The sequence below is a fragment of the Lathyrus oleraceus genome, chromosome 6 (assembly GCF_024323335.1).
Source record: "Lathyrus oleraceus cultivar Zhongwan6 chromosome 6, CAAS_Psat_ZW6_1.0, whole genome shotgun sequence".
NCBI lineage: Eukaryota > Viridiplantae > Streptophyta > Magnoliopsida > Fabales > Fabaceae > Lathyrus > Lathyrus oleraceus.
The window spans coordinates 382,246,873-382,391,051 of NC_066584.1; positions in this window are offsets into that span (position 1 = coordinate 382,246,873).

The window sequence follows — 144,179 nt, forward strand, 5'->3', positions numbered from 1 at the left end:
AGGACCACTAGGACAAGCCTAGGGTCAAAATGAGATGAGAAAGTCAAAACAGCAAGGGATAGTCAACCAAAATCAAGTTCAAACATTCAAGAAGCAAACTCAATTGGTCCCACATTCATATCATTCATCATCATGATTTCATAAGCAAAAGAAGTCAAAGCATGGCAAATGAAAGCTCATAGAAGTCAACAGCAAGACTTAGATCAAAACCAAACATAATCAATTCCAAAAATCAGCAAATAAATCATGGTCAATCATAATCCATAACATGACATGCATATCAAATTTAAGCTCATTTGGATCATGGTAAGATAGTCAATGAAAATCAGAAAGTCAAAACAATTTCAAGCATGCTCAAAGAAGTCAACCAAACATGTATCAACTTCAAAAATTCATAAGTCAGTGATAACAAATGAGAAATGAATGGGATCAACACCAATGCAAAGCTTAAGATGTCTAGTATGCACATGTAAAATTTCATGATCATCCAATAAAGTATGAGAATTTCCCAAATGGAATGGCAAGATGTGTCACATAAAGTCAACATTTGACTAGACAGGGGAGAAAATCTCAAACAATTTGGAAATGGAACAATTAATTCCAAGAAAATTCACACATAAACTAGACATATAAGAGAAGGATCATGCAAAATTTCACATTAATTGGAGGTCAGGAAGCATGTCATCAAAAATCATGAAATTACATAGCATTGGTGTGACACAAATTGTCTCACCCTAATTCAAAAATTCATAATTCAATGACCAGATAAGATAAATTCAAGAACTCTATATCAAAATCACCATGGATGAGTGTAGATTAAGCACAAACAATTTCAGGGTCATTGGATATATCCTCATCATTTCACAAGTGAATTGGCAAGATGTACAAAATATGCATACATGAGCAAAACCCTAATGCCATTAAAAATCCAGCCATCCAAAAAATCAGCAAAAATCATGATAAAATAATAGAGATCAAACAGGACATGATGCAAAAAATTTCATGAAATTTGGATTTGAAATGCACGAGTTATGAATTTTGTAAGATGAGCATCCATTTGGAATAAACATCAAGAAACAAGCATGGTTTAATAGGTCAAAGTGTTGACCGGTGGCAATTTTGTGAATATGCACATCATTAAACAAAACGCAGCGTATTACACAAGACCAGGAAATATTATGATTGGCTGCTGGCAATGAAAACAGTGCCAAGTCCATGCATACACGTTCAACACAGAAATCTGGAAATGCAATTAGGGTTTGTAAATGGAACAGTGTAGCTTCATCCTTCCAATCAATCGAAAATTTCGAAATGCCCAGAAACAACAATTAAGCATATCAATCGAAACATTAAACAAACCCTATCAACATTCTAACATCAAAATCATGAAATCGAGCTGGCAATGGAAGAACTAAGCAAAACATTATTCACATGTGAATCTTTAAAACAACATAACTTGCTAAATACTTGGCCATTTTCGACCCTTCAAAGCTCATAATGATCAGGGTAAATAGACCAACACATTGCATACCATGATTTAGGAAAAGAAGGAACTCGAAATCTTACCAAAACTGATGCACAATGATGATTTGGATGTTGTATGCTTGCAAATCCTCAAAACAGATGTACATGAAGCTTCTAAAAGATGGATAGAGGATGGACTTTGGCTCAGCAGCGTGGATTCTAGCTCGAATCATGGTCTGCCATTGTTGGAGCTTGGAAATGGCAGCGGAGAATCCTTGCTTACAGTCACCAAAAGAGGATTGAGAATGCTTCAAAAATGTTGGCAACTGAGGAACAAACCAAAACAGACCCGTATGCTTTGAAGGTTTTGGTCAGAAATTGCAAAATGTGAAAATGGAAAATGAGAGAGAATGAGAGAATTCTGTTTGATTCCTGGCTGCTGCTAGGGTTGAATTTTCAGAAAATGTCTTTAAATACTTATGTTTTAAGTTTGTTAATGAAGTGCTAAGCAAGATTAACTTAAATGAAGCCAAATGCCAAATTGCTAAGTTTGAACCAATTGCACATGGAGGGTGTGGTCTGCCCGAGTTTGGGCCTTGGACAAGCTTCAAATATCATCCCAAAACATTTCCAATTGGCCACAAGTGTTAAAAATGGCTAAATCAAAAAGTCAACTTTTCAACATACTTGAAATTAATTAAGACAAGTCCAAAAATGCCATTTTGCATGGTGAGGTTTTGATGAATGATGAATGCATTTTTGGAAAGAGGGGGACAAATAGAGCTTGTAGGAAAAAACCCGACCAAAATTGGTCAAATGGTTCATGAGATATGGCCTTTTGAAGTTCACAAATTTTTGAAATTGAATTGATCATATCTTGCCAACCATACATGGGATTTGTGAGTTCTTGGACTTTTTGGAAATGGGAGAACAAGATCTTCAACTTTCATGTTGGGCAAAAATTCATTTGAAGCTTGTATCATGATGCAAGTTTAAGATCAAGAAGTTTCCATTTTTGGCAAATTTGAATTACAGGTCAACTTTCTATTTCTGGAAATATTCTGTCTGACTTTATTTTCTTCTCTGTGGATGCTTGACATGATATATGAAGCTTGTATAGGCATGAATGAGACCTCTCAGACCAAATCCCATCATCAAATCACTGATTAAATGGACAGTTGACCAATTTTGACTTTCTAGGGTTTTGCCTGACTGAAGCACCTTCTGATGAATTCCAAACCCTAATTCCTTGAGATCTTGATTCCACATGATGTCCCAAGTCATATGAACTCTTGATTATTGATCATGGTGCCCAAATTCTGCAAGAATGGCCACCATCCACTGCAATGACTGGCTTTGACTGATTTTGACCTAATTGCTTCATCTGCAAGCAACAAGGTTAGAATGACAATATTTTTGTACTTTTTGGTTAGTAAACATATGAAAAGCAAAGATATACAAATGCAAGGCATGCTTGGTGATCAAGAACCAACTCACAAGGCAACCTACCCACTAGGAGAGAAGCAAAGGCATGCAATGATCCCTGAGGCCATGGTATGATGTGTTATGGGCTATTAGGGATCTTAGGGCCCAAAATTGGGGTCTTACACAATCTACTTACAGGTAGATGGCGATGCCTGAGGCAATCGACTTACAAGAGGATGGATGAATGCGTGCTGGTTCTATTAAGTTTTGAAAATGATTACTCGACGTTGGATCGAGCTTTTGATCTTATTTTGAAATGGTTATCGAATGTTCGTTTTAATTCTTGTATTAACAGGTGACTAAAGAAATAAAGAAATAAATATTATACACTTTATGGGAGAGGGGTACATTTGTTATGAATGGGGATTGTTCATGGCAAACAAACAATAAGAATATATGCCTCATACATCATACAAGTAGGCAACAGTTATCAATCAGATCGGATAAATAAACAATATATAATCAAACCAAAGAATCAAATAATGGAGCATTTAAACAATGCATGGGGGTATGAACATGTTAAATAATCAAGCAATAGAAAGCATGAATAAGAGAAATAAGTATAAAAGATACAAGATGAATCAAACAGATGAAAATATGCACACGAAGGGTCCATTGAATAATTTAATCACGAAATGAGGTAAGGACCAAATAAAATCAAGGTAAAAGGCTTCTAATACATGGCATATGAGATGAACAAGGGAGGATCAAAAGATCTCTTCAATTGCCATAAGCAATCCCTAAGTCAAACATCGATCATAAAGAAGTCAACTGAAAATTCCAGTCAACTTAAAAAATAACAAATAACTAGTAAATTAATCAAGAAAATCATGAAAAATTAAACTAAATAATGTGGGGTCAGGACATCATCATCCCCCAAAAAGATTTTAAAAATAATGAAAATTGGCAAGTGAATTAATTAAAACAAAACATAGGTCAAACCAAAAGTCAATTAATAAGACTAGGTTAGAAATAAATCAAGAATAAATAGTAAATTAATCAAGAAAATTATGAAAAATTAAACTAAATAAGGTGGGGTCAGGACATCATCATCCCCCAAAAATATTTTAAAAATAATAAAAATTGGCACGTGAATTAATTAAAACAAAACATAGGTCAAACCAAAAGTCAATTAATAAGACTAGGTTAGGAATAAATCAAGAATAAATAGTAAATTAATCAAGAAAATTATGAAAAATTAAAATAAATAAGGTGGGGTCAGGAAATCATCATCCCCCAAAAAGCTTTTAAAAATAATGAAAATTGGTACGTGAATTAATTAAAATAAAACAGAAGTCAAATTAAAAGTCAACCAACCAAACTAGGTCAAAAATAAATCCAAAATAAATTGAAAATGTGAAGTAAAATTCCAAGAAAAGGTCAGGTGGACCATGAGACAGTGGTCAACCTTCACCCCAAAAATCAAATGCTAACAATAATTTTAAGTCATAAAAATAAAATCAATAAAAAAAAGTGTGTTAAAATGGACCATTTAGAATAAATAATTAAAATAAAATATTAATATTAAAAGAAATACGAAAATAAAAATTATATTAAATTAAATAAAATGTTAAGAAAAGTGAAAAATATTTTTGGGTAATTTTAAGGACGAAGAAAATATTTTAAATAAGAAAAAGAAATATGAAAATGGAAGGATTAATGGTGATGAACATGGTAAACAAGCGTAGATATATCAAAACATGGCCATGGAAGAGATGATTATCTATTGGAAAATAGAAGTGGAATGGAATCTGATATGTGATGAAGCTTTGCCTCCTTGTCACGAAATTCCAATGCTCCTTTAGGGTTAGAGTTTCAGCTTCTTAAATAGGGTGGATTAGGTGTTCTCATGAGCTTTTTAATAAGTGATTTATCCATAAGAATAAAAGTGTGAAGTGAGGTGTAAAATGTTGTTATTTTGGGTCAAACTTAAGTGAATGGATGTCCAATGCATGGCCAAAAGAGGTAAAAAAAACGTGACTGATTTGTGCAGTATGCTTAGAAAATCTGATTGGGCCAGCCAGACCCAAAATCTGCCTAGAAAATCAAGTCTTGTTGCCCACTTTAAATGAATGTATCTCTCAAACCATGGATCCAAATGAGATGATTCCAAAAGGATGTGAAAGAGGACATGGCAAGGTGCAATTGCTGTGAAGAAAGTATTTTCAAATAATGCCTTGAAGTGCAAGAAAACTGGCCAAGAAGTCTTGACAAATTTTGAAGATTTTGGACTTAGAAATTTTTCTAAGTGTCCTAAAAAAATGTCTCACTTTGACTAAGCATAATTTTCTCAATTCTAATCCAAATGGAGCAAACTTTATATCTATAGAAAGCTTGGAACAAAAGGAACAACTTTCATGTTTGAGAAATTTTCAAATGGAGCTTTTATCTTGATGCAAAATGGGCTTAAAGTGAGCGCAACGATCATGAAAACTTGCCCTAAATGGAAAGTTAACCATTTCCAAATTAAGTAACTTTTCCAATTCCTGATTAAATGATGAATCCATGATTCAACCTTGATCAAATTTCACATGTAGGATCCCCTAGGCATGGATTTTGAGATTCCACTCTCAAAATGTCAGGAGTTGACTTTTCTGGCCCCACAATTGAATTTTCCCAAACTGTCTGATTCCCGATTCCATTGATCAATTGAAGCACTTCTAACTCAAATAAAGAGCTGATTTTTTGTATGTAGACCCTTGTGGACATATGGAGGGCCATGGAAAAGAGTTTCACCCAAAGAATCAGAAATAAACTGATTTTATACCAAACCCTAGTTTTAGGGCATCAGGAACTGATTGCACTGATTGCCAAAGGATCTTTTATGAGATAATTGTGAATCTTCCTAGGCCAAGATGCCTCTCTAATCATGACATGGATGAGCTCCTCTACTTCCAACCAAACATTGCCTATTGTAGGTAGCCATGAAACCTTAATTTCTGATTAAATCCAGATGGACACTCTGATAGCTCTGAATCCTTGACTGATGGACTGAGGACCATAATAAGATACTTGGACCCCCCTGAGACCCTTGAGACTTGTATACTTAGAAAATGAAGTCCAATTCTCAATCTTGCTTTGTGTGGGCTCCTTCTGTTAAGGAGTGATCGATCAAAACCTGATCTCCATGTCACTAACGCAGTATGCAATAAGTATGACCTAATATGATGCTAATGAAGTGTAAAACATAATCCCATGCTTCCAGGAAAAATGAAGGGTAAATTTTGGGGTATTACAGCTGCCCCTATTCAATCAACTGGAAACCCGAAAGGAAGATAGCAACGGCTTTCCCACTTTCGAGGTATCAAGTTATTGAATACAATAAAAGCCCGAAAATTTACACTGCAGTGAAAAAATGAAGTAGCAATGCCTGTCAGAATCGACCAAGAGGTGGTCTTGAAAAAGAATCCGTCTGGTACGGTGAGAGTCGGTGTGAACACCGAAACAAGGAATTTTAGCCTGAATTCCAAAATAAATGGTAACACAGAAATAACCATGGCCTGAATGCCGCTCATTAATCTGAATACTGGAGATGACTTCGATATGAGCATCGGACGATACTTGATTATCAAACATCGGTCTGAACACCGGGAAACTGGCCTGAATGCCACTTCGGTCTGAATACCGGAAAACTGGCCTGAATGCCACAAGTTGCATCGACCTGAATGTCAGAAACTTCTTCGATCTGAACATCGGAAGATATTAGATTATCAAACATCGGTCTGAACACCAGGAAACTGGCCTGAGTGCCACTTCGGTCTGAATACCGGAGACTCGGCCTGAATGCCACAAGTTGCGTCGACCTGAACGTCAGAAACTTCTTCGATCTGAACATCAGAAAACTGGCCTGAATGCCACTTCGGTCTGAATACCGGAAACTTGGCCTGAATGCCACAAGTTGTGTCGACCTGAACGTCGGAAACTTCTTCGATCTGAACATCGGAAAACTGGCCTGAATGCCACTTCGGTCCGAATACCGGAAACTTTCATGCCTATCAGCATCGGCAGAAATAGGGAAAATGATAATTGAGGCGGCGCGTGGGCCAACGACCCCTGCTGGGAATAATAAAGATAAGTCATGAGCAATCTTCAGTCTGAGTACTGGAAACAACTTCTGGCTTATCACTTGGGATACCGAGAATGCCTTATGCTTTACATGCGTATGTTTGAATTTTTCAATGGCGTAATGCTCCATGAAAATGGAAATGCTACGCAATTTGGGAGGATGCAATGAAATATGATTCTACCCGCAGGGATGCGAAATGCTTGATTAGAGAGAACGCCAAGCTGAGGCAAGGAATTTTGCTGGGGAAATGATCACCATCTTCTGGACCCTGGAAAGGCTGTTGGAGATGCACAACACAAAGAACTGTGGGGAAATGACCTGCCACACGTTGTTCTGGAAAATAATAAAATACCAAGGCTCTGACTGGGGAGAGAATGGCATTGAAAACTTGCTGCCGAGGAAAGCGACAGTGGTTCTGGCAACCGTAATCTGCGAGAGAGACGACTTAGCAGGGGAAGCAAACACTGATACGGTACCGAGATTCTGCTCCAAGGAAAGAGACCATGGGTCTAGCGTCGAGATCATCAATCTGGCGTCGAACTCTGAGGAGCAGCCGCTTCTGCTGGGAAGATACAGTCTGGCACTATCAACTCTGTTGGGGATATACAGTCTGAGACTATCAACTCCGCTGGGGATATACATTCTGACACTGTCGAATCTACTAGTGAATGTATAATCTGAAACAAATGCTTGGGGAAGTACAGCAGTAAGAGCCTGCTGGGGATTGAAGAATCCAACGCTCGGACCAGCTCTGCAGGGATAAGATACCAAATTCCAACTATTGAGGAAAAACATCCGTGATCATTTGATGGGGACCTTAAGGAAATGCCCCGAGTGTATCTGTTCTGAATAGGCGATCCAAAGCACTTAAAATTCACAGCAATTTTCAATGTTTATTAAGCACGTACCTGTAAAGCTCTTATGTTTAATGATGCAATGTTTATCAAAAATTCGGACGTCATTTTTGCAAACAAAACAGTAAAATGAAAATGAACACAGAGATGTACTGAATAACATGATTTTATTGATTGAGTGGCCTCTGAATAGGCATTTACATCAGGAAGCAATCCCTGGAAAGAGGTAATTGCACAACAGATAAAATCAGAAATTAATCTAATGGCAATGTGAAATGGATTTCTATCGGGTTCCAATTCTGCTATGATTCGCTCGTCTTCAAGATCCTCCAGATGATCAGCTTTCTGAAAAAGGTGATTGGACTGTTTCCTATCCTTCGGAAGTTTCCGGTTATCGACACAAGATGATATTCATAACTACTCAGAACGCAGTCATTCGCTTAATCCCTAACTTTTTCCTGGATCGCCCTTTCGGGTTTTCAATCCACCGGGATACCCATTTTTGCCTAAGTTGCCCTTTCAGGTTTTCAACTTACCGGGTGTACAATCTTTTCATTTTTTAATCCCTAACTTTTGCCCGAACCTTTTTCATTTTCTTGGTTCGCTGGGATGCCCATTTTTTTCCTGGAATATTCTTTTTATCGTCCAGCGGGTCTATTTTATGCGAAGTATTTTTTAACTGCGTCTGAGTTCACAGGGGAAGTGAAGTTTTCACCATCCATAGTTGCAAGCATTAAGGCTCCACCATCAAAAACCTTGGTGACAATATATGGTCCATCATAGTTAGGAGTCCACTTGCCCCTGTGATTTGTCTGAGGAGGAAGGATCCTTTTCAACACCAAATCTCCGACTTGGAAGCATCGAGGACGCACTTTTTGATCAAAGGCTCTCTTCATCCGACTTTGATACAACTGCCTATGACAAATGGCTGCCATTCGCTTCTCTTCGATAAGACTCAACTCATTGAACCTTGTCCGAACCCATTCAGCTTCGTCTAACTTGACATCCAGCAGGACTCTTAGAGAAGGAATCTCCACTTCAACAGGTAGGACTACTTCCATACCATACACAAGGGAGTAAGGGGTTGCCCCGGTCGATGTACGTACTGAAGTATGGTAGCCATGCAAGGCGAAGGGTAGCATCTCATGGCAATCTCTGTACGTAACGACCATCTTTTGCACAATCTTCTTTATGTTCTTATTTGCTGCCTTAACAACACCGTTCATCTTAGGACGATAAGGGGAAGAGTTGTGATGTTGAATGTTGAAGTTCTTGCACAACTCCTTCATCATTTTGTTATTGAGATTAGAACCATTATCAGTAATGATTCTTTCGGGAATCCCATAACGACAAATGATTTCTTTCTTAATGAATCGGGCAACCACATGTCTGGTGACCTTCGCAAATGACGCTGCTTCGACCCACTTGGTGAAATAGTCGATGGCAACAAGGATGAAGCGATGCCCATTGGAAGCAGTCGGCTCAATCTTTCTAATCATATCAATGCCCCACATAGCAAACGGCCACGGTGAAGACATCACATTCAGAGGATTTGGCGGCACATGCACCTTATCAGCATAAATCTGGCATTTATGACACTTCCGAGCATATTTGAAACAATCAGATTCCATGGTCATCCAGTAATAACCCGCTCTCAACAACTTCTTAGCCATTGCATGTCCGCCGGCATGGGTACCGAAGGAGCCTTCATGAACTTCCTGCATTAACATGTTTGCTTCGTGTCTATCCACGCATCTGAGCAAAACCATGTCGAAGTTCCTCTTATACAGCACATCATCTTTGTTCAAGAAGAAACTGCCTGCCAATCTTCTCAAAGTCTTTCTATCATTGTTGGATGCCCCTGCAGAGTACTCTTGATTCTTCAGAAAGCACTTGATGTCGTGATACCAGGGCTTGTCATCAACTACCACTTCAGCAACAAACATATACGCGGCCCTATCAAGGCGCATAACATCAATCCTGGGAACATGGTTCCACCGAATCACCTTGATCATGGAGGATAGAGTAGCAAGAGCATCTGCCATCTGGTTCTCATCACGAGGTATATGATACAGCCTTACTGTTGTGAATAAAGTCAACAGTTTTCTCGTGTAGTCTCTGTAGGGGACCAGATTAGGCTGGAGAGTATTCCAATCACCATTCACTTGATTGATCACTAGAGCTGAATCTCCGACGATGTCCAGAGTCTTGATTCTTAAATCAATGGCTTGCTCGATACCCAAGATACAGGCTTCATACTCAGCTTGATTATTGGTGCACTCGAAAGTCAGACGAGTGGTGAAAGGCATGTGGGCACCTTTCGGAGTGGTAATGACAGCACCAATTCCACTTCCTTTAGCATTGACGGCCCCATTAAACATTAAAGTCCACTTTTCATCTGGATCAGGTCCCTCCTCAACAACTGGCTCTTCACAGTCTTTCATCTTGAGGAACATGATGTCTTCATCCGGAAAATCAAACTTCATCGGCTCATAATCATCAATCGGCTGCTGAGCAAGATAGTCTGACAGAATACTCCCTTTGATGGCTTTCTGGGATGTATACTGGATGTCGTACTCTGTCAGTACCATTTGCCAACGAGCTACCCTTCCGGTGAGAGTTGGCTTCTCAAATATATACTTGACTGGATCCATTTTGGAGATCAGTAAGGTTGTGTGAGTCATCGTGTATTGTCTCAATCGCTTAGCAGCCCATGCAAGTGCACAACATGTCTTTTCAAGCATTGAGTATCTCGACTCACAATCTGTGAATTTTTTTACTCAGGTAGTAGATGGCATGCTCTTTCCTACCTGTCTCGTCGTGTTGACCGAGAACACAACCCATGGAATTATCAAGTACTGTCAAATACATAATCAGCGGTCTCCCTGGGACTGGAGGCATAAGGATTGGAGGATTCTGCAAATACTCTTTTATCTTCTCGAAAGCCCTTTGGCAATCATCATTCCACCTGATGGCCTGATCTTTTCTCAATAATTTGAATATTGGCTCACACGTGGCTGTTAGGTGAGAGATGAACCTTGCAATGTAGTTCAACCTTCCTAAGAAACCACAGACTTGTTTTTCTGTTCTTGGCTCAGGCATTTCTTGTATCGCTTTCACTTTGGCTGGATCCACCTCAATCCCTTTTTCACTAACAATAAAACCCAGCAGTTTTCCAGATCTCACCCCGAAAGTACACTTGTTCGGATTAAGCCTCAGCTTGAATTTCCTCAAACGCTCAAACAGTTTCTGCAAATTCACCAGATGTTCTTCTTCCATCTGAGATTTGGCAATCATATCATCAACATAAACCTCGATTTCATGATGAATCATATCATGGAAAGAGTTACCATAGCTCGTTGATATGTTGCCCCAATATTTTTCAGACCAAACGGCATCACCTTGTAGCAGAAGGTGCCCCATGGGGTTATGAAAGTTGTCTTCTCCATGTCTTCTGGTGCCATCTTAATTTGATTATAGCCAGAAAAGCCATCCATGAAGGAGAATACCGAGAACTGAGCCGTGTTATCCACCAAAACGTCGATGTGAGGTAATGGGAAATCATCTTTAGGACTAGCTCTGTTCAGATCCCGGTAGTCAACACACATCCGTACCTTTCCATCCTTTTTAGGTACTGGAACGATATTTGCAACCCATGGCGGATAATTTGTAACCGCTAGAAACCCTGCATCCAACTGTTTTTGCACTTCTTCCTTTATCTTGACAACCATCTCTGGTCTTGTTCTTCTGAGCTTCTGCTTGACCGGAGGACAATCCTCTTTGAGAGGAAAACAGTGTACCACAATGTCTGTGTCAAGCCCTGGCATGTCCTGATAAGACCAAGCGAAGATGTCAACATACTCTTGCAGCAATTCAATCAGCCCCTTCTTCACATTATCTTCCAAAGCAGCCCTTATCTTGATTTCTCTCTTGGCGTCCTCGGTGCCAAGATTAATCACTTCAACAGACTCTTGATGCGGTTGAATGACCCTTTCCTCATGTTTTAATAACCTGGCAAGTTCTTCAGGGAGTTCACAGTCTTCATCACCCTCTTCTTCAGCTTGAAAGATTGGATTTTCAAAGTCGAAGCGAGCCATAACAGAACTGTTATCAATAGGATCTGGTGACGTGCATCTGCATGAGTGATGGTATGTGCTTATGAGTGTGAACAAGGAGTGAAAACTAAACAAACATTTCCAAATGTATTTTTTTGATTTTTGAAAACTACAAAAATAGAAAGACAGTGAACAAAATATTTGAATGCAAAAGACGTCCTTTATTTATGATAAAAAATGCAGGTATCCACATAGATGAGCCCTACAATGAGTCATCACGCCCTAGGCGGAACGTAAGACTTGGATATGCATGAGTAAACAAAGAAAACTACTCTTTAAGAAGAGTGACTTGGATAATCTCTTCAGAAGACCAGTTGCGGAGAACTTCACCCGGGACCTTTGGACGCACCCAGTTGTCAATGTCGCAATCACTATCCCCATCTTCTTTGTTGATTGCAGAGACCTGGCCGTACTGAATGATGCCAGCACTAGAGAAAGTAATTGGCTCCTGACGAGTCTGAGGCGTTGAAGTTGTAGAAGTCAATGCCGGCTGATACCCAATCGCAAACTTTTCTTCCTTTTTAGGTAAATCCACCAGACGTCCCCAACCGGGAGCAATATCTGAATTTACCAAGGCCTGTGCCTGCTTGAAGGACGACAAAGATGCACCTGCTTCAACCTCTTCCACTGGAGTTGTATCCTTGACTTGAACTGCCTCAAAGGCCTGGCACAAGGTCTCATGAATCTCACCTTCTACCTCTACATACTTGAATGTAGACAGGTTACTGACCAGAATATCCTCCTTACCACAGACAGTGATAATTCTTGCATTGACCGGGAACTTGATCTTCTGATGCAAGGTCGAGGAGACTACCCCAGCATTGTGGATCCTAGGACGACCTAGCAAGCAGCTATACGAAGGACTAATATCCATCACATAGAATACGGTGTTAAAGGTTTGTGATCCAATCTGAATTGGCAATTCTACCTCTCCGAACATCGACCTCTTAGAACCATCGAAGGCTCTTACCACAAGATCGGAAGGCTTCAAGATCAAACCTTCTACATCTAACCTTGACAGGGCTCTCTTGGGTAGCACATTGAGAGAGGAACCTGTATCCACCAGAACATGGGATTGCACAGTGTCTTTACACTCCATCGAGATGTGCAAAGCCTTGTTATGATCGCGTCCAGCTGGCGTCAAGTCAGAATCAGTAAAACCCAGCTCGTTGCTTGTATGAACATTTGCAACGATCCCTTCTAGTTGGTTCACTGAGATCTCCTGAGGCACATATGCAGCATTAAGGACCTTCAGGAGTGCCTCCCTGTGTGCCTCCGAACACAGCAGGAGTGAGAGAATAAATATCTTGGATGGTGTCTGAATCAACTGATCGACTACCTTGTAATCACTTTTCTTTATAATTCTCAAAAGTTTGTCCACATCCTTCGCAAAAGTAGGCTCAGAGCCAGCCTGTGGTGCAGAGGTACCCTCATTCACAACTTGCTTGCCTTTGGCCTTCGTCGCGGCGTCAGCACTATCAGGTTGGGTAACCGGGGGTGAGAATAGTCTACCACTTCTGGTGAATCGCCCGATTCCACCAACATTGTCCACTGCGGGATCTTTTATCTCAATTCCAAGTTCAGACTTCTGATCCTGCACCTCCTCTACTTTCAGTGGCTGCTCCACTCCATGATCATGTGTGTACACACTCCCCCCGTAATGCCAAGGAATGGCCCTTTCGCTGGTGAAAGGTAAAGGACCAAGGGTCGTGATGGTCATAGTGGATTGATGCGGTCGCACTGGTGGTAACGATTGTGCTATTGGCGCACTGATCTGAGCGGTCGGCTAGAAAATTGTGATAGTGGCAACCTCACAGTCATACTCAGAAATCTTATTTATTGAAGTACAAACATCCAAAACATCGGAATCAAGTTCAGCAAGTACACCAGAATCAAACACCATGTTTGGAATATCAGCAACAACATCAGAAAAATTAATTACATCATTGGGAATTACAAAATCAGCAGGAACAACATTTGTAAATTCTGCAGCATCTTCAGGAAAGAGAGGATCAACATCTACATTCTCAACAACCCCTTCAACAACCCCTTCAACAAACCTTTGGGCAGATAAGTCTTCAGCTTGGAGGATACCATCGTCAAGCAAGGCCTGGATACCCTACTGCAGCTTCACATAACCCCCACTCTGTGCAACACAACCCAAACAACCGCTCCCACAGCCTGGGAAAACATCTGCCTTTAGCAAGTATTCTTTGATTTCTAACAGCGGAGTCTTCAGCTTCAACACCTCCTTGACTAATTTGACTTCTCCTTCGACCATGTTAACATTCGCTCTACCATGTTGCGGCATAGGGTTGTTGACAACATTAGGAGCCAACGCAAAGTTAATGGCCTTTGAATCAATAAGGTCCTGAACTATATGCTTAAAAGCTTTGCAGTTCTCAATAGTGTGGCCAGGTGCCCCAGAGTGGAAATTACACCTAGCATTGGCGTCATAACCCACTGGAAGCCTGCCGACGGGAGGAGCCAAAGTGCGTAACTGCACAAGTTGCAAATGGGCATACAACATCGGAAGAGTGTCGAAACGCCTATCCATCATCCTCTGTCTCTGTTGATAAGCAGGTCTGTTACCCTGTTGTTGTTGGTATTGATTCTGTTGACGTTGAGGTTGTTGTTGTTGCACTGGTTCTGCAGCCGGAATGGTCACTGCTGCAACATAAGGTTGTTGATGGTAATTCTGAAAGTTATTCCTGCGGTTACCCTTGTTCTGATAAGAAGATATGGCATTTGCATCCCCTTCTCTCCTCTTCTATCCTTCTAAGAACGACTTCTTTGACCCCGAAGATGATCCAACCCCATTTTGGATCTTACATGTCTTCAAGTAGTTCTCCACCCTCTCACCGGTAGAGACCACATCAGCAAAATTCGAGGCGTTGCAACCCACCAGACGCTCCAAAGACGATCCAGGCAGTGTGTTCATAACCATGTTGGCCATCTCTTTTTCCAACATCGGAGGCTAAACACGGGAAGCCAACTCTCTCAAGCATTGAGCATACTCTTTGAAGCACTCGTTGCTCTTGAGAGACAGATTCTGGAGCTGAGTCCTGTCAGGTGCCATATCCGTATTGTACTGATATTGCTTCACAAAGGCCTCAGCCAAGTCTCTCCAGCAGCGAATATGGGCTCTGTCCAGCCTCATATACCACTCCAAGGATGCCCTAGCTAGGCTGTCCTAGAAGAAGTACATGAGCAGCTTCTCATCATCAGAATACGCGATCATCTTGCGGAAGTAAGCTTGTACATGAGTCTTCGGGAAAGAGTTGCCATTGTACTTATCAAACATGGGGACTTTGAATTTTGGCGGAACTCTCACGCCTGGGACCAGCCCCAAGTCAGCAACATCCACACCAAGAGCATTCTTCCCTTCCACAACTTTCAACCTCTCTTCCAGTCTCTGAAACATAGGGTCCATACCATGGCCCATGCCAAAGTCCTCCTGAAGTAGGGGGAATTGATCCTCCTGATCATCATGGATGAGTTGTTGACCAAGGTTGCCATGTGGGATTGGGATAGGCCCCGGTCCATTGGGTCCATTAGCCTCTCCAACGGGAGGATCAGCCACAACCTCCGGTTGAGTAGTAAGGGGATTCCCCTGTACCAACAATCTAATCTCCTGCTGTCCCTGAGCCACTCCTTGGACCACTTCCATGAACTGATTCATGCGAATCCTCATCTCAGCGAGCTCTACTTGTAAACCTTCCATTGCTCTCTGTTGATTCCTTCGGGTACCGTATCGGTGAATGCCTGAGTTAGTTATCCTAATAATGGAATACCAGACAAGATGAGAACACTGTGGCGGTACCTGTTATGCAAGACATGCTAATGAATATGCAAATGCAATGACATGTTTATCAATTTCAAAGGGTATTCTACCCCTTGATTCCAGTCTCACATTAGATAAACAGTGTAAGAAAACCCCGACTAGAATCAAGAAGAAGATATAAACCCCTAGGAATAGAAAAACATGATGCATGCAATGCTTATGATTTAGTTTTTATATCAGAGGAACTTTAGAATCATATTTGCAAATTTTGGAAATATTAAACGTTTATCACATACGGAAATATCACGTCAATTAATATTTGGAAATGTTTTTACGCCAAAGAAGTACAGTCTTGGTAACCAAATACAATACAAGAGAGAAGGAAAATGAACATCCTATGGATCCCTAGAAGCAATCGTCCAAAGCCCTCGAGACCAGAAGATAAGCTGCACGAAGCCTCTTCACCTCCCTCTCATAGGCTGCCTCCATATCCGCCTTCTCTTTTGGCGAGTCGATCATACTTCCTCTTCCAAAACATGGAAGACTGAGGAAGTAGAGAAGTCGATGCATCATCAGGATCATCAATAACCTGGTGCTCAAGGAACTCTATTAAAGCATCCTTCTCTCTTATCTGCTGAAGCAACTCCTCTCATTCACGGGTCCAAGCACGCGAACGGTCTTCGTCTCTCAACTCCTCTACTCCTTGGCTAGGGAGGGTTGAAGGCGCAGCCACAACCAAAGGTGTAGGTCTTAGATACTCATAAGGCATGAGGTACTCGGAAGCTCTCCTCCTAACCCAAGAGGTATAGGGTTCCAAAGCGATACAGTTCTTCGGACCTAGCTCCTTCCTTCCTTTCTTATGGATCTTGCGCCAAGCGCGGACCATCCTACCCTTCAAGCCTTGGGGATCTTTACCCTCCTGAAAGAACACACCCTCTAACAGAATGTTATTGGGTTTATCCTTTAGGGGGAACCCAAGTTGATGACGTGCCAAAATAGGGTTGTAGTTAATTCCACCGCATGTACCAAGAAGAGGTACATTGGAGAATTCGCCACAAGAGTCGATAATCTGCACACCATCATATACACGGTTGTACCAAAAGATATCATCATTAGTGAGATACATAAGTCTCGTGGACCACCGTAGACATCCTTTGTTCTCCTTGGAGGCGAGCGTCTGAGGCAAGTGCGAAATAAACCACTTGTACAACAGAGGCAAACAGCACACAATGGTACCACCGCCCTTTGCATTCCTCATATGCAAAGAGAAATAAGTGTCACCCAACAGAGTAGGAACGAGATTAAGAGTAGAGAAAATCCTAATGGCGTTCACATCCATAAACTTGTCAATGTTGGGAAATAACACTAGCCCATAGATGAGAAGTACAAATATGGCCTCAAAGGCGTCCTCACTCATGGCCTTCCCAAACATAGTAGCTTGATCAATGAGGAAATCAGACGGGAGACCTTGAATTCCACCTTTGGTAGTCATATGAGCACCAATAATAGATTCATCTATACGCAACAAATCAGTAATCTCTTGGGAAGAAAGAACTCTCTCCAAGCCACTGAACGACAACTGGTCTAGGATAGGTATGCCCACAAGATAGGCATACTCCTCAAGCGTGGGCAAAAGCTGGAAATCCGGAAAAGTGAAGCAACGGTACAAGGGATCATAGAACTGCACCAACACACTCATTAGACCTTCATCCACTTGAGTAGCCAGAATAGACAGAAGCTTCCCGTGATGAGCCTTGAATTCCAAGGGATCTAATACATAGGATGTCAAACTCCTTAACTCTTTCAAGTCGGGTTGTCTGAAACTGTACTTCTTCGTATTCCTTCTTTGCTTATCCATGTCTGGAAATTTGCAAATAGACCTCTTAAGTTCCTTGAAAATTTTCTCATTGTTGATGATATGGATGTGTATGAATGCATGAATGCATGGATGCAATAATCACACTCAAGGATCAAGCAAATCACACCACACAAAGGTCATGGGATGGATCAAGTCATCCTTAATATCAATAATCCATTTTGGTGGATTATAGTTTACACCTTAACAACACCCAAGTTCCATTGATATTAAGGATACACAAGAACGGATCAACCACGAATCAAGGGTTTGTTGCGAGTCGCGAGCATGGAGTCTTGGTTAAGAACCACCCAAAGGGAGTGTACTATGGTTAAACCTGACAATCATGTTCTACAAGAGGTTCCCATAGTCATCATCCCATATTTCGGATATTATCGGATAAACGACTACTCGTATTCCAAAAATATTCTCCAGAGAGACTCTTGTGAGTGTAGTATCGCGTAACAATCGTATCAAATCTTACACTTGAACGATCTTCGCACAACGTCCTAAAAATAGGCCAAGATGGGCGTGGTAAACTAAGGTCCTTGGCTTCTAAGGCATATATTGGGAAGAGTAATGCCTAACCACGATTACTCGTGTGACATTATTGATCCCAACATAACCTCCACCAAGTGAATGGGCTTGCAAGTCAACTTGCTAAGGAATAACTCCACACAATTCAACAAGACTATGCCATTCTCCTATCCTAAGTGCACTCGAGTTCGGGTATAGAACTCATCTCACGAAGATCACCAAGCATACAAGGAATTAATATTCAAACAATTCAATCATTACGTACAATACAGTAATCCCAAATTGCACAAAAATATGTCACAAAGCAATATACCACACAATACAACAAATATGAAAAGTAGGCAAAACCCATTAGGCAAATGATATTCCCCAGCAGAGTCGCCACTTTTTTGTAGCGGGGTATTCGTTACCATTAGATATATTGACTAAATCCAAGGTAAACCGTACAAGTCGAGTCACCACCGCACTTCTATTTATCCAAAGGAATGGTTAGAAAGCGAACAAAAACCTAAAAGTTTTATCGAATAAAAAATAGTAAAAATGTCAGAGATCTGGGTAAGGGGGTTGGTTATGCAATGGGGAGGTTTTAAGCAACCAAAACATCCTAGGTACTCCTAGGGAGCCCTTTTCATAAGTGTTGTTCTAGTCTAAAGGGTGTAGGTATATCTAAAGTACTATTTACTAAAAGGAAGGTTAAAAGAAAATGACTCGCAAGGATGTCGCATCCACTACCTACGTATCTCATATGAGTATGAGAATCAGAGTCTTCGTAGCTCGGCTACCTATGGGTTAAAGAGAAGTGTGCTCGATAAGACATCCCGTCTTATGCCTACGTATCTCATCTGGAATGAGAATCAGAGCAAAACGTAGTTCAGTTAACTAGGGGTTAAGCATTGCCATCTGAACATGGACTTATAAAAGAGGACACCAGCTGTGTCAAAGGAGGGTGGGCAGTGTGTTCAACATCCTAGCAGTAGGTGTCGCAGCTCGCTGAATCGAGTCTTAGGCAGTTACCTCTTTCCAATAGAAGGGACTGACATGCCACAAGATCGGAGACGCACGGAAGGTCTAAAAGTGAGGAAGCTCTGCTTTAGAGTTGTCATGCAATATGGACCTATGTGTTAGGATTTACAAAGGGGAACATCTACCTAATGTTAGCATGCAAAGAATAGGGGAATTCTACCTATGTTATCATACAAAGGGTTCTACCTAATGGGTGCTACCTAAACGGAATAAGAGTCGACAGATGGAGCGTGGAGAGGAGTTACGGATAAGGGTAGATGGCGATGCCAGAGGCAATCGACTTACAGGTAGATGGCGATGCCTGAGGCAATCGACTTACAAGAGGATGGATGAATGCGTGCTGGTTCTGTTAAGTTTTGAAAATGATTACTCGACGTTGGATCGAGCTTTTGATCTTATTTTGAAATGGTTATCGAATGTTCGTTTTAATTCTTGTATTAACAGGTGACTAAAGAAATAAAGAAATAAATATTATACACTTTATGGGAGAGGGGTACATTTGTTATGAATGGGGATTGTTCATGGCAAACAAACAATAAGAATATATGCCTCATACTTCTTACAAGTAGGCAACAATTATCAATCAGATCGGATAAATAAACAATATATAATCAAACCAAAGAATCAAATAATGGAGCATTTAAACAATGCATGGGGTATGAACATGTTAAATAATCAAGCAATAGAAAGCATGAATAAGAGAAATAAGTATAAAAGATACAAGATGAATCAAACAGATGAAAATATGCACACGAAGGGTCCACTGAATAATTTAATCACGAAATGAGGTAAGGACCAAATAAAATCAAGGTAAAAGGCTTCTAATACATGGCATATGAGATGAACAAGGGAGGATCAAAAGATCTCTTCAATTGCCATAAGCAATCCCTAAGTCAAACATCGATCATAAAGAAGTCAACTGAAAATTCAAGTCAACTTAAAAATAACAAATAAATAGCAAATTAATCAAGAAAATTATGAAAAATTAAACTAAAAAAGGTGGAGTCAGGACATCATCATCCCCCAAAAAGATTTTAAAAATAATGAAAATTGGCAAGTGAATTAATTAAAACAAAACATAGGTCAAACCAAAAGTCAATTAATAAGACTAGGTTAGAAATAAATCAAGAATAAATAGTAAATTAATCAAGAAAATTATGAAAATTAAACTAAATAAGGTGGGGTCAGGACATCATCATCCCCCAAAAATATTTTAATAATAATGAAAATTGGCACGTGAATTAATTAAAACAAAACATAGGTCAAACCAAAAGTCAATTAATAAGACTAGGTTAGAAATAAATCAAGAATAAATAGTAAATTAATCAAGAAAATTATGAAAAATTAAAATAAATAAGGTGGGGTCAGGACATCGTTATCCCTCAAAACGATTTTAAAAATAATGAAAATTGGTACGTGAATTAATTAAAATAAAACAGAAGTCAAATTAAAAGTCAACCAACCAAACTAGGTCAAAAATAAATCCAAAATAAATTGAAAATTTAAAATAAAATTCCAAGAAAAGGTCAGGTGGACCATGAGACAGTGGTCAACCTTCATCCCAAAAATCAAAAACTAACAATAATTTTAATTCATAAAAATAAAATCAATAAAAAAAGTGTGTTAAAATGCACCATTTAGAATAAATAATTAAAATAAATATTAATATTAAAAAAATACGAAAGTAAAAATTATATAAAATTAAATAAAATGTTAAGAAAAGTAAAAAATATTTTTGGGTAATTTTATGGACGAAGAAAATATTTTAAATAAGAAAAAGAAATATGAAAATGGAAGGATTAATGGTGATGAACATGGTAAGCAAGCGTAGATATATCAAAACATGGTCATGGAAGAGATGATTACCTAATGGAAAATAGAAGTGGAATAGAATCTGATATGTGATGAAGTTTTGCCTCCTTGCCACGAAATTCCAATGCTCCTTTAGGGTTAGGGTTTCAACTTCTTAAATAGGGTGGATTAGGTGTTCTCATGGGCTTTTTAATAAGTGATTTATCCATAAGAATAAAAGTGTGAAGTGAGGTGTAAAATGTTGTTATTTTGGGCCAAACTTAAGTGAATGGATGTCCAATGCATGGCCAAAAGAGGTAAAAAAACGTGATTGGTTTGTGCAGTATGCTTAGAAAATCTGATTGGGCCAGCCAGACCCAAAATCAGCCTAGAAAATCAAGTCATGGTGCCCACTTTAAATGAATGTATCTCTCAAACCATGGATCCAAATGATATGATTCCAAAAGGATGTGAAAGAGGACATGGCAAGGTACAATTGCTGTGAAGAAAGTATTTTCAAATAATGCCTTGAAGTGCAAGAAAATTGGCCAAGAAGTCTTGACAAATTTTGAAGATTTTGGACTTAGAAATTTTTCTAAGTGTCCTAAAAAAATGTCTCACTTTGACTAAGCATAACTTTCTTAATTCTAATCCAAATGGAGAAAACTTTGTTAGATGGTGTGGCTAGTGATCGAAAGGGGGTGTGAATAGATCACCTCTTTTAAATAAACGGATTAAAAAAAATCTTATCAGAGTTATTGAAACTTAGCGGAAAATTACAGTCCCGAATCGACTTCCGTCTAATCTGAACCGCTACTAGAAAACCGGACACGCGAATTTATTGCTGGATTTGAATAGGAACGATAGAGATTATTAACACCAGAATATTATCAAATCAAATGCACTTATCACTAAATTCTAATTCCAATGAATAAAACTCAGCTGACAGTTTTGTCAAACATTTGGTGTGTATGTGATCAATGATGAATAATGGTGGAGTTTAGATAAAGAAGTTTTCTTGCCACTATTGTATCACGAAATGTGCAGCCACAATACACCAACTGAAATCACAAAACTGTTGAAAACGTAAAGATAGATAAGGAAAGAATACGATACGTAGAGATTTGGTAAGGAAGTTCCCCACAGTCGTCCTCGCGTGTGGGTACGTCTCCCTCTCAATTTCAAATGAAATTGAGAACTGTTGTTATCAATAATGCCGAATTCGTTGATACAAGGTTACAATACAAAGACAAAAATCTAAATCCCAAGATCTTCTTCTTGTATAAAACCTCCACTTGATCTGAGCTCGATCAAGAATTTCCTGCAAGAAATTGCAAATAATTCACCGGTTCCACGACCTGTTTGCGAAATTACCCAATTTCCAAACCCTACGCTACGACTGAATCTGTTCTGCAAACGTGACTAACAAACCCGCAAGAACACTCCAGTTCTTGAAGGACAAACCATTTGGTTTTTCCTCGAAACCCCCTTCAACCTTCAACTCAGCTAGATCCTCGATTGTTCCACTGAACACCTCAGCTATATCCTTGATCGTTCCACTGAACGTTATCTCGTTGATCATTTAATCTAAAGACCAAGAATGATTGTGTGTTGATGTTGTTGAAGAAAAAAGATTAAGAAGATGAAGAAGATGAAGTCTCTTTCAGGTTTCTAACTGCTCAAAACAATTGTTGCTACACACTCCTTTGATTTGTGTTACAACTGTTTTTCACTTCTGAATTCGTACCCTTTAACTGAGCTGTCAAAATACTTCTTATATGTGAAAGACAGAAGCTGTTAGTAGAAAAAAACAGAATTATGTATTGATACAAAAGATTATGCATCGATACATACTGTAGCTTTGATTAATTTTAGAGAATTAATACAAGCATGTATCGATACAAAGCTCGTATGTATCGATACATAGAACATTTTAACTAAGCATGTATCGATACAAAGCTCGTATGTATCGATACATAGAACATTTTAATTAAGCATGTATCGATACAAAGCTCGTATGTATCGATACATACTGAAGCAAAAACGTTTTGTGATTTAAAACAAATTTATGTATCGATGCAGATGAACATGTATCGATACATACTGACACAAAACAGTTTTTATGAGTTCTTTTAAGAAATGTATCAATGTGGATCTTTATGTATAGACACGAAACAATAGTATAGGCTAAAAACACAAATGAAACATGTAAAATAAGGCACAACCAACAATTAGACAATGATCACACATTTTGCTATCATTCAAAACTTATTCAAAGTAAAGAATTTGCTCACAAACTCCCCCTTTTTGATGATGGCAAATTTTTAGCAAGATGTGTGATACTCCCCATGAGTTTGTGCATATCTGTCAACATCTGCATTTCTCCCCCTTTGTCAACATCAAAAAAGAAGAAAAAACAGTTTTATCAAGGCAACATGTTGTAGCAGGACACAGCAAAAATGATAAAGAAGTTAACAATCACAAAGAAGGAAGCTTAAAAAGTAAAGAATCACTCACAAAGAATGACAAATAAGGGCAATAACACCAGAAGTAAGCAGAAGGAAATAAGAATTTAACTAGTAGAAAGTATTTAAAAATTACCTAAGCCAAGACATATAAGGTGCAACTAATCTGAAAAGAAAAAAACTCAAGCAACATGCAATGAAATGCAGTGAAATGAAATGATGATGGTTTAATGTGGATTATAGCCACCACAGGACTCCTCGTCATCTCTATCAGGATCTTTGAAGCTTGGTGGAGGCGGAGGAGGAGGCATTGCATCTGGATTGTGGCCCATGAAGGTGTAGTGCCTGAACCGGTCCTGAACTTCAACACTTCTGAATTTGTCCATAATACCAGGATTGGCACGACAGTCGTCCATAAAACCAGACATTTCATTGAAGAAGACTTGGTGCCACTTAACCAAGTCTGTGTGCCAAGAGTGTTGGTTATGGTACATCCGTGTATGATCGTCATGCCACTCACGATGCTCCTTATGCCACTCACTTTGTTGTACATGCCAAGACCGTGCCTCTTCATGACGTTCTTAGTTGGCAAGCTCCATTTGTTGAAGCATTTGAGTTAGGTGCGCAGTAGGTGTTGAAGATGAAGCACCGCCGGAGAACGGAGGAACCGTTGGTTCAGGTACATAGTTGGTTGGAGACCACCTTTGTGGCACCCAATCACCCCAACCAGCATTGTTATCAGCTGCAGGCACATCTGCTTCGTTCACATCATGCATTTCTTCATCAGGTTGGTCTTCAACTACATGAATTCGTTCAGAAGGCACATCAAAATTATAGATCCTTGTTTTGGATTTCCTTTCAAAGAAATAGAAACATTAACGTTCCTTGTCCCACCGATATCCCATATGAGATAAAGTGGAAGAGTCAAACTCTTGAGCAGCAGATGCTGATATGAGAGGAACTAAAGGGATTGCAACATTCCAGAACGTAAGAATTTTCATGATTTGAGACGCATAACCAAGAGCAACATTCTTGGCACTATTACGCACGAAAAAGAGACGCTTCACCAAGTAATTTGCCCAATTCAAGGGAACCTTATTATGAAGAGTATACAAGAGATGAATGCCTGCCCTGTCTAACCTAGAATGTCCACTGTTTGCTGGACGCAGAATGTGCGAGATAATCCACTGAAGTATAAGAGGAATTTTCTTAATCATACCAGACGTAACCTGTTCATCCTCACCCAGCGGTCTGTCCAATTTTAAGATAGATAGAGTAAACTCCTTCAGGTTAAAGTCAGTATCAAACTTCAAGTCATGCCAAGTCTTGAAATTAAGCGACGGAAGCGGAATTTGAAACACTGTTTCCCAATCAGCAGCCTCAAAAGTATAGGTTCTGACACCAATAGAACACTTAAACATATATCCTTTACCAGATTGTAAGCCAGCATAAAATGCACGGATAAAATCCTCATGGTAATCATCCTTTGTAGTAAAAAATGAACCAAGTTTTTGTGCATTAAGGAGTTCAACCACATCATTGATATGCAGATGAATAGCATCATGTTTATCGAAGACATGGGGTTTCATAACTAACCTTGTCTTGAAAGAATCCTCAAACTCAGTAGCAATTACAGGATGAAGCAAATCTAAGGCATTAGGAGGAATTTCTGGTAACTGCTGAGAAGTGCCAACTGGTTCCTTTCCTTTTCCTTTTCCCCCTGCTCTAGCCGGAATGATTCTTGGAGGCATGGTGATGAAAAATTGAAGAAAAGTGAGATGAATTTAGGGTTTTGGAGAGAATGATGATGAAGGAGATTAGGGTTAGCCGCAGGTTTTGAGAGGTAGGGGAACTGCTGATACCAAGTTTGTGAAAAGATGTGATAAGAATTGTTGATGTGTCGATCCATGAGTGAAATAAAATGCATTTAATCCAAATAACAATCAGTATGTGTCGATGCATATGGGAATGGATCGATCCATGTCACGCATTTTTGTTTTTAAAGGGTCTATGTATCGATACAAACGACGAATGAATCGATACATACTAAACCAATTTTGACAGATGTGAACTGAAGAAGACATGATACATCTTTGAATCGATACATACTGATGCCAAACCAAATTTTAATTAATTTTTATGCAGTATGGTTATGCATTATGAAGTATGTCATGATAATGATGCCCAAGTATAATTCACAAATCAGATATTAATGTTCAAACAATATATGCAAAGAAATTCACATAAATGAAAATAAGGAATTTTGTTCTAACATACACAATCACATAGTTCTAAAAGAGATATAGAAAGGAGTGATATTACCTCTGTTGATGTAACCTTGTGAGGTATAAATGAAATCTAAAACAAATCTCATCAACCAAGGTGAGGCATAATATAAATAAGAACAAACATGCTTAAGACAACAATGGAGAGAGATCTAAGATCCCTAATTCATGACGAATGTTGAAGAACGATTCCGTTGCCAAAGGTTTAGTGAAAATGTCAGCAAGCTGGTTTTTAGTATCAACATGCTCAAATACAACGTCTTCTTTTTCAACATGATCGCGAAGAAAGTGATGTCTAATCTCTATGTGTTTAGTGCGTGAGTGTAAAACAGGATTTTTAGTAAGGTTTATGGCACTAGTGTTGTCACATTTTATTGGAATACGTTTGAGTTGAATGTTAAAGTCTTGTAGTTGTTGCTTTAGCCACAAAATCTTAGCGCAACAACTACCGGCTGCAACGTACTCAGCCTCTGCAGTTGACAAAGCCACAGATACCTGCTTTTTGCTATGCCAACTTACCAAGGAGTTTGAAAACAAGTGACATGTACCACTCGTGCTTTTCCTATCCGATTTGCAGCCAGCAAAATCAGAATCGGAGTTACCTATTAAGCTACAATCACTTCCTTTGGAATACCAAAGCCCATATTTAGATGTTCCATGAAGATATCTAAATATACGCTTAACAACTTTCAGGTGTGATTCCTTAGGATTTGATTGATATCGTGCACACATACAAACACTAAACATGATGTCAGGTCTAGAAGCAGAAAGATACAGAAGAGACCCAATCATACCTCTAAACGTTTTGACATCTACACTCTTACCATGCTCATCTTTATCTAGATTTCCGTTGGTAGGCATAGGGGTGTCAATTGATTTTGAGTCGTTCATTCCAAAGCGCTTGAGTAGTTCTCTACAGTACTTTGTTTGACATACCGTTGTACCCTCATCAAGTTGCTTTATCTGAAGACCTAGGAAGTAATTCAGCTCCCCCATAAGACTCATCTCAAATTCACCCTGCATAACCTTAGAAAATTCTTCGACCAAGTGTGTGTTAGTTGAACCAAAAATTATATCGTCTACATAAACTTGAACTAAAAGAATGTGCTTTCCCTTGTGTTTAATAAAGAGAGTATTATCCACTTTACCTCTTGAATATCCATGATCAATTATAAATTTTCTAAGCCTTTCATACCAAACTCGAGGGGCTTGTTTAATACCATACAAAGCTCGTTTTAATTTGTAAACATAATCTAGATTTTCAGCATTCTCAAAACCAGGAGGTTGTGAGACATTTACCTCTTCATTTATGACACCATTTAGAAACGCACTCTTTACGTCCATTTGGTAAAGCTTAAAATTATTAGAACACGCATAGGCAAGTAAGAGACGTATAGCTTCAAGGCGAGCAACTGGAGCATAAGTTTCCTCATAGTTTATGCCCTCCTCTTGGTTATACCCTTGTGCTACTAAACGTGCCTTGTTCCTAGTTATCATTCCGTTTTCATCAAGCTTATTTCTAAAAACCCATTTAGTACCTATGATATGATGATCTCGCGGACGAGGGACAAGTTCCCAAACGTCATTTCTTTTAAATTGATTAAGCTCTTCTTGCACGGCCATTAGCCAACATTCATCAATCAAGGCCTCTTTGGCATTTTTAGGTTCTACTTGTGAAACAAAAGCGAAGTGAGAACAAAAATTACTTATCTTAGAACGAGTCATTACTCCCTTTGAAATATCTCCCAAGATGTTGTCAATAGGATGCTCTTTTGAAGATTTCCAAGCTGGTGGAAGGTCATTCACTTCAGCTGTCCTTTCTTCCTCATCTTCTTCATGACTAGTATCTTCCTCCTTCTCATGGGCAACTGTTCTGGACTGATCAGTTTCTGTAACAGCTTCCTTGAGTATGTCTTCTGTAGATACACCTGCGTCATCAAAAGAAATACCTTTTCCGACACTTTTCGGATAAGACTCATCAAAAGAAACATGGACAAATTCTTCAACAGTAAGTAAACGCTTATTATATACTCTATATGCTTTACTTGATTGTGAGTATCCAAGAAAGATACCTTCATCCGCTTTTGCATCAAACTTCCCAATATTTTCCTTACCATTATTCAAAACAAAACACTTACAACCGAATACGTGAAGATGTGACAAGTTTGGCTTTCTTCCTTTTAAAAGCTCATAAGGAGTTTTATTTAAAATAGGACGAATTAAGATCCTGTTTAAAACATAACAAGCTGTGCTAACTGCATCAGCCCAAAAATATTTTGGTAATCCACCCTCATTTAGCATTGTTCTTGCCAACTCCTCTAAAACACGATTTTTACGCTCCACAACGCCATTTTGTTGTGGAGTTCGAGGAGCTGAAAAGTTATGCTCAATACCATACTTGTCACAGTACTTATCAAAGTGATAGTTTTGAAATTCACCACCATGATCGCTACAAATTGTAACTATTTTGGAATTCATTTTGTTTTGGGACAGATTTGCAAAATTCTTAAAAGCAGAAAAAGTTCATCTTTGCTATGAAGGAATATAGTCCAAGTAAATCTAGAATAGTCATCAACGATTACAAAACCATAATAATTTCCACCTAAGCTCTTTGTCCTAGAAGGTCCAAAGAGATCCATATGGAGAAGCTCAAGGGTTCGTGAAGTTGAAATTACATTTTTAGATTTAAAAGAGACCCTCGTTTGTTTTCCCATTTGGCACGCGTCACATAGGTGGTCTTTTGAAAATTTTATTTTTGGAAGACCGACTACTAGATCCTTAGATACAACCTTATTAAGCAAATCGAAATTAACATGCGCTAAACGTCTATGCCAAAGCCAAGAATCATCATTCAAGGTAACTAGACATTTAGTACTTGTTAAAGATACATCAAAAAGGTCAAGCATATAGATATTGTTTACTCTTACACCCTTAAACACAACGTTCTGTTCAGCATGTTCAATTATGCAGCAAGTTTTTGTGAAAGAAACTTTATAACCCTTGTCACACAATTGACTTATGCTTAACAAATTGTGTTTAAGCCCCTATACTAAATGGACATCAGAAATAGTAGTGGTAGAGGGATTACCTACACTACCTTTGCCAAGTATAGCTCCTTTGTTATTGTCTCCATAAGTAACATATCCCTTCTTCTTTGCTTTGAAGTCTATAAAAAGCGATATGTCACCGGTCATGTGCCTTGAGCAACCGCTGTCATGAAACCATCTCCTATCTACGGAAGCAAGGCACCCATCCTACAATATCAAAAGAGAGAAGTTGGTACCCAATTTTCATTGGGTCCAAGTGGGTAAGTGCTAACATGGTTGCCTTTTGGCTTCCATTGATAAATACCTTTAGGAACAAGAAATCTCCTAAACTTGCATTTCTCAATGGTATGGCCAGCACGACAACAATAATGACATAAACCATGATGATGTGTTTGTTTATTCTTGTTCATTAAATCCTTTGGAATAAAAGAGTATTTTTCATATGGTGGATTTAATGACTTATTAAATAACCTAGAGTCAACGGCATAAGTAACCTTAGGTTGTAATGCTTTTTCCAATTTGACCTTGAGAGTGTTTACCTCTTGTTGCCAAATATGACAAGCTTCACAATACCCAACTTTACTACATCCATAAATGTCAATATTTTTTGAATTTTCTGCAATACTAGCTTTTAACCATTCTAAATCTTTTTCAGCTTTGTATACTTTACCTTCCAGAAATGAAAAAATTTGTTTATCGGAAGATAATCTTTTAAAAGCATCTACAGCTTCGTTATGCAGTTTTTCAAAAGCTATTTTCAGTTCAGAAAAAGACATAGAAGAGAATTTATTATAATAGGCTTGTTTTACCTTTTTATCATTGATTTTCTTCTTGTGGTAGGACAGATTTTTGGTGTGAGCCATAAGGCACAAATTTGCGGTTTCATCACTATCACTTGAACTTTGTGCGCTTGATGAATCACTATCACTTTCCCATGCAATGAAAGCTCTTCTTTGTTTGTTGTACCCTTTTGGTGGAGCTTTTCCTTGATCCTTATACTTCATAGGACAATCTGTTTTATAATGTCCAGATTTACCACAATTAAAACAAGATCCTTTTCCTCTACTCTTCTTATTCTCTTCCTGTTTTGAATCTGTAGATTGTCTTCGAAACTTCATGAGGTTTTTGTCGGAATGCTTGACTCCATTCTTTCGAATGAATCTATTATATCTCCTTACAAAATGTCCCATTTCCTCATCATCCGAATCTTTGTCACTACTAGAATCATTGTCACTTTGCTCTTTTCGTGAGGACTTAGAGCTAGAGGCCACAAGAGCTATTGGCTTCTTCTCTCCCTCTTTGTCTCTCTTCTTCTCCTTTTCCTTCTTACTTTTGTTCTCAAACTTTTCAAGACTTTCTAATGCTTGCTGATGTTCTTCCAGCTTTCCAAACAGAGTTGTAATCGTAAGTGTCGTTAGATCGTTGGCTTCCTTAATAGCTGTTACTTTAGGTTGCCATTCCCTGCTAAGACATCTCAGAATTTTATTAGTAGCTATTTCATTGGAAACAGGTTTTCCAAGTGCATTCAAACGATTAGTGAGATGAGTAAACCTCTTTTGCATGTCGAAGATAGATTCTCCTTGTTTCATGCGAAAGAGCTCAAACTCTTGATTGAGTGTGTTAATGCGGGACTATTTTACTTCAGTAGTACCCTCATGGGCAACTTCTAAAGCATCCCATATTTCTTTAGCTGTCGTGCAATGGGATACCCGATAATACTCATCAACACCAAGTGCTGAAATTAGCATATTTCGAGCTCTCCAATCACTCGACCACTTTTTCTCATCTTTCTCATTCCAATCACCTTCTGGTTTAGGAACTATGGCGCCAGCCGCATTTGTCATAGTAATTTGAAAAGGACCATTTTCAATGGCAGCCCATACTAGCCTATCAACGGAATTTATATGAACTCGCATGCAGTCTTTCCAGTAGCCGTAGTTTTCACCGTTGAAAATCGGCGCTCTATTATACGCCACCTTTGGTTCAGAATTCATATCGTTACAGGCAGCCACAGAACACCAGCGAACCGGCGCTCTGATACCACTTGTTAGACGGTGTGGCTAGTGATCGAGAGGGGGGGTGAATAGATCACCTCTTTTAAATAAACGAATTAAAAAAATCTTATCAGAGTTATTAAAACTTAGCGGAAAATTATAGTCCCGAATCGACTTCCGTCTAATCTGAACCGCTACTAAAAAACCGGACACGCAAATTTATTGCTGGATTTGAATAGGAACGATAGAGATTATTAACACCAGAATATTATCAAATCAAATGCACTTATCACTAAATTCTAATTCCAATGAATAAAACTCAGCTGACAGTTTTGTCAAACATTTGGTGTGTATGTGATCAATGATGAACAATGGTGGAGTTTAGATAAAGAAGTTTTCTTGCCACTATTGTATCACGAAATGTGCAGCCACAATACACCAACTGAAATCACAAAACTGTCGAAAACGTAAAGATAGATAAGGAAAGAATACGATACGTAGAGATTTGGTAAGGAAGTTCCCCACAGTCGTCCTCGCGTGTGGGTACGTCTCCCTCTCAATTTCAAATGAAATTGAGAACTGTTGTTATCAATAATGCTGAATTCGTTGATACAAGGTTACAATACAAAGACAGAAATCTAAATCCCAAGATCTTCTTCTTGTATAAAACCTCCACTCTATCTGAGCTCGATCAAGAATTTCCTGCAAGAAATTGCAAACAATTCACCGGTTCCACGACCTGTTTGCGAAATTACCCAATTTCCAAACCCTACGCTACGACTGAATCTGTTCTGCAAACGTGACTAACAAACCTGCAACAACACTCCAGTTCTTGAAGGACAAACCATTTGGTTTTTCCTCGAAACCCCCTTCAACCTTCAACTCAGCTAGATCCTCGATTGTTCCACTGAACACCTCAGCTAGATCCTTGATCGTTCCACTGAACGTTATCTCGTTGATCCTTTAATCCAAAGAACAAGAATGATTATGTGTTGATGTTCTTGAAGAAAAGAGATTAAGAAGATGAAGAAGATGAAGTCTCTTTCAGGTTTCTAACTGCTCAAAACAATTGTTGCTACACACTCCTTTGATTTGTGTTACACTTGTTTTTCACTTCTGAATTCGTACCCTTTAATTGAGCTGTCAAAATACTTCTTATATGTGAAAGACAGAAGCTGTTAGTAGACAAAACAGAATTATGTATTGATACAAAAGATTATGCATCGATACATACTATAGCTTTGATTAATTTTAGAGAATTAATACAAGCATGTATCGATACAAAGCTCGTATGTATCGATACATAGAACATTTTAACTAAGCATGTATCGATACAAAGCTCATATATATCGATACATAGAACATTTTAATTAAGCATGTATCGATAGATTCTGAAGCAAAAACCTTTTGTTATTTAAAACAAATTTATGTATCGATGCAGATGACCATGTACCGATACATACTGACACAAAACAGTTTTTATGAGTTCTTTTAAGAAATGTATCAATGTGGATCTTTATGTATAGACACGAAACAATAGTATAGGCTAAAAACACAAATGAAACATGTAAAATAATGCAGAACCAACAATTAGACAATGATCACACAATTTGCTATCATTCAAAACTTATTCAAAGTAAAGAATTTGCTCACAAACTCCCCCTTTTTGATGATGGCAAATTTTTAGCAAGATGTGTGATACTCCCCATGAGTTTGTGCATATCTGTCAACATCTGCATTTCTCCCCCTTTGTCAACATCAAAAAGAAGAAAAAAACAGTTTTATCAAGGCAACATGTTGTAGCAGGACACAACAAAAATGATAAAGAAGCTAACAATCACAAAGAAGGAAGCTTAAAAAGTAAAGAATCACTCACAAAGAATGACAAATAAGGGCAATAACACCAGAACTAAGCAGAAGGAAATAAGCATTTAACTAGTAGAAAGTATTTAAAAATTACCTAAGCCAAGACAATGATCACACGATTTGCTATCATTCAAAACTTATTCAAAGTAAAGAATTTGCTCACAAACTTTATGTCTCTAGAAATCTTGGAACAAGAGGAACAACTTTCATGTTGGAGAAATTTTCAAATTGAGCTTTTATCGTGATGCAAAATGGGATTAAAGTAAGCGCAACGATCATGAAAACTTGCCCTAAATGGAAAGTCAACCATTTCCAAATTAAGTAACTTTTCCAATTCCTGATTAAATGATGAATCCATGATCCAACCTTGATACAATTTCACATGTAGGATCCCCTAGGCATGGATTTTGAGATTCCACTCTCAAAATGTCAGGAGTTGACTTTTCTGGCCCCATAGTTGACTTTTCCCAAACTGTCTGATTCCCGATTCCATTGATCAATTGAAGCACTTCTAACTCAAATAAAGAGCTGATTTTTTTGTATGTAGACCCTTGTGGACATATGGAGGGCCATGGAAAAGAGTTTCACCCAAAGAATCAGAAATAAACAAATTTTATACCAAACCCTAGTTTTAGGGCAAAATGATCAGAAACTGATTGCACTGATTGCCAATGGATCTTTCTGAGATATATGTGAATCTTCCTAGGCCAAGATGCCTCTCTAATCATGACATGGATGATCTCCTCTACTTCCAACCAAACATTGCTTGTTGCAGGTAGCCATGAAACCCTAATTTCTGATTAAATCCAGATGGACACTCTGATAGCTCTGAATCCTTCACTGATGGACTGAGGACCATAATAAGATACTTGGACCCCCCTGAGACCCTTGAGACTTGTATACTTAGAAAATGAAGTACAATTCTCAATCTTGTTTTGTGTGGGCTCCTTCTGTTAAGAAGTGATCGATCAAAACCTGATCTCCATGTCACTAATGCAGTATGCAATGAGTATGACCTAATATGATGCTAATGAAGTGTAAAACATAATCCCATGCTTCCAGGAAAAATGAAGGGTAAATTTTAGGGTATTACAGGGATACCGGTTACTGGGTATAAAATGATGACCAGTCAAGGGGAGAAACAAACATTACCAAACAAGGGTAAATGAAAGATGACTCGCTGGGGATACATTGACAAAAGCAATGATCCTAGAGATATATCATCGGTTACTGGGAGATACACTCAAAATGAAGGAATATCAATACTGAATATTGGATAAAGATAACCAACAAAGAGGGGATTACATCTACTAGTTACTGGGTAGAAAACCAAAGGTGAGAGTACCCGTCATCGGTTAGGATGAACAATATCAAGGATTAACTCTGCAAGGGGACAAAATGGGGTTTATAACTACCAGTTACTGGGTTGAAAAACCAGGAATAGGACTTACAACTACCGGGTAGAAGGCCACAGAAATCCGATGGGGAAAGAATGAACAATTACTAGTTACTGAGCAATTGATCACCTGAACCACAGGGAACTGCAGGGGAAATAACAAAAGGAGTCAATCTAGGAACAAACTAGAGAGACATAATGGAACAAGACTCAATTAAATGAGGATATAACTCAGGGGAGTAATTACATCCCAATACATATTTAGGGAGGACACTGAAATAATAATCATCCACGAGGAAATAACTCAGTGGGGAATATAGAAGGAAAGATAGACACTTTCTGCCTATGGGGCTGACTCTATATGGAGAGATCAGACACAAACATCTGCTTGGGGAAGAACATTTCACCAAAGGCAGGAGATAACAAGCAAAGATATATGGCAAAGGATGCAACATGAATATTTGAATGCTATGATTATGCATGTATATGCATGGTTTATGTATGATTAATGCTGACAAACAGACATATCTAACACAAACAGGTCCAAGAATCAATGGACAGACATCCGGTGCACCATCTCAAAAGAGAAAGCCAGACCCACGGGAGAAAATCCAATCTAGTGGGGAGCATCCAATACCAGGAAACACCAATCAAAGGCTAGGGATCAAGCAGAGTCATTGCCAGGGACAAAGACTACCACTGGAGATCAGAGACCTCCGTTAGGGATAAGCAAAGGTCTCAACTACCAAATGCTAAGGATCTTTCAACATTTCTCAGGAATATGCAGAAACAAAATTTTCCGCCGAGAGCATGAACAAATTACTCCGCTGGGGAGGCTATAGAGTCATCGCCAGGGATTTGCTTCATGAACAGACAGAAGATCCAACGTAGAAAAATTCTACTGGGGGACTCATCAAGGAAATATATGAAACTCTATGGGGAACGACCACCAAACAGAAATTTCAATAATCAATACACTTCCTCTTATATGCTGGAGATATATCTCTGCTAGGAGGAAAGATAACCACTGCTCCGCTGGGGAAGGAAACAAACATCTTCAACACCAGCTCTACTAAGGGGAAATTATCCATTAAGGAGGGAAAAACAAATATCAGGCTCTGATTAGACAACTCCAATGGGGAAGACTGAAGGCGATCCAACTGGGGAAAGTCTATTGTGAGCAACCTTACTAGGGACAAGTGGTAGGCAAACCCGCTTGGGAGAAACCACAAACCAAACTATTGAGGATTTCCTCCCATGCTGGGAATTCCTGCTCACACCGCGGGAGATTTCCATTTATGCTGAGGGAAAGACCAACTTCCTCGAAAATAGATAGCATATCAATTTTTATCAACCTATAAGGGATTTTAGATCAGCCCACTTAAGGGGTGACAACCATATAATTGATAAAGCACAGATGATAAGCTCAGGCTCACTGGGGATCTAAGGACTTTAGAGGTATACATCTCTAAGCAGATCAAGACCCAAAACTTCAAACTCTCTGGGAAATTTGGTGGTGTATCGCCTCTCGCTACGCTCACTGAGGAGACAACCTGAAAGATGATACAAATATGCCAGAAATATGAACAAATGCCTTACCCTTTTGGAGATCATACTATCCTTGGGAGAGCACCGAGGACATTCCATTTATTCTTTCAGTCATTGTGAATGTTCACTTTGTTTAAAAATAATTTATAAATCTTTATTTGTTTAAAACAATGATATTTATCAATTAAAACATGCAAACATTTGTTAAACAGAAACAAATAAGAGTGCAAAGAATTGGATAAAGGCTCAAATTTATTTGATAGAATGGTAGTCCGCAAATGGCGGGACTCCATGGATCTTTACAAATTTTAAATTGATGATATATATTGGAAAAAAGGGCTACATTGAACATAATGACCGTTTCTCCACCAACTCTGAATCCAATGTATTCGAAGCTTCAGTTGACGACGACTGAGCGAGAATCTCTGACAGATGACAGCTTGAAGAAAAAAGTCTTGTCAGGATGCAGCTACTTGCCAAATCCCTAATTTTTTCCTAGATTGCCCCAGGATGAGGTACTCAATCTAGCGGGATATATATTTATTTTTTCATGTCTCTAACTTTTGCCTGGACCGCCCTTTCGGGTTTTCAATCCACCGAGACACTCATTTTTGCCTAAGTCTCCCTTTCGGGTTTTCAACTTAGCGAGCTATTCTGTTTTTATTTTAGGCGAAGTATTTCTTGACTGCATTTGAATTCACAGGACGAGTGAAATCCTCCCCATCCATAGTTGTAAGTATCAAAGCACCGCCTGAAAAGACTCTCTTAACAACATATGGACCTTCATAGTTTGGAGTCCACTTGCCCCTGGAATCGGGCGTGAAAGACAAAACTTTCTTGAGCACGAGGTCACCTTCTCGAAACACACGAGGCTTGACCTTCTTATCAAAGGCTTTCTTCATCCTTTGCTGATATAACTGACCATGGCACATGGCATTTAATCTTTCTCTTCAATTAAATTCAGCTGGTCATAACGACTCTGAACCCATTCAGCCTCAGTCAACTTGGCTTCCATCAAGACTCTCATTGATGGGATCTCAACCTCCACGGGGAGCACAACCTCCATGCCATATACAAGGGAGAAAGAGGTTGCCCCTGTTGAAGTGCGGACAGATGTACGATAACCATCCAAAGAAAATGGCAGCATTTCATGCCAATCCTTGTATGTAATAACCATCTTCTGGATAATATTATTGATGTTCTTGTTAGCGGCTTCAGCAGCCCCATTCATCTTGGGTCTATAGGGAGAAGAATTATGATGTGCAATCTTGAACTCGCTACACAGCTCTTTCATCATTTTATTGTTCAAGTTAGATCCATTATCAGTAATGATCTTATCTGGCACACCATATCGGCATATGAGTTGATTCTTGATAAACTTCACAACCACCTGTCTGGTCACATTCGCATATGGTGCCGCTTCAACCTGTAACACCCCTTTTTCTACCCCAAAATACTTAACATATAATCAGAGTAAATAAGCATGCATATAACTGTAGCGGTGTATTCGTCACCATTGGAAATATTAACTAGATCCAAGGTAAATCATACAAAGTCGAGTCGCCACCGCACTTCTATTTATCCAAAGGAATGGCTAGAAAGCGAACAAAAGCCTATAAAGTTTTACAAACAAAACTAGTAAAAGGGGGTCAGAGATCTGGGTAAGGGGGTTGGTTATGTCATGGGAAGGTGTTAGGCACCCACAACATCCTAGGTACTCCTAGGGAGCCCTTTTCATAACTTGTTGTATCGGTTTATTGTTTATGAAATATTTATTGTGCAAACATTGATTGAAGAGATGAGAGAAGAATGTACAAGTTAGTTATTTTTGTGTTTGGATGGATGAACCCATTGCCTACGTACCTTTTCATGAAAGATAAGGATCAAAACCTCGTAGTTCGGCTAAAAGATTTCAAAACAATGAGTGGATTGATTTTAAACAAAAGCCCTAAGGTTTTTCATAATCAAAGGGAGAAAACTTGACCTGAACAACCACAAGTCCACCATGTGAGAACAACTTCGACATGCTAGTGAGGGATTATGCCCTATAATAAGCATGGAAGTCTTACAATTCAATCACTAAGGACAAAGGTGAGATTTACATCAACCACTAAGATAATTCAGATCTATGGCTAATGCATGAAAACTTGATTAAGAAGTGGACAAGGGCCACAAGAGCAATTGAGTGGGTTGAATTAACCAATTAGAAGTATTCACAAAGATGAAGTCAAAGTATGAATTAGAGTTCATTTACAAGATGAGTATTATGAAAATGAAGTTTGAAAATCAAAGGCATAAGGCATAGGTTTCTAGTTTTGAAAACAAGTCAAAATGTTTGCACAAAATTTTTATGGTTTGGGTTAAAGATGAAAACAAGGCTCAAGGTTAAGCACAAAAAGGGTTAAGGGACAAAGCCACAAAGAGGAGTCGCTTTATCAAGATCATAGAAATGATCCAAGGAAGTTCCTTTGGAATTAAGCAATACAAAGCATAAACAAATAAGCAAGCTCAAAGGAGCAACAAAACTGGAAATGGATTGCCAACAAATGGTCTTACATCCAACTCCGAAACGAGATGGGAAACGGAGTGCCAATAAATGGTCTTACGTCCAACTCCACAAAGCAACATGGGAAACAAATAGCCAATCAATGGTCTTACATCTGACTCCACAAAAGAAAACAGAATAGGAAACAGATAGCCAATCAATGGTCTTACATCTGACTCCATAAAAAGAAACAAGAATAGGAAACAGATGGCCAATCAATGGTCTTACATCTGACTCCACAAAAGAAAACAGAATAGGAAACAAATGGCCAATCAATGGTCTTACATCTGACTCCACAAACAAACAAAGATGCATGAAAAGCAAACATATGAATGATGCGCAAATAAGCAAACAAGCAATCAATTATCACACTCTATACACAAGCAAGAGGCTCGGACAAAGTTGGGCTTTAGTCAAGGGGTCATATCAACCTCGACAAACAAGCCAAATCTGTAAGGGGTGTTGAGACTCTTAACCACTGACATTGACCGTCAGGGTGAGCAGATGAAAGGTAATGAGGGTTAGACCTCATAGCTCTTAACCCTGGCCGGGGTGAGCTTGAATCAAAGAAGGTGTGGGGATCCAGAATGAGGGACCCTATTCCACATGACTGACTCTATACAAGATTTTGGGTGTTTATTCAAAAGCTTCAGCACGTAGTGCGAGCATAATGAAAGACTCAACTGATTAACAGGGGATTGATTGCAAATCCCTTCTATCTGCCAATTGCCTCTTCACTTAGGAGGACTTAAGTAACATGCCTCAACAATGAGGTCTTTAGCACAAAAGTAAACAGTCACAGACATTGCCTCTTAAGGAGGACTTCAGCCAAATGCCTGCCAAAAGAAACGACAGGGCTTCCAAACTACATGGAGTTAGAGAGGTTACCTAAGTGGTATACCAACCACAAGAAAATCAAAGCTCAAGTAATGAGCAAAAAGCGGCTAAGGTACCTGTACAAAAGTCAAAACAATCAGTAGGATATTCAGACAAACAACCAACAGACTACAACAGTGGTTTCCAATCTGTACACAAAGCAAATCCTAAAAGGTAATCACTCAAGTGAGTTCACCACCAAAGTACCTACAACACAATCAAAGTTAGTTAACCAAAGTAACTGGCATCTCATATGATGATAGCACATCAATCCTTAGTGCTAATACCTGAAACACAAACACAATCGGTGAGTACAAACCACTAGTGCAAAGACTAGGGTCAAAGGCAAAGCAAAAAGTGAAAACAGAAGTTGATGTTCAACATGAAGCACATTTATCCAAGTAAGAACAAAGCCTCAAAAGGCCTAAAGCCAAATCATTAAGCAAAGCCATCTAAAGCACAAAATAAGGCAAAGGCAATTACAAAGCACACAATTGGACATCAAGAGTAGAAATTCCATATTAAAACAGAAATGAATCAAATAACCATGGAAATTTTTATGTGCACAGAACATGTTAAACACAAGCATCATGCAAAAAATTGGAATAAGAAAAGATCAATTGACATGTATATGAAAATGAACAAGAGCAACATCAAAATGTGTGACACGCATTGTCACACCATACATTCATGTGTCTAAAACAGAGATGGAAAAATCTAAAAATGCCAAACCAAAGCTCAAATATCATGTATCATGTTAGGAATCAGCATATCAATTTTCATGGCAATTGGCCAAACAATGAGCATTTCACAAGAGAATTGGCACAACATGTCAGATTTTTGCATCATGATCAAATAAGAGTTCACAATTACAAATCCAGAAATGATAAAATCAGAAAATTAATATCACAAAATACTAGACATCACAATGAACATGTGGCAAAAAAATTGGATTTAATTGGAATCATTTTCTATTTTTTAGTGATTTTTTGAATTTGATGAAAATAATGGAATAATGTTGAAAATAATTGGAAAATGTTAATTGAAATGAGAAATGAAACAAATGCATCAGCCATGGCTCGAACAGAGGACATTCAGGTCAAAGGAAGCGCTAGCATAAAACAAAGGAGAAAATCCAAAGTGTCACAGGCAAGGATCGAACAGGAGATCATGAGGTACAAGGCGCCTCAAGCATAAAACAAATTGAAAAATGGAAATGCATGCGCTATGGATCGAACAGAGGAACGTAAGCTCATAGGCGCGTAAAAATAAATATTCAGAAATGGCATGGCAGAGTATCAAACTGATGAAGGTAAGGTTCCAACGCGTTTTGCACCAAAACGTACCGCTTCACTAATTGAAGTGGCGCCTAGTCAGCCAAGTCAAGGCAAGCGTGGACAGTCAATGGAACGGTAGCCAATCATTTTGCCACTCAGGAAGCCACGTGAGCGCCAGAAGGGATAAACCCTAGCGCATGAACCAGGCGGCGGTTGGAAGCATTTTCCACCGTCTTCTCCGGCCAGCCAGGCGGAGAAGACCAATTTTTGTGTGCAGAAATCATCAACAGGCATATCAATCGAAAGCTCTCAACATGTAGATTCATAAAATCAAATTATCTAAGCCTATAACATCATGCATTAAGCGAATCGAAGCAAAACAGTTTGATCTACAAAACTTCCACTCAGCCTTACTCACTCAATATTCATCCATTTCAAAATCTAAAAGCATCAGGATTATCAGCATCAAAGGATCTATTTAAACATGGCAATAAAATGAAGAAAGGTGATGATCGAGTTTTAACCTCTTGAAGAGCAGAATGATGAAATCGTGGATTCAGGCTCTCAAACGATCCAGATCCACTCCTATATTGATGATTTGAAGCTTTATGTGTGAACTGATGCTTGAAATGGCTCGGATCTAGTTCAAACTGCAACTTCCATCTTCATGTTCTTGAGCTTGTGCAGCTTGATCTTGGCTCCAATTCTTCAAATCAATAGTCAAATCCTACTGAATGACACATGATGAACACGATTCTACAAGAATTTTGATGAATTAGGTGAAGAATTTTGAAAATTGAAGAGAAATGAATTTGAGAGGGAAGTGAAAAATCTGATCCAAATTCTGCTATTCCTTTGATTGTGATTAGCAAAAGGGCTTTTATACTATGTATTAATCATGCTGCTAATCAAAATTTGTATTGGTTAATGGAAGATTAATGAGAATAAGGTGCATGACCAAAATTGGCAAATGTAAGGTGCATGGCAAATTGTACACGTGAACAGCGCACATGCAAGGTGCAATATCACTCACAATCAACTCATGAACACAATGGCAATGGTATTTTTCATGTATGATCAATAAAATTCAAATTCTTCATTTTCCCTCCAAAATGAACATGCATGGGCCAATGATCATATGAGTAAATTTCATGCAATGCAATGTTGGATTTGGGAAATATAGGTCATGAGAAGCAATATGCAAAAAGAGTGACTCATTTTGGAGCTTTGGATCAAAAGTTATGGCATTTTGAAGTTCCATGTACACATTGCAATCATTTGACCATATCTCCTCAACCATTCATCAGATGCTCATGATCTTGGACTTTTTGGAAATGGGAGAGAGAGATATTCAACTTCCATGTTGGACAAAAATTCATTTGAAGCTTATTTGATGTTGGAAAGTCAAGTTGAATGTGGACCAAAAACTTGCCATTTTTGGAAACTTGAAATTACAGGTCACTTTCCATTTTTGGAAACTTTTGCACTGGCTTCAAATTCTTCAATATAGATGTTTGACATGATGAATAAGCCTTTTTTGAACATGAATGGGGATGTCAAGATCAATTCCTACACCTCAAAGCCTTAAATTGATTGCACTGTTGATTGAATGGTCCTCAAATGACCTGAAATTGCCTGATGAACTTGGGCCTCAACCACTTGGCAAATTTGATTCAAAATGAACCTCTAGCTCACATAAGCTCTTATGATGATCAAATAGTCCTCATCTCAAGGAGAAACCTCATCTCTTGTACCATGGATTCACCTGATGTGCTTGACCTATTGACTGCTTAAGCTGCAAGTAACAAAGGTTAATGGCATATTTTTGATGCTTTTGGTTAGTAAACAAATGAGAAAAGCAAAGATATATAATGCAAGCAATGCTTGGTTATCTAGAACCACTCTAAAAAAGATCCCACCCATAGGGAAGAAAGCAAGGTGTCCAATGATCCTTGAGGCTATGCAATGCTATGATATGATGCCATGAGGGATCTTAGGGACAAAATTGGGGTCTTACAATAACAAAAGGGCGTCACATTGACGTTTTCAAAAACTAAAAGCTTTCAAAAACCAAACATCATTCCTCATCAATATACCATACACCTGGTCTTTTAAAATAACACATTTCACTTCTCATGAATATTCAAGAATATGTGTTCGCAGCGGAAAATAATGAATACTCATGTATTTCATAAAATGATCCATGTCCCATACCATGATCATCTCTCAATAATCACCTCAAGATAAAATAAAACAAGTAATAACATGATGCATATCCAAATAAGATATGAGTTCAATACTACTAATCTACCTAGTGTTACATGACCAGAGTATTGACTCACTACTTAGTCTTCAAACTAAAATACGGAAACTCTCCGGCTAATCTCGAGTGAGCTACCGTCCACCTACTTCAGCAATACTACTCCTGAGTATCTGCACGATCTCGTATAAAGCATCATTCCAACAGAAGGGTGAGAATTCAAATCATTATGAAGAAGTATAATAGAGCATAATGATTAAATCAACAATTAAAAGAATTCATCACACTTCGTATAACCATGTAAATAATACTAACCAATATTTATTTCACATGTTTCAAACATCCATCAAAACTCAAGGAGTACAATATTAAAATCCAATACTATATTCCCAAAAATACACATAACTACAATTATCACATAATCACATATTTTGCCAAGTTATGTATCTAAACATCATCAAATTCAATTATCATATCTCATACACACATCAACGCATACATTCAATTTTCACATAACTCTAATGTGACTCAATGCAAGACATGTGACTCTATGCATGCGGTACCTCAATGTGAACCCAATGTTTCACCGCTTTCCGATTCAATATCTAGAATCCAAGCCACGCTTCCGATCCGGACAAGATCAAAGCCACTACGTCTATTTCCAATTAAGGATCAACGTCTACTACGCCTATTTCCAATTAAGGATCAACGTATGCTACGCCTATTTCCATTCAAGGATCAACGTCTATTACGCCTATTTCCAATTAAGGATCAAAGTATGCTACCATGTGAACCCACAGTTTCACCGCTTCCACCATGAAGCCGACCATGCCATGAATGAATGTACAAATACCAACACATATGCAATTAAGATCATCTCTACCATCTTAACATTTCACATATCACCATAATTCAACTCTATGAATTATCCACCAATGGTACATATACACATTCATAACAATATATCATTCATAACTATAGGCTAATTATCAACTACGCACACTAGATCTCATTGCAAATGAATACAACTTTTTAAAATCTCAATTTGTCACTTTTCAAACAGTGTTAACCGGTTAACGCATTTAGGTAATCGGTTAACGCGACACAGAATGCACTTCCTGGCAGATTTTCAACAGTGTTAACCGGTTAACGCTTTTGGCTAATCGGTTAACGCAAAACAGAACACAATTTCTAACAGGTTTTCAACAGTGTTATCCGGTTAACGCTTTTGGTTAACCGGTTAACGCAAAAACAGAATGCTATTCCTGCGTTAACACAAAACAGAATGCAGAATTTTCTGCGTTTTTCATCGTTGGAGGACTTTCGGACCTCCGATTTCGATTCCGTAAAAAGCCAAACGTTTAGAAAATTATAACTCATACAATGCTCTAAGTATATAACGTTAATTTGCAGTTTTAACACAATCAAATCACCACAAATCACGAATACTCATCAAACCTAACAATTTCAAACAACCGTACAAAATTAGGGATTTTAACCTAAACATACTTCTACTCATTGCCCCAATTATACTAACCCATAATAATAAGGATTCTCCCCCTTACCTCTTCAATTTTCTGGAAACCTTAGCTTCTCTCTCGTTCTTCCCCTTTTCTCCTTACTTTTTCTCTTCTCTTTCTCTATTGCCGTCAAATGATCAAATAATCCTAATCCTCACTCTCCTCACCCCTTATATACTAGTATTATATTTGGGCTTAAAGCATGATACCTCTAATTTAATTAATAGGCCCAATAAGACCTAATATTTAAATATCTTTAATTAGTTCAATTAAATTAAACTAACACAATATGCACACCAAGTTAATTAACTCAATTATTCATTATATCTCATATCGACTAAATAATTAATTAACACACCAAATTAATTAATATAATCAATTATTATACTACCTAACAACCAATTAATTAATTAACACTCCAAATAAATAAAATAAAATATAGTAATAATAATATAAGAAATAATTACTAAAATTGGGTTGTTACAACTCTCCCCCACTTAAAAGATTTTCGGCCTCGGAAATTTACCTCAAACGAACAACTCCGGATACAATTCCTTCATCTTATCCTCGAGTTCCCAAGTAATATTGCCATTGGCGGCTCCGCCCCATATCACTTTCACCAAAGCAATCTCCTTACCACGAAGCTTCTTCACTTCTCGCTCTTCGATTCGCATAGGTGATGTATCAACCGTCAAATTATCCCTCACTTGAACATCAACTAATGGAACAACATGCGATGGATCCGCAATGTACCTCCTCAATTGAGACACATGGAACACATCATGAAGATTAGAAAGTGATGGTGGTAATGCAATCCGATATGCCACTTCACCTATCCTCTCGGAAATCTGATAAGGACCAATGAAACACGGCGTCAATTTACGCGACTTCAAAGCTCTACCAATACCCGTTATTGGCGTAACTCGAAGGAACACATGCTCATCTTTCTCAAACTCAAGAGCTTTCCTCCTCTTATCATGATAACTTTTTTGACGACTCTGAGAAGCCTTCATCTTCTCTTGAATCATCTTAATCTTATCCGTAGTCTCTTGAATCAACTCGGGTCCAACCACAACACTCTCTCCCGATTCGTACCAACACAAAAGAGTTCTACACCTTCTACCATAAAGAGCCTCAAAAGGTGCCATTCCAATACTCGAGCGGAAACTGTTGTTATACGTAAACTCGATCAAAGGCAAGAAACTATCCCAATTTCCTCCTTGTTCCAAAACACAAGACCTCAAAAGATCTTCAAGTGACTGAATAGTTCTCTCCGTTTGACCATCAGTTTGTGGATGATATGCCGAACTCAAACGCAACTTCGTACCCAAAGCACTTTGCAAACCTTCCCAAAATCTCGAAGTGAACGTCAGATCTCTATCCGAAACAATGCTCGATGGAATACCATGCAAACACACAATCCTTTCGATGTACAACTTAGCAAGTCTCTCCATCGAATAATCCATCCTCATCGGAATAAAATGAGCGCATTTCGTCAACCTGTCCACAATGACCCAAATCGCGTCACAATTACTCAATGTTCTCGGAAAACCCGATACAAAATCCATAGAGATACTACCACACTTCCACTCGGGAATAGATAACGGTTGCATCAAACCAGATGGCTTTTGATGTTCAATCTTTGACTTTTGACAAGTCAAACATGAATACACAAATTCCGCTACATCCTTCTTCATACCTTGCCACCAAAACATCTTTCTCAAGTCTTGATACATTTTAGTAGCACAAGGATGAATACTCAGACCACTTCTATGCCCTTCCTCGAGAATCCTCTTTCTTAAATCCGCAACATCCGGAACACAAACTCGATCACGACACCTCATGATACCATCCCCATCAATCCGAAAGTCACCACCTTTACCTTGATTAATCAATGTCATAACATCGACTAATTTCAAATCTGACTTCTGACCTTCTCTAATCTCGTCAATAATGCCACACGTAAGCTTCAACATACCAAGTTTAACACACGAATACGTCGCTTCACAAGCCAAACTCAAATCTCTAAATTGCTCCAACAATTCAAATTCTCGAATCATCAACATCGACATGTGGAATGACTTCCTACTCAATGCATCGGCTACAACATTCGCCTTTCCAGGATGATAATTCACACCAAAATCATAATCTTTCAAGAATTCCAACCATCTCCTTTGCCTCATATTCAATTCTTTCTGATCGAACAAGTACTTCAAACTCTTGTGATCACTAAACACATCAAATCGCGATCCAAACAAATAATGTCTCCAAAGCTTCAACACAAACACAACGGCGGCCAACTCTAAATCATGCGTCGGATAATTCCTCTCATGCACTTTAAGTTGCCTTGAAGCATAAGCTACCACTTGCCCTTTTTGCATCAGAACACCTCCCAAACCCAACAAAGAAGCATCACAATACACAACGAAAGTTTCTAACGGATCCGGTAAAATCAAAATAGGAGCCATAGTCAATCTTCTCTTAAGCTCTTGAAAATTCGCTTCACACTACGAAGTCCAAATGAAAGCTTGACCTTTCCTAGTCAACTGCGTCAATGGTAACGATAACTTAGAAAATCCTTCAATGAACTTCCTATAATAACCAGCCAAACCAAGGAAACTTCTAATCTCAGCGACCGACTTAGGAGCTTCCCATTGAGATACAGCTTCAATCTTTGTAGGATCCACAGAAATACCACCACTCGAAATCACATGTCCAAGAAAACTTACTTCGCTCAACCAAAACTCACATTTAGAGAGCTTAGCAAACAACTTCTTCTCTTTCAACACCGATAACACAACCTTCAAATGCTCGGCATGATCCTCTTCTCTCTTAGAATAAATCAATATATCATCGATGAACACAACAACAAACCTATCCAGATAATCATGAAAAATTCTATTCATATACTCCATAAATACACCAGGTGCATTAGTCACACCAAAAGGCATCACGGAGTACTCGTAGTGACCATACCTTGTCCAAAAAGCAGTCTTTTGAATATCCTTAGCCTTTACACGAATCTAATGATACCTAGACCTCAAATCAATTTTGCTAAACACACAAGCTCCAACCAGCTGATCCATCAGATCCCCAATCCTCGGAAGTGGATACTTGTTCTTAATCGTCACTTTATTCAGTTCTCTATAATCAACACATAATCTCATAGAACCTTCTTTCTTCTTGACCAACAGAACAGGTGCACCCCACGGCGACACACTAGGACGAATAAACCTCTTCTCAAGCAAGTCTTCAAGTTGACTCTTCAACTCTTTCAACTCAGAAGCAGACATCCTATAGGGAGCCATCGATACAGGACTAGTTTCAGGAACTAAATCAATCGAAAACTCAACCTCACGTTCCGGAGGTAAATCACGTATATCTTCCGGAAACACCTCCGCAAACTCACAAACTATTGGCAATTCTTCAATCGTCCTCTTCTCACGAATATCCAAAGTTGCCAACAACATAAACAACTCGGCACCACCTTGCACCGATTCATCAACTTTCTTAGCAGACACAAACCAATCTTCCTTAGCACCAACCTTAGGAAAAATAATCGTCTTCTCCAAAACAGTTAACTAGCCAACACTGCACTCTTGCATGCAACAACATAATCTCCAAGCTCGATACAATTGGAACATTCAAGATAAGCAGGCGCTTCTCCCCCACTTAGTTCATTCCCAACCTGCCAATGGAAAATAAAACAATCATCGACGGTGTTCTCACATACATGTCGCATACTAGGGAACAAACCTAATTAAACAACCTGGCCGGACGGACCGACCTGCTCTGATACCACTAATGCAACACCCCTTTTTCTACCCCAAAATACTTAAACATATAATCAGAGTAAATAAGCACGCATATAACAAAAGGGCGTCACATCGACGTTTTCAAAAACTAAAAGCTTTCAAAAACCAAACATCATTCCTCATCAATATACCATACATCTGGTCATTTAAAATAACACATTTCACTTCTCATGAATATTCAAGAATATGCGTTCGCAGTGGAAAATAATGAATACTCATGTATTTCATAAAATGATCCATGTCCCATACCATGATCATCTCTCAATAATCACCTCAAGATAAAATAAAACAAGTAATAACATGATGCATATCCAAATAAGATATGAGTTCAATACTACTAATCTACCCAGTGTTACATGACCAGAGCATCGACTCACTACTTAGTCTTCAAACTAAAATACGGAAACTCTCCGGCTAATCTCGAGTGAGCTACCGTCCACCTACTTCAGCAATACTACTCCTGAGTATCTGCACGATGTCGTATAAAGCATCATTCCAACAGAAGGGTGAGAATTCAAATCATTATGAAGAAGAATAATAGAGCACAATGATTAAATCAACAATTAAAGGAATTCATCACACTTCGTATAACCATATAAATAATACTAACCAATATTTATTTCACATGTTTCAAACATCCATCAAAACTCAAGGAGTACAATATTAAAATCCAATATTATATTCCCAAAAATACACATAACTACAATTATCACATAATCACATATTTTGCCAAGTTATGTATCTAAACATCACCAAATTCAATTACCATATCTCATACACACATCACAATCACATCTACGCATACATTCAATTTTCACATAACTCTAATGTGACTCAATGCAAGACATGTGACTCTATGCATGCGGTACCTCAATGTGAACCCAATGTTTCACCGCTTTCCGATTCAATATCTAGAATCCAAGCCACGCTTCCGATCCGGACAAGATCAAAGCCACTACGTCTATTTCCAATTAAGGATCAACGTCTACTACGCCTATTTCCAATTAAGGATCAACGTATGCTACGCCTATTTCCATTCAAGGATCAACGTCTACTACGCCTATTTCCAATTAAGGATCAAAGTGCTACCATGTGAACCCACAGTTTCACCGCTTCCACCATGAAGCCGACCATGCCATGAATGAATGTACAAATACCAACACATATGCAATTAAGATCATCTCTACCATCTTAACATTTCACATATCACCATAATTCAACTCTATGAATTATCCACCAATGGTACATATACACATTCATAACAATATATCATTCATAACTATAGGCTAATTATCAACTACGCACACTAGATCTCATTGCAAATGAATACAACTTTTTAAAATCTCAATTTGTCACTTTTCAAACAGTGTTAACCGGTTAACGCATTTAGGTAACCGGTTAACGCGACACAGAATGCACTTCCTGGCAGATTTTCAACAGTGTTAACCGGTTAACGCTTTTGGCTAATCGGTTAACGCAAAACAGAACACAATTTCTAACAGGTTTTCAACAGTGTTAACCGGTTAACGCTTTTGGTTAACCGGTTAACGCAAAAACAGAATGCTATTCCTGCGTTAACACAAAACAGAATGCAGAATTTTCTGCGTTTTTCATCGTTGGAGGACTTTCGGACCTCCGATTTCGATTCCGTAAAAGGCCAAACATTTAGAAAATTATAACTCATACAATGCTCTAAGTATATAACGTTAATTTGCAATTTTAACACAATCAAATCACCACAAATCACGAATACTCATCAAACCTAACAATTTCAAACAACCGTACAAAATTAGGGATTTTAACCTAAACATACTTCTACCCATTGCCCCAATTATACTAACCCATAATAATAAGGATTCTCCCCCTTACCTCTTCAATTTTCTGGAAACCTTAGCTTCTCTCTCGTTCTTCCCCTCTTCTCCTTACTTTTTCTCTTCTCTTTCTCTATTGCCGTCAAATGATCAAATAATCCTAATCCTCACTCTCCTCACCTCTTATATACTAGTATTATATTTGGGCTTAATGTATGATACCTCTAATTTAATTAATAGGCCCAATAAGACCTAATATTTAAATATCTCTAATTAGTTCAATTAAATTAAACTAACACAATATGCACACCAAGTTAATTAATTTAAGTATTCATTATATCTCATATCGACTAAATAATTAATTAACACACCAAATTAATTAATATAATCAATTATTATACTACCTAACAACCAATTAATTAATTAATTAACACTCCAAATAAATAAAATAAAATATAGTAATAATAATATAAGAAATAATTACTAAAATTGGATTGTTACACAACCCACTTGGTGAAGTAATCAATTGCTACGAGAATAAAACGGTGATCGTTCGATGCCTTTAGTTCTATCATGCCAATCATGTCAATTCCGCACATGGAGAAAGGCCATGGTGATGAAATAACATTCAGAAGTGTCGGGGGAATATGAATCTTATCTGAATAAATCTGACACTTGTGGCAATTCTTCATATATTTGCAGCAGTCAGACTCCATTGTCAGCCAATAGTAGCCTGCTCTCAACATCTTCTTTGCCATGGAATGTCCATTGGAATGAGTACTAAATGAACCTTCATGGACTTCAGTCATTAACAGGTCTGCTTCGTGTCTATCCACGCATCTGAGCAGAACCATGTCAAAATTCCTTTTGTAAAGCACATCGCCATTGAGGTAGAAACTGCCAGATAATCTTCTCAAAGTCTTCTTATCTTTAACAGATGCCCCAGACGGGTAAATCTGACTCTGAAGAAAAAACTTGATATCATAATACCATGGCTTATCATCTTTCACTTCTTCAACTGCAAATACATGAGTTGGTCTATCCAAGCGCATCACATTGATATTGGGGACTTTATTCAGGAATTTCACCACAATCATCGAAGCAAGCGTAGCAAGAGCATCTGCCATCCGATTCTCATCTCAAGGAATATGATGGAAGTCAACCTTCATAAAGAAAGTTGAAATCCTCCTCTCATAATCTCTATATGGGATGAGGCCAGGCTGATTCGTCTCTCATTCACCCTTAATCTGATTAATAACAAGGGCCGAATCACCATAAACATCAAGATGTTTGATCCTAAGATAAATACATTCTTCTAAACCCATAATACATGCCTCATATTCCGCCATATTATTCGTTCATTTGAAAGTTAGCCTTGCTGTAAAAGGAAAATGTGTGCCCTGAGGAGTAATAATCACTGCCCCAATACCATTTCCATATTGATTAACAGCGCCATCGAGTACCATACCCCATCGGGAACCAGGCTCCGGCCCTTCATCAAGTGTAGGCTCATCGCAATCTTTCATTTTCAAATACAGAATCTCCTTATCTGGGAAGTCGTACTGAACAAACTGATAATCCTCAATTGGTTGATGTGCCAAGTGGTCAGCCAAGATACTACCTTTAATAGCCTTCTGAACTCGATACTCGATATCATATTTAGACAACAGCATCTGCCAACGGGCAATCCTCTCAGTTAAAGCAGGCTTCTCAAAGATATACTTGATTGGATCCATTTTGGATATCAACCAAGTCGTATGATTCAACATATACTGGTGTTAGCGCTTAGCAGCCCAAGCCAAAGCACAACATGTTTTCTCAAGCATTGAGTATCGAGACTCACAGTCAGTGAACTTCTTACTTAGATAGTACATAACATACTCTTTCTTCCCTGATTCATCTTGCTGACCCAATACACAACCCATAGAGTATTCAAGAACGGTCAAGTACATAATCAAGGGTCTCCCTTCCACAGGCGGAGACAGAATGGGAGGCTCTAACAAATATTCTTTGATACTGTCGAAAGCTTTCTGGCAATCCTCGGTCCAATCATGATGCTGATCTTTTCGGATGAGCTTGAATATAGGCGCACATGTGGCAGTCATGTGGGATATAAATCTGGAAATATAATTCAAGCGACCAAAAAAACCTCGGACTTACTTTTCAGTTTTGGGCGCAGGCATCTCTTGTATTGCTTTGACCTTGGCAGGATCAACTTCAATACCTCTTTCACTGACAATAAAGCCCAATAACTTGCTGGAACAGACTCCAAATGTACACTTGTTCGGATTCAGGCGGAGTTTGTACTTCCTCAAACATTGAAAAAGCTTCAACAAGTGCTCTACATGTTCAACTTCCGTTTTCGAATTTGCAATCATATTATTAACATATACCTCGATCTCCTTGTGCATCATATCATGAAACAAGGTAGTCATAGCTCGTTGATACGTGGCTCCGGCGTTCTTCAACCCGAAGGGCATCACTCGATAACAAAATGTTCCCCAAGGTGTGATGAATGTTGTCTTCTCCATATCCTCGGGTGCCATTTTGATCTGGTTATAACCGGAAAATCCGTCCATAAACAAGAAGACATTGAATTTAGTTGTATTGTCTACCAACATATTCATATGTGGTATAGGGAAATCATCTTTCGGACTAGCTTTATTCAAATCCCTATAGTCCACACACATTCGGACTTTTCCGTCTTTCTTAGGCACGGGCACAATATTGGCCACCCATTGAGGATATGTATAAGTCACCAGGAACCCAGCATCAATTTGCTTCTGAACTTCTTCTTTAATCTTCATTGCCATATCGGAATGAGTTCTTCTGAGCTTCTGCTTCACAGGCACACACTCAGGCTTCAAAGGCAGGAAATGTTACACAATATCTGTATCTAGACCAGGCATGTCTTCATACGACCAGGCAAAGATGTCGACATATTCTCGTAGCAACTCAATCAACCCCTTCTTTACAGACTCTTCCAGGAGTGCCCCAATCTTCACTTTACGAACATAATCTTCAGACCCCAAGTTGACTGTTTCCAGATTCTCGAGATGCGGCTGAATGATCTTCTCTTTGTGCTCAAGCAGATGGGTAATCTCATCAGGAATCTCTTCAACATCATCTTCTTCTGCCTCAAATACAGGGAACTCAAAGTTGGGAGATGGTGTTGGATCATTATGTTCAATGGGAACCTGCATAATGATTTTGGATATAAAAGAGATTTTAGAATTCAAACCAGGCAAATCATTATGCAGATGAAAAGATTGATTTTATTCTCTTTTAGGGTTTTTTAGTGATTACCAATTTCATGCAAAAAAGCAAAAAGGAAAAATAATTTGGAAAACAAACATTTAACATGTAATTATTGAATGAATATCATTGTATTAATGTGCCAACAATGTCATCACTTCTCCTTTTGGCATGGGAGAAGGGTTTTTAAACAAAAGTGAACACATTACATGGACTTATGGACAACCGTTGGAACATCAACAGCGACCCAATTATTGTAGACTCCTACAGGGATGACAAAGTTGCCAGAATCTTCCTCTGCATCATCTTCCAATATAGCAGCAGCCTCTTGGTCTTCGACCGTGTGGATGAAACCTCCACTCTGGAATAAACCGCGCTCATTGAATGTGCCTGAATAATACGCTATGCCAGCCCGGGATTTATTGTCTTCCATCTTAATCATTTGTCCTAAACCAGTAGTTGCGCCATGCTCAATGGCCAACTTCGCATCATTGTAGGACGCAAATGAAGAAATTCCTTTCCTTAAAGGCTCAGAAATAGATAAGGCTTGGAACGACGTCCCAACCTCATCCTCAGCATCTATATAAGAAAAGGAATACAAATGGCTTACCAAGAGAGCTTTCTCTCCCCCTACCACCACCAACTTCTTATTCTTGACGAATTTTAACTTTTGGTGTAGAGTGGATGTCACGGCGCCTGCCTCGTGAATGCATGGTCTTCCAAGCAAGCAACTATATGATGGGTGAATATCCATGACCTGAAAAGTGATCTGGAAATCACTAGGTCCAATCTTGATTGGGAGTTCAACCTCGCCAATCATAAATTTCCTGGATCCATCAAAAGCCTTGACTACCACTCCACTCTGCCTCATGGGAGGCCCCTGATATGAAAGTTTCGCCAGAGTGGAATTTGGCAACACATTTAGCGATGATCCTGTGTCTACCAGCACATTAGACAAGGCATCATCCTTGCAATTCATTGAAATGTGTAAAGCCAAATTATGGTCTTTTCCCTCCTTGGGAAGACCATCATCGCAAAAGCTCAAATTATTACAAGCAGTTATGTTTGCAACAATGCTATCAAACTGTTCAATTGTGATATTGTGATCCACGTATGCCACGTCCAACACCCTCTGCAGAGCTTCGCGGTGTGGCTCGGAGTTCATCAACAAAGACAATACAGATATCTTTGATGGAGTTTGAAGCAGCTGATCAACATTATATTCGCTCCTCTTGATGAGCCTCAACATCTCATCACAATCCTCTTTTAGAATGCCATGCTGGCCAGGAGGTACAGGAGCTTTAGAAACAATGGCAGGTTTATCAATAACAAGTGCCGGATTCGGAGAAGGAGAAGAAGTCCCCACAAGGGTGGCAGAATTATTAACAGCTCTTCTCATGTCATCTTGGGGTTTCGGCGGCGCCGAGAAAACACGACCACTGCGAGTCACACCACTGACATCAGATATACTTATAACAGAAGTGGAGGGCAAAGGCACCTCCTTCCTATCTTCTAACGCAACTGCGTTATATCTGTAGGGAACAACTCTATCTGATGAGTACGGGATAGGGCCCGCTGGCCTAATAATAAGAGATGGAGAAACCTTCTTCTTGCTGCCATCATATCTGACAACAACAGGTTCTGGTATTCTGAATACAGGTGATATAACATTCACTTCATCCTCATCACGATTCTGAAGTATCTCTATCACACCCTGATCCAGCATCTCTTGGATATCTTTCCTGACTTGGCGACATCCTCTCTCGTTGACAGTGCATATACGACAACTGTCACGGTCATGCTCATAATGACTGTATCCACATAACAGTCTATGCATCTCGACCAACGACTGCCTGATGTGACTGACATACAGGACCTTGTACTTGCAAGGGCAACCCTGAACCATATTAACTGCATCCTTCCCATGCTCAGGCAATGGGTTCTTCTTAACATTCGGACCTACGTCCTCAAAAAACAAGATCCTACTTTTAACAAGGTCTTGAACCTTGGTCTTTAGGGGATAACAGTTCTCCACATCATGTCCGGGAGCACCGGAATGATAAACACAGTGAAGCTCGGGCTTGTACCACCATTGAGGATTGGTCGGTACAGCAGGTGGGTCACATGGAGTAATCAGCTTTCGGTCTATCAATGAAGGATAGAGCTCCACATAGGTCATTGGAATTGGATCAAAAGTGACCCTATTCCTATCATAGCTAGTGCTGGTATTGTTGTTGTTTCGAGGTTGGTAGGCCTGCTGTTGTGGACGATGTTGTTGTTGTTGATATTGTTGATGTTGTTGTTGCTGATAATGTTGAGTTTCCCTGAAAGCAGGTGCTATATGAGCCACCTGGTACTGGTTACTAGCAGGGCGCACAGTCTTCCTCTTCACATAGGGTCTTCTTTTGACATGGGAGGACACAGCATGTGCCTCTCCCTCATTCTTCTTTGCGAACGCCCCAAAACGTTTTGCAGAAGAGCCTTCATCTCTGGTCAGGCGTCCTTCCCTGACTCCTTCCTCTAGTCGCATCCCCATGTTCACCATTTCGGTGAAGTCCGAGGGAGCACTAGCAATCATCCTCTCGTAGTAGAAAGAGCTTAAAGTCTTTAAAAAGATCTTCGTCATTTCTTTCTCTTCGAGTGGGGGCACAATTTGTGCGGCCAATTCACGCCACCTCTGGGTGTACTCCTTGAACTTTTCCTTCTCCTTCTGGAACACAGCCCTTAGCTGGTCCCTATCGGGAGCCATATCAACATTGTACTTGTACTATTTGACGAAAGCTTCGCAAAGGTCATCGAAGGAGCGGATGTTCGCACTATCCAGACACATATACCATCTGAGTGTGGCACCAGACAGGTTGTCCTGGAAATAGTGGATGAGGAGTTGATCGTTGTTAGTCTGACTTGACATCTTGCGTGCGTACATCACAAGATGGCTGAGAGGGCAAGTGTTTCCCGTGTACTTTTCAAAGTCAAGTACTTTGAACTTGATGGGAATCTTGACATTGGGCACTAGGCACAACTCAGCAGCAGATTTACCGAAGAGGTCTTTCCCTCTTAGAGTCTTCAGTTCCTTGCGCAGCTCAAGGAATTGGTCATTCATAGCATCCATTTTCTCGTAGTCATCTGGACCCTCAAATGGCTCAGAGTGATAAATGGTGTCATCGACTCTCGGTAACGTGTGCACAATGGGAGGTGGCACAACAAGGACCAGGCTAGATGCCGTCATAGAAGCAAAGGTTGGAGCGAGACCCTCTGGCACAAAATTCGCGGGCATCCCCCAGGAAAACCCGGTTGGCATAGCAGACAAAACGAAATGAGCACTAGCGGCAGGTACGGTAGAGGAAGCTACCTCTGAGATGACCGTCCTCTGCGGAGGAGTTGAAGGCATTGGAGAAGACTGACTTTGGGCGGCCAAGAATGACTCCATCAGGGAAGTCAACCTAGCCACTTCCTCCTTAAGTTCCCTGTTCTCTTGTTCAAGGTGATCCATCAGCTTTGAAGAATTGGCCCTGGTGTTGTACCGGTGCGTCAGCTTGTCTTCAAAATAAATGAAGAACACAGAGTTAGACCACTGATCAAGAAGTCCTGAACAAAACCTGCTTATGCATATGATGAATGCAATGTTTGTGCATATGATTTTATTTTTTATTCAGAGGAATTTTTAGAGATCTATTTGCAAATGTTTGGAAAATATTAATCTTCTAGACATATAATGGAATATTCATATCAATAATATCTGGAAAAAAATTTACACTAAAGAAGTACAGTCTTGGTAACCAAATATAATACAAGAGAGAAGGAAAATAAACATCCTATGGAACCCTAGAAACAATCGCCCAAAGCTCTCGAGACCGGAAGATAAGCTGCACGAAGCCTCTTCACCTCTCTCTCATAGGCTGCCTCCATATCTGCCTTCTCCTTGGCGAGACGATCATACTTCCTTTTCCAAAACCTGGATGACTGAGGAAGAAGAGAAGTAACCACATCATCAGGCTCGTTGATAACCTGATGCTCCAAAAATTCTATCAAAGCATCCTTATCTCTGAGTTTCTGAAGTAGCTCCTCTCGCTCATGGACCCATGCACGCGAATGATCTTCATCTCTCAACTCCTCTACTCCTTGGTTAGGGAGGGTGTAAGAACAAAAATTGTTCTACAACAGATTCCATGATTTTGATGATAACAAAGGATGAAACATAAAATGGCACCCTAACGAAAAGTTTCTAAGTGTGCAGGGTTCTAAGGAAAGAAGGAAGAGATCTGATGACGTCATCAGATACAGAATCATATCAGATACAAATTATCAGAAGATCAGAAGCATCTGAAGTAGAAACACGCTCAAGAAGTTCTAACTCTGAGCAAAACAGCAGAATATCAGAAGCATCTGAAGAAGAAGTGCACTCTAGAAGTTCTGACTCTGAACAACGGTATATCATTCCAGAAGCTCTCAGCGTCATCTGAAGACATCATCAGAAGCTCCGAATCAACACAGCAAGATTCCAAGATTCCAAGAGTCACGCAGACTTTGATAATGGATTTCCTAATACAGAAAGAGTAACGTTAACTTCAAATTCAAATGGAAAGGAACTATATTTGGAAAGAAGTTATTCGGGGAGACAAAGTTGTTTTGGCAAGAAACAACAGAAGTTATGGCATTAATTCCTATTCAAGACAAATCATCTGCCATCAATTTCAACGGTCCTTTCACTCCTATATAAAGGACAGCAATCAACATTGAGAGGCGCGCAAGCATACACTGAAACATTCTCTCTCTCTCTCAATCTTTCACAAAGCTTTTGCTTAGAACGTGAAACACTCTTTTGTTCTTACTGTTGTAATATTTGCTTATCTTAGAAGCACTTTGGATTACATAGTCTTTTATCTATTGTTTTATTTCCTCAAGTGACTCTGCGTAGTCTGTATACTTGAGAGGACTAAGAGATCTTTCTCTTAGACGTTGGTTGTAAACAATCTTTCAAGATTAGTGGATTAAGTCCTTGTTGAAGGCGAAATCACCTTGGCCGGGTGGACTGGAGTAGCTTTGTGTTATAAGCGAACCAGTATAAATTCCTTGTGTGGTCTTTATTTTGAAACAACGCTTATTTTCCAAAACAATTCAAACCCCCCCCCTTCTTGTTTTTCTCACCTTCAATTGGTATCAGAGCTTCGGCTTTGTTATTGATTTTCTAATCAAACACTTAACAGTGTAGAGAGATCCAGAACGAGAAAAACTATGGCCCACACAAATGAAAGAGACAGTTACAATGCTAAGCCTCCTGTTTTTGATGGAGAGAAATTCGACTACTGGAAAGATAGAATTGAAAGTTTCTTTCTGGGTTATGATGCTGACCTCTGGGACATTGTCACAGATGGATACACACCTCCAGTCTCAGAAATGGAGTTGAAGTTCCCAGAAGTAAGATGTCAGAAGATCAGAAGCGTGTCTTCAAAAATCACCACAAGGCCAGAACCATACTTCTCAATGCTATATCTTACAACGAGTATGAAAAGATCACCAACAGAGAAACAGCCAAAGACATCCTTGACTCTCTGAGGATGACTCATGAAGGAAACTCTCAGGTCAAAGAGACAAAGGCTCTGGCGCTTATCCAGAAATATGAAGCTTTCAAAATGGAAGATGACAAAGCCATAGAGGTAATGTTCTCTAGATTCCAAACTCTTATTGCAGGTCTCAAGGTTCTAGACAAAGGATACACAACTGCAGACCACGTCAAAAAGATAGTCAGAAGTTTGCCAAAGAAGTGGAGACCCATGGTCACTGCCCTGAAGCTGTCAAAGGATCTGAACAATATCAGTCTTGAAGAGCTTGTCAGTTCCCTCAGAAGCCATGAGATAGAACTAGAGGAAGATGAGCCTTAGAAAAAGAACAAGTCTGTAGCATTAAAGTCCAGATCTGAAAGACGCAAATCTGACAGAACCAAAGCTTTCCAGGCAGAAACTGAAGATGCTGATGACTCTGAACCAGAAGATTCTGATGATGAAGAAGAATTGTCCCTCCTGACCAGAAGAGTTAAACAACTCTGGAAAAAGAGGAACAACAACTTCAAAAGACCAAGACCCAGAGGGGATCGATCAGAATCAACCTCAAAAGGTAAAACTAACAAAGAAATTACTTGCTATGAATGTAAAGAAACAGGTCACTATAGGAATGAATGCCCCAAGCTAAAGAAAGACAATCCCAGAAAAGAAAGTTTCAAGAAAAATACCTTCAGGACAAAGAAAGGACTAATGGCTACCTGGGATGATAGTGAATCTGGTTCATCAGAATCTGACTCTGATGAACAGGCAAATGTGGCATTTATGGCTACCACATCCAGAAGCAGCTCAGATGAAGAATCTGAAGAGGTATTTTCTGAACTCTCTCGATCTGATCTAGAATCATGCTTGTCAGAAACTCTTAGCTCATATCAGAAATTAAAACAAAAGTTTAAAAATATAAAAGGCTGTCTTGAAGCAAAATTTGAAGAATGTGGCAAACTTGAGATGACAATTCTAGCACGTGAAGATAAAATCAGATCTTTAACACTAGAAAGAGATGGAGCAAAAAGAAAATGTTTAGAATTGGAAGAAGCGTTGTCTCAAGCACCACAAACTTCAAATACAATAATTTATAAATACGAAGAAGCCTTTCAAGAATTTCTGAAAAATGGGATAGGAAGGAGTGGTATGGCATCCATGATTTATGGAGTCAGTCAGAATAATAAAAAGGGAATTGGGTATGATCCTAAGGAAGATAAAACTTCTACTAGTGATCAACTTAAATCTCCATTTTCATATCACTATACGCACACACAAGAACAAAAATTTGAAAATGCTAGAAAACCCAAAGTTATAAGAAACTCTGGGAAAACTAATCAGAAAGGACCCAAGAGACTCTGGGTACCAAAAGATAAGATTGTTTATGTTGCAGATATCCTATGCAGCAAAGTTCAGACACCAGTAATGGTACCTAGACTTTGGATGCTCGCGACACATGACGGGAAGAAAGTCTATGTTCCAAAGCCTGGAACTTAAAGACACTGGATTCGTAGGCTTCGGAGGAGATCAGAAAGGAAGGATCAGAGGCTCAGGAACTATTGGTAATGGTACTCTTCCCTCTATATCTGATGTTCTTTACGTAGAAGGATTAATGCATAATTTGTTATCCATAAGTCAATTAAGTGATAACGGTTATGACGTGATCTTTAATCAAAAAACATGTAAAGCCATAAATCAAAACAATGGTTCAGTCCTATTCACAGGCAAGAGGAAAAACAATATTTATAAAATTAATCTTTCTGATTTAAAAGAACAAAATGTTAAATGTCTGATGTCTGTTCACGAAGAGCAATGGGTATGGCATAAACGCTTGGGCCACATTAGCATGAGAAAACTATCTCAGCTAAATAAACTCGAGTTAGTCAGAGGTCTACCTAAACTGAAGTTTTCTTCAGATGCTCTATGTGAAGCATGTCAGAAAGGAAAATTTTCAAAAACATCCTTTAAAAAGAAAACTATTGTTACTACCTCTAAGCCTCTGGAACTTCTCCACATTGACTTATTTGGTCCTGTGAAAACAGCATCAGTCAATGGAAAGAAGTATGGACTAGTCATTGTTGATGATTACAGTCGCTGGACATGGGTGAAATTCCTAAAGCACAAGAGTGAGTCTCACTCTGTATTCACTAGTTTCTGCTCCAAAGTGCAAAAAGAATTTGACTCTAAGATTATCAGAGTCAGAAGTGATCATGGTGGGGAATTTGAAAATAAATCCTTTGAGGAATTATTTGACTCTAATGGAATATCCCATGATTTCTCCTGCCCTAGAACTCCACAACAAAATGGAGTTGTAGAGAGGAAGAATAGGACCCTCCAAGAGATGGCCAGAACTATGATCAATGAAACTAATGTGGCAAAGCACTTTTGGGCAGAAGCTGTAAATACAGCGTGTTACATTCAGAATAGAATCTCAATAAGACCTATTCTGGAAAAGACTCCATATGAACTGTGTAAAGGAAGGAAACCAAACATTTCATATTTTCATCCATTTGGATGTTCTTGCTTTATCTTAAACACTAAAGAACATCTGAACAAGTTTGATTCCAAAGCACAGAAAGGTATTATGTTAGGATACTCAGAACGCTCTAAAGGCTACAGAGTATTCAACACAGAAACCAAAATTGTGGAAGAATCAATTCATGTCAGATTTGACGATAAGCTTGACCCTGAAAAGTCAAAGCTAGTTGAAAATTTTGCAGATTTAGAAATCACTCTTGCAGGATCTGATAAAGCTCCAGAAGCAACTGCCACTCAGAACTCTGAGGAAATTATTTCCCCAGTAATCCCAAAGAAAGTTAAAAGTCGTATCAACGTATCTGAAGATTTGATTCTGGGCAACAAGGACGAACCTGTCAGAACCAGATCTACCTTCAGGACCTCTGAAGATACTCCTCTGGGACTAGTGTCTCTGATCGAGCCTACGTCCTGTGATGAAGCACTTCAAGATAACGACTGGGTTTCAGCCATGCAAGAAGAACTAGATCAATTCACAAAGAATGATGTCTGGGATCTTGTTCCTAAGCCCAGATGCACTCACGTTATTGGAACCAGATGGGTATTCAGAAACAAGCTGAATGAGAAAGGAGAAGTCGTCAGAAACAAAGCTCGACTGGTAGCTCAAGGTTACAGTCAACAAGAAGGTATTGACTACAATGAAACCTTTGCTCCAGTCGCAAGGTTAGAATCTATTCGTCTTCTTGTATCTTTTGCTATAAACCACTCTATCAAATTATATCAAATGGATGTCAAGAGTGCATTCCTTAATGGTTATATATCAGAAGAAGTGTATGTCAACCAACCTCCAGGTTTTGAAAATCCAAATTTTCCAGAACATGTTTTTAAACTTAAAAAATCTTTATATGGACTTAAACAAGCTCCCAGAGCTTGGTATGAACGTTTAAGCAATTTTCTTCTGGAACACAATTTTATCAGAGGAAAAGTTGACTCCACACTCTTCTGTAAGAACCTTAACAATGATCTCATGATATGCCAGATATACGTTGATGATATTATTTTTGGTTCAGCTAACGCCTCTGTTTGTCAAGAATTCTCTGAGTTAATGCAGGCAGAATTTGAAATGAGCTTAATGCAAGAACTAAAGTTCTTTCTGGGAATTCAAATTAATCAAACTTCAGAAGTCACGTACGTTCATCAAAGCAAATACATTAAAGATGTTCTGAAGAAATTTGACATGGCTGACTGCAACTCTGCAAAAACTCCCATGCATCCAACATGCATTCTTGAAAATGAAGAAGTAAGCAAAAAGGTTTGTCAGAAGCTCTATCGAGGTATGATAGGCTCTCTTCTCTATCTAACTGCTACTCGACCTGATATTCTCTTTAGTGTCTGTCTCTGTGCCAGATTCCAATCAGATCCTAGAGAAACTCACTTAACAGCAATTAAGAGAATTCTCAAATATCTGAAAGGAACTCCTAACCTGGGCCTGATGTATGAGAAAACATCAGAGTATAGACTTTCGGGTTACTGTGATGCAGATTATGCAGGAGATAGACTAGAACGAAAAAGCACATCTGGAAATTGCCAGCTCCTAGGAAACAATCTGATATCCTGGGCCAGCAAGAGACAGTCAACTATCGCTCTATCTACTGCAGAAGCAGAATACATCTCAGCATCACTGTGCACAACTCAGATGCTCTGGATGAAGAATCAGTTAGAAGATCTGCAAATCTTCGAGAGTAACATTCCTATCTTCTGTGATAACACTGCTGCCATTTGTCTAAGTAAGAATCCCATTCTACACTCCAGAGCTAAGCACATTGAAATAAAACATCATTTTATCAGAGACTATGTTCAGAAAGGGATAGTAACATTGAAGTTCATTGATACATATCATCAATGGGCAGACATATTTACTAAGCCTTTAGCTGAAGATAGATTTCTTTTTATCTTAGAAAATCTGAACATTCAAAATTGCCCTGAATAAAATGTGCCTCTGAAGATGTAAAATGAGACTCTGACATAAACAAATGAGCTTCTGTCTCTGACTCTGATACTTCTACCAAGTTAAGAAGATATCTGAGTTAGAAATCTCCAGGAACCAATCCTTTGGTATTCCTGAAGATCAGATACATCAAACCACGTGGAGCACTTAGCGTCTAACCTTGGAACTTCTAGACAGCTGTCCAGAAGAAATTCAAAGGCCAGACGTTTGAAATCTCCTCGAGCAGTGTGCATACTGTTGGGATTAGACATTCATTAATGAGCCATAATCATTTTTCCCCCAAGCGTGCTAACTTGGTTTTTGTGCTAACGCTGTTTTGTGTGTCGTTTTGCATGTGTTTTTGTTTAGGGTATTTAAACACTCCTCTCACACTTCACACACTTTTCACTCTCACTCACTCTCAAACCTATTCTCTGAAGCATTTCTGCAAGCAGTTCATCTTCAACTCATCTTCATCAATAATGGATGCTCAACAACAACAAGTTTTCAACTTTTCTCAACAAATGGAATCAAGCACCACAGCCCAAAGCACAAGCATTCCCACTCCAACAGTTACAGGCGTATCCATTACTCCAGTGTACAAGGAACCCCATGTTCTTGATCGTGAGCCTCATATCAACCTGGCAACTCCCTTTGAGGGACTGGAAGTTTTATGTGAATCACTGGTAGACTTCAAAAACATGAAAAGGAATGGAGTAGATCTTACTGAAGAACTTCGTCAACAAGGTTGGGAAAACTACTTTCAACGGCTCTATGGCCCTGTTTACCCATACCTCATCAAAGAATTCTGGAGATTTGCTGACGCTGATGACCATTTCATCGTCTCCTACGTGTTGGGGGTCAAGATAGTGATTACTGAAAAGTCAATTGCTTCTTTACTGAACATGGAGAAAACTGGAGGAAGAAGGATCTACGACATCAACCCTAGATCAAGGTACATTGCTCAAGTAATCAATCCCACCATCTTCAAACCTAACACTGAAGGAAATCCAACAAAGAACAAAGAACTTCATCAGAACCTCAGAGTATGGCTCAAGATCATTCTGGGAACCATTCATCACCGCCCAACATCAAACTCCTCTGACTACATCAATACAGATCAGAAGTGCATTCTGTATTGCATTCACAAAGGTTTGAAGCTCTGCCTCCCAGCACTACTCTTCAAGTATCTCAGAGATTCTGTACGGGAGACCAGAAACAACATGAAACCTAGAACCTACATCCCTCTGGGAAGACTTCTGTCTGATGTTCTGATCGAAAATGGGCTTGTAGATCATCTGGAGAAGAACAAACTTATGGAAGATCTGGCGATAGATACTGGAAGGCCTCTGAACGCCAGAAATCTGAAGTCTATGGGAATTCTGAAGAAGATTCAAGTCAAACCCATGTTGGACACCTCTTGGGACACCTTGAAAGATCAGAGGAAGATGCCACATGGTCTTGCAAGGTTCTACAAGAATGAACCCAGAGAAGCAATCCTTCACTATATGCAGCGTCTGAAGGATGAAGGAGTTGACATCTCTGACTTCAGACTAGATGATATGCTGGATTCAGAATCTGACTTCGTCAAGTTCAAAAGAGGTCCCTCTGAAAAAAGTCTTCAAAGGCAAAGAAAGCAAGGCTAGGAGAAACTTCTGAAACAAGATCTCCAGCGCCTCTGCAAGTATCTACTGGTAAGTCTGCTCCCTCTATTCCCTCTGAACCTCCTGTGGCTTCCTCTAATCCTCTCCCAGCAACTATCTACACCACCTCTGAAACCCCACCCTCTACAACCAGAACCTCACAACCTCGACCTAAATTTAATCTTGCCCATACATCACTACCTCTATCCGAAGCTGAAGAACTCAATCAAACCACCTCTTCATCTTCAAACCCAGAATCACCCCCTTACCTTATCCTCTCCTCTGACCCAGAACCTTCTGATCCCGCTTCTCCCACTCTAGCCCACCTTTATTCTCTAAACCAAAACACTCAACAACCAACACAACCTCCACCTGAAGTAACTTCACCATCCACCGAACAACCAACCCTCATTCCATCTGAACTTCAGCCCTCTGACCTTCATACCTCTGAAACTATCCCTCCAAACACTTTCGCTGAACCTGAACCTGAACCTGAGCCTCTGTTAGATGCCCAAAAGTGCTTATTTGAGCTATCATATGTGGGCATCTTTCACTCTTTTTCCTTGCTAAAAATGGTCAAAACCACATTTGTTTTACATGGAATGCGTTACATTGATAAACAAGCTTGGTGCCTTTGATGTGTGTGTTATTGTGCAGGAAAGGCATGAATTAATTGATAATAAAGACACAAAAGAATTGGCAAAGGAACCAAAGAAAGCAAGCATTTCATCTGCCTGCTCGCTAGGCGAGTCTGTGGCGAAGCTTTGGTTCGCTAGGCGAGCTCAAGGCGAAAAGCTCCAGTAAATTAGCAAATTAATTCGCTAGGCGAGCTCAGGGCGAAGTTTGCAGCGAATTCATTCTGTTTTGGTGAAAAGTGCAGCCAACACTCACTCGCTAGGCGAGGCTCTAGCGAGTCCCCAGCGAGCATTCCAGTAGCAAAACCTCTCAACCTCGCTGGGGCGAAGGTTGAAGCGTGCCCTTCGCTAGGCGAAGGTATGTTCGCTAGGCGAACATGACAGTTCAGCAGGCCCTGTTTGCTCTGGGCGCAGGGGCTTTTTGTGCTCATATTTGACCTTCGCTAGGCGAGCCATTCTGCTCGCCTAGCGAACATGACAGTTCTGCACTTGTCTATAAGTAGCAGGTGCCACTTTTGGGCACCATACCTCATTTTTTACCACTTTTTCCATTTTCTGTACTTTCTGCTAGATATTTTACAGCTTTGTTTTGGGAGCTTTTATGCCCTAGTTTTTCATTTCTCTTCATCTAGCAACCATCTTCCACAAAAAGAAGGTGGATTCCCATCCAACTTTGATTATCCGACTTGGATGTTGATCAACCTTCTTTCCTTACTTGCCGACCAAGCTACCATGAAAATGAGTAGCTAAGTCATCCATTTGTCAAGGTTAGATGTAGGTGATTTCTAGCTTTGTGTGTAAATGTAAGGATCCTCATATGTAAACTCTTTAACGGTAAATATATGATGAAAACTTTGTTTCTATTTAAAACTCTTTGTGTTGGTATTTGATCGAGAGATGTTTACCGATTCTTGACCTAGGTTTTCATCCAAACTTGTTTGTTAGCTAGAGATAGTAACGAATGATTTTGTTCACCATAAGGTTGAACCAAAAAGTTGTCATTTTGATAGATTGTGTTCGAGAGAAACAATGGATCAAAATAGCAAAACTCACAATGGGTGTTCGAGAGAAACACATTGAGAGGACCTTGTGAAATTATTTATCATCTAAAGGAGTTTATAAGATTGTTGACCGAGCTAATTCATGCAAAGTGATCATTGAAACCTAACTTTGACAATATTTCTCATATTTATCAAAACATAACTTTTACCGCAATTAATTACTTTGTATGCAAGATAACTTGATTAAAACCAAAACCCTATTGTTACATTAAGTTAAGATAAATTCAACCATTGAACGGCAGTGATATCTTACAATCTCTGTGGATACGATAACAAAAACCCGACACGAAATATACACATCTCAACAAAATGGCGCCGTTGCCGGGGATTGTAAATTGATATTGCGAGCATCGCAATGGTTATTTAAGTTTTAGCTTGTGAATTTTTGACTTGTGCTTGTAATTTGTTTGGTTTAGTGTGCAGCTTACGTTTTATGCGAGGGCAAATCCCTGTGGACGAACTTCTTTTTGATCCTGAGATCGAGAGAACCGCAAGGAGGCTCAATAGCAAAACGAGACGTAGGAGGCAACAGGCTAGACAACGCCAAGAGCAAGGGGAAAGTTCTTCGACCACAAATCCACACCCATTCATACCAAACATGGAGCCACAACCACCACCACCTATTTCTACTCCATGTATCAATAGTCCAAGGAACACCACTCAGTTTGCCAACCAAACAGGAAGGCAAGCTGAGATGAAGACGGGAACTCTGAATTTATTATATGGGAGTCCATTCACCGGAATGGACCATGAAGACCCATTTGCTTTTCTCACAAAATTTTATGAGATAGCATTGGCTGCCGGAGTGGATCAGGCTCAGGAGCTTCCGTTGTTCAGACGATTATTTCCCCACGCTTTGCTCGGTAAAGCAAAGGATTGGTATCTCGATCAAACACCTGCCGTAATGACAGACTGGAACGTGTTAGAGGAGAAATTCATTGAAAGATTTTTCTCCCATAACCGATTCATGGAATCAAAGACGGCCATCTCGGTGTTTTCTCAAGGAACCAGTGAATCTTTGAATGAAGCGTGGGAGAGATTCAAGTCCATGCTTAGGAAATGCAAAGGGCATGGATTTGATGAATTAACTCAAATCCATATCTTCAGAAATGGACTTCAACCAAACTGTAAGACGTTGTTGGATGCCACCTCGGGTGGCTCGTTGATGTCAAAAAGTGCCGAAGAAGCCACAAACATTATCAACCGTATGGCTTTGAATGATCTTCAAAGTCAAAGTCGTGGAAATTCTTTGAAGAAGGCGGGAGTGCTTGAGTTAGGGACGAATGATGCCATACTTGCCCAAAACAAGCTCATCTCACAACAAGTGGAACTCTTAACGCAACAAATCAAAGAGTTAAGAGAACCGTCCAAAGCTAAACAAATAGCTTGTTGTGAACTTTGTAAAGGTGAACATGACACCGGATTTTGTCCACCTCCCGGTTTTGACGAAGTAAACTACATGGCCAATCAACGGGACTATCAACCGAGACAACAACAACCTTATCAACCACAACAACAACAACAACAACAACAATTCCAAGGGAACCAAGGGTTCCAACCTAGAAGCAACTATTATCATAACCAAGGTTATGGAGGTGGTTCTTCTAGCCGTCAAAACCCTCCCCAAAATCCGTATCAACCTCAACAACCGCCGGTAGTCAATTCTAAATTGGAAGAGACATTGACGCAATTCATGCAAATGTCAATGGCCAATCAAAAGAGTAATGACGCGGCCATAAAAAATCTTGAAACTCAAGTTGGGCAACTTGCCAAGCAACTCGCTGAACAACAAACCGGTCCTTCTTTTTCGGCTAATACGCAAACAAATCCTAAGGAGCATTGTAAGGCGATTATGACGAGAAGTGGGAGGGAGTTGGGTAGTGAAAATGAAAAAAGAGTTGAGAGTGAACAAAGAGAGAAAGAGAGAAGATTGAGGAGGAAATAGTGGAGGAAAATGTTGATGGTGAAGTAGGAGTGTGGAGTGATGAGGAAGTAGTTGAAAAGAATAAAAATAATGGTGAAGTTGAAAAAGAAAAAGGTGTGGAGGAAGAGGAAAATAAAAGTGATGAGGTAATAAGGGAGGTAGTGAAGAAGCCTAGATGGAAAAGTGCTAGAATTGCAAAGGGAAAGGAGGTAGTGAGCGCTACTCCGGTCCAAAATCTTCCTTATCCTCATGCTCCTTCAAAAAGGGAAAATGAACGGCATTACGCCCGGTTCATGGATATTTTTAAACAGTTGCAAATCAACATCCCGTTTGCCGAAGCCTTGGAACAAATGCCAAAGTATGCCAAATTCATGAAGGACATACTAACCAAAAAGCGGAGGTATACGGAACCGGAGACCATCGTCCTTGATGCTAGCTGTAGTGCCATTATTCAAAGGACGCTTCCTAAGAAAGAGGTTGATCCGGGAAGAGTTACATTGCCGGTTAAGATTGGTGACGTGTATGTCGGGAAGGGACTTATTGACTTGGGGTCGAGCATAAATCTTATACTTTTGTCAATTATCAAGAGGCTTGGCAACATCGAGATTAAGTCCATCCGAATGACATTGCAATTGGCGGATAAGTCGACGACCCATCCTCATGGTGTAGCCCAAGATGTGTTGGTGAAGGTCGACAAATTCTTTTTCCCGGTGGATTTTATTGTAATTGATATGGAGGAAGATGATGATGCTCCGCTCATATTGGGCCGACCATTCATGAAGACCGCAAGAATGATGATAGATGTTGATGACGGTTTAATGAAGGTGCGGGTTCAAAATGAGGAGGTCACATTTGATCTATTCGAAGCGATGAAGCATTCCAAGGATAGAAATGATAGCTTTCGCATCGATGTGATTGAAGACGCTATTATGGAAGTTTCAAAGCACATTCATGAGATATCTCCTATGGAGTTAGCTCTCGACGACTCATTGGAGGTTTTCACTGTTGAAGAGGAGCTAGCTCTTGAGGAATGCTTAAAGGAACTTGATAGTTTGGAAGACCTACAACCGTGGGAAGTAGAGGAAGAAAACTTGAAGAAGGAGGTCATTGACGAGAAAGCGCCAATTGAATTAAAAGAGTTACCTTCGACTTTGAAATATGTGTTTTTAGATGAGACCGAGGCAAAGCCGGTCATCATAAGCAACCTTTTGACCAAAGAAGAAGAAGCCCGTCTAATCATTGTGCTAAAAACCAATCAAGAAGCTATGGGTTGGACTCTTTCCGATCTAAAAGGAATTAGTCCATCCTATTGTATGCACAAGATTTTGATGGAGGAGGATTTCAAGCCGGTAGCTCAACCACAACGCCGCTTAAATCCTACGATGAAAGAGGTTGTAAGGAAGGAAGTGGTGAAGCTATTGGATGCGGGAATGATTTACCCGATCTCGGATAGTCCGTGGGTTAGTCCCGTGCACGTGGTTCCGAAGAAGGGTGGAATGACCGTAATCCGTAATGACAAAGACGAATTGATCCCGACTAAAGTTGCAACGGGGTGGAGAATGTGTATAGATTATAGACGGTTGAATACCGCGACTCGAAAGGACCATTTTCCACTCCCATTTATGGATCAAATGCTTGAAAGACTATCGGGCCAACAATACTATTGTTTTTTGGACGGCTACTCCGGGTACAACCAAATTGCGGTTGACCCGGTTGATCATGAGAAGACGGCTTTCACGTGTCCGTTTGGAGTGTTCGCATACAGAAAAATGCCCTTTGGGCTGTGCAATGCACCGGCGACCTTCCAACGATGCGTCCAAGCCATTTTTGCCGATCTAATAGAGAAAACAATGGAAGTCTTCATGGATGACTTCTCGGTATTTGGTGGGACGTTTAGTCTATGCTTGGCAAATTTGAAGACGGTGTTGGAAAGGTGTGTGAAGACCAATTTGGTGCTAAATTGGGAAAAGTGTCACTTCATGGTGACCGAGGGGATCGTGCTAGGCCACAAAGTCTCTAAAAGGGGGCTTGAAGTGGATAGAGCTAAGGTTGAAGTAATTGAAAAATTACCCCCTCCGGTGAATGTGAAGGGCATCCGTAGTTTTTTGGGGCACGCGGGGTTCTACCGGCGCTTCATCAAGGACTTCTCAAAGGTGGCTAAGCCTTTGAGCAATTTGCTCGCCAAAGATCAGGTATTTCTCTTCACCGAAGATTGTTTGCAAGCTTTTGAGGTTTTAAAAGAAAAATTGGTTACCGCTCCAATAATAGTCGCTCCCGATTGGAATGAAAATTTTGAACTAATGTGTGACGCGAGTGACTATGCCGTTGGAGCGGTACTTGGCCAAAGAAAAGACAAAACTTTTCATGCTATACATTATGCGAGTAAGGTTCTTAACGAGGCTCAAATAAATTATGCCACAACGGAAAAAGAACTACTCGCAATAGTGTATGCGCTAGAAAAGTTTAGGTCCTATCTTATAGGGTCTAAAGTCGTTGTGTATACCGACCATGCGGCGATTAAATATCTGCTAACCAAGCCGGATTCGAAGCAAAGGCTCATCCGTTGGATCCTCTTGTTACAAGAATTCGATGTCGAAATCAAAGACAAGAAGGGGTCGGAAAACTTGGTAGCGGATCATTTATCCCGCTTGGTGAATGTCGAGGTTACCGCATCTGAAAAGGAAATCCGGGAAGAATTTCCTGATGAAAAATTGTTTAAGGTTCAAGTTAGGCCGTGGTTTGCAGACTTTGCAAACCACAAGGCTAGTGGTTTCGTGCCTGCCGACCTAACTTCGAACCAAAAGAGGAAGTTCCTTTCGGATGCGAAGTATTATGTTTGGGATGACCCATACTTGTTTAAGTTGGGTAGCGATAACCTATTAAGGAGATGCGTAACTGGTGATGAAGCCCAGAGCATCCTTTGGCAGTGTCACAACTCGCCTTATGGCGGACATTATAATGGGGTAAGAACGGCCACTAAAATTCTTCAATCGGGATTTTATTGGCCAACTATTTTCAAAGACGCACATACCCATGCGCAAAGTTGTGACAGTTGCCAAAGAAGTGGTGGGATAGGTAAGAGAGATGAGATGCCTCTCCAAAATATCCAAGAAGTGGAAGTGTTCGATTGTTGGGGCATAGATTTTGTAGGACCTTTCCCACCCTCTTATGGGAATGAGTACATGCTTGTTGCTGTTGATTATGTCTCTAAGTGGGTTGAGGCGATTGCCTCACCTCGGGCGGATGCCAAAACGGTGATAAAATTTTTAAAGAAAAAACATTTTCCCGTTTTGGAACCCCCCGAGTGTTGATAAGTGACGGAGGGTCACACTTTTGCAATGCACCTTTGGAAACAATTCTAAAACATTATGGTGTGTCGCATAGGGTGACAACTCCGTACCACCCTCAGGCTAACGGGCAAGCGGAGGTCTCTAATCGAGAGATTAAGAGAATCCTAGAAAAAACCGTGTCCAATTCTAAAAAAGAGTGGTCCCAAAAATTGGACGAAGCATTATGGGCCTACCGTACGGCCTTTAAAGCTCCAATTGGCCTAACTCCGTTTCAATTGGTATTTGGTAAAACTTGCCATTTGCCGGTTGAATTGGAGCACAAGGCCTTGTGGGCCCTAAAGTTTTTAAATTTTGAAAATGAGGCGGCCGGTGAAAAAAGGAAAGTACAACTTCTTGAGTTGGAGGAGATGCACAATGCCGCATACCACTCAAGTTGGTTGTACAAGGAAAAAGCAAAGAAGTATCACGACAAGAAGATCCGTAACAAAGAATTTGTGCCCGGACAATTGGTCCTATTGTTCAACTCCCGGTTGAAGTTGCTTCCCGGAAAGTTGAAATCGAAATGGTCCGGGCCATTTCGGGTGAAAGAAGTAAAAGAGTACGGGGCCATTATCATTGAAGACATGGACGAGAAAGATAGTTGGACCGTGAATGGCCAACGATTGAAAGTGTATCTCGGCGGTCATGTGGATCGCGAGAGTTGTGCTCAGCCGCTCGATGCTCCTCTGTGAGCATCGCACCGTCGAGCTTAGCCGACGTTAAACAAGCGCTAGTTGGGAGGCACCCCAACATTGTAAGTATTTCCTGTTTTATGTTTTCTGTTGTATTGAGTACACTGTGCTGAACCCATGCTGGATGACTAGCAAGTGCTGCATTTGCCTTTGCACTTGCTGTCATGCTCGCTTACAGCTCGCTAGGCGAGGCAGTAGCGAGCACGCTCGCTACCTGCTCGCTAGGCGAGGCAGCAGCGAGCGCTGCAGTACTGTTTGCTATTTAAATCTCAGCAGGGCCATTTTGCCCTTACCTTCAAAAATTTGTCTGAACGGCTCTGCTGAGGATTTTGTGCTTGGCTTCAAACTCTCTCTCATTTGCATCTTTATCAACAACACGTGCTTCTTTCGGTAGATTGCAAACTCTCCCCACTTCTCTTTTCCAAATCCGTATACCTAAGGTTTGCCCTATTACATGTTTCTTTTTGTTTGCACTCTTAATTTCCAAATGTGAATTGCAAATAGGATAAGTGTAGTATGGGACCTTGAGGTTGCATGTATTATTTTGGGAGTTTGCAATGTTTGTACATTTAGGTTTTCATATTGGGGATTTAATTTTACTTTAGGTTTTGCATGCAATTAGGCAATCCCCAATAGCATAGAACGATTCATTGTCATGATAGATCATTAGGTTCTGTGTGGGAACCATTAGAGTACGGGTATTGGGGAAAACATCTTTGAAAATGCAGAAAATCCCAAAACCCGTAAGGTTCGCTAGCAGCTCGCTAGGCGACCTGGGGCGAAAGTTCGCTGCAACTTCGCTAGGCGAAGCAGCAGCGAACATGACAGTATTTTGAATTATGTTTTAATGGCTAATCTGTGTGTTGGTGTGTGTTGTTTCTTTGTATCTTTTGCAGATGGAGTCTAGATCTGGAGCTGGTAAGAAAAGGAAGGGAGCATCGACTACATCTCGAACGGTTCCTATTCAATTCGACCAAGATAAGTTTGTCGGCCCGAAACAGGCTGCACGGTACATCGCTTTGGAAAAGCGAAAAATACTTCCTGAGAAGCGTTTTCTGATCAACCCACAAGGCACTTACAGAACTTTCGCCGGGTTGATAGACGCCAAGAAGTGGGATAGGTTGATAAGTCCCTTAGAGCATTACGACATTGCTACGGTGCGGGAGTTTTATGCTAACGCACTGCCCGACGACGACGAGCCCTTCACTTGGGTTTCTAGAGTTGCCGGGCGTACTATTCCTTTTGACCGGGATGCGATCAACCGAATCCTAGGGGAACCGCTCCAACTGGGAGCTGATCAGAGAGACCAGTACCACACCGACCTCAGGCTTCACAGAGATGTCCCTGCCATTACCGCCGACCTGCTTTTACCTGGGAAATCGGTTGAGCCGAACCCATCTGGGGTTCCTGTGAGATATCACCGGGAGGACATGACTCCCATGGCTCAGCTGATACTACTCTTGGTTTTGACCAACATCCAGCCCAAATCACACACCTCTACTGTGCCGATCCCAGTGGCACATTTAGTCCATTCCATCCTCACAAATGTCGAGATAGATGTCGCGAGGATAATCGCCAATGAGCTGAAGACCGTGGTTGAGAGCGGGCTTAAGTCAGGGGCTCGTGTTAATTGTCCCTTGGCTTTCCCGTGTTTGATTATGAGCTTATGTGTTCAGGCTAGGGTGAGACTTCCGTCTCGTGGGCAGGTTCGAATCCCGGCACCTATAGATGATAGGTATGTGGCTAAGTATTGTAGAGCTAAGACTACCGGTGGCAGTGCAGCCTCAGGAAGTACTCGGGCTGCTGATGGTCCTAGTGCTTCTTCTCCCGGACTTGATCCGTACCTGAGGGTTGTGTGCGACTACAGTTTTGAGTGGATGGCAGCATCCCAACGAGCTATGATTGATATGCACAGCAGTATGCAGAGGTTGGAGCTGCAAGGTAATGACCCCTCCGGTGCTCGAGCATTGTTAGCGCGTGAGCAGTTTATGCTTAACGCTAATTGGCCTGTGGACAGGCCAGTCTATGGTGAGGGGGTGGACGCTGAAGCTGAGAATGATGATGATGTTGATGATGAGGCTACCGGTTCTGAGGCCGGTAGCGAAGAGGAGTCCTGAGCCCTTTGTGGGTTAAGTTTTTGTGTGTTTTCAGTTTTTATGTTATTTCTATTTGTATCTTCGGATTTTGTATTTTGACTATGGTGTGTACTATTGGGGTGTTTTGTCCCCCACGAACAAATTTATATTTTCAGTTAATGTTATTTATTTTTGTTTTTAATTTTGTGTGTTTAATAAATTTTTGGTTGATTGAGTGGCAAACCCTTCTAGATTGGTTGCTCCTCAAGAAGTACCCAATGAAGGTGCATCCGAGCTTGGATGGCAATGATAAGAATAAACAAGTGAATGAAGCTAAGGTACATGGTTACCGTCGGCTAGAATTTTAGAATGCATTAGGAACTTTACTCTTTTTGGTAAATTGAATATTGTCTTTTTGCAACATAATTGAATGAATGCTTCATCTAGAACTTAAAACCACAAATTGTGAGGAAACCTCCATTGTTCACTTAAATGCTGGATTCTAATAAGTTTTGTTGATTCATGTGATTCATGCTTTGTCTTTTATTATTGTGAAATTGTGGAAGCAATTAGAAATGATCAAGGCACTTGTTTTCTTTCGAGCACAACTACATCCAAAAACAACTTACCTGTGAGCAGAGAGAGTATTTGTTAACCCCTTTGAGCCTAAACAGTTGAATCTCGGCTTGAAATAAAGCGAGATCTCAAAAATCTTTTTTTTACAACCCGGAAAATCTTGATTATTGTTCTTTTGCCGTAAAAAGTTAAGAGCATTCACTTAGGGTGTGGAAGAAATAAGTTGGGGAGAACGAAAAAGAATTGGTAAATACCACAACTCTTGAAAAAGAAAAGAAAAAACCGAGCAAGCATAGAAAAATATATGTATAGGAAATATAGAAAAGAAACATCTGTTTGTATATATGATGTGAAAGAAAAGAACAAAAATAAAAGAATAAAAATGAATGCTTGCTTGGAAGAAAAAAATAAAAATTGAGTTGTGGAATATGTGTTGTGAAGGTTTCAGATAAGAAACAAATGAAACAAAGTCGAGTAGTGTGAATATTACCGTGAATGTCTCTTTTGCATCGGCACTTTCGTTTCAATGGCCTTAGAAATGACCCTTGTTTGTTAACCTAACCAAGCTTCAACCGAAAAGCCCTTAGTGATCTTTATGCTTCCACAGTACCATTTTTAATTGTTAGACATTGTATGAATCTATTTGATATCTTCATTATTTGTTAGCGAGTGAGATTAGTCCCGCGGTTGCAAACGCGCAAAATCTTCATTCCTTATTCGAAGAGGAGAGATAGGATGATTCATTCAGAATAGTATTGTTGTAGATAGATAAATATTTTGCATTGCTATTTAAGTTTAAGTTCCTAGGTATTATTTTATTCGAACCGTTGGGAACTTGTATATGCGAATTTCGCTTGTGTTTGAGCCGTTTATCCAACTTCGGAGAAACCGTTTCTTAAAGCAAATCCTCTTGTCCTTCAAGAGGCATACTTTGCTTGAGGACAAGCAAGAATCTAGTTGGGGAGAGTTGTTAGATGCCCAAAAGTGCTTATTTGAGCTATCATATGTGGGCATCTTTCACTCTTTTTCCTTGCTAAAAATGGTCAAAACCACATTTGTTTTACATGGAATGCGTTACATTGATAAACAAGCTTGGTGCCTTTGATGTGTGTGTTATTGTGCAGGAAAGGCATGAATTAATTGATAATAAAGACACAAAAGAATTGGCAAAGGAACCAAAGAAAGCAAGCATTTCATCTGCCTGCTCGCTAGGCGAGTCTGTGGCGAAGCTTTGGTTCGCTAGGCGAGCTCAAGGCGAAAAGCTCCAGTAAATTAGCAAATTAATTCGCTAGGCGAGCTCAGGGCGAAGTTTGCAGCGAATTCATTCTGTTTTGGTGAAAAGTGCAGCCAACACTCACTCGCTAGGCGAGGCTCTAGCGAGTCCCCAGCGAGCATTCCAGTAGCAAAACCTCTCAACCTCGCTGGGGCGAAGGTTGAAGCGTGCCCTTCGCTAGGCGAAGGTATGTTTGCTAGGCGAACATGACAGTTCAACAGGCCCTGTTTGCTCTGGGCGCAGGGGCTTTTTGTGCTCATATTTGACCTTCGCTAGGCGAGCCATTCTGCTCGCCTAGCGAACATGACAGTTCTGCACTTGTCTATAAGTAGCAGGTGCCACTTTTGGGCACCATACCTCATTTTTTACCACTTTTTCCATTTTCTGTACTTTCTGCTAGATATTTTACAGCTTTGTTTTGGGAGCTTTTATGCCCTAGTTTTTCATTTCTCTTCATCTAGCAACCATCTTCCACAAAAAGAAGGTGGATTCCCATCCAACTTCGATTATCCGACTTGGATGTTGATCAACCTTCTTTCCTTACTTGCCGACCAAGCTACCATGAAAATGAGTAGCTAAGTCATCCATTTGTCAAGGTTAGATGTAGGTGATTTCTAGCTTTGTGTGTAAATGTAAGGATCCTCATATGTAAACTCTTTAACGGTAAATATATGATGAAAACTTTGTTTCTATTTAAAACTCTTTGTGTTGGTATTTGATCGAGAGATGTTTACCGATTCTTGACCTAGGTTTTCATCCAAACTTGTTTGTTAGCTAGAGATAGTAACGAATGATTTTGTTCACCATAAGGTTGAACCAAAAAGTTGTCATTTTGATAGATTGTGTTCGAGAGAAACAATGGATCAAAATAGCAAAACTCACAATGGGTGTTCGAGAGAAACACATTGAGAGGACCTTGTGAAATTATTTATCATCTAAAGGAGTTTATAAGATTGTTGACCGAGCTAATTCATGCAAAGTGATCATTGAAACCTAACTTTGACAATATTTCTCATATTTATCAAAACATAACTTTTACCGCAATTAATTACTTTGTATGCAAGATAACTTGATTAAAACCAAAACCCTATTGTTACATTAAGTTAAGATAAATTCAACCATTGAACGGCAGTGATATCTTACAATCTCTGTGGATACGATAACAAAAACCCGACACGAAATATACACATCTCAACAGCCTCAAACACTAAACTTAAGCCCTCCAAACTCTCCACCCCAAACATCTGAACCTGAACCTGAACATTCCATGCCTACCCTTGAGGAAGCCATAATGTTGTTCGCAGGGGCTTCAGTACAGAAGGTCAAGTCTCTGACCATTAACTCTGGCATCAGTGATGATCCTGACTCTGTAAGGACACACTGGAACAGAGTCATTGGCTGGATGACTTCTGAAGCTTTCAAACTGAAGCACATCTCTGAACAAGTCAGAAACGACTTCATCAAAGATGCTAAGGCAAGACTACAGGAAAGACTTGCCAGAGAAGCTGAAGAAGAAGCAAGAAGACAAGAAGAAGAAAGAGCTCGACAAGCAGAAATCCAAAGGGCAAAGGAAGCTGAAGCCAAAGCTCTGGCCGATGCTGCTGCTGCTACTGAAGCTGAAGCACAAGCTGCTGCTGAAGCTGAAGCGAAGGCCGCTGCTAAAGCACAGAGTGCTCTGACTCAGGGGGAGTCCTCCATTGTTGTCCCTATGGTTCTCCAGACACTTGAAGAACTTAAGAAAGACCAGAAGGAACTCAGAGCCAGAATGGACAAACAAGACACCGTCAACGACAACATTCAGAACATGCTGGCTCAACTGCTTCAGAGAATGCCTCCGCCTCCCAACCCTTAGGCACTTAGGATTTTTTGTTTGTTGCCTTGTTTTCCTTGTTCTGATATTTGCTTGTTTGCTTTCTTGCCATTGTCTCTGTTGCTCTATTATCTGAATATAATATCTTTTTGATTATTTTGTTTAAGTCTTTTTTATTCTGACAAAAAGGGGGAGAAATCAATATAGCTCTGATGAAAATTGCCTAATACCCTAAGCACTCTGCAACATGCTTTTCTTAAAAATAAATTCATCTAACATTGGACTTAAGAAATTGCAGATAGTATCGAAACTTCATTGCTTGGAAGCTCTGGTAAGAACTTCTGAACTCCCTAGCTCATCTCAGGGGGAGCTCCTGATCTGATATTTCCTGTTTCATCTGCTATTTAAGTTTCTTTTGTCATCATCAAAAAGGGGGAGATTGTAAGAACAAAAATTGTTCTACAACAGATTCCATGATTTTGATGATAACAAAGGATGAAACCAAAAATGGCACCCTAACAAAAAGTTTCTAAGTGTGCAGGGTTCTAAGGAAAGAAGGAAGAGATCTGATGACGTCATCAGATACAGAATCATATCAGATACAAATTATCAAAAGATCAGAAGCATCTGAAGTAGAAACATGCTCAAGAAGTTCTAACTCTGAGCAAAACAGCAGAATATCAGAAGCATCTGAAGAAGAAGTGCACTCTAGAAGTTCTGACTCTGAACAACGGTATATCATTCCAGAAGCTCTCAGCGTCATCTGAAGACATCATCAGAAGCTCCGAATCAACACAGCAAGATTCCAAGATTCCCAGAGTCACGCAGACTTTGATAATGGATTTCCTAATACAGAAAGAGTAACGTTAACTTCAAATTCAAATGGAAAGGAAGTATATTTGGAAAGAAGTTATTCGGGGAGACAAAGTTGTTTTGGCAAGAAACAACAGAAGTTATGGCATTAATTCCTATTCAAGACAAATTATCTGCCATCAATTTCAATGGTCCTTTCACTCCTATATAAAGGACAGCAATCAACATTGAGAGGCGCGCAAGCATACACTGAAACATTCTCTCTCTCTCTCAATCTTTCACAAAGATTTTGCTTAGAACGTGAAACACTCTTTTGTTCTTACTGTTGTAATATTTGCTTATCTTAGAAGCACTTTGGATTACATAGTCTTTTATCTATTGTTTTATTTCCTCAAGTGACTCTGCGCAGTCTGTATACTTGAGAGGACTAAGAGATCTTTCTCTTAGACGTTGGTTGAAAACAATCTTTCAAGATTAGTGGATTAAGTCCTTGTTGAAGGCGAAATCACCTTGGCCGGGTGGACTGGAGTAGCTTTGTGTTATAAGCGAACCAGTATAAATTCCTTGTGTGGTCTTTATTTTGAAACAACGCTTATTTTCCAAAATAATTCAAACCCCCCCCCCCCTTCTTGTTTTTCTCACCTTCAGAGGGTTGAAGGCCCAACTATAACCATAGGTGTAGGTCTCGGGTAGTCATAGGGCATGTGGTACTCAGAAGCTCTCTTCCTCACCCACGAGGTGTAGGGTTCCAAAGCAATATGATTCTATGGATCAAGCTCTTTCCTTCCCTTCCTATGAATCTTGCGCCAAGCGCGGACCATTCTTCCCTTCAAGTTTTGGGGATCTTTACCCTCTTGAAAGAACACACCTTCTAACAAAATTTTATTAGGTTTATCCTTTAAGGGGAACCCAAGCTGACGGCGAGCCAAAACAGGGTTATAGTTAATCCCACCACATGTACCAAGAAGAGGCACATTGGAGAATTCACCACAAGAGTCAATAATCTGCACACCATCATATACATGGTTATACCAAAAGATATCATTATTAGTGAGAGACATAAGTCTCGTGGACCACCGTAGACATCCTTTGTTCTCCTTGAAGGAGAGCATTTGTGGCAAGTGAGAAATAAACCACTTGTACAACAGAGGCAAACAGCACACAACGGTACCACCACCCTTTGCATTCCTCATATGCAAAGAGAAATAAGTGTCACCCAACAGAGTGGGAACGGGATTAAGAGTAGAGAAAATCCTAATAGTGTTAACATCTACAAAATTGTCGATGTTGGGGAATAACACTAGCCCATAGATGAGAAGTACAAATATGGCCTCAAAGGCGTCCTCACTTATGGCCTTCCCGAACATAGTAGCTTGAGCTATGAGGAAATCAGATGGGAGACCTTGAATTCCACCTTTGGTAGTCATATGAGCACCAATATCAGATACATCTATTGCAACAGATCAACAATCTCTTGGGAAGAAGAAACTCTCTCCAAGCCACTGAATGGCAACTGATATAAGATAAGTATACCCACAAGATAGGCATACTCCTCAAGCGTATGCAAAAGCTGGAAATCTGGAAAAGTGAAGCAACGGTACAAGGGATCATAGAACTGCACCAACACACTCATCGGATCTTTATCCACCTGAGTAGCAAGAATAGAAAGAAGCTTCCCATGGCGAGCTTTGAACTCCAAGGGATCTAATACATATGATGTCAAACTCCTTAACTCTTTCAAGTCGGGTTGTCTGAAACTGTACTTCTTCGTATTCCTTCTTTGCTTATCCATCTCTGAAAATTTGCAATTAGACCTCTTAAGTTCCTTGAAAATTTTCTCATTGTGGATGCAAATGAGTGCATGAATGCATGGATGCAACAATCACACTCAAGTATCAAGCAAGTCACACCACACAAAGGTCACGGGATGGATCAAGTCATCCTTAATATCAATCATCCATTTTGGTGGATTATGGTTTACACCTTATCAACACCCAAGTTCCGTTGATATTAAGGATATACGAGAACGGATCAACAGCGAATCAAGGGTTTGTTGTGAGTCACGAGCATGGAGTCTCGGTTAAGAACCACCCAATGGGAGTGTACTATGGTTAAACTTGGCAATCATGTTCTAAAAGAGGTTCCCATAGTCATCATCTCATCTTTCAGATATTATCGGATAAACGACTACTCATATTCCAAAAATATCCTCAAGAGAGACTCTTATGAGTGTAGTATCGCGTAACAATCGTATCAAATCTTACACTTGAACGATCTTCGCACTACGTCCTAAAATAGGCCAAGATGGGCTAGGTAATCTAAGGTCCTTGGCTTCTAAGGTTTATATTGGAAAGAGTAATGCCTAACCACGACTACTCGTGTGACATTATTGATCACAACAAAACCTCCACCAAGTGAATGGGCTTGCAAGTCAACAAGACTATGCCATTCTCCTATCATAAGTGCACTCGAGTTCGGGTATAGAACTCATCTCACAAGATACCACCAAGCACACAACCAATTGATATATATCAAGCAATTCATACATTACAAATAATACAGTCATCCCAAATTTGCACAAAAATATGTCACAAATAATATAAACATACAATACAACAAAGGCAAAAAGTAGGCTAAACCCACTAGGAAAGTGTTCAGTTTGTCCCCAGCAGAGTCGCCACTTTTCTGTAGCGAGGTATTCGTTACCTTTAGATTTATTGACTAAATCAAAAGTAAATCATACAATTCGAATCGCCACCGCACTTCTATTTATCCAAAGGAAAGGTTAGAAAGCAAACAAAAACCGAGAAGTTTTATCAAATCAAAAACTAATAAAAATGTCAGAGATCTGGGTAAGGGGGTTGGTTATGCAATGGGAAGGTTTTAAGCACCCAAAACATCCTTAGTACTCTAAGGGAGCCCTTTTTGCAAAGTTGTATGGTAGGTTGGTATTTGTGAAAATATTTGTGCAAACATTATTGGGGAGATGAGAAAAGAATATACAAATTATTTACAATTTTGTTGTATGAATGGATAAACCCATTGCCTACGTACCATCACAAAGGTAGGATAAAAACCTCGTAGTTCGGGGTAAAAATCTCAAAAATATGGGTGGATTGATTTGACAAAAGCCTTAAGGTCTTTTGTTATCAAAGGGAGAAAACTCAACCTAAACCAACAATCCACCATGTGAGGAGAGCTTCATCATACTAGTGAGGGATCCACCCTATAATAAGTATGGAAGACTTATAGTCCAATCACTCAGGATGAGGTGAGGTTTACATCAACCATTATGATAACTCAAACCTAATTGCTAATGTTCATGAAAAGTTTTAACAAAAGTGGTCATTGGAACTACAAAAATCATTTGATGTGAGTTGAATTTACCAATTAGAAGTATTCACAAAATGAAGTCAAAGTTTACTTAAGATTCAATTCAAAATAAGTATTAATGAAAAGAGTTTGAAAAATCAAAGGCATAAGGCCTAGGTTTCTAATTTGAAAAAAAAAACAATGTCAATGTTTGCACAAAATGAGTTTGGATTGGGTTAGAGTGGAGAGAAGAAGAGAAGGGCTAGTCCTAAACATGCAAAGATGAGAGAAGAGAGTAAAACCCTTGGAGTTCCTTTCTTGAGATCATAAAGATGATCCAAGATGCTCCTTTCCTTTGGACTTAGCAATTAACTCAAGCAATCAATCAAATATTCAATAAAGCTCCTAGGATCTTCCAATTGGCTTTGTCTCTCTTAACTTGGATGCTCATGACAATGGTCCTTCTAATTAGCTCAAGTTTAGGATCCCTATCACACAAGAACAAACAATCAAAAGGTTCACAATGCAATAAAAGAAATGGACAAAGAGAGAGTTTAGATTAGGGGTCCTTTCAAGTCAACTTCAAGATGTAAACATTCTAAAGGCGTGAGGCCTAGTTGCTCTTCAACAATTTTAGCATTCTAAAGGCATGAGGCCTAATTGCTCTAGAACTCCATTAAGCATAGGTGAGGTCCTAATTCTAAGTCATTTCTCCTTTTTGCATTGGGTTCACACAAACAAAAACAAAACAAGCACAAGGCAATAGTATATTTACACAATAATGTGCTCAAGTGAGAAAAAGGCAAATGGCATAAACATAAACATGAGCTCAAATGAGCGAAGGAAAAAGACAATATGAATAAATGAGAAAGAAATTAAATTTCATTAAAGTAAATTGCAAGAATTAAATGCTTGAATTAAAAGTTAGTAATTAGTGGTTAGTGTTAGTGTGCCATAAGGCAATTTAGCGCTATGTTAAGCAATCGTAAGTGGACTAATATAGTAGTCACACCTATCTGAGGCCGGTCAATAAAACTATAGGCAAATAAATACAAGTTAGAGATCATGACTAGTAAGCCAAGCTCCTACAACTTGCCATGCCAAAAGAAAAGAAGGATGACCTTGTATGGATTTCAAGTTCTTTGCTTGACCAAGAAGCAACCTATCTTGGACACAAAGCAATTCACTTGATCTTTGATCAAGTGGAATTTGATTTGGATCAAAGAAGGTTAAGCCCCTCATATGTCAAGGCTAACCACAAATCATTAACTCATTGGTCAAAAGAAAAAGAAGAAGAAAAGAGATGAAGATGAAATGTACCAAATGGAAATTCAAATGACATAATCAAAACACACTGATCAAACATGAATGGAATCAACATCAATCAATGGTAAACAGAAGTGAAATGAAGATTAGAAGTCAAGAAAGGTCAAACATATTTTTGGTATTTTTTTGGAATTAAAGTAATACATAAAATAAAATGAACAAAATGAGGTCAAACTTCAAATCCAATTCAAATCAACTTGGATAAGTCCAATTAGATCATCATAAGTCTAATATGGTCAAACAAGGTTTGACAAATTTTCTCAACATTTTTTGAAAACAGAAACTATTTTTTAAACAATTAAAAAATGAAGAAAAATAACATAATTGGACTAAAATCTCAAATCAATTAAGAAATTCATGAGAATATTTTTCATAGACTTATCATCATCCAAAGATGTTAAGAAAATATTTTTGGCATTTTTGAATATCAAAAGGTATTTTAAATGAATTAAAAACAATCAAAAGCAAAATAATTCACAAAAAATATTAAATGGAATCACAAAAATAATTAAAAATCATATTATGAAACTAGAATTTAAGAGAAATGTTTTGCAATTGGTCTCATATTTTTGTGATTCCAAATAAAGAAGTTATGATTTTTTTGAAAATAAAAGAATTAAAGAAAATAAAATAGAAATTAATAAAAGCTGGAAAATCCACAGGCGTCTGATCAAGATTCATTAATTGACGTGGCTGATCATAAGGTCATGAGACGCACGCGCATGGTGTGGACAAGTCAACAACATAACACATTGAATTAAAAATATTCAAAACAAACAAAGGTCAAGATTAGATCTGGAGAGCTGGATCCAAAGGCCATGGTTCAAACACGTGTGGACGGTGGTGGAAACCACCGTCTTCTCCGGTGAGAAGACAAAATCCGGCCACCAGTTGCAGGTTTTGCAACTTTAACCAAACCACACGATCCTTTTACCAAATTAAAGATGGGGTGATGTACATCACCTCTGTAACCTTGGATTGTGCTCTAGATCTCTATGGAAGGAGAAATCAGAGATGGAAAATCCAGGTACTTGATCTGAAGTTCAACAATTCACAAAATTAAAGCCACCATTGGCTTGCCTCTCACATGAGGACTTCAGAAAACCAAACCAACACAAGCAATGCATAATATATAGTGAGATTTGAAGGAAAATAGTTCAGATGGAAACCTTTGAAGTGCGGCTTTGATGAGCACGATCCAACCAAATGCTTGCTTGCAGCTTGATCTTGATGTATGATATGAGAGCTAGGCTTATGAATTAGTATTGAAAATCAACTGATGTTGTTAAAAATCAAACTTGAAAAAGAGAAGTGAAAATTCAAATTCCTTTGGTGAGAGGTTGGGAAATGATTTCAGCAGGGATTCGGGCCCCTTCAGGTTGCCAATTCAATGAAGTGATGTGTTTATTTATAGTTGAGATCCAAAGGAGAGTGTGACAAACTCGTGTGCATGAGAATTGGATCCTCCATTCATGGGCCTGTACAGGCGCATGTGAGGCCCAAAATCAAATGGTTTTGCATGCTGAGCTCAAATGAAGTAAGTTTGGACGTGCAGATTGCATTACATTTTCTTGTGCATGAAGGTTTCACTTGAATTCCATAAATGGTCACAATTATTCTCCTCTTCGAAAGTCCCATTTAGAAAATCCAAACATAGGCATGTGAGTAATGGTTGGAAAAGTCTTGACATAAGGAACAAAATCTATGTTGAACAAAAATCCATTTGGAGTTTGCAAAATTGTGAAAAATGGCCATGAAGTTCAAGGTACAAAACATGTATTTGAAAAATTTGCCAAAAAGGACCAACTTCAAGCCCTTCTGTTTCAATGATGCATGCCTCAAATGGAAAAACCTCCAACATAAAAGATGTAGATATTTTCAAGAAAATCAATTTTAACTTACATTTTGAATCATTTGGATTTTTTATGAGAAAGTTATGGGCACTTGAAGTTGGACTTTTTCAAGATTCAATGGCTTTGGTCCAAAGTGACCTATAATGTTTTGTATTATCACATGTATTTATTTTAGTATTATGAAATTTTGTCCAACATAAAAAATGAATTAGACATCTCAAACTTTCCAATGCACTTGGTCTCACCTCAAAATCATAAAAAGTGAAGGAGTTAGGTCCTTCGGAAGTTGACCCAAAATTAGGGTTTGAGTCAAAATGACCTATAATGTTTTGAAATGAATGATGACCTTCCAAGTTCCAAATGGATTTTTTATGAACATTAAAGTTGTTCATATGGTTCTTGAGAACATTGTTTCACTTGGGGTCATCTTAATTTGTGAAATTCTGGTGTAGTCAGAGCTCAGATGTTCTACTCCATATCATGACATCTGATCTAACATTGTTGCAAATACAGCAAGACAGTTATATAAATTATGATCCAGTACTCATATGCACACATTCATAGATGTTACAACATCTGCTAATATACCACCATGGAAAGAAGAACATCCAGTTCTGTCCATCTAGTGCAAACACCCAGTAGAGATCAAACATAATCCTGATTCAAAGAGAACCCAGACCACTTGATGAATGGAAAACATAAGACTCATCTACATGTCTTCAAGAGCACACCCTCTGTTCAACCCTCTTGGCTGAACACATCCACACTCTGTGTCAATCTCTCTTCTAACCAGAACAGAAAACCACTTCACAAAATGTTCTAACATTCGTTAGGACATCCTTCACAAGGAACACCATCTGATAATCTTCAGATATCACTGAGTCACCAGCTTGATCCAAAAGAACCCAGACATAAATTGGGACATATACATTCTCATCCCATTACGAGAGATAATCTTCCATAGATAGCTCAGAGCTCCTAAACACCTCCTTTTGTCTTCAACTTACTACTTTTCTACTCAAAAGTAATTTGTCTCAGACTTTCCTCAAGAATAATCAGCTGCCATATGTGGATTATCTTGATTCTTCGAACTCACTTCTGAGATAGACCAAATGCCACTGGTTGATTACCTCCTTCATGAATCCTCATATGAAAAAGTCAAATGCCATTCTTTGACCTCTCCACGTCTATCAGACCTCTCCCAAAGATATTCTGACCTTCCAAGTGAGACTTGAACTTCAAGCTACATGTTGAACAACACTTAGATTTTCTAAGACATGAACATGTAACATCCTTTCTATCCAGCAACTCCAAAGAACTGCAACAAGGACGACCTTTTTGAAGTATCCAATCTACAACCCTGTAGACCCTTCTATCTCAAGTTGATGTGCCACTTCACCAACTAAGAATCTGATGTTGAACCAAATGTCACAACATTGTGTTTTGACATCTAGCTGTTGAATTCAGCTCCTTCTTCTGCCACTTGAAAGAACTTCCTCCCTTCACAGAACAAGAGTTCAATGTTCTCATAGACTTGATTGTGGAACCAAGTTTGAGTAAACAACCTCCATCCTGCAGGTTTACAGTTAAGTCATCCAAGCTCACACCTTGATAACTTCCTGCTTCTTCTCCAAAGACATCAGACACTCTGATGCATGAGTCTTCAGAAGGACCAGTTAGAAACTAACCCTTTAGCTATACCAAGGATTCCACTTCCTAAAGCAAGGTTGTTTCCATGATGTTAAGAGTGCAGCCACTTGTTCTTAACTTCACAGTGTGCATTAGCCAATGCACTTCCTTACTTAGATCAGAGATAAACTGATCCAAGTAACCACCATCAAGACTATGATGTCTTCTTCTTCTTGTACACACCAAGGCTGAACATGTTTCTTACCAGGAAACCTTTTCAGAGATCATATGCTTTTGCTGCCACCAAAGAGATAGATCATAAACCAATGTACTATCCTTCCTGTGATTCTGCACAGGGTCTTGAAGAAGAGATGTTCCAACATCTTTAAGAACATCAGGTGTCTTGAGATCCAAGGGTAATCAATTAAATACTTGTACTTGGCACAAGTAGACATTGATCTTAACTCCTTTCCCAATTTTCCTTTCAGATACTTCCACCATAAGAATACTTTAACAATACTCTTCTAGTGTCAACATCTTCTGCTTGCAAGCACCACAATAGTCTTGAGACTCTTTCCAGATTAGATTCACCCTTAGGAATGAGAGAGATGAATCCTTCCTGGCAAATGTGTCACACAACAACCAGACCCCATGTGACACAGGTCAACAGCCAACCAGACCCTAGGCTGACCAAACGTGAGGAGTTTAGCCAAACTCCCCCTCAAATTAACAATCATGGACACTCCACACCAATATCCATGCATTGTACAGACATGTCTCAACATGACATACACCATCCCTACCAGTGGCACCTAACTCTATGAGTTATACCTATACATACTCCAATCATACCAATCAGACTTCAGCTAACCATAAGTACTAGTGAAACACAACAACACCAGTCCATAGTAGATATGCATTGCCAGGGCATACTACCTCAACCAACCTCTGAATCTTCATATTCTCACTCCTTGAAAGAACTGCCACTTCTGATCGTGGTGTTTGAATAACAAGATTCATGGTCCCAATCCTCTTAAATGGAATAGCAGTCAGGGTACCCCATTAGTGACTTCTATCATCCAGGGGACTTGTCTTCCAGTACACCATAGTACTTCAGGGAACAACTATCCAACCCTGATCAGTCTACAGGAATAAGGCACACAGCAGGGATTGCACAATGTCACATCTCAACCAGCTCCACTTCTAGAGATCAGACTTCTAAAAGTGACCTTCTTGAGCATACACACAGTTGACCCTACCCTTGTCAACTTAGCTCACACAGATGTCTCCTCTTCCAGGTCAGGAGTAAGTTCCAAACAAAAGTATCCCTTTGTTTGACACCTAAACAACATCTGCTCTTCAACTAGTAGCTGCATACTTGTTGAACAACATGTTCTAACATCCCATAGAACATTAGTTCCACCTCCTTGGAACAAACCCTCCTTGAAGGACTTCAAGGTCTTCATATACACTACCCAAGAGAGTAAAAGAATCAGTGATCAGGTGATTCTCATCATCCTGAAGTGAGAACGTAATGATGAGTGGACTTGAGGATACTCAAGTATCTTTGACATCTTCGGTAGATTATGATAAAATCTTGAATACAGCAGCCTTTCGTCCACATGGGGGGAAACTACATCAGAGTTTGAGTTTTGCCAGGTATTATGCAGCGGAAATCATAATACAACTCAACCTATGAACACGTACTTCACCAGATCAGCCTCCAAGACCATACCAAGTTTGAATGTGATTCAATACTGGAACAGCTGTCCCACACAAAGGCCAATTGCCAACCTCTAGAGACAGGTACACACCATTCCCGTCATGAACAGTCCATCCACCTACTTCAAGGGACCATTCAGGGAAATTACAAAACCTTTCACAGGTTCCAGCATCAGTACTAACATAACTCCTTGCAAGATACCAGAAAGTATCACCCATGGATCTCATCCAGAAACAGACAGGATGCCTGCTCTGATACCATTTGAAATTCTGGTGTAGTCAGAGCTCAGATGTTCTACTCCATATCATGACATCTGATCTAACATTGTTGCAAATACAGCAAGACAGTTACATAAATTATGATCCAGTACTCATATGCACACATTCACAGATGTTACACCATCTGTTAATATACCACCATGGAAAGAAGAACATCCAGTTCTGTCCATCTAGTGCAAACACACAGTAGAGATCAAACATAGCCCTTATGTTTATTTATCCTGTCCAGTTATCAGCATGATGTCTCAACATTGGTTTGAACATCACCTGTCCCAACATTACAGATGAGTGAACTGTAACATACCAACCAGTCCATCAATATCAGCAGTCAATGATGAATGTCATAACATTCTGTTTTACATTCAGACTGCAGGCTATGTGTCATATCTGTTATTCCCTTCATAAACAGACTAAAACCAGACTGAGTTATAACAGACAAAATATAGTGTGCAGAAGGTAAAAACACAAGCAATTGTTAACCCAGTTCGGTGCAACTCACCTACGTCTGGGGGCATACCAAGCCAGGAAGAAGATCCACTATCAGCAGTATTAATTCAGAGTTAAACTCCCCCGTTTACAACTCTTCACTTAATCCCTACCCAATGCAATCTATACCTAGGAACTCCTAGATAGAAACCTCCAGTTTCCATTCCTATCACTACAAATACAATGTAATGTCAAAACAACTTGAACTTGCTTCACAGCTTCGTTCAATCACATAATCACTCTTGCCTACAAGCTTTGAGTTACAAAAACACTCAGCTTTGAACACTGAGAAACACATGGTAACCTTCCCACAGATTGGGAGGTTTACCTCACACACACCCCTAAATTTTCATTCTATGAGGCTTACAAAGACTAGGTTACAATATGCTATTTATAACCTAATCACCCAACTGGATTTGGGCCTTCAGAAATCGCAGCAAACTTGTTCTTTGCTGTTACAAAACCAGCAGAAAGTTTCTGCTACAATCAAGGTCTTCAATCTCTTAGTTCCTAAAATATCTCCATATTTAGTTCCTAAAATATCTCAAGACCTCCACAAATAATGCCACATAGGATTCTAACTAATTTCCACATATTAGTGTGCTAACAAATAGGCTATTTGTTAGGTTCCTAATTGTAGCTTGGTTGTTGGTTTCCTGGATTTTAGCCTGAGAAAAATGCTGAAACAGAAAAACTAAACAACCTACAATATAGCATATGCTGTCAGGAATGAATGTCACAACATTCATCTTGACATCAAGGTCCATATGCTAAGTCTGTTTTTCCTGAAAACAGACTGTACAAGTTTGTTGAACTGTACAGGACCAAACTGTCCATTCTACAGTAGCAGCTTACATTAATACATGTCAAAGTATCCAATTTGACATTTACACATTTAGCCTTAAGTCAGTTCTGTTAACCTTTTGGAGATCAGACTGAGAAACATACTGAAGTGTAGCAGAACACCACTCTGTCTATTGTTCAGTATATGCTGTCCATGATGAATGTCATAACATCCAGTTTGACATTCAGATAGTAGGCCTTATGCCAGGTCTGGTACTTCCTTGATAACCAGACTGGAAATGAATACTGAGCTCTAACAGAACACCAACTGTTCTATTCCTCAGTATCTGCTGACAGGGATGAATGTCATAACATCCAGTTTGACATTCAATGAATCCTGTATTAGCTAATCCTGCAGTACACTACTCAGAATGTCATGACATCAGCCAAGACATCAGAGTACAGCTAGGTATTCTAACATTCAATGCAGTCAAACAAACATCTCCACAGCATGTCATGACATCAGTCAAGACATTAGAATCCAGCTAGTGTTTTACCATACAATGCAGCCAATCAAACATCTACAATTTGACAAACACATCAAAAGTTTGGTCTCAATGGATTTCAATTTGGTTAGATGATTTGACTGGTCAACTTCTCAAGTCCAAACTTCAAATCTTGATGAATGAATGATTGAGGATACTCAAATAGGCTCATATATGCATAAAATGATGAATGAAAGAACTTCCCTTGATTTTATTTTATCATAGGTTGAGGTTGCTTCATGAGCAAGGCACGGTCAATGCATAGTTGAATTAGGGTTTCCTTGGGAAACAATCCTCAAGCCCTTTGGTTGATCTTGATCAAATTGACCAATTGAGATAATTGGGAGACATATATGATGATTGAGAGCTTTGGTAACCATTGTCATGCTTGCTTTCATCTTCATCTGGTCATTTCTTTGAGCATAAGGGCCTCCTGGGAGCCTTGGATCACATGATTGCTTGAGCTTCAAAACAAACAAGTTAGTGACATATTTTTGTGCTTTTGGTTAGTAGACAAAATAATAAAAGCAATAATATAAAATTCAAGCATGCTTGGTGGTCTCAAACCAACTCACACAAGTCCCAACCCTAAGGTAAGGAGCCAAGATGCTATGATCCTTGAGGCAAATGCAAATGAGCAATGTTATGATGTCATGAGGGATCCTAGGGTCAAAATTAGGGTCTTACAGGATCATTAATGTTACTTGGATTATTTAATAGGTTGAGACATCGTCGATTAAACAATACGGCAAAACTCACAATACGGTCTTAGACATGAGCGGTATAGATGATCGATATATGGTTATGTTGATAATAAATGAATTTCACATGCTTGATTAATCAAATACATACAAAATAGGTTGATGAAATCTAGTCTTCATATGTCTTTTAAAACGTTATTCTTTCTAAAATTTTATCGTTGCTACAAACTCTTATGAATGTTACTTTCACCAAAACAAAACCATTTAAAACCCTTGATTAAGACATTATAAATTGTAGAACGGCGGTAATATCACATCAATCCCTGTGGAGATGATAAAATAAATACTCACCGAAAAATACTTTTAAACAAAATGGCGCCATTATCGGGGATTGTTGTTTTGATATTGCGAGTAGCACAATAGTTTATCCTGTTTTATGTTCTTTTATTGTTATATCTTATCTCATTTCTTATCCTGTGTGGTTTTTTAATTTGCTTGGTTAGCTTTTTAGAACTCTGTTTATGCGAGGAAGTGTACTCACACATCAACTTTTTTTTGATCCTGAGATAGAATGAATTGCTTGTAGACTTAATCGAAAAACAAGAAAGAGAAGACAACTAGCTAAGGAAAAAAGATAACGTGAAAGAAATTTAGTTGGTACTTCATCAAAAACTCCTATTTTTACACCGATCATGGAAGATCCACCTCCTCCTGCAGCACCTCCCAAAGGTCCTTGCACAAATAGCCCGAGGAGAAATGCTCAATTTTCTAGAATTCCAAACAATGGAAGACACACGGAGATGAAGAATGGGATACTTCAACTTTTGTATACAAATCCCTTCATATGGCTTGATAACGGAGATCCTTATGCTCACCTTGCCAAATCCTATGAGATTGTTGGTACAATCGAAGCTCTGGAAGCGGAAGAAGAGCAAGTGTTCTAGAGACTATTCACATATTCTTTGATTGGAAAAGAAAAATAATGGTATCTTGATCAACCTACTCAAACAATGACCTATTGGAATGTGTTAGAGGAAAATTTTCTTTATAGATTCTTTCCACATGATAGGTTTATGGAAGCAACGACTTCAATTGCGGTTTTCTTACAAGGTGCAAGTGAATCCCTTAATGAAGCTTGGGAGTGGTTCAAGTCAATGTTAAGGAAATGTCAATGTCATGGTTTTAATGAACTTACTCAAATTCATATCTTTCACCATGGACTTCAACCACAACCTAAAACTCTATTGGATGCTACAGCGGGTGGTATTTTGATGTCAAAGAGTGCGGAAGAGGAATGAATTATATGGGAAATCCAAATCAAAGTCAAGGTTATCAACCAAGACAAGCACCATATTAAAACAACCAAGGTTACCAACAAAGAGTAAATAACCAAGCATGTTAACAAGGTTGGTGACAAGAGGCCGGACCGTTAAACCGTCAAAATCTTTACCAAAACTACAATCAACCTCCATAACCTCAAGGTGGAAATTCAAAGATAGAAGACACATTCACCCACTTCATGCAAATGTCAATGGCTAACCAAAAAAGTACTGATGCGGCCATTAAAAATCTTGAGATTCAAGTTATTTAGTTGTCTAAGCAATTATCCGATCAACACAAAGGAACTTTTTCCGCAAACACTCAAGACAACCCAAAGAAGCATTGTAAGTTTATTCTAACTCGTAGTGGTAGAAAAATTGATACGGGCATTGGTGATGAAGTGGAGGAAGAGGAAATTATAGTAGAAAATGAGAAGTAAAAAATGAGATTGAAGTAGAAAAGATGTTGAAGGAGAGTTAGTTGAAAAGAGAAAAGTGAGAAAGAAAAAGTAGAAAAGAGAAATAGAGAGGAAAAGAAGAAAAGGCATCAAAAGGGGAAGTAGAAGTTGAATAATATTCCAATTCTAAATTTTATGTATCATCATGCTCCTTCCAAGAAGGACAATGCTAGGCACTATGCTCTGTTCTTGGATATATTTAGTCAGTTACAAATTAATATTCCATTTTCCGAGGCCCTTGAGAAAATACCCACATATGCAAAGTTCATGAAGGACATCCTTACAAAGAAGAGAAGATATATGGATCAAGAAATAATCACTCTTGTTGCTAGTTGATCGAAAAAATAGCAAGTGTATTATTTTTCCTATTATAGTAATAACGGGGAAATTCCCCAAATGTTGATCTCAAGGACTACACGTCAATATCGAGTTCAAATTATCATTCAAATAAACAAAAAGTATGAATTGGGTTTTTAGATTCAAAATTATAAAAATAAATGCAAAGTCAAATAAGAATGAAAATAAGGGTTTGCAAGGTAAGAGGAACAATGTCAGGGAAGGTGTATGATTTATCCCTGTAACAACTCTAAGTCACTATTGTATCAACAAATATCAATTACTACCAGTTCTCACGGGTATTTTCTCCCATATCCTTGGCGAGAAAACCTTTAATCAATCTACCATAATTTCTATGTCCATAGGCAATTAAGGTTAAGTTAAGCTTTATTATATCAAGAACATTCTGGTTCATACAGGGTATCCCTAGTCCTAGGTGATATCTACTGCATAGTAACCTTATGAAAACCTTATCAATGGCGATCCAACCTAATTGATAACCACATAACAATCTCGATTGATCCGAAAGAGAAAATATTAAACACATCAAAAGGTTACCGTAAGAATAATATTATAAATGCAAAAGTATACTCAAATTCGATAGAATTCTAAATCAGAGAAACCCCCTAGCATTGGGGGGTTTAGCTACTCATATTGTTCAAAACAAATGCAAGTTAAAAATTACACATTACAAGTATTTGGATGACTTCGATCTTCAATCGCTTCTGCTCATGAAAACCTTCAGCTCTCCGAACTCCTTGCTCTCTATAATACTTGATTGCTTAACAATACTGTGTTTTGCCTCGTTCCAAGATGATCTTTTCTTTGGTAGAAGGTTCTCTTATATAGTGAAAATTCCAAGAAATAGGTGGACATGTCCAAAAATCTCTCTACAAGCCCGATACTCAAAAGCCTGATGAAAAGGGAAAAATATGGTCTTGGGCTGACACGGCCCGTGTCAGCTCACTGCTTCATGTGACACGCCCATGTTGCTTGACACAGTTGGGGACTAGGCCTGACACGACCCGTGTCAGCTAACACGGGTGGCCGTGTCAGGCTACGGTTTTTCTTTTCATGATCCTTCTGCATGACACGGCCCGTGTCAGGTGACACGGGTGGCCGTGTTAGGCCTCCTGTACCGGGGTTTTTCATTCCTTTGCTTGCCAGAATTCCGCCTTGTAACGCTCTGAGTTCCTCGATTCTTCTACCTGGACCTGTTGGACAAAAACACAGACATCCCACGCGTAAAATCACGAAAATATAAGTAAAATATGTCAATGAATGGAAATGCTTAATTATTATACGGAAATTAAAATTTCCTTGAAAAGTACCAAAATGCTTGCACAGTGTTTCAAAATCCTCGATTTCTTGTCGGACCAGTAACAAAAACTTAATGAAAATGATGACTGATCACAACCTCAAACTTAGCTCATTGCTTATCCTCAAGTAATGTTTCAGATGACACTGCATGTCACTGCCCAGGATTCTTTATTCTTCCTAACTCTGCTGAGATCATTCGCTAACGTCTTCACTCTTCCTTCAATAAGTCATGCTTTTCCTTGTGAGTTTTCAGTCGCACTTCCACTTAGAAGCACTATATCACCTGTCAACTTATATCACATTCTCACCAATTCTCTCGGGGTTAAGTGTTTTCGCTCATAATTCAGAATATGCAATATCAACTCGCAAGTTTGAATAGTCTCTCCTTTCATATCACCTACACACAACACACACACTTTTTGAGGTCTTTCGGGTTGTAACGGGGCTTGGGTTATGGTGTGGATATTCAAAAATATGGGAAACTAGTGGTTTTTGGTTCAAAGTCAATGTTACCATCATGTTTAGTATGTTGGTTTGTTTTTCTTTAAAATTGTCTTTCTTTTGTTTTTTGCTCGGTTTTTCTTTTCCATTCTTATTTTTCAACCGAGTTCCCTTCTTTGGCTCGTGCTTGTTTTGAACCCTCTAGTTTATTTTATTATTTTCTTTTTTTTTCTCTCGATGATTCTCTCTTTTTTCTTTGTTTTCGCATTTACCTGGGCTTTTTTGGAACTCATGGGGTTTTACCCCGAACTTAGAATTTCAACACAACTTAATAATGTCAACTTGACTCTGAACAAGGTAAGGAATGGTTTTGGCCGCGGGGTACTTTTACGGGGTTAAACAAAAAAATGAATACATGCTCAAATGGGATTTACAAGGGATACAATTATTTGGGACGACTAGAAAGGCTCAAGGTTATTTTCAAACAACGTGCCTCAGTGTGTGTAGTTATGTAGTGATAGTCCCAGAGAATCTACACAAGTTTAGAGTGATAAAGACATACGTGAATATCGCTCATGATGATCAATGTGTTTGGCTTTCTATTACTTACCCTGTCAGGTTAAGCTTTGGCAGTGTCCACAGTACCTCTAGCATGGTGCGACTTCTTCCTTACTTCGGAATATACATGGCACTTATGTTGGTTAAGCTGTATACGTTGCGTCCGATCATTCTTCAGTAGTGTCAACTTCCTGGGGAGATCCTTCCAATAAGCAATGGTAAGTGGAGTGATCCTTTCATCCACTCCTAGTCGTGATCATTACTAATTTCATAATAACACCACAGACCTGAAACAGTTGCAGCATAATGTACCCTAAAACAGAAAAACCAAGTATAGAATGTAATAAACTAAAATAACAAAATTATTAGCAACATAACAAAATACTGAAAATAACATAAAATCCCCCTCACACTTGAACTAAACATTGGCCTCAATGTTTACGAACAAGAGCGAATGAGGAAACTCACAGTACTTTACTGAGGAGGTGGGTGTGGAAAATGTAGCATCAATTGCCGCATCATACTGCTCATCTCATTCAACATTGCCCCCTGTCGGTCTTGCTCGATACCTTATCGTTGTTGCTCCGTCCTTAAGTCGCCCAACTCAGTTTGTACCCAGGTCCATTGGTCAGTGGACCAGGAAAAGGATCCTGCCTCCTGCTGAGTAGGCTTCTAATGTGGGGGTCAAAATTGTTCCTGAGGTTCCTCTTCTTTTGCCTCTGTGGCATCCACATGGTCACCTGCAAACTGCTCACCTGTAGCAAAATGCTCAGTGTCGTGGCCTTCCTCAGTGTCTGGGTCAACACCTACATACAACCAGTTTGCACAGTCAGTAATACTAACTCTGTCCGGATCCGGAAGAGCCATAATAAACCGTTTATGGATAAGCACAAAATAGTAAGTGAGAGCAACGACAATCATACCTTGTTGTATCAGAGTTGACATGTCAATTTTGGTTTTACCTGCAATTGGCGTATCTTCGAGTAAAACCGCTTGATACCCGAAATGTTCACCAATTTGGGTAATCATCCCACCGACGGAGATGCCTCAAGAGTCTGCTCGGCCAACCCTGCCCATATAATCAGCTGCAAAGGCAGCTACATTGATGGCTTTGTTTTGTGTCATCGAGTACATAAAAAATAATTCCCTCTGAGCATAACGGAAACATAGATTCTGGATAACGGAGACCTTAGCACCCTTGGAGGTGTAACCCATCCTCCCTGTGATGGCAATCTAGAAATCCTTTGGCGAGAACCCATCTGCGACTGCTTCTGGTCCGTACAATGGGAGTCGGAGTATCCCTGCCAATTCTTCCACAAACAATTCATGATAGTTATTGAATAGGTGGCAACGTAAAGTCCCAAAATAGTACCTGGTAGTGTCGATTCATCTCTTTTCGAGTTGGAATTCAAGCGTGTTAAGGAATTCGAGCGTGATACGCTCATATGTCGGTGCTTCCAGGCTCATAAACTCCAACATCCCTAAGACGTGTAACATTCTGTACACCTCAATTTTTAGCCCTAGAGCATTCAGAGTGTGCTCGCACATGTACCTGGTAGGTGTGAGCTTCCGTTTCCAGTGGACTTGATACCGTTTTTCCTGTTCTGGATTGTCAAATAGGATGTTGTGCGGATTTGGGTTTCGGCTTGGTCGCTTCCGTGACCTTGACATCTTAGCAAGTTGTTGCTTTCCGGTGAGAATTCTCCTCGGGCCATTTCGGACCTGCAAAAAAATAGAAATTTTTTATATAGGGAGTTAGAAAATTCTGACATTGTGGTTAGAATGGGGATGACGAATGGAGTATTATTTGTGAAGGGTGTTATGGTGATAGGGTAGTGGAAGTGGTGGTTATGGAAGCTTTGAGGGATGGGTTTTAATGGAGTTTTTTAAGGGTTTAGAGAGAGAGAGAATGATAATGATGAGGTTTATGAGAGAGAAGGGGGAAAAGTTATGGAAAATATGAGTAATGATAAGGTAAAAGGTGGGTAAAGTGTGGTTAAGAGAGAATTAGAAGGTGGGGCCCACAAGTTTTTTGAATTTTTTAAAAAAATTCAAAAATCCCGTCTGCCTGACACGGCCGCCCGTGTCAGGACACTGCCACGCCAAACTCCCATTTTTCTTCAGTGCTCCCGACATGGTTCGTGTCTCCTGACACGACTCGTGTCTCCTGACACGGGTGGCCGTGTTAGGCCATTGCCACGCCCCAAATTTGTTCAACCTTCAGTGCTCCTGACACGACCCGTGTCAGTTGACACGGGTGGCCGTTTATACCACTATTTTTTATTTCTATTTCCATAGTCACGCTTCTGACACGGGCACCCGTGTCAGGTTGCACTTTTGGCCATTTTTCAGATTTTTCTTTCGTTCAACCTCTGGTCACGTTATTTTTCCGTTCAACAAGACTTAAACATTTATTGAAGTGATTTTCCCCTCCTTTGTAGAGCTCCTGTGTAAACCTACATATATACACACAGAGATTAAAATTAAAATTGCATGAGTTGCCTCCCGCAAAGCGCTTTGTTTAATGTCGCATGGTGTCGCTCCCCGGATTTCCCGAATCTAAGTACAAACGCGAAAAAGAGTGGCCGAAAAAGAGTAGAGTCGCCAGCTATGTACTTTTATCCCAAGAGGAGGGAAAGGTAGTACTGCATAACCAAGAGGGAACGGATAAAACAAAGTCTCGAACCAAAGAAAACTGAGTAAGGGGGCCGGTTACGTGAAGGGAAGGTTATCGCACCCCCTACGTCTGTGGTACTCCACAGGATCCACGTTTGCTATTTATGTCTAAAGTGTGTGTATAAAAAGTCCTATATGCGATGCGAAAGAGAGAAAATCAAAGTAGGGAAAAGAAAGAGTTATTGCTCGCACAGGCCCTACCCTGCTGCATACGTATCTCAAGAAGGATTGAGAATCAGAGCACCGTAGCTCGGCTAACCTATGTTTGTTTGTTTTGTGTTTTTTAGATGAACGACGTTACTACGCAATCTACCGGGTGCTCGACCTTTAGAGACTTACTCACTTGTAGTAGAAGGGGTTAACGTGTTCTTAGGAGAAGAAAAATCAAAGAGTTCGTTTGTATTTTAGGAATGCTCGTGCAAAAAGGAAGTCCTAGACGAAGGAACCGTGCTACCTTAATTGACATGCAAACGAGAGACTATATGAAGCCTACCAATCCCATGGGGAGACGATCACACCACACAAAAACATATAGCATAAAAGTAAACACACCAACAAGGGGGCTCAAACATACATGGGTAGGGCTTTAGTCAAGAGGGGTCATATCAACCTCGACAAACAAGCCATGGGAAGGTAATCAAATGGGCTCTTAACCACCGACATTGAACGTCAGGATGAGCAGATCAAAAGGGTAATGAGGATGAGACCTCATAGCTCTTAACCCTGGACAGAGTGAGCTCATGACAAAGCGTGGTGGTTCAGAAAGATGGAACCCTCTCCACTGACTGTCCGGACAAAAGATCTTGGGCTTTTGTTCTGAAGCACCGACACGTAGTGCGAGCATAAAGAACGACACACTGAATAACGGGGATTGACTATTAATCCCTTTTATCCGTCAATTGCCTCTTCATGGAGGTCTTTAGCACTGGTGTCTCTTCTTGGAGGTCTTTGGGCACAAAAGTAAACACGCAAAAACATTGCCTCCTATTGAGGTCTTCCAGCTAAGAAAGCGGTAAAATGCTGGAAAGATGTAAAAGGGATCAAGGGGGCTACCACACGGATAAAGATCCGAAGTAACAACAACTCAAGAGATAAGAAACCCGGCGGTCTCTCGAGCTAGCATCATCAAAGAAAGCAAGTCAGCGAAGCAATCAGAATAAGTCTCCAAGCGGTATCCAACAAATAAAATGGAATACCAAGCAATCTATCTCTTCAAGAGTCATGTGAACCCTCACAAAAACTCAACAAACAGGTTAGGATAACAAGATGGGGTGCAATCAAGAATTGCACCAAACAAAAGAATCATAGCAATAACAGTATCAGGTAAACAGTGCACGAATGCAATAGAAAGCATGTCATAACAAAGCATGAAACAGATTAAAGAGCAAAACAGTAAAAACCAACTACTGTCACGATCGCTACTGCTTCGCTTAGCGAAGACTTAGCGAAGCTTCGCTACATGCTCGCTTAGCGGAGCGGCTAGCGAATGCCTGCGGGTTTCGGGTTCTTCCCTGATAACAGTCCAATTTCAGAAAACCCTAAATCCTATGGTACCCATTTTAGAAATTAAGTGATTAAACATTCAAGGCATCGTTCTAAACACCCATGCAAACCTACAAACCCAATCTCCCAAATTCAACCCTAATGATTCATTCTACAGAATTTACAACATTGAAATCATAAAGGAATGGAGACAGAACAAACCTGGTTGGAGAGGTTGATTGATTTTTAAACGTAACGGTTGGGTTTGCAAAGTCGTCGTTAGGGTTTGTGTCAGATGGAAGTCAAAAGTGTGAGAGTGAGAGTCAGAGTCCTTTCAGAGTATGGAGGCTGCACCAATTAGATCGTAGAATAGTCTAGGGTTTGGCTCAATGAAATTTGCAGAATTTATACTCTGATTTTCGTCGCTTGGTGGGCTTAAGTGAGAGAAATCCAGGCCCAAGATTTTTCTGTTATATTTTTTTATTTTTAAAACGCGTGGGCTTCGCCTAGCGAAGAATTTGCTCACCTAGCGAGCATGACAGTTCAGGGAGTTCTTCTGAGCGCAGGTGATTCTGGTGGCTTTTCTTGGGACTCGCTAGGCGAACCATTCTGCTCGCCTAGCGAGCATGACAGCTCAGGAACAAGCTTTTACTCCTTTAAGATTAACATTTTGAATGATGGATAGACCTCACTTGAACATGTTGGAAGTATCTCAAGTCATTCCCTAGCCATTTGACCCTCTGTTGACCAACAGTTGACTTTTGACTTTTGATATCCAAACTTCTTGGAAAATAAACTCTTGGAGCTAATTCTGATTGACATGATGAAATGCAATATGAAATGTTAAATGACCTAAAAATGAATGCATGAATGAGGAGGGAAAATTTGAGGTGCTACAGTTGCCCCTATTCAATCAATTGTGAACCTGAACGGATGAAAGCAGCGGCTATCATACTTTCAAGGTAAATAGGGATTGAATACCAAAAAGAATCGGAGAATTTGCACTCTGCCAAGGATGAATCCATGAAAGCGAGGCCATTTACCGATGGCGGCTTCAAAACAAAATTTGATATTTACCGATATCAAAGAAAGCGAGGCCATTTACCGATGGCGGCTTCAAAGCAAATTTGATATTTACCGATATCAAAGAAAGTGAGGCCATTTACGGATGGCGGCTTCGAAACAGATTTGATATTTACTGATATCAAAGAAAGCGAGGCCATTTACCGATGGTGGCTTCAAAACAAAATTTGATATTTACCGATATCAAAGAAAGCGAGGTCATTTACCGATGGCGGCTTCAAAACAGATTTGATATTTACCGATATCAAAGAAAGCGAGGCCATTTACCGATGGAGGCTTCAAAACAGATTTGATATTTACCGATATCAAAGAAAGCGCTACAAGACCAGACATTTACCGATGACTAGGAAGGAACTCGATGTTTACCGACATCGAACAAAGACGTTTACAAGTGAAACAAGACCAGACATTTACCGATGACTGGGAAGGAACTCGATGTTTACCGACATCAAACAAAGATGTTTACAGACACCAAGGGAAGAATACATTTATGAAATGAGACCATTTACCGATGGCGAAAATGAAATACTCGATATTCACGGATAGCAAATCTACTGGGGAATCTTAAACGACAAAACCATTTACCGATGGTTAACAAGCGGCTGCTGTTTACCGACATCGAACAATGATGTTTACCGACACCAAAAGGGGAAGGGACACACACGGGTGTTGACAGAATGATTTTTTGTAGACACCATGAGAGACATGCCAATTATTGATGGCCAACGATTGGAATTCGACGTTTACCGACATCGAAAGATGATGTTCGCCTACATCAAAGAAAAGCACAGACATTTACGGGGATCAACACGACACTTACCGGTATCGCAAGGATGATATTTACCTATGTCAAAATAAGGCAGACACTTACTGGTGACTTCACTGGGGAGAGAATCAAGCTTTCCTTTCACGGACTGGTGAGAAAATAAATCTCGTTGGGATTATCGATTCTGAATGTTGCCGAGAGCAACTGCTGCAAATGTGCTACACTGATGTTGAAAAATGATTCGTCTCTTCCGGGGATATGATCCAATCTGGTTTAATACATGTATGCATATGTTTGAGTTTTCCATGGCGTAATGCTCCATACTGAATGGAAATGCTACGCAATTTGAGAATGCGAATGCAAATGATGATTACTACATGCAAGATGCAAATGGAGGAAAACTCCTGCTGGGAAAGCAAATGATCACTTTACTGAGCACCCAATTTATGATTCGATCTTCCAACTCTGTAGGGACATACAACAATTCTGCTGGGGATACTTACTGATCTGACATTCTCGGAACGATAGAGAAACCAACTTAACTTGGGAGTCACTTGTTGGGAAAACACCAACCTCTCGACCATGCTGGGGAAGCAAATTCTGAACTCGACTTAGACGACCCAACTTCTTACACGACTGGACAGTTTTGAAACAACAGGGTCTTCCTTCGAACAAACTTTGGCTCATCTGCTTTAGCCATCAATCAAAGATAGTAACCTGCAAAACGGCAAGACATACATGCCTCAGGGGATCGTATGGACAAAATATACTCAAGTGTACTCAATATTCAAAATGATTTTCAGATGTTTTATCTTTCCACACGCCATTGTCTAGCCTTCATGTTTTTAGATGCAATGTTTATCAAAAATTCAGACGTTTTTTTGCAAACAAAACAGTAGAAATAAAAAAACAAGAGAGAAATTTGACTGAATAATGATTTTTATTGATTGAAACTGGCCTATAAAGGCAGGTACATTAGGAAGCAATTCCTAGGAAGAGGTAATTGCGCCAAAAGAGAAAATAAACTATCCTATTGGCAATGTGAACACGGCATTCCACTATTTTCCAATTCTGTTATGACTCATAGATCTTCAATCTCCCCCAAATTCTTTGCTTTCTGAGAAGAGTGACTGGACCGATCATATCCTTCAAGATGGTAGACACTGAAATGCGATGAAGTACAAATAACTCAGACTGTAGTCTTCGCTTTAATCCCTCTTTTGCCTGGACCGCCTTTTCAGGTTTTCAATCCACCGGGATACCCATTTTTGCCTAAGCCGCCTTTGCAGGTTTTTGACTTACCGGTGTAAGACCCCAATTTTGTCCCTAAGATCCCTCATGGCATCATATCATATCATCACATTGCCTCAAGGATCATTGGACACCTTGCTTCCTTCCCTATGAGTGGGTCACCTTTTTTAGAGTGGTTCTTGATCACCAAGCATTCATTGCATTTGTATGTCATTGCTTTTCTTTCTATCACTAACCAAAAGTACAAAAATATGTCAGCTAACCTTTGTCTTGCAAATGAAGCAATTACAGCTCAAAGCAGTTAAAGGCATTCATTGAGCAATAGATGGTGGTCATCTTTGAGATTTGGACCCCACAATCATTCACAAGAGTTCATATGAGCTATGATGTCATTTTGAAGCAAAATCCCAAGTGGTAGAGGCTTGAATCTCATCAGAATATTTCCCAGTCAACTGAAGGCCTAGAAAGTCAACTGCAAAGTCAACTGTGGATTTGGAGGTGGGAAGTGACTAGAAATACTTCATTCATGTTCAAACGAGTCTCATTTGACATTTCAAACACTCACATTGAACAATTTAAAGTCAGATCAAAACTTTCCAAAAATAGAAAGTGACCTATAATTTGGATTTGCCAAAAATGGAAAGGTTTTAACCCAACTTCAACTTCAAATTACATCTTCAAGAAAGCTTCAAATGAAATTTTGTTGAACATTAAAGTTGTAGATCTTTCTCTCCCATTTCCAAAAAGTCCAAGATCAGCAATTTCTCATGTGTGGTTAAGGAGATATGATCAAAACATGGCAAACTATGCATGGAACTTCAAATGGACATAACTTCTCAACCAAAGCTCCAAAATGGATGGCTCTTTTTGCATTTTGTTCATCTTGACCTCTACTTTCCAAAACATCCATTACATGACATGAATTTCACTTGCATGATCATGTGCACATTCATGAAGTTTTGAGAAGGAAATTCCATAAAATCATTTTGGTGAATTATGAGCTTACAAAACCACTTCCAAAACTTGCATGGGCCTTGTTTGAGTGAGAATGAACCAATTTCGTGCACTGTTCACACATGCATTTCATGCATAGAGGTGAAAAACCAATTTGCACTTACACTCCATAACTTTCTAATTTCATTTGCATTTGATCTAAACCTGATTAGAGCATGAATAGCATTGCATATATAAACTAAAACCTAACTGTTTTCAACATTAAGATGAAAATTCAGATCTAGATCCAAATTTCTCCAATTTTTTCTCTAAAAAATTTCTTGCAAATCTTCAAACAAAAGCACATTTCATTGCTTGATTCTAGATCCTGAAGTGTTATTGAGTAGAATTGCACGTGGAATTGAAGCAAACAGAGCCTGGATAACACGATTGAGCTTCAATTTCTCCTTCAATCATCCATACAAGCATCATAGAAGAGTTTTGGAGCATCATAAGGCCTGGATAACACGATTCAACGGATCTGCACTTCAAGAGGTCATGAATCGATCTCTCTAATTCTCAAATTTATTATGATATTGTTGTAGATCTAGGTTTGCTGGTAACTCTGAGCTTTGAACCATGAAATTCCATGCACTTTTGAGTTAGTTAGGGTTGATTAAAGTTTCATGCATGATTTTTCCATTTCTCGATTCTCTTTGTGTGTGTTGATTTAAGCTTAGATATGCATGGATTTGTGATCTATGATGAAGGATCTACATGTTTGTGTATTCAATTTTGAGTTCTGGAGATTTTGTTCTTGATGTATGATGATGCATGTTACTGTTCATGAGCGCGCGATGAAGAAGATGATGTTCTTGCTTTGGCCACGCTTTTGATCCTTTAGAGAACGCTTTTCTGCATCTGCATGTGTTAGCTTAGGGCACGCTCATGTATTGGTCCACGTATGCGCTCGCTTGGCAATATGATTCGCTCACGTTCGTTTGACTGCGCCACACAAGCTTTGACCATGCCAGGTCAATAAATGAAATGCAACGTTTCATCACTTGGCGCTTCTTTCATTTAAATGTTGGTCGGGTTCGATCCTTGGCCAGTGCAAAACATTTCAAACGCTTCATGTTTATTCCATTTCCCTCCATTATTCCATATATGCTTCACATGTGTTTTTTTAAATTTTTCTCATCTTTAAAAAATCATAACAAATTGAAAATTCATCCAAATTCATCCCAATTTTTTGCATTGTGATCCTTATTCTCTCTAGTTTTTTATCATCATGATTTCACAAGTTGTGCTTGGTTGAATAATTTTTTGTGCTAGAATGTTTGAACATGTATGCTTATTTGACCTTGCCATGCTTATACCTTTGTGAAATGCTTGATTCTTATCCAATGATTCTGAAATTTTTCATGATGAAACTAGACACATTGCTTGACATTTTGGTGTTGATTTGGTATTTTTACCATTTATCATTTCTGTTTTATGATCATGTTAAGTTGGTGTTACAATTTGTGTCACACCTTTGCTTGTCCAACTTATGTGATGTGTTTGCCATGCCAAATGATCTCCAATTGTCCTGATTTTTTGTGTGATGCATGTTATGAATGTTATAATTGCTCATGAATTTTGTTGGAATTATTTGGATCCTTTCTGATTTAATTGAGATTTTTCATTCTGGTTGATCACATTTGAGCTTTAAAATTGCCTTGAACTTCAATTGATCATGAAATGCTTTTGGTTGATGATATTGATGTGAGACCTTTTGGAATGTTTCAAGATGTGTTTGAAGTTGATTCATGTTAAATTTTAGCTTCTGTTTTGAATTTTTCCTTCACCTTTGACCCTAGGCTTTGACCTAGTGGTTTGTTGCTTATCTTTGAGCTTTGATTTCAGGTTGAACATCCAAGTTCCATGGTTAATGACGCTTCATCACTTGAGCATTGATTGTTTGCCTTTGATTACTAATCTTTGTGTGTTTTATAGGTTGATGTTAACTCATTTGAGTTTGACCTTTGGCTTACACATTTTGTATATTGGGATTGTTGGTTGCTATTTGACTGTTGTTTGATTGTCTGAGTATTGTACCGATTTGTTTGATGTTTCCACAGGTACATAAGTTGCTTTAAGTTCATTGTGAACTTTGCTTTGCTTGGTTGCTTAACCACTTAGGTATAATTTCTAATCTTCATGTAGTCTGGAAGACCTACTGTTATTGGTAGGCACCTGTCTGAAGCCCTCCTTAAGAGGCAATGCTTGTGATTGTTTATCTTTTGTGCCAAGCAAGAAAAGTCCTCTTATGAGGCAATGGGCAGATAAAAGAGATGTGTAATCCATCTCCTGCTACTCAGTGTGTCATTCACCTTGCTCACACCATGTGTTGATGCATGGTGAATAATAACCCAAGATCTTATAGAGTCAATCACTTGTGGAGAAGAGTTCCTACTTTCTGAACTCCCACCCTTTCCATTGATCAAAGCTCTCCCAGACCAGGGATAAGAGCTATGAGGCACACCCCTCATCTCCATTTCATCTGCTTCACCCTAACTCTCAATGTTAGGGTTAAGAGCACAAAACACCCCATTCCAGTTGGCTGTAAAGCCTAACCTTGCTTGAGCCTAATTGATTGTGTATAGTGTGTGCTAATTGACTTGCTTGTTTGCTTACTTGATTCATCTGTACATAATTGCTTATGTGTGCCTTTGTGCATTTATCATCATTAATTGTACATCATTTCATGATCATTGTTCATATCTTTGTGACACTTTTGTTTGTCCATTGAGGAGTCAATTGTAAGTCCATTTATTGGCAGTTGTTTCCTATGATCTGGCAGGGATTTGGAACTAAGACCATTCATTGGCATTCCTTTCCTTGGAGTCGAGTGTAAGGCCATTTGTGTCTAAAGAAATTCCATCCACGACGAGTACAACGACCATACCGTGGAGCACTCACAGTGGACCAATTTTATCTCCTGTGAGGACGCAAGGTCAACCGGTGACCCCTCCTCTAGTGGGAACTAGTGCATTCAGGATCCATGTGCCTGGATTTACAATGCCTTTGAACAGTCGCGAACAGCCATATGGCATACCAACTTCGATGATGGAAAATTTGCACAATGTGACATCAACATTCGTTGACCCATTGGTGAACATATTCTCGCATTTACAAGGGACTGGGTCGGTTGTTAATAATATGGGTCAAATCAACCAACCCCTAGAGGTGGGATTTTATGCCCAACAAATGTCTGATTTTACTACAAACTCTACAGTAGTTTTAAGGCAGCAAATGGTCGAAAGTAACCATGAGATGGTCCATATGATTGCCCAACAAATGGGCACAACATTCAATCCCTTGATTTAAAACACCACCCAAACAAACCAACAAATGGGAGCGTAGATGATGTGAATTGTAGACTTCTTTGGGGTTCAACAAGCGCCTCGACAACTTTGAAGGGAACAGGTAGTAGAAAGCCAAGGAGAAATCCTTGAGGAGGACCTTACCATTAACTAAGCCCATCAAAATGCACTAAAATCAGGGGATTGGAGTTGAACCTCCCAGGATTGAACAACATATGCCAAGGGAGAGGGAACCAAGGATGGTAATGGTTATCGAGAATCAAGATGCAGACGAAGTATGATTTTCCTCCATAGGAAAAACTATATCTCCCCATTGTCGGAGTATGATTTACAGATCGAATTACCTAGGGGATTAAAGGTCCTAAAATTCATGAAAGTTTCTGGAGACACTAGTGAATCTACTATCAAACATGTGGCAAGGTATTTAACTGAGACATGGGACATCGCCAATAATGAAAATCTGAGAATAAAATATTTCCCCAATTCTCTCACTAAGAATGCCTTTACATGGTTCACTACGCTCCCGATGAATTCGATTCATGATTATACTCGTCTAAAAATATTATTCCATGAACGATTTTACTTGGGACAAGCGAAGATTAGTCTAAAAGAATTGTCTAGTATTAAGCGCAAATTTTTGTTGAGCCAATAGATGATTATCTCAATAGATTTTATTTGCTCAAGGCAATGTGTTTCACACAAGTTCCTGAGTACGAGTTAGTTGAAATGGATGTTGGCGGTTTAGATTATTCCATGAGGAAGAAATTAGATACCCAATACTTAAGGGATATGGCCTAGTTGGCTGACAGAGTTTGACAGGTAGAACGCCTGAAGGCTGAAAAAGCCAGAGCAAGTAAGAATACTAGGAGAGAAAAGGTAGCATACGTAGAATTAGATGAATATGATCAAGAGACATGTAGTGATCCTTTAAGTTTCGATGAAAGCGAAATCGACCTGGCCGGACTAAAATAAGGGTCACCCTATTCATGCAAGGTACTTGCGCCTTTGAATGGGAAGAATCCGGTCGAACCGGAAAAGAGCGACAAATTCCCTAAGAAAACATAGACTTTCGATGTTACCAAATGTGACGAAATTTTGACTTGCTAGTAAAAGATGGAAAAATGATAGTGCCTCATGGAACTAAAGTGCCTCAATTAGAACAACAAAAGAAAATAGGTTTTTGTAAATATCATAATTTTTTGGTTCAAAAAACCTTACAGTGTTTTCTTTTCAGAGATCTTGTGCAAAACGCGATTAAGCATGGGAGACAGAAGTTTGGGAACAAAGCTAAGTCCTAGATGAAGATAGATTCAGACCCTCTACAGGTGGCATATGCCCATTATACTGAGCCTGCCATTGTCAACATGGTCGAAGTGTCTGAAGGTCATGAGAAGAATACCACTATGATCGAAACCACTGAGGGTTTCAATCAAGAAACTAACATAACTGAGGCTACTAAGGTCCTTAGAGTCAAATTGCAAAATTTGAAGATCATTGTAGTTTAGAATTTCAGAGACTTAAACTACTGACCAATGTTCATTTTTCATTGGTATAAAGATTGTTAAGTTTTCTTCAGATTCAAGAATCAAGCTTCTGACTTCTACCCCTTACTATGCTCAAGCAAATGGCTAACTCGAAGCTTCCAATAAAATTATCATAGGCTTGATCAAAAGGCATTTAGATCAAAATCCAAAGAATTGGCATAAGACTTTGGACCAAGCACTTTGGTCTTGTCTAATGTTTCCTATATAAGAAACTAATTCTACTCCTTTTCGACTGAGATTTGGTCATGACACAGTGTTACCTGTCGATATTTGCTTATAGTCAATTAAAGTTCAAAGGAAAGTTTAGATTCCGTTTGATCTTTATTTGAGTATGATATTAGATTAGTTGGTCGAGTTAGATGAGGAGAGGATAACTGCTTTAGACATTATTGTAAGTCAAGAAGAGTGAGTAGTTAATTCTTACAATAAAAAGATTAAGTAGAAAATGTTCTTGGCCAGTAACCTTGTGTGAAAGTTATTCTACTTGTGGATCAAAATGATATAAATTTTGGTAAATGGACGCCTAATTAGGAAGGCCCTTTAAGGCATTTTCAAATAATGCCTATGAAATTGATGAGTTAACTCCTAAACGCCGAACCTTGACAATAAGCAATTTTGACAAGTGGCATGTCTAAATCAACCGATGGCATTTAATCTTTTGGGAAAAATAAAAATAAAATGAATTATTTAAATTAATTTAATTTTTTGGCCCATTAATGCCCTAAAAATCATAGTAATGATGCGAAATTGCACGCACGTTCGTGACCTGATGATTTGGTAGAAAGTGGTCATGATGATCGTGACGTGCCTAGGCTACCCTGAACAGTGTCTACCAGTTACTAAAAATGCCACCTTTCTTCCATATCGAACATATGATCAAAAGTGGAATTTTTGGGGTATATGTTAGCTTGGAAGTTCTCGCTGGAATATTCGACAATGATTGATAGAAAACTCATTGGAAAAATGAACAAGTATAAAAACATTTGTCCTTCAACGTGTTGGTTACTTCAACCAATAGGGTTTGACTGACGTGGTAGTGGTGGTTTGAAGGAGTCTCAGGAATAAATCCACAAGATTAGGATCACTCTTTCTTTAAAACACGTCCATAATCTCGAAAAGGTTTGCATATATCAAACCTTCAACAAGTGGTGAGTTCGACATGTCTGTTAGATGTTAGGACTTAGTATTTTATTGAGTCTAAAGGTTAGTTGATGTCAAACTATCTCAATAATTCTATAGGATTCGACCAAAGACTTTTAACGGAGGTTGTTAGGAGGTTTTAAAGGCAGACATCAAATTGACAAGTGGTTGCAGGAGTTTTAAACATTAAGGATGTGTGAAAGCAAATCAGGAGTTTGAAGCCTATGTAAGGGGATCCGTGTTGATTGCTGAAGAAATAAATATTGACAGCGGTTATCATTATAGTAATATATAATTCAGGATAATGCATGTAATCGTGGTCGCAAAGTTCATCAGAAATTCCTATAAACTCAAAGTACATGAGTCATAGAGGGAAACAAGTTTTAGAGAAACATGTATGAATATGCACACTATCTCTTTTAAGTCTTTTGTAATTACATCATTGTATTTCACAACATTTCTTTTGTATTTGTTAAGTTATCTTTATCCAAATTTATTGTAATTAGAAATTACATTCAGTTCGATTAACATTCAAGCGTTTAACTTTTGACCATACACTTTTTCCTTACTTTTCCTTTTTACACAAATCGTCCTTGAAATTTTTCGAGTTTAATCTCTTAAGTGAACCAAACTTGCGATTGTTTACCAAATTTACCGGTAAACACTTACAAAAACTCTTTTTTTCTCTGTTCTAATGGTTTTTTTAGACCTTTTGGCACTACAATTTTCCTATCATAACTAATAAATAAAAAATTTATTAGTTATTGATAAATTTTGAATCCTAATCTTGTGGATCTGTTTCTGAGACTCCTAAAAATGACTCATACCACCTCAGTCGAACCCTCTTGGTCGAAGTAACCAACGTGTCGAAGGACGGATGTGTTCATTCTTGGTCATTTTTCCAACGAGTTTGCTATCAATAATTGTTGAATCTTCCTGCGAGAATTTCCAGGCTAACAGCACCCCAAATAATATCTAGAGATGCATCTCCTAAATAGAGTTTTGAAAAATGGGGTGGCTGACTGAAATACAATGACTGATGTGATTTTAAGTGCGTCCAGAGATACATCTCTAGAAATAGAAAGGGTATTTTCAGGTTTTCAGAGGTGTGGGTAACACCCTATGGGGTGGGCTGAGTATTTCCCAATAAAAAATTTACTAGATGTTTAGAGGAAACAAAGCCTTAGCGTTCTTTAGTTTCCAATATAAGGAAAAGATTTAAAAAAAGACATTGAGGCGAGCCAAAATTCCCAAGAACCTACAAACATACTGGAGGCTTAGATATAGGCCTAACAGTTGAGATGTAGATTATATGGAGGCTTAAAATGTAGATTATATTAGATTAGATAAACATCATCATACATCGAAGAATTTTTTGACGTTCTTTGGTGGATGACATGTTCTTGTTTCTAGACGCAGTGGTGATGTTTATTTTCAATTTTGTCGGTTTACCTTTATTTAGAGGTCTTGGGTTGCATCATGGTTTGATTTTGTTGAGAATGGGTTATGTCTAATAGCTTGTGATTAGGCTGAATTTTCTTTATGGATTTCTCATTTTTATTTTTTAAGAAGACTGCTAGGAACAATGTCCCTTTAGATGAATGCTATTAACATTCTCTTTTGGTGCACGTTTTGTGTTTTTAATAGTATTAATATATTTTAGGGTTAAATATGTTTTTAGTCCCTATAAATATGCCAACATTCAATTTTAATCCTTCTAAAATTTTTCTTCAAAGAATAGTCCTCATAATATTTTTCATCCACACTTTTGGTCATCCCCTGTTAACGGTTGTTAACAAACATTGACGTGGCATGTTACGTGGAATTTTTTTATGACGTGACATACACGTGGCAATGTCAGCGTGGCAAAAAAATTGTCATTGATGTTACGTGGAAATTGTTTCTATTTTTATTTTTTATATTAATTAAAATTTTAGTGACGTAAAGTTCGTCGCTAAGATGAACACCATACCCAGAAATGATAGCTAATATATAGCTAATTCATAGTTAATCCCTAACTAATTTAAACACATCATTCTTATCACCTAAGTCTTTCTCACAATTTTTTTTTACTCGAGGTGAATTAAATATAAATTTTTTTAATGCCGATTTTCTATGAAACGGAAACAACGCAAACATTGACATATGATTAAATTATGAAATAGTATTTTGCAGAAACCTATATAATAACACATAAAATGGATATTCAAAACTTTATGTCATTCCGAATAAAAGTTTCGATTTATTTTGATTTTTCTACCGAAACACATATAAATAAACTTTTATATAGAGGTAAAAACCATTATTATGACCTAGACTTTGTTTATTTTTCATGAGTTTTTGCATGAACATTTATCATATTATAAGGATCTCTCACAAAAAAAATATTTTTTTTGACATGAAATAAATTAAATATGAATTTTTTAAGCGCTACTTTTCTATTGGACGAGAACAATGCAAACGTCGTTGGTATATAATTGAATTTTGAGCTAATATTTTACCTTGACCTATCTCATAAGACAAGAAATGAAGCTGCAATGTTTCATAGAATTTTAAATAACACTCGATTTATTTTAATATTTCAATCGAAAAAGATATATGTATTTCTTTTCTATAGATGAAAATCATTATTATGATCTAGACTTTTTTTCCATAATTTTTGGCATGAATACTTATCACATTATAAGAATCTTTCACAAATTTTTTTTTTTTTTACATGATATAAATGAAATATGTATTTTTTAAATATTAGATTTTCCATGAAATGATGTTGGCATAGGATTGAATTTTGATCTAATATTTTACGCAGATCTATTTTATAACACATAAAAAGGGATATGTGTTTTGAGTAAGAGTGGATAGGTCTTTGTAAAATATGACCTCAAAATTCAATGATAGGTCAACGTTTATGTTTCTCCGTTTTATAAAAAATCAATATTTATAAAATTTATATTTAATTAAGAGTTGTAATGACTTTTGGCATTTTGCTTTCTAATTCACCGCAATTTATAAAAGGAAATCATGAAGTTATCTCCACTTCAAAACAAATAAATATGAAACAATTTAAGGAAAATTATTAAAATATTAATATATATTAGTTAGTGTTGTTACAATATCTCTTTCAGTATAATTACTAAATCTTTTCATATTTTTGTCCCGTAATAAGTACTATACCGAGGGGGATGGAATCATCTTGGCTTCTTCCCTTTCAAATTAAAACTATTTTTTCTACTCTTTATTATTAAAAAAAGTTAATTTTTTAGATTTATTAAATAAATATTTTATATTATCTATAAAACAAAATTTTCAATTTAAAGAAGTTTTAAAAATTAAGACCTCATTTTTAAGCCCTAAAAATTTAAGAGCCTATAATTTATTTTAAAAAAATCCAAAAAAATAGGCTCTCTAAACTAAAAACCTCTAAAATTAAAATAGAGCTATAAAACTAAAAGTTTTTTCACTCAGTTTTTTTTATTTCAATGTTTATATAAAAATTAAAATTAATAAAAACTAAAAAAAATTGTTTTAAACAAATTTTTCGAAGAAAATAAGATCTTAAGCATCCTATTTAGACCCCTTAAAATATATTAAGACTCTAAAAATAAATGATAAAAAAAATATTCATTCAATAGAGATCTGAAAATAAAGGGCTAATTAATGGAATTTTTTCAATAAAACTCTTTTTTACACTTTATATATTAATTATTTAATAAATTTAAAAATAAAATTCTTTTAAAATAGAAATCAAAGAAGTAAATTATATGTTGTCTGAATTTTTTTAATATTAAATTATCTTCAAAAGTCTATTAAAATCACATTTTAATTTTTAAAATATATAATAAATATATTAAAATATTATCGAACACCCTCTAATTTTTAGTGACACCAAAAAACCGTAGGTATAAACGATATTCACCTATGATTTTTTCTTGTCATTAACATTTTTGTTGATATATATAAATTTATAGAAGATTAGTGCATATTCTAAAATATAAATTCTGTTAATGTCAATTTAATAAAATTCAAGAAAGATCAATGTCATTTTATTTAAATTTTATGGTAAAATAACTACAAGACCAATAGAATGAATCACTCACAGGATCATGTCATCAACCTCTTCTAATTTTTAGTGACAACTGCATATATAAATGATATTTACCTATAAATTTTTTTTTATTATTAATGTTTTTAATATATGTAACTTTATAAAAAAATTAATGCATATTTTAAAATTAAAGAATGTATCTTTGTCATTTTTATAGAACTCTCTAATTGTGAAACATTCTTTGTCATTTTTATAGAACTCTCTATGTGAGTGTAATTTTACTTAAATTTTATGATAAAATAACTAATAATTTGAAATTCCAAGATGCTTTATGTGACCATCAGAGTAAATCCCTCATATTATTTGAAAAATTATTTGGTTATAGAATTAATGAAAGTCAGTGTAAAAAAAAAATATACAATCCTTTAATAAAAAATATTAATCTGCTAAATTACTAAAGTTATTTTAAAATGTCAATATAATTTAACAGAATATATATCGTTTATTGAATAAGAGTGTGAAATATGACTTACATACCCTATCTTTTTCTTGATCATATATGTACAAACAAATGAGAGTGGGCTTCGCTTGGCATGCCATGTGATTCTAATTATCTATACAAATATAGTAATATATCGACTGTTTCATTGGACATTTTCCCAACTGGAGCCTACATTAATTATTTAATAATAAAGTAATAATAATTAATTGAGATACACTTTAAAAACTTTTTAATTATATACGATACATATCGAAACAAGTTTGATTTTTATTTTAAAGATTTATGAAGTAATGCAAATAGATGATAGTGATGAATTGACAATGTAAACTTTTTTACATTGATAGTGTATAATAATTAATTCCTTTTCAAAATCAAATTCCAAAATATTCTAAATTGATTATTTTTTTTACCTAAGTGTCCCCTTTTCTGAACACACTTGTTCATTTATCGATCAAGAACATAAAACGAAATTCAATCAAGAAGGAATTCGATCATTGAATGACCGATATATATATATATATATATATATATAATATATATATATATATATATATATATATATATATATAATATATATATATATATATATATTATATTTTAAATATATTGTATTTAGATGTCATACGGATGAAGTGAAAACAAAGTTTAAGGATTAATTTATAATATTTATTTATTATAGAGCATTTAAGTGTTATAATAATATATTATAAAATACTATTTTTGAGAGTCTTAAATTTTTAGTGAGAACTCTTACCCACATATTCATATGAGTGGCGTAAATAAGGTTTGATTGAATATGTTAGTGGCGTAAATTTTAGTGGGAACTCTTACCCACATATTCATATGTGTAAGAGAGAGAGCTACGGCTCATAGACAATCGAGTCTAATCAAGTTTTGATTGAATATGTTAGTGCGCTAGAAAAACCAGCACAAATCACACCTTGAATAAAGGTGGCGTTTAGTCTTGATCACTTTTGATCTGATGTAACCAATCATTAAGATGAATACAAAATATAATTAATACTATTAATTAATTAATTAATTAATTGTTTTGATTTTTTTCCAAAAAAATGCTATTAAAACTATTGTGATTTTTCAACTTCTTTCAATAATTTATTAATATTTACTTTCAATTTTTTCCTAAATTAAACATTTATGATCCAAAATATTTTTTCTCAATTATTTTTTGCAGTGAACAATAATTCTCAATTTTAATTGAAAATTTTTCTTTCCAACACATATACATTCATTTTTAAATTTTATATCTTAAAATTAAGATTTATTTCTATTTTAAAATTGTAAATTCGGTTGAAAATCTAAAACCCTTCTTCTTTTTTTTTTTTTAAGTTTTGTATTTTTGGTGGGTTCATATTTCATCTTCCTTAATAGAAATCTCAAATATGTAAAAATTTAGTTTTCATCATTGATTAGAAATTGAACCTATATTTGAGATGAACTAGTATTAAATTCAACCGATTCTAACCCAACAAGGCAAAATTGGGCAATATTTGATATTAATCTTTTTTTCTTCTCATTGTATTTTTTTTAGATTTGTTGAATTGTATATAAGATTACTCTTTAGTTTAGACTCTTTGAAAAAAAATTCAATTTGTTGAACTGTATTTGAAAAAAAAATTGACTTTCGATTTAGAAATTTCTAACTCTCTAATTTTTTTTTTCGTTTTTTTGTAGTGACTCTGGATTTAGAGATATTTTGGTGGTTCTATAAACTTTTTTTTTCAAATTATTTTGTTGTGATTTTTTGTTTTGAGATTTTCTTGTGGTGTTTCTGAATTTTGGGATTTTGGGGTGGATTTGTAAAAAAAATTCAGATTTTTTTCTGTTATAATTTTTTATTTTGAGATTTTTTGGGGTGGTTTTGGATTTTGGGGGTGGCTCTGTAATATTTTTTCAAATTTTATTGTAATTAATTTTTATAGATTTTTTTATGGATATGATAAAGATGAAGATGGTGATGATAGAAGATGAAGATGCTGATGAATTTAAATTTGAAAATGATGGTGAATGAAGATGAATATATATTTTTGAAGATGAATCTCAGACCCAAAATTTTATCCACAAAATTTCAACACAGATTTATATGGTATCAGATACGGGATTGAAATCCGAATTTCTAGAAGTTTACTATTGACATATTTGAGTTTTTTTTATGATGTAATTTATTGTATTTTTCAATGGAATTTAAATGAAGAAGATGAATGTTTGGAGATGAAGATGAAGAAAGATAAAGAAGATGAACATAAAATAATAAAATTAATTTTTTAAATTAACTAAAAATATATATTTAAAAATAAAAACTTGATAATAAATAATTAATAGGTAATCGATAATCGATCTCAACCGTTGAATATAAATAATAATATATCAATGACTTAAAACCTCACTTCTCCATGGTGGTCAAAAACTCGCTTGCCCGTGCTAAATGCCACCTTAAATAAAGGGAATGCTCAATCTATCTAAAGTGGTGTCTTTTGAAAATTTAAAATGCCCTTCACATATTTTGAGGTGAATCTTTGGACGAATCCAAACCACACCAAAAGGCGATATTCTGAAATCCATCATATTTTGATCAAAATATGGTTCAAAAATGTGTCTCAGTATATTATATGGGTGTATCTGGAGATATATCTCTAAAATATATCTTGAAGTCCTTTTACAGGTATTGGAAGTATGGTAGTTATAAGGGAGAATTACTTTGAAGATCCATCTTCGAAAATCCTCATGAATGGTTTAAGAACAACGCCATTGACACAACATTATAATTTTTTAATGTCAAGTTATATTAACATAAAATTAAAGTAAACTCGCAGTAAAGTCAAGTTTAATTAAAGGTAAATGAAAGTAAAAAGTCATACATTAATTCAAAAATGCAACCCCACACATAATATTTGTCCAAAATACAAATAATAATAATAGTAATAATAATAATAATAATAATAATAATAATAATAATAATAATAATAATAATGCATCAAAACATAAACTACTGCATATGTCAAACCCCCATGCATTCTCCTCCTCCGAGTGTATTGCACGACATTTCATAACTCAATAATCATGTTCTCCATAAGGGTCAATTAGGGATTGTCATCCTCAAAGAGTTATGACTCTATGCATGCTCTAGCCATATCCACAACATGCCGACATACCACAGTCACGCTCTCGGCCTGGTCATCTAGAGCCTCAAGTACCTCCTAGTTAGTTGACCTAGGTGATCTTCCAAGAACGTATGGTGTCATGATATGGTGTGGCACCCTACAGAACCATGTCATGTAGCCGTCAACAAGAACCTAGTGTATAGGAGTTGATACCTTGCGATACTCTTCTAGTATCAAATGACTCTCAAAATCATCCAGTATCGCACCAAGATCTTTGCTGCAGACGTCGGGAAGAGATGACTCATATGGAGGTCTTAGAATAAACTACAAGTAGCCAAACTCGCTCGCTCGGGCAGATAAGGATACATAAGAGATGAACCACATGTCAACCATCCGGAATATAAGGAAATGACGTCAAACTGACACGTCTGGCGGTGACCCTGGTATGGGTAGAAGCAAAGTTCATATGGAACCATACGACCAAAAGAGACTTTGAATGACTCGGTCACACTATTCCCCCTGTACAGAACAAAAGTGGTTGCATGTGGCAGTCCTCATCATAGGTAAGCACGACTTCCCACCCGGTGATGCGGGGGAAGTGAGAGATGATCCATCCCTGAAAATGGTTCAGATATAATATTAATAACAAGTGTAACAAAAGAATTATGAAAATATTATTAACAAGGAAATATCATAAACAACATGCAGCTTCCAGTCATCTGCTTTGTCTTTCAAAGACAACTCTCGCCCAACTTCGAGTACAAGTAGACCAAACAAGCACCCCCTAGTTGTACTCGTTAGTCAAAGTTAAGTCGATGAAGTATTGTCGCTACCGTGAAAAAAGAGCTGACTGAACTGTCAAAAAAATGACACAGAGTAAAAATGGGTTCGGAAGTTGATTATGCAAGGGGAATGTATTAGCACTCACATCCATGGTACTCCATGGGAACCATTTAAGTTGTTTGCGTGCGTGAGTATTTATCTATACAATTTCTTTATCTCATTATTGGGAAAGTGGGAAAGAATGAGATTGTGGTTATATATTTATGTGCTCGCCAAGGATTGTAGCCCTTGTGCCTATGTATCATTCATCGGGGATGAAGAATCATAACTTCATAGTTTGGAGTAGAAAATATTTGTGTGTTGGTTGATTTTACGTTGAAAAAGGATTTTCGGAGTGATGTCCTAAGGTGCAAAAATAAGGTTTGACGAGTTGATGTTGTTTTTAGGGTTTTTTTTAAAAAAGTTTTTGACTAGAACTGCACTAAAGACTATGGGTGGAGGTGGATATTTCAGACTGCCAAGCCAAACGTCTTGTGCCCAAAATACTCAGAGTAAGGATAGGAAAGCTCCATCCTTACTCATTCACCACCACTTAAGGCTCGTGGCGCACAATTCTAATTGTATTTTAATTGTGTTTTTTAGTTTGATTAAGAAAATGCCACTTGACGTTGGATCAAGGGTTTATTGCTTTTGATTTTAAAATGGTGATATACAATGGATATTTACAAGGTAACCAAGCAAGAAATAAAGGGCCTCATTGTATGGTAGCCCAAGAGAAAGTCTTGTGTGTGCAAAGTGACTTATGCTAACAAGTGGATAATGGTCTTAAAGTCATGTCTTCTTAGGATAGTATCATGAATTCCATTATTACAATAAAAGATTGCAAGCTACAGATGAAAATCCAAGTTAAGGCATATGATCAAGAGTTAGGGTAAGGTCTCCATGCAAGGGTTCTAATGAAATCCTCTAATTCTAACATTTGATTACAAATGAATGCATATTTTTGGTTTTTTAATTTTATCATGTTTTGGTTGTTTATTTTATTATGCAATGATAATAAGAAAATGACAAATAATAAATGTGCATGAGAGATATACGTACAATGATGATAAGTATGGTGATGGATGCTTGAAAGTAAATTACAATATAGTAAATTGACCAAAAAAATAAATCACAAGATAAACAATATCAATGGTTAGTGATGAATAGTTAATGGTTAGTAAGAAAATGACACAAGGTAAATTACCTAGGGATTATCTATCCACAAGTGAAAGGACTCAAAATATGGCGCATCAAGGGATAACTTATCATTGATGCAAAGTATTAAAGATGATACATGATCATCTATCAATAGATTTGAACCAAAAAAAGTTACGACCCCAAGTCCATTTATCAATGATTTGAAAAGTGGAATATTATATCACCTAAATAATTACAAGTTAAGGTCCAATAATGTACAAGTTTAAACATTTAAGTCGAAGGGTTAATGGTTAGTGGTCAAAGGATACAACACAGTCAAATAGAATCAATAAGTGACATATCGTCTATGCATCAAATGGTTTAAATATGATCAAATAGGGGCAATCTACCAACACCTCAAAGTGTCATGAGTGATTCATTGATCATTCATTAACAAGTTTGAAATGTTGAAGATTTTGTCAACCCTAAAAAACAATTACCATGACCAATAGATCTCATCAATGAGAAAGAAATAAATGAAAAGAAAATAAATAAAAATGAATAAATAATGTGGAAATAAGAAAATAAAAAGGAGAAAGGAAGAAAAAGATAAGAAGTGGGGGCGCTAGGGGTTAAACCCCTGACCTTGGGGTCATGGGTCAACCCATTTACCAACTGAGCCAAGCGCTTTTGGTGTTCAATAATGCGCCTCATAAAAATAAAGAATAAAATCCAATCAAAAATAAATAATGGTCCAATCCCAACACTTTAATCAAGTCACTTATGATTAGTGAGTGCATTGAATGGTTCAAATCATGATGGACACACATGCGCGTTGACTTGAGAAGCACACACACATTCAGGCCAGGTCACACACAACACCCAATGAGAATGAAACAACACATTTTTTTGAATTCAAAAGCTAAAGAACATGCGTGAAGAAACATATGAACATCATCTTCAACCTTGAGATTCTCAAATTTTATACCTCTGCAACTCACGTTTTTAAGTGGAATCAAACATGGATTCCACTCAAATCATGTTCATCGTTTCCATCTCTATACTCACGAGCCATTGATTGGCTCTGAGTATGGAGTATTTCACAAAAATACGAAGGTTGAGACAAATCTAAATAAAAAATTAAGTGGTGAATGTTCAAATAGTGAAACTCAAACCATGAGGCTTAACATTAGTGAATCAAATGGAATGGAATGGTAACTTGTTTGAAGTGAAATGAAGGTGTTAACTACCTGGTTGGAATCTGTTTCAGATGGTGGTTCTGATGGACTCGAATAGCTCATGTGAGGTGGTTTCAGACACTTCCAATGATTCAGGTAGCTTCGGGGATGTTGAGTGAAGGTGTTTGGATGCTTTTGTGGTGTTGAAAGTGGTTCAAAGTTAAAACACGATACTCTCTTTTTGGAAGGGAAATGGCGAGTTTGCAACAACATTTTAATGGCTTTCAAGCTTGAGAAATGAAGGGAATATGATCCTCTATCTATAGGGAAGGTGATGGAGTGGTTTGGTGGAAGTTTTGGAGGTGATTTCTAAGAAATGGGTGGAGCCCGAAAAATGCCAAAAACCAAACCTTGCTTCCTAAGTGTTGTCCACTTTTGGCGTCTAATTCCTTTTCCCTCCCATTTGTTATGCAGTTAACACTCTTTTGGTGAGATCATGGTGGTCCCAACATGAGCTGAGGTGGTTTTAGCTCTTTGCTAATTTGGAAAAAAATGGTTTTTGGACATAGCTCAGGTTTGCTCACATGTGCCTTGGTTGCACTCAAATTGGCTCGCAAATATGTCACACAATGTTACATCATATGTTTGGGATCAGATGGGAGTTAATCAATATGCTTTATGGACTTAATGCATGATTTGGTATGTGTTTGGCTGGTGTTGTCTAATGTATGCAACATGATGAAAACTCAACTTCTCACTTGGGCCATTTAAAATTGGCCTGTGCATTTTGAGTGATACTTAGTCCAATTGAACTTTTCCATATCCTTAACATGTTGCAAAAAGTACCAGGTCAAAAGGAGTTTTGATGTGGAAATGACATTGGTATAAAGTGGAGATCACGAACATGATTTTAGGCCTGACTAGGCAACTTAACCAGCTTGTCCAATGCATAATTTGAAGTTCTTATGCATTGAATTAAATCTTGGACCTTGAAACAAAGTTGAAGAGGGATTCATTTAGGACATTTGGCTCAAAGAAGATCCGTAAAAGGTTAAAATATGAAAAAATTATGGGGTTTGGACCAAATGGTAGGCCAAACTTGCCAAAACATGACCAACCAACATGCCTTAAATTGAAATTTTGGTGTTTTATTGAATTCCAAGGTACCATGATCTAATTCAATGCATAAGAACTATCACTTGTGTATGAAACCAATGAATTGAAGTTGATGAGTTAAAGCTTCAAACCAAAAACTATCACTTGTGTTATGGATGAATGAAGTGGAGGAAATGAACTTGAATTGGAGGTAGATAGATTAATGAATGATTACATGACCAATGGAGGATGAGATGATCAAGTGAAAAGGAAAAGCATAGATGCAAAGTGGGCACAAATTAGGGTTTTTTGGGTCACAAGGTTCCTGAAAGACCAAGGTAAAACAAATTAGGGTTTAGGGTACAAAAAGTGTCTTGGAGTAATTCACAAGGTTGATGCATGATCAAAGTTTGGATATTAGAGTTTCTCAAGAGAAAGTCTAAGGCACAAAGTCAAATGATGACTTTTACAAGCCACAAAGAAACAAGGGATTATGGTTGAGGTCCTTGGATGACCAGATGGACAAGCCAAACTCCCAATCAAAGTTCACCACCCCAAGTAGGGTTTTATAGATGAATGGAATGACTTGTGTAATTTCAAAATGTCAAAAAGTGCTTGAAGAAGCAAATAGGGTTTAAGATGGCTTGAGCACACCCCTCATAAGATCAAGAGATCTTGGTGATCCTCAGATATGAACACCATGCCTTGAGTTTGTGTATCCTTTTGTTATGGGTGTAAATGCAAATGAGATGATGAATGTATGAATGATGCTTATGTACTAGGGTTATGAAGATGATATGAAGGTAGGGTGAATTTAGGGGTATGATGTGCAATATAAGTATTTCTTCAAATGAGAGACAAATAGAACAGAATTCTATGACAAAAGGTCAATGAGACAAATGTGGAAAGGTGACTCCGTTGGGGATAAACTTCTTATGTAACAAGTGGTGATAATCCTTAGCAACAACTATGAAGATCTGAATCAGACAAAGATAATCCCTAACAACGGCTGGGAAGGCCAAACAATGCTTATTCATCATGTCAAAGATCAATGTTGAAGAATTTGAAGTCAAAGCAAAAGTTTCCAAAAATGGAAAGTGACCTATAATTTCAAGTTTCCAAAAATGGAAAGTTTTTGGTCCAACTTCAACTCAACTTTCCAACATCAAAGAAGCTCCAAATGAATTTTTATCCAAAATGAGAGTTGAAGATCTCTCTCTCCCATTTCCAAAAAGTCCAAGATCATGATCATCTGATGAATGGTTGAGGAGATATGGTCCAATCATTGCCAAGTGTGCATGGAACTTCTAATGGCCATATCTTTTGATTCATAACTCCAACTTTGGTGCCTCTTTTTCTAAAATGCTTCTCATGACATGAAGTTTCCAAATCATTCATCACATTGCATGAATTTCCATCATATGATCATTTGCTATATCAAGTCAATTTTGGAGGGAAAATGGCCAATTTGAAATTGGTGCATTGTATGGACCAAATGCAATTGCCAACATGTGCATGGGAAGATTTTGAGTGAAATTGAGCTCCCATATGGCACTGTTCACGCATGCATTAGCCATGCACCTCCAATTTGCAAATTTTGGTCATAACACCTTATCTTGATTAATCACAACTAAACCATGCCTAATTTTGATTAGTATGTGATTAAGACTTCATATATATTGATAACCATAACAGAAAAGAAGAGGATTCTAGATCTAGATCTCAAAATTCTCTCTCCCTCCAAATTTTTTTCCTAATTACAATTCAAATTTCTTCAACATAGCACCTTGTTTTTATTGAAGATTCATGATCAGTGAGTTGGATTGAGTGTAAATCCAGTTTTTGTTTGAAGAATTCGAGCATAATCAAGCAGTTGAAGCTCAAGAACTCAAGAATGGAAGTGGATTGTTAAGCTAGATCTACACGGTTTCAAGCTTCAATTTCCTCACCAAACTTCATCACAAGGATTCTGGAGTTGATTTGGATCATTCAAGGCCTTGGATCGTGCATTTCAAGAAGCTGCTCTTCAAGAGGTTAATTTTTCGAACTTCATAATTCTCAAATCCATGCACATGTTCATGTAGATCTTTCTATGCTGATAATTTTGAGCTAAATTTCGCATGATTTGGTGCATTATTGAGTGAGATATGCTTAATTAAAGTTTGATGCATCAATTTTATTTTGCTCGATTCTCATTGATCTTGATGAATTAGGATTAGATGTTGCTTGATCTGTGATCTCCATGGCATAAGGTTTCGTTTGATATAAAATTTAGCAAGTTCTGGAAAAATTCGTTTGAACCTCATACTGTTCATCATCGTCTTCGCGAGGAAGACGATGTAGCGTCCACGTAGCGACCGTTTTGCGTCCGCCTGGTTCTTGTTGACGCTGGCTAGGGTTTGGTCCCACTCAGATTCCACATGTGCGCTTTGATTGGTCTAGCTTTGTTTGACTGCGCCACATAAGCTGTTGACCGCCACCTGTTTTAATGAAACGACTGCGTTTCGGTTTAGCTTGGCGCGCCTCTTTTGAATTGCAACCGGCTTCGATTCCTGGCGCAAGCTATTTTCAAATTAATACATCAATTATGCATTCCTTCCAAATTTCATATGCTATGCTTCATTTGATTTCACATTTTTTTTTGCCAACTTTAAAAATTCATAATAAATTGAAAAATGCTCCAAATAATCCCTGGTTTTTTGCTACTTGTTCATTGAGATGTCCTCTATTTTATGATGTTAAATTCTGAAGTTGTGCATGGCTGGATTTTGAATTGTGTTAGACTATGTGACCATGTGTACATTTGTGACCTTGCTCCATTCATCTTATTATAAAATGCTTGATATTGATCCAAATGCCATAAAATTTTGCATGATTGTTCCTAACATGTTAATGGATGTTTAAGGCTTGATTGTGCATTTTTCTCATTTACCATTTCTGTTTTACACACATGTTTGCATGGTGTGACAATATGTGTCACACAATTTGATGATCAACTTGTGCAATTTCATTTCCATATCAAATGACTTCTGGTGATTCTGATTTTTTGTATGATGATTGTATTGGACATATTGAATGCTCATAATTTTTTCCAGAATTGTTTGAATCATTTCTGTTTTGATTTGGAATTTTCATTCTCAATGTCCATTTGAATGCTTTGAAATTGTCTTTGACTTCCCTTGCACATGAAATGCCTTTGCTTGATGATTTTGTTTGGGTCCTTTTTAGGACATGTTAATATGTGTTTGAAGTTGCATTGTGTTGAATATTAGCTCCTGTTTTGAATTTTTTCTTCACCTTTGACCCTAGGCTTTGACCTAGTGGTTTGGACTTACATGTGAGCTTTGAATTTCAGGACCAAGCACCTAATCTCCATGGTTGATGTTGCTTCATCATTTGAATGTTGATGTTTGCTATTGATTGCTAACATTTGGTTGTTTTGTAGGTTGATGATAATTCACTTGAGTTTGCCTTATGGCTTATATGTTGTACATTGGGATTGTCTGTTTGTTGTTGACTGTTGTCTGTTTGTCTGAATACTGTACTGATTTGTTTAGTTGTTTACACAGGTACCTAAGTTGCTTTAAGTTCATTTGAACTTTGCTTTGCTTGTGGTTGGCATACCACTTAGGTATAATCCCTATTCTTCATGTAGTCTGGAAGACTTATCATGTTATTTTGGCAGGCACCTGTCTGAAGCCCTCCTTAAGAGGCCATGTTCTTGTTTGTTTATCTTTGTGCCAAGCAGGTTAAGTCCTCTTAAGAGGCAATTGGCAGATAAAAGGGATGTGTAATCCATCCCCTGCTATTCAGTTGTGTCATTCATTTTGCTCACACCATGTGTTGATGCACTTTAAATAAAAAACCCAAAAAATCTTGTAGTGTCATTCACGTGGAGAAGAGTTCCTTCATTCTGAGCTCCTACACTTTCTATTGATTAAAGCTCTCCCAGGCCAGGGATAAGAGCTATGAGGCACACCCCTCATTCCCATTTCATCTGCTTCATCCTAACTCTCAATGTTAGGGTTAAGAGCTCAAAACACCCATTTCCAGTTGGCTTGTTTGTCGAGGTTGATGTGACCCCTTGACTAAAGCCTAACCTTGCTTGAGCCTATTGATTGTGTATAGTGTGTGATAATTGACTGCTTGTTTGCTTATTTGCCTATTTGTGCATAATTGTTTGTGCCTCTGTGCATTTGCTTTCATCTTTGAGCATTAATTGTACATCATTTCATGATCATTGTTCATACTTTGTGACATTTTGTTTTGTCCATTGAGGAGTCAATTGTAAGTCCATTTATTGGCAGTTGTTTCCTGTGATCTGGTAGGAGTTGGGACTAAGACCATTGATTGGCATTCCATTTCCTTGGAGTCGAGTGTAAGACCATTTATTGGTAACTTGTTTCCTCTTGCTTATTGCATTTGTTTTCTTTGCTTTGTGAGGCTAGTATAAATCCATTGATTGGTATCTGGTTTCCATGTTTTCTTTGTTTTGTGAGACTAGTGTAAGTCCATTGATTGGCATCTGGTATCCATCTTTGTTTTGTGAGTCTGGTATAAGTCCATTGATTGGCATCTGGTTTCCATTTATGTTGGCTATTTCTGATATATGGTTTATCTGTTATTTGCTTGTTGCCTTTTCCAAAGGAATCACTTGGATCATCTACATATGATCTCAAGAGGTGAACACCTAAGAAGTTTTGCATCCCTTAACCTCCCACCCTTTTTGTTCCTTAAACCTCCATTAGCACGTTAACTCAAACCAGAAAAATATTGTGCAAACATTTTCATTTCTTTTCAAACTAGAAACCTAGGCCTTAAGCCTTTGATTTTCAAACTTCATTTTCACAATACTTCTTTTGAATTGAATTCTAATCATACGTTGACTTCTTTTTGTGAATAGTTCTAATTGACTAATTCCACTCATTCAATTGTTTTGTGGCTCAAGTCCATTTCTTGATAAGTTTTCATACATTAGCCATAGATCTTAGTTATCTTAGTGGTTGATGTGAATCTCACCTTTTGTCCTTAGTGATTGAATTGTAAGACTTCCTTGCTTATTATAGGGCATAGTCCCTCACTAGCAAGTTGAAGCTTTTCTCACATGGTGGACTTGTGGTTGTATAAGTTGAGTTTTCTCCCGTGGATAACGAAAGACCTTAGGACTTTTGTTTTAAAATCAATTCACCCATGTTTTGGAAATCTTTTAGCCGAACTACGAGGTTTTGATCCTGTAAAGGTACGTAGGCAATGGTTATCCATCCAAACACAAAAATAATAAAATTTTGTACATTCTTCTCTCATCCCCTCATTCATGTTTGCACAATAAATATTTTTCATAAACAATATCTTTTGCAACAATTTGTGAAAAGGGTTCCCTAGGAGTACCTAGGATGCTTTGGGTGCCTAACACCTTCCCTTTGCATAATTACCCCCTTACTCAGATCTCTGTACCCCTTTTATTAGTTTTCTTTGCAAAACTTTTTAGGCTTTTGTTCACTTTTTAGCCATTCCTTTGGATAAATAAAAGTGCGGTGGCGACTCTATCTTTGTATGCTTTGCTTTTGATTTAGTCAATAAATCATAAAGTGATGAATACACCGCTACAAGGATGCCTTTGAAGCCATATTTGTACTTCTTATCTATGGGTTGGTGCCGTTCCCCAACTTCGACAAGTTTGTGGATGTGAACGCTATTAGGATCTTCTCTGCTCTTAATCCCGTTCCGACTCTGTTGGGTGATACCTATTTCTCTTTGCATCTGAGGAATGCAAAGGGTGGTGGCGCTATTGTGTGCTGTTTGCCTTTGTTGTATAAGTGGTTTATTTCTCACTTACCTCAGACGCTCGCCTTCAAGGAGAACAAGGGATGTCTTCGGTGGTCCACGAGACTCATGTCTCTCACTAATGATGATATCTCTTGGTATAACCGTGATGATGGTGTGCAGATCATCAACTCTTGTGGTGAATTCTCCAATGTGCCTCTTCTTGGTACATGTGGTGGGATTAGCTACAACCCTGTGTTAGCACGTCGCCAGCTTGGGTTCCCCCTAAAGGATAAACCTAATAACATTCTGTTAGAAGGTGTGTTCTTTCAGGAGGGTAAAGATCCCCAAGACTTGAAAGGCCGAATGGTTCGCGCTTGGCGCAAGGTGCATAAGAAAGGCAGGAGTGAGTTGGGTCCTAAGAATTGCATTGCATTGGAGCCTTATACTGCCTGGATCCGTGAAAGGGAAGAGTTGCTTCAACAGATTAAGGAGAAAGATGCTATGATTGAGTTCCTTTAGCATCAGGTCGTTGATGATCCTGATGATGCATGGACTTCTCTACTTCCTCAGTCTTCCAAGTTTTGGAAAAGGAGGTATGATCGACTCGCCAAAGAGAAGGCGGATATGGAAGCAGCCTATGAGAGAGAGGTGAAGAAGCTTCGTGCATCTGTTCTTCCTGTGTCCCGAGCTTCTAGGGATCCATAGGATGATTATTTTCCTTTTCTCTTGTAATGATTGATAATGCTGTACTTTTTTTCTCTGATATATTTGATGAGATATTTCCATATGCGATAAAATGCTTAATATTTCCAAAATTTGCAAATAAAACCCTAAAGTTCCTTTGAAATAAAAACAAATCATGTGCACGAGCATTGCATGCATCATTTGCATAAGCAAGTGTTGTTCTCAGCTTCTGGTCTTGTGGTCTAACTCTGTGCTCTTCATTTATTTTGAAGACAAGCTGACTCACCGGTACTACACCAGAGCCAACTCTTCCAGATTGATGGATCATCTAGAGCAAGAGAACCGTGAGCTCAAAGAGGAAGTCGCCAGACTGAGCGCTTTGATGGAATCGTTCTTGGCTGCCCAGAGCCAGTCGTCTCCAACACCTTCAACTCCTCCCCAGAGGACAGTCATCTCTGAGATTGTTTCCTCAACTGTGCCTGCTGCCAGTGCACATTTTGCAACAGCCATGCCAGTCGGGTTTCCGTGGGGGATGCCTCCCAACTTTATGCCCGAGATTCCTGCTCCGACCGTTGCTTCTATGCCGGCGTCTAGCCCGGTCCTTGCTGTTCCTCCTCCTTTCGTGCATACCGTTCCTAGGGTAGACGATACCATCTATCATTCTGAGCCGTCTGAGGGCCCAGATGTTCATGAGAAGATGGACGCTATGAATGATCAATTTCTTGAGCTGCGCAAGGAATTAAAAAATCTTCGTGGAAAGGACCTCTTCGGCAAATCTGCTGCCGAACTTTGTTTGGTTCCCGGTGTGAAAATTCCTGTGAAATTCAAGGTCCCAGACTTTGAGAAATATAAGGGGAACACTTGCCCTCTCAGCCACCTGGTCATGTATGCCAGGAAAATGTCAACTCAAACAGATAATGATCAGCTACTCATCCATTACTTTCAGGACAGTCTGTCCGATGCTGCATTGCGTTGGTATATGAGTCTGGATAGTGCGAACACCCGTTCCTTCAATGATCTTGGCGAAGCCTTTGTCATGCAGTACAAGTATAACGTGGATATGGCTCCCGATCGGGATCAGTTGCGGGCCATGTCCCAGAAGGACAAGGAAACGTTCAAAGAGTACGCCCAGAGGTGGCGAGAGTTGGCAGCTCAGATTGTGCCTCCGCTAGAAGAGAAAGAAATGACCAAGATCTTTCTGAAGACCTTGAGCTCATTCTATTACGAGCGGATGATTGCTAGCGCTCCTTCTGATTTCACTGAAATGGTGAATATGGGGATGCGTCTAGAGGAAGGGGTTAGAGAAGGACGACTAACCAAAGATGAAGGCTCTTCTACCAAACGATATGGGGCGTTTGCGAAGAAGAAAGATGGAGAGGCATATGCTGTGACCTCCCATGTGAAACCCAGAAGACCCTCTGTGAGGAGGAAGACCGTGCGTCCAGCCGGTAACCAGCACCAGGTGGCTCATATAGCACCTGTCTTCAGAGACAACCAACAATATCATCAGCAAAGCAATAATCAACAACCATCTCAGCAATATCAGCAACAACATCGTCCTCAACAGCAGGCCTACCAACCTTGCAATAGTAATCAAGCCAGCACGAGTTATGAGAGGAAGAAGATCACTTTTGATCCGATTCTGATGTCATATGCAGAACTGTATCCCTCTTTGATAGAGAGGAAGTTGATTACTCCGAGAGACCCGCCAACTATACCGGTTAACCCTCAGTGGTGGTATAAGCCTGATTTGCATCGTGTCTATCACTCGGGTGCTCCCGACCACGATGTGGAGAACTGCTTTCAGCTGAAGATTAAGGTTCAAGACCTTATGAGGTGCGGCATTTTGAGCTTTGAGGACGCAGGTCCTAATGTTAAGAAGAACCCATTGCCCGAGCCTGGGAAATCCGTTAACATGGTCCAGGGCTTCCCTGGCAAGTACAAAGTCAAATATGTCAGCCATATTCGACAATCATTGGTCGAGTTGCATCGCCTGCTGTGTGAGTACAGTCATCTGGAGCACGATCATGATAAATGCCGAATTTTCTCTGTTAACCGATTGGGTTGTCGCCAGGTGCGCAAAGATCTTCAGGAATTGCTGGATGAAGGAGTCATTGAGATCCTTCAAAACAGGAATGTTGATGAAGATGAACCAGAATTCAATGTGATTTCTCCGGTGTTTCGGATACCCGAGCCTGTTGTCATTAGATATGATGGTAGCAAGCAGAAGGTTTCTCCTTCACTGATTATCAAACCTGCCGGTCCTGTGCCTTATTCTTCTGACAAGGCAATCCCATTCCGTTACAATGCTGTTGCTGTGGAAGATGGGAAAGAGGTGGCCCTGCCGTCCTCCTCTGTTGTGAATATTGCTGATGTCAGTGGGTTGACCCGTAGTGGTCGTGTGTTTTCTGCACCCCCTGTCGCAACCTGAAAAATACAGTGCGCGAAAAAAACAACCGGCGAAAGAAAAAGACAGAAGAGTCGCCACCGTGCGTTATTCATCCCAAAGGAGGGAAAGGAAACACTCGAAGTAAACCTGAAAAAGGAAAGGACAAGACGGGGTCTCGCAACCAAATCTTGGGTTCAGGAGTCAGTTATGCGAATGGAAGGTATTAGCACCCCTACGCATCCGTAGTACTCTACGGGATCCACTTTTGTAGTTTTCGTCTAAAGGGTGTGAGTTTATCTTGTGCTGTTTACCAAATAAAAAAAGGGTTAAATGAAAATGACTCGCACGGATGTCGCATCCACTGCATACGTATCTCATCTGAATATGAGAATCAGAGACTTCGTAGCTCGGCTGACCTATGGGTTGGGGGATGTGTGCTCGCTAAGACATCGCGTCTTATGCCTACGTATCTCATCTGGCCTGAGAATCAGAGCAAAACGTAGTTCGGCTAACTACGGGGTTATGGATTGGGTTTTGGACGAACGACGTCACTACGCAATCTACCGGATGCTCGACCTTTGGAGACTTACTCGCCTGTAGTAGAAGGAGTAAACGTGTGTTATGGAGAAGAAAAATCAATGAAGGGTTTGTTTGCATTGTAGGAACGCGCATGCAAAAGGGGTAATGAGGATAAGACCTCATAGCTCTTAACCCTGGACAAAGGAACCTGCATAAAGTAAACACAAAAAACATTGCCTCCTATCGAGGTCTTCCAGCTAGGAAAGCAGTAAAATGCGGGAAAAATGTAAAAGTACCACACGGATAAAGATCCGAAGTAACAACAATTAGAGGAATGGGAAACCCTGAGATCCTTCCAAGCTAACATCATCAAAGAAAGTGGGTCAGTACAGGTAATCGGAATGAACCTCCAGGGGTTATCCCACAAATAAAGTGGGAAACCACGCAAGTTATCCCTGCAAAAGTCATGTGAGCCCTCACAAAAACTCAACAAAAGGGTTAGTGAAACACCATAAGCATTTTTTTCATGGATAACAGTATGGTTTCAAAAATCTCAAACCCTGTGGCATACACTTCAGAAATCATGTGATTAAACATTCAAGGCATAGGTTTCACCCATTCATGCATAATTAAACCCGTGGGCAAAAACATAATGAAATTCTTCCATCATACCTCATACATTCAGATGATCCAAATTAAGAGCATAAAATTATGGGAATGAGGCAAACCTGATGGGAGAGACCGGTTGAAATCAAATGGCATGGCTGGGTTTGCAAGGCAATGTTAGGGTTTGCGTGAGATGAAAGTGTGTGACTCAGATTGAAATTTTCAGAGCTGCCTGGGGGTTGCTCTGAGTTCTCTGTCAGGTTTCTCTCCAGGTTTTGTCAAGGGTTTTGTTTCAAGGAAACCTCAGAGTATTTTGCTTCTCTTCCTTTTTCTCAAGTGAAGCCTTGGTATTTATAGACTGAATTTCATGGTTTTGTAGGCTCAAATGAGAGAGACCCAAGTCCAAAATTTTTTATTATATTTTATTTATTTTTTATTATTATTTTTATTTATTTATTTTCTTTGTAAATTTTTTTTTTCGGATCTAATTCTGATTGACATGATGAAATGCAATATGAAATGCTAAATGAATGCATGGATGAGGAGGGCAAATTTTGGGGTGTTACAGCTGCCCCTATTCAATCATCAGCTAAACCGAGTAGGATGAAAGCGAACATCTTATCAGACAAACGGGGTGAGCTGTGATTGAATACCAAAGACAGACCGAAAATTTACGCTCCAAGAACACCACAAAAACGCGGAAATACACCGTGCTGTTTATTTTTCTTCCGATCCTCTGGCTTAATCTGGAGTTTCGATCCTCTGGCTTAATCTGGAGTTTCGATCCTTTGGCTGAACCTATACTCAATTTAGTCCTCTGGTTGGATATTAATTTTGATCCTTGGGCTGGATACGATTTTGATCTTCTGGCTAGATCTTCTTCGATCTTCTGGCTAGCTCTCCACTGTTTCGATTCTCTGGCTGAATCTATTTCCTTTGATTCTTTGGCTGAATCTACTTCGATCTTCTGGCTAGATCTGAATTGTTGCGATTTTCGATCTTCTGGCTAGATCTTCTTTGTTTCGATTCTCTGGCTGAATCTACTTCGATCTTCTGGCTAGATCTAGATTGTTTTGATGATAAATTCCCGTCATTAGGATCCCGCATCTGAGGCATGCGCTGGTTGACCCTCTTTTGAAATCTACACCCAACCTTCATATTAGATATGCAGCTTCGAGAATATTCCACTTTTAGGCTTCGTACATATTCTTCGGGCTAGAACATGTTGTAACGACTCCTCAATTAGACTTGGGCTTGCTGGGGAAATAAAGCTTGTAGGCGACTTCACTGGGGAATCTTCAAATTGAGCCTTAGGCTGGCTTACTGGAACACGATTCTCAGGCTGAATCTTCGAAATGACCCTCAGGCTGGATCACTGGAACACGATTCTCAGGCTGAATCTTCGAAATGGACCCTCAGGCTGGATCACTGGAACACGATTCTCAGGCTGAATCTTCAAAATGAACCTCAGGCTGGATCACTGGAAAACGACTCTCAGGCTGAATCTTCAAAATGACCCTCAGGCTGGATCACTGGAAAACGATTCTCAGGCTGAATCTTCAAAACGACCCTCAGGTTGGATCACTCACGCTTGATCCTCTGGCTGGATCTCATGACCTTGGTTGTAAAGTAATTCTTCAGTCTGCTTGGAAGAACCTGTTTATCAGCTTATGTGTATGCTTGATATGATATGCATGCAAATGCAAATGTTATGCATGGTGTAAAAAGAAATCTGCTTGGGGAAGCAAACTCCGGTAGGGAACAGATCGCTGTATCAATCCTTGAATGCTCTGTGGGGAATGATCCGTCTGCCGGGACCAATGAGCCACCAAAAATAAATTGGCTGCTTGAAAAGTTGACCTTGCGGGGGGAGTATCAACTATGGAAACTTTGTTCGGCGAGGCTCTGTGAGGAGAGTCTGTGGGGAAAACACTTCTTGGGGAAATGTCGTAGGAAACGGCCTTTGCTGGGGATATGAACTTGCTAATCGCCCTCAAGCTGGGGATTAACAAATCTGTTAAAACTAATCTGCTGGGGAATGAGATGAACATTGGGAACGCCACCCTCTCATCTGTTGGTTATGCAACCACTCCGCTGTTGCTAGGAAGATACAGTCTGACACTGTCAACTCCACTGGGGATATATAGTCTGGATACTGTCAACTCTGTTGGGGAACATGCTCTGCTGAGGAGAGACTTTGTCAACCGCTTGGGGATGAGGATTCATGATTTGGCATCCGGTTCCTGTGACCTGCAACCAAAAATACACGTATGCCTCGGGGGAATTACTCGGTTTGAATTCACCGTTCGGGATTAAGCACATTCAAAGTAATTTTAAATGTTTTCCTGTGCAAATCGTCTGCAAAAGCCACCATTATGTTCATATACAATATGTTTTATAAAAAATTCGGACATTTTTGCAAACAAACTGATAAATGAAAAATAAAGAGGCTCTTTAACTGAATTATTCGACTCTTAATGGGGATAGAATTTGTGCCAGGAATAGGCGAGGGTATCAGGAAGCTGATCCCTGAAAAGAGGTGATCGCTATAAAAAGAGAACTATCCTAATGACAACGGGGATACGGGGTCCCACTGAGTTTCGACTCTGCTATGACTCGTATGTCCTCAAGACGCTCTGCTCATCTTGCTTTCTGAAGTGGATGATTAGTCGATCTTTAACCTTCGAAGATTGCCGGATTGAATGAAACGGTGATATAACACTGATGAACTCAGATCACAGTCATTCGCTTATTCCCTAACTTTTGCCTGGATCGCCCCCTTTTCGGGTTTTCAATCCATCGGGATACCCATTTTTGCCTGAGCCGCCCTTTTGGGTTTTCGACTCACCGGGTGTACTCTTTTTTTATATCCCTAATTTTTGCCCGAACCTCTTTATTCTCTCTTTTTTTTTTTGGTTCGTCGGGATGCCCTTTTTTTGCCCGGACTATTCTTTTTATCGTCCAGCGGGTCTATTTTATGCGAAGTATATTTTTTTTTAACTGCGTCTGAGTTAATAGGGGACGGGAATCCTTCGCCATCCATGGTTGTTAGCATCAAAACTCCGCCATAGAAAATCCTTTTAACCACGTACGGACCCTCATAGTTCGGTGTCCATTTGCCCCTGTGATCTGTGTTGGGAGGAAGAAATATTTTGAGTACCAATTCACCGACTTGATACCCCCGAGGGCGCACTTTCTGACCAAATGCTTTCTTCATTCGTCTCTGACCGAGATACGTCAATTCTGGGTACGTAGTTCCAGCATATCACCTTAATCATTGAAGACAAGGTAAACAAAGCATCAGCAAATTGGTTTTCTTCAAAAGAAAATTAACAATCTTCTCGTGTAGTCTCTGTAAGGAACCAGATGAGGCTGAGGTGTATACCATTTCCCGTTGGTTTGATTGATGACCAAAGCTGAATCCCCGTATACATCCAGGGTTTTAATCTGTATATTGACGGCTTCCTCAAGTCTTAGGATACAAGCTTCGTATTCGGCTTCATTGTTGGTGTAGGGAAAAGTTATTCTGGCACCAAATGGCATATGAACCCCCTTCCGGTGTGATCAACACTATACCAACTCCGCGACCATTGATGTGGACCGCCCCATCAAACATCATAACCCATTTGGATTCAGGGTCAGGCCCCTCCTCCGGGAGTGGTTCCTCTCAATCTTTCGATTTGAGAAACATGATGTCCTCATCAGGAAAGTCAAACCTCATAGGTTGGTAATCATCAATCGGTTGCTCTGCAAGATAGTCTGACAAGACACTTCCCTTGATGGCTTTTTGTGAAGTGTATTGGATGTCATACTCTGTCAGTATCATTTGTCACCTAGTAACCTTTCCGGTAAGTGATGGCTTTTCAAAAATATACTTGACTGGATCCATTTTTGATATCAATAGAGTCGTGTGAGTCAACATATACTGTCTTAGTCGGCGAGCAGCCCATGCCAAAGCGCGGCAAGTTTTCTCGAGCAATGAGTATCTTTGTTCACAGTCGGTAAACTTTTGCTAAGGTAGTATATTGCATGCTCTTTTCGACCTGACTCGTCATGCTGACCGAGCACACAACCCATTGACCTTTCTAACACAGTCAAGTACATGATCAACGGTCTTTCCTCTCGGCCTGTAGACTTGCCCCGATCTTGATCTCTTTCTTGTCGTCTGCGGTACCGATGTTGACGGTCTCAATCACCTCCTGATAAGGTGTAATAGCTCGGTCCTCCTGTTTCAACAATCTGGCTAACCCTTCAGGCAATTCACAATCTTCCTCAGCCCCTTCTTCGGCTTGATAGATAGGATTGTTGAAATCATACTTGGCCATAGCAGTGTCGTTAGCAGTGAGATCCGAGTGGTCGGCTCTGCATGATGGAGGATCATGCTTTACCTTAGAATGAGAGATTTTTTTTTGGAAAGAAAGAAAAAACGAAAAAATAAACATTGCCATTTTTTTTGTAAAAGTAGAAAAAAAAACTGAAAGAAAGAGAACACAAAATTGTTTGCAAAAGCCGTCCTTTATTGATGATAAAAATAATTGCGAAATGTAACTAAATGGGTGGCCCTACAAATGAGCCGTTACACCTTGGGCAAAGTGTAAGACTTTATTATGCATGTAATAAAGGAAAACAATAAAAATCACTCTTTCAGTAGAGTAACCCGGACGGTTTTTTCAGACGACCAATTGTCGAGCTTTTCTCCCGGGACACACGGGCGAATCCAGCTATCTAAGTCACAGTCGCTGTCAGCCTTGTCTTCATCTGCAGCATTGACGATGTGGGGAGAAACCAAACCCCCGCTGGAGAGAGTACCGGTTTCATTCTTCTGAAATCCCGGAGCATACCCCAATCCAAACTTGTCTTCTTTGATGACTGGCTCCACAAATTTGCCCCAGCCTTGGGCATTACCAGCTTTAACCACTTCGACAGCTTGCTTGTATGAAGAGATAGAAGTCCCGACCTTCTCAAACTCAGGTGAAAAGACAGCTTCGGGTGCGACCTCATTGATGTTTGTAGTTTCGAAGCCCTGACACAGCATCTCATGCATCTCGCCATCCATCTCTACATACTTAAATGTAGACAGGTGGCTAACAAAAATATCCTCTTCACCACATACAGTGACGATCTGACCTTCTAGTTCATATTTGAGCTTCTGGTGGAGGGTAGAAGTAACAGCACCGGCAGCATGAATCCAAGGCCGACCTAGCAGACAGCTTTAGGCAGGCTGGATATCCATCACATAAAAGGTGCTCTTGAACACCTGCGGTCCAATCTTAACTGGCATCTCAACTTCGCCAAAAACAGCTCTCTTAGAGCCATCAAAAGCCCTCACAACTAAGTTACTTGGCCTCAGGATGATGCCATCGCAATCCAACTTCATTAAGGCTTTCTTTGGAAGAACATTCAGAGAAGAGCCTGTATCAACCAAAACATGGGAAAGCACCACCCCTTTGCACTCTATTGTGATATGCAAGGCTTTGTTGTGATTCCTGCCCTCAGGTGTCAGGTCATTATCGGTGAAACCTAGCCCCCGGCTAGCGTTTACATTGGAAACTACCGACTCCAGTTGGTTAACAGTTATCTCCGGTGGAACATAGGCCATATTCAGTACTTTCAACAAGGCCGCTCTGTGCGCCTCAGAGCACAGCAATAGTGAGAGCATGGAGATCTTTGAGGGTGTCTGATTTAGCTGGTCGACTACCTTGTAGTCACTTTTCTTGATAATCCTCATAAACTCATCCACTTCCTTCTCGAATGCGGTCTTAGGAGGATCTTCCTCAGTAGTAACCTCTTCGGTGGATACCTGTTTCCGTTTAGCCTTGGCAGCTGCCTCGGCTTCAGTATTCGCGCGTAATGTTGATGGTGCAAATAGGCATCCACTGCGAGTGAAGCCACCAACCCCTCCAATATTGTCTACAGCGGAGCTACCAATGTCAATGTCTTCTTCGTTAACTTTCTGCCCCTGGCAGTAGATATCAACCCCATAGTGCCACGGGATAACACTGTCTTTCTCATACGGAACAGGTCCTGGTACCGTGATGGTGATTGGACCAACCAAAGTCGGTTGAGGGCTGTCAGAGTAAATTGCGACTGGTGCTGAACTTTCGATGTTCACCGCTGCTGGTTCTGTACTTTCTGGGAAATATATTGTTGTCGGAGCGAGTCTCTCGGGAACATATATTTCTTCAGGAGTGAAATAAAACGTTACCGTCGATACATCATTCTTCACCGGACGGGCCTGATCGAACTGAAGACAACCTTCATCTATCAGCTGCTGAATACCCCTTCTCAAACTGTCACATCCGTTTTCGGCAGCTTGACAATTTCTGCATTCTTCCCCACAGCCCGGGAAAATCTGTCCTTTCAGAAGTCGGTCTTTAACCACCGATAGCGAAGTCTTCACCTTAGTCACATCAGAAACCAAATTCAAAGTTTCCCCACTATCAACAGCATTAATCCTCTGCCCGCCGTGAGCCGGCATCGGGTTCTGGATAGCATTAGGCACCGGAGCAAAATTGATAGCCTGGGCATCTCTCAAATCTTGTACCTTTAACTGGAGAGCCTTGCAATTATCTGTAGTATGGCCAGGTGCGTTGGAGTGAAAAGCGCATCTGGCGTTGACATCATAACCTCTAGGCAAATTATTGGGATCGATTGGTGGGGCCAGAGTTCTCAATGTAACCAGATTCATGTCAATCAGCTTGGGAAGTAATACTGAATAAGGCATTGGGATTGGCTCGATGACCCGGTCCGTCTGCCTTGGACGTTGTTGATAGTGTCTCTGCTGACCCGGATTACCTCCTTGTTGTTGATTGTTGTACCTGGGTTGTTGTTGCGGATGATATTGCAGTTGAGGAACAGGTGTTGGAATAGTGACTGCGGCCACTTGATCTTGATAATAATTAGGGCGTCCTTTACTCCTGCCTCTGCCGGCATACACAACGCTTGCCTCGCCTTCTTTTCTTCGCTGACCGTTACCAGCAAACGGTCTCTTGGGACCTGATGGGTTGGAAACACTATTGTCTTGAATTCGGCCCATCTTCAACAGACTCTCGATTCTTTCTCTAGCAATTACTATCTCTGCAAAGCTGATTGACGGGCAAGCAGCCAATCTCTCAATATAATTTCCTTGAAGAGTGTTCATGAACATGTCCGCCATCTCCCTTTCAGACATAGGGGGTTGGACGGACGCAGCAATCTGTCTCCAACGCTGAGCATATTCTCTAAAGGTTTCCTTGGCAGTCTGAGACATACCTTGCAACAAGGTCCGATTTGGAGCCATGTCCAAGTTGTATTGATATTGCTTGACAAAAGCCTCTACCAAGTCTTTCCAGCTCTTGATGGTAGTACGAGACAAATGAGAATACCATTCACGAGAAGCTCCAGTTAGACTGTCTTCAAAATAGTACATCCACAGCTTTTCATCTTCCGTGTGAGCTCCCAACCTTCCCAAATAAGATTGGAGATGAGTGCGTGGGCAAAAAGCCCCGTTGTATTTCTCAAAAGTAGGGGGTTTGAACTTGTGAGGAATCCTTACTCCCTGAACCAGGCCAAGATTTGTGACATCAAAGCCTAAGGAATTTTGAGACTCCAAAGATTTGAGCTTCTCAGCAAGCTCATCCATACGGCGAGTGGTCTCGAGGGCCTCGTCGTGCAAAGAAAATTGATCATACTGATAATCTTCAGTAACGGGGTGCCCGTTAATCCGAATTCCTTGATTCACATTGTACCTTCCGCCAATACCATTTCCAACATTCCCTGTGTTGCCAACATTACCCGGGTTTCCATCAGCATTTGCGTTACCCGCGTTACCAGTGTTCACAGGGTTATCAGCGTTCCCAGGGTTACTAGGGTTTCCCTCAGCATTTAGTATCTCCACCTCAGGCCTCGGTTGCCCAACCAATTCCCTCAGCTTTTCTTGACCTGCTGCCATACCAGTCATCAATGTCATGAACTGATCCATCCTTTCACGCATATCAGCCAGCTCTTTCTGTACTTGGTCCATCGCTAGTCGTGGACGGTTTTCCTTTGTCGGGTATCTGTGAACTTGCTTGGGACCAATAACTGCCTGATACAGGGAACAAACATTAGACACTGCGGTGACACCTGCAAAACAGACAAGGGTTAATATGCATGGTATGCGATGCACTGCTTGTTCAGTTTTAAGGCACCCCCGTTTTGAAAGGGAATACCCTGCGAATGAATAAGCATGAGATGTTGGATGCAAATATGCAGATGATGTTATGCAATGCAAAGGCATGTCAATCAGAATTGATGGATCCGCTTGAACATCTGTCAGGTTGCACTTCCTGGAGAGAAATTCACTGAGGAATATAATACAAGACCAAAACTCTGCTCCAGAAAACCGGGTTGGTTGGAGGTTAAGGTTTCCTGAATTTAGCCCACCCCTCACTGGTAGGTTCTAAGAACATAAGTTCGTCAGCTTCAGCCCTTCAGTCGCGAATAATACGTTTACCACTGAAGGTTTGGCATTATTACGGGATAAAAGACCTCCACTGACTCCCCTCAACAGGACATCCTAAAGCAAGTTCCCAGTCTCGGGGTCCTCGAATTGATCAGCGAGAATGCGCCCACCAGAGCTAACATAATCACGTCTCGGAGGAGAGGCCTCGACTGAGTTCTCGGGAAATGGTCACCAGAGTCGACGATTTCTAAAGGAACACCATGTCGTTACGGAACATCCGTAGGACATAATATATCCAAAAGAAACCTCGTCTGGGTGTGGTTCTTCACGAACGACTTAACGTAGCAACATGCCACGCAAGCCTCATGATCATCCACTCTAAAACCTGTCTGTACACTCAAGCCTGGGTAATGGGCTTATCTCTGATAGAACATCCCATCCCAACAAACAAACAAACAGATCCAATAGATACAACAGATGCATGCAAGCAGGTAAGCAAATAAATGTACAAAAGCATGAACACCCAATAAATAAGAAATCACACAAGCTAGGAGGGACTCGCTTAGGGAAGATGGACCAGCAAGAGGTCAACTTCTTAGTCCCCAGCAGAGTCGCCAGCTGTCGCAACCTGAAAAATACAGTGCGCGAAAAAAACAACCGGCGAAAGAAAAAGACAGAAGAGTCGCCACCGTGCGTTATTCATCCCAAAGGAGGGAAAGGAAACGCTCGAAGTAAACCTGAAAAAGGAAAGGACAAGACGGGGTCTCACAACCAAATCTTGGGTTCGGGAGTCGGTTATGCGAAGGGAAGGTATTAGCACCCCTACGCATCCGTAGTACTCTACGGGATCCACTTTTGTAGTTTTCGTCTAAAGGGTGTGAGTTTATATTGTGCTGTTTACCAAAAAAAAAGGGTTAAATGAAAATGACTCGCGCGGATGTCGCATCCACTGCATACGTATCTCATCTGAATATGAGAATCAGAGTCTTCGTAGCTCGACTGACCTATGGGTTGGGGGATGTGTGCTCGCTAAGACATCGCGTCTTATGCCTACGTATCTCATTTGGCCTGAGAATCAGAGCAAAACATAGTTCGGATAACTACGGGGTTATGGATTGGGTTTTGGACGAACGACGTCACTACGCAATCTACCGGATGCTCGACCTTTGGAGACTTACTCGCCTGTAGTAGAAGGAGTAAACGTGTGTTATGGAGAAGAAAAATCAATGAAGGGTTTGTTTGCATTGTAGAAACGCGCATGCAAAAGGGTAATGAGGATAAGACCTCATAGCTCTTAACCCTGGACAAAGGAACCTGCATAAAGTAAACACAAAAACATTGCCTCCTATCGAGGTGTTCCAGCTAGGAAAGCTGTAAAATGCGGGAAAAATGTAAAAGTACCACGCGGATAAAGATCCGAAGTAACAGCAATTAGAGGAATGGGAAACCCTGAGATCCTTCCAAGCTAACATCATCAAAGAAAGTGGGTCAGTACAGGTAATCGGAATGAACCTCCAGGGGTTATTGTAACACCCTTCTAAAAAACCCCAAAAGTTTAATTAAAATAACAACATATATCAATCAGAGTAAATATGCAATTAAGGGTGTCAAACAATTACTTCACACCATTCACCATGATAACTATCATGCTCTTTTATTAATTCAAAACATAAAGCATTTGCACAATACGCAGCGGATAGAGATTTAATCAATCATGCAAAACATGTAGCATATTACATGTAAACTGGTTCACAACCAACAATAAAACATTTAAAACATCCCATCCCGATGTTACATCTACCAGAGCATGACCCAATAAGGAACTACACTAGACTCCAAGCACTAGCTCCTACTCAATCACTGCTTGTTACCTGAAAAATAGTTGTAAGGGTGAGTTCCTCAATCGATATAATAAGCATTATAAAATATCATGCAATGTTAAGTAATTTAACACATTTCATCACCCTAATCATAACACACATTCAGTAACGGCACATCAACTCAAACATCATACTCAACACCAACATAAAGCATACGTATAATCTCAATTCATACTCAACACCAACACAAAACACACGTATAATATTGGAATACATCCATTCATATTATACGCCATACATACATTATGCAATGAGACTCCATGCATGCGGTACCGACTATTCGTGAACATATAGTTCAACTTCACCGACCAAATCCAGGTACGGCTACCAAGCTCACTAGTCCCACTCATTTGAGACCTAGTGACTCACATCACTAATTCCTCACCATGGGAATTAGCTACCACCCCAAGGGCCATGCTATGCACGCTAATCACCTAGCATGCAAACATCAACAACAGTCCAAAATGACTAACATCACTAATTCCTCACCATGGGAATTAGCTACCACCATAAAGGCCACATTATGCTATGCCAAATCACCTAGCATGCAACATCAACAACAATCCACAATGGACATATGCTCACACTCTAAGCCATAAAACAGTCCATCCACAATTACATACATAATATATACATTCACAACATTATGCATATTTTCACACATCATCAGCATATTTATCACATAATCATATTATGTCATGCCAAATAATTCAGTCACAGTATTAGCACACTCTACTAACACCTATCCTACTCAAAACAACGGGAAATAATCCCTACTATATCACACACCGATATAGGCCAATCACCAATTATGTTCACAATATTAAAATATCAATTTTTCCAATTTCCAACAGTGTTAACCGGTTAACGCCCTGGGTTAACCGGTTAACGCAGGACAGAACACGCTTCCTGGCAATTCACAACAGTGTTAACCGGTTAACACCCTGGGTTAACCGGTTAACGCAAGACAAACAGCAATATTTCACAATTCATAACAGTGTTAACCGGTTAACGCCCTGGGTTAACCGGTTAACGCAGACAGAACAACAATTTCTCAGAAATCACAACAGTGTTAACCGGTTAACACCCTGGGTTAACCGGTTAACGCAAGACAGAAAGCTGTTCCTGCGCTAACACGAAGCAGAATGCAGAATTCTCCGCATTTTCCGCCGTCGGAGGACTTCCGGACCTCCGATTCCAATTCCGTAAAAAGCTACACTTTCGGAAAATCAAGACTCATCCAATTACAGATTCAATTTCAGTTTTAACACAACTTATCCAACACAATTTTTTAGCATTCAACATCCCAATTAGGGTCAAATCAACGGTTCATCACTACCCATTACATGTTAACCCATAATACCCATTAAACGACGATAAACCCCCCTTACCTGAGTTAATCCGGCGAATCTTTAAGCTTCAAGCTTTTCTCTTCTCCAACCTTCTTCCTCTTGCTCTGTCTCTTTGCCCTTTTCCTCTTTTCAGCCGCTTCTCTGCTTTTCACGTGAAACCCTTTCTTACCAAATGGGACTCTTTTCTTATTTCCAACTTATATTATTTTCCAATAATTATTATTCCAATAATAATAATAATAATAATCCAATAATTCCAATTATTTAATTAAATTAATAAATATATATTAACTTAAATTAAATAATTATCTTATTTTTATCGGGGTGTTACAACTCTCCCCCACTAAAAGAGTTTTCGTCCTTGAAAACATACCTCAAGCGAATAACTCCGGATAAGACTCCTTCATCTGACTCTCAAGTTCCCAAGTCACATTGCCACCTGCTGGTCCTCCCCAAGCTACCTTTACCAAAGCAATCTCTTTACCCCGCAACTGCTTCAACTCTCGATCCTCGATCCTCATAGGTGATGTTTCAACAGTCAGGTTATCTCTCACCTGTACATCATCTATTTGGACTACATGC